The sequence below is a fragment of the Alosa pseudoharengus genome, unplaced genomic scaffold, assembly GCF_046254945.1.
Source record: "Alosa pseudoharengus isolate Yale_2024_CS ecotype anadromous, Long Island Sound unplaced genomic scaffold, YU_APseudo_1.1 YU_APseudo_1.1_scf_20, whole genome shotgun sequence".
NCBI classification, from domain to species: domain Eukaryota; kingdom Metazoa; phylum Chordata; class Actinopteri; order Clupeiformes; family Clupeidae; genus Alosa; species Alosa pseudoharengus.
The window spans coordinates 28105366-28212865 of NW_027468664.1; the positions used below are offsets into that span (position 1 = coordinate 28105366).

The 107500-nt window shown below is 40.9% G+C and overlaps 3 protein-coding genes and 2 long non-coding RNA genes across 9 annotated transcripts; 4 read left to right on the forward strand and 1 right to left on the reverse strand.

Moving 5' to 3' along the window:
- The first annotated feature begins 1098 nt into the window (after positions 1 to 1098).
- LOC143136336 (uncharacterized) lies at positions 1099 to 3782 on the forward strand. 3 transcript variants are annotated; one of them, XR_012989303.1, is made up of 6 exons: positions 1099 to 1285; positions 1590 to 1711; positions 1976 to 2090; positions 2219 to 2728; positions 3322 to 3398; positions 3510 to 3782. It is a non-coding gene; the product is annotated as an uncharacterized LOC143136336 (long non-coding RNA). The 3 variants fall into 3 exon arrangements; XR_012989302.1 differs by having other exon boundaries at positions 1108 to 1285; positions 2640 to 2728; XR_012989301.1 differs by having other exon boundaries at positions 1100 to 1285; positions 1976 to 2728.
- A 4988-nt stretch (positions 3783 to 8770) lies between these two features.
- Positions 8771 to 32351, forward strand: LOC143136337 (interferon-inducible GTPase 5-like). Of its 3 annotated transcripts, none has more exons than XM_076297006.1 (6): positions 8771 to 9028; positions 30272 to 30349; positions 30445 to 30552; positions 30644 to 30782; positions 30884 to 31099; positions 31496 to 32351. In XM_076297006.1, the coding sequence occupies exons 2-6, from the start codon at positions 30318 to 30320 to the stop codon at positions 32060 to 32062; spliced, it is 1062 nt and encodes a 353-aa protein (XP_076153121.1). In that variant the 5' UTR covers positions 8771 to 9028; positions 30272 to 30317; the 3' UTR covers positions 32063 to 32351. The 3 variants fall into 3 exon arrangements, with proteins under 3 accessions (XP_076153121.1, XP_076153120.1, XP_076153122.1); XM_076297007.1 differs by lacking the exon at positions 8771 to 9028 and adding an exon at positions 29999 to 30158; XM_076297005.1 differs by lacking the exons at positions 30272 to 30349; positions 30445 to 30552; positions 30644 to 30782; positions 30884 to 31099; positions 31496 to 32351 and adding exons at positions 9584 to 10727; positions 11051 to 12666 and having other exon boundaries at positions 8883 to 9028.
- Positions 32352 to 56476: 24125 nt separating this feature from the next.
- Positions 56477 to 59734, reverse strand: LOC143136338 (H-2 class II histocompatibility antigen, A-U alpha chain-like). The gene is made up of 5 exons (XM_076297008.1): positions 59644 to 59734; positions 59065 to 59322; positions 58311 to 58592; positions 58014 to 58137; positions 56477 to 57857 (listed from the first exon to the last, which is right to left on the reverse strand). The coding sequence occupies exons 1-4, from the start codon at positions 59702 to 59704 to the stop codon at positions 58016 to 58018; spliced, it is 723 nt and encodes a 240-aa protein (XP_076153123.1). The 5' UTR covers positions 59705 to 59734; the 3' UTR covers positions 56477 to 57857; positions 58014 to 58015.
- A 520-nt stretch (positions 59735 to 60254) lies between these two features.
- Positions 60255 to 75930, forward strand: LOC143136339 (rano class II histocompatibility antigen, A beta chain-like). Its single transcript, XM_076297010.1, has 5 exons — positions 60255 to 60338; positions 60453 to 60725; positions 61218 to 61502; positions 61613 to 61726; positions 75491 to 75930. The coding sequence occupies exons 1-5, from the start codon at positions 60275 to 60277 to the stop codon at positions 75514 to 75516; spliced, it is 762 nt and encodes a 253-aa protein (XP_076153125.1). The 5' UTR covers positions 60255 to 60274; the 3' UTR covers positions 75517 to 75930.
- LOC143136723 (uncharacterized) lies at positions 63631 to 65918 on the forward strand. The gene is made up of 5 exons (XR_012989417.1): positions 63631 to 64156; positions 64773 to 64898; positions 65010 to 65148; positions 65392 to 65444; positions 65553 to 65918. It is a non-coding gene; the product is annotated as an uncharacterized LOC143136723 (long non-coding RNA).
- Positions 75931 to 107500: the final 31570 nt, after the last annotated feature.

Below are 107500 nucleotides of genomic sequence, written 5' to 3' on the forward strand. Positions count from 1 at the left end.
GTGTGACGTATGCTTTGAATATCAAAGCTGTATCATCTCTGAGAATATTTTAATTCTTTCTGTAAAGAAATTACAAGTTTGATTGGCGGATTCAAATAAAGAAATCAAATGTGTGTGTCTGTGTGTGTGTGTGTGAGTGTGTGTGTTAGGTGAAATTGGGACAGGTCTGGCCCGGTTCCGTATTAGATCCGGCAGCTGTCTGTTAAATCATAAAAAACAGACACTAGTGGGGCTACATGCCCACTGAGTTGTATGCACCCTGATGTTCCGGTGTCTGGGGACTCAGCGGCCACAAATTGCTGGAAAAACAGTAATTTTAATACTTTGCAGGGGATGATTTTGACACTGCTGTTCCTAATTGAACATGGCCAGAGTGCTTTTGTTTAGACCTGCATCGTAATTGTTCTGAAAACGTGATGTCAGAGAAAAACTGTAACAAACACATGTCTGTGCCATCCATTACAAAATGTAAATTTTTGCTTCAGATTTGCAGCAAACTTGTGGGTGATTTGTGGGAAACAAATGAGTTCACTAGAAAATATTGCCAGAAGTTTGCCAATGTTGGCCGCTAGAGGCAAACTTCCAGCAAAGTAGTGGCAACAATGATAAGTTTGCCACTAGTCTAGTCGCCAGTGAGTGATTAGCCGTGATATGATATTTGTTATTGTATAAAATCATGCACATAATCAATAGACCAATATTAAGTTCTCTAATCTTAGCATGGCCTTTCATAATGATTGTTGACCATAGATTATAGGTGTATAAAGGGATACTAAAGAGGTTCATTGTTGCATTTGCCCTTTGGGACTCGCATTATAGGCCACAACATTATAAAGAATTAGGCTACTTACACATAAAATGCATTGATGAGATAACCTTATTGGATACAGACTGTTCTTAAGGATCGTTGGTAAACAGACCGGGAAAAGACATCAACAACATGGGCAGTATAGTTCAAGGAGGATACGCTTTTATATAATAACACATTTTCCTTGAGAAAAAATGAACACCGTAGACAATATGAAAACCAGGTATAGCCAAAGTACACAAAGATCATCGGAGAATGACGTGCTGATTTTGGGCTGAGCGCTACGTTGCGCTCCGCCACGCCCCACATTGCATTGAGTCCAACTCTGATCTGCAAACTGTAGCCAGAGGTACTTGACTTTAGTTGCGAGCAAAAATACCTGGAGATTATCCTAATGATGTACCACAACAAATGCTATCGTGGGACCTTTTACATCCTCAGGGGTTTACCAGGCACGGGAAAATTCGGCATAGCAAGGTAAAAAGTTTCATTCGTTTTTGAAAATCTTTTTGTAAAGCACCAACTCTCAAAAAATGTCAGGCGAAAAGTGAGCCAAATTTACATCACTTCTTCCAAGCGAAATAAGGCGTCTTTAACCATGTCCGGCACCTCCGACAATAGCCTAACGGTGACCTCCATCAGAGTGTGTATCGTTAATCTCGTTAAGATAAAGATAAATTGTTAAGACTTAAAGGAAGCTGAAACTTCCTGCTGCATCACAACTGAAACTTGTGATGCAGCAGGCCTATGACTTAACTCTGAGTCAATTTATGTCTGATAGGAATCTGTGGCAGGAGGAGGGTGGAGAGATCGTCAGTTTTTTCGATTATTATCGCATATATAACAATTCTCAGATGGATCCTGCCTATTTTCGCATGGCACATATGAGGGCACGCGAGAAAGGTAAGAGCATTCTAAACACTGGTGGCATTCAACCTGGTTTAAATATAGCAAATAAGAATGTATCTTGTTTTTTGCTTGTCAGCCTACATATATTAGGGTCAGCCTACATATATCAATAATGTGTGTTTATATGTGTAGAGTTTTTGTCGTCTCAAAATCTATGTTGTGTGTTTTTCATGTATACTACCTACATACTTCATGTCTAAATTCTTCTTCATATGATGTTGTAGTAAATGTAATGAAGACTAATGTACTACCAAACAGGCACCAAAGGATGATGTCATACATGCACACATACAAAGACCAGGCCTCAATGTATGTAATCTAATATACTCCCCCACTGAGATTGATGGTGTGCATTATTTTCATGGATAATACGGTAAACTCATCCGCCAATATTACTAATTGACTGAACCTGTGCCTATGTTGTTTCAAAATCTATGTTGTGGGTACATGTCACTTCATGTCTGAAGTCTTGTTCATGTGATGTCTCCAACTCCACTGTAGTGCAATATGATCTGATGTGAAGCCGGATGTGAAGATGCATCTCTGTACAGACCTGTTACGGGCATGTTGTTGTTGTTGTTGTGGGCAGCTGTGGCCTACTGGTTAGCACTTCGGACTTGTAACCAGAGGGTTGCCGGTTCTTACCCAGACCAGTAGGCATGGCTGAAGTGCCCTTGAGCAAGGCACCTAACCCCTCACTGCTTCCCGAGCGCCGCTGTTGTTGCAGGCAACTCACTGCACCGGGATTAGTGTGTGCTTCACCTCACTGTGTGTTCACTGTGTGCTGAGTGTGTTTCACTAATTCACGGATTGGGATAAATGCAGAAACCAAATTTCCCTCACGGGATCAAAAGAGTATATACTTATACTGTAAAATGATCATTCCTAATGGGGCAATTAACTAACTATCTTACTATGACAGCCATAGATGCTCTAGAAAGAGGGGTGGATCCAATCATCATCAACAACTGCAACATGCCCCGCTGGCACATGTATCCATACGTCCTAATGGTACGTTATGATGTCCAACATCGTTTTTGTTCTTATTGTCAATGCAATAGACTGCAAGACAGTTTCCCCTTTTTTATTTGTACCAGTAATACATTTTAACCATTGGCCTACACATCACACTGTTCAGACAGTCCACTGAGGCCTACATGTTTAAACTGATCTGTGTGTAGGCCTCTGTTCAGATAAATGATCCATACCTCATGTCTATATGATGTTAGAATGTAACTGAACTGAATGTAACTTTGGTAAGTGTTTCCATTTAGTTTTCTCCACAATGCTCAGCCATGGACTGAGTTTATGACATGAGCTTATGACAGCCCCCCCCCCCCCCCCCCCCCCCCGGCCCATTTAGTTTGATTATTTTATGGTTATAATGCATAAAGGTTGTATAGAGCCAACAACATATTAGCCTATTTTAAATAATTGGGGTCAGTTGGCAGGACATGGATTAAGCCAAGTCTAAAAACTCATGGAGATCTTCACTGAAGGTCTAGTTTAGTCTCTGCCTATGCTTGATCCCTATTTAGGGAACCAGACATAAAATAATAAGTGGATACTACATAAGATAAATCTTTATTGCATTTGATGGGTAGGCTTTTACCCGTGACTACTGGATTGAATTCATTGAAACAGAAGACACCTGGAATGTTCCTCTTGAGGAATTGGAGAGGTGAGCCCATGTCTGGTCAACCATGTCAAATTATCCATTTTGAATTATCTGATACATTTTTTTGTTTTAGTTTGGTGGTATTCTTGTCAGATTATAAATTGTTTTGTACAGGAGATGTGACGATATTTCACTATCAAGACTGAAAAGCATGAAGGAGTCATATGAGCCAGCACGACATCCGCTCGACGTCCTGCGTGACAAGTATTCTAACTGTTACTGGATTGGTAGTTGGGAAATGACACATTATAACTGGGCTAACATCTAATACAGAGCGGCATTTCTATAGTCCACTTAATTCATGGGGGTGAATTATTATGGTATGAAAAGGAATGATCAGATATCATGCACCATTCATACAGAAATAAATTGTGATATTTTTGAGAACCCATGTTTATTGTGATTCATATTTTCTTATTTCACAAGTTCTCATACTGTATGTTGTGGGGGAAAAAGGCAGACTCTTATATAGCACTCTGAACAAAAACCAGCGGAGAACGGTCTGAGATGAGAAGTGGCTGCTTGTGGCCTTTTATTCACAAGTCCTCTGGGGCACAGCTCTAAATGCACAGAGATTAAGTGTCGCCAGGCAGGAGTGGCAAATGATGGATGTCCTCTGCAGCGGAGCGCCACGACCCAGGCCTTGGGGAGAAGGTGCACACGTAAAGTTTTTGTATGTTGTCAAATACACCTCCTTTTTACTTATGGCCAACCCTGGCCCAGTGTCTGCCCCCTGTGTAATCGGCAGACCGTTTATCAACCAATGTATATTCAATAAATCATATAGGTGGAGCTCACTGAGCTGCCACAAAAAAATATTAAATACATCCTGCCCCAGCCTCTGCCTGGCCACCTGGTCACACATGAACTCTACATGAACTTCATGCCATCCTCCCCAGCCTCCTCCCGGCCGCACATGAGCTCTTCATGAACTTTACATATCTCTCGGCTGCTGCCTGCCCACACATGACATCTTCATGAAAATGTACCACACTTATAAGCACAGATATTAATTATAAGCACTATCAGATATCATGCACCATTCATACAGAAATAAATTGTAATATTTTTGAGAACCCATGTTTACTGCCATTCATATTTTCTTACTACACAAGTTCTTGTAAGCACAGACTAGCTGTATCTTGTGTAGTTAAGAATGTTACGAAGAACAAAGGCCCAGGCAGGTATATCTGTTTTTGCAATGAAAATGGCACTGAATATGCTGAGGTGAGATCATCTAGATTGGAAACTCACAGAACAACGAACAGAACAACGTCTTTCTTTAATGCTCAAAGGACATACACTACATTTCAGTTGTGTTGGAGAAACTTTATTCACTTTTAAGCACAAAACATCTTTATCTGGTCAGCTATGAGTTATGACCTTCGGAAGGAGAGACTCAGTCGGGTGCATCGTGTCTCACACTGGTGGTGTTATTGATTGTGGGTTTGTGACCTTGAGCTTATCTACAAACAGGCCCAAGAAAAATGTGCAGTTTGTGTCTCTTAATATCACACATCAGTTAATATCACATCGTGTTGTAGGATACAAGCTCTTAATTTACAGTAAAGGTTAATATGATACTTATAGTTAATAATAATGCAAACATCAATAATAATTATGTGGATTTCATTGTCTCGGTAACATTTCACCTGATGGTATCTGAGTGACATGACACATAAACCCTAAACCTAACCCTAACTTGGACTACTAACAACGCAGTACAGTACATTAGAAGGGAAAAGAGAAGATTACAGCCAGTCATATATAGTGTATAGAACCACAATGCCCCCATGTAAACCACCTATATGGTCAACCAATGAAGGTGTAGCCTTCTGCCCACTAAACACTTACAGACATAAAAGTATAAGGAAACAGATAATAATAGTCTGAACATTTACTGGCACAAAGCCAAAAGAGAAAAAAGGGAAGTAACAAACAAAAGCAGAAGTCATATCACAAGCACTTAAGTTTGCTGTTGATTCAAAGAGAGTAAGAAAACCTTGCCAAATGGGCCATAATAGCTAAACCCCCTGCAGGGAAACATATATATCAGAAATCAGACTGACTCCAGAAAAAGAAAAATCATACAAATAGACAGTCAGTATTGTTACAATGGATTTACAGAGGACTTAGATATTTGGGAACGGAGAGAATTTCAGAACTACAAAGGAAAAGAACTCCAACACGCTCAAGAATGGCCAATAATAGCTGAGCTACGCAAGAAAAAATACATACAATTGAAGCATGTAAATAGCATGCAGCTACAGGACTTTGAACACAGTGGAAATGCAGACGTGAGATTGGCTCAAGATGGGACAGACTACCCCATCTCTGCTGCAAGTATTCTAAGTAATGCATTATGTGTTTTTCCTTAGGCGTGGGAAAGAGAAAGGTCTCTATGCATCCCCAAAAACAAAAGTGAGAGAGTGTTAACCAAAATTCACAACGCAATAGGACATAGTGGCCTAACGTGAACATGTGCTTGGTTGAACAAAAACAAAGCACAGATAGCAGATACAGCTCTAAATTTCCTGATCTTTTAGTGAAGTTAACCACATTTTGAAGTACGAGTCAAGGGAATAGGGAACAGTGACTCAGAGATAGAAAGAGACTCTGAAGTAGTCCACCTTTGTTAGCCCCAAACCCCAAATTAGGGAATTTGATTCAGATAGAGAGAGCCTCTCGATCAAGCTAACCCTCTCGTACATCCTAAACCCGTCGAAAAAGGGCCCTCACATCAGACATACATACTTCCTCTTTTACCCTGTGATATTATCACAGTCCGAAGACGAACACACATGCACACACAGTTGCAATCTCAACTGTGTTAAAGGGAGCCCCTTTAGACACCAGAGTAGACACAAAACGCATACCTCCTCTTTTACCCTGTGAAATCCTCACAGTCTGAAGACGAGCGCACCCACACTTACAGGAGTAGTCATCTCTATTGTGTTACGGGAGCCCCGTAGACACCAGAGTGGTGTCACAAAACGCAACACTGTATATTTAATGAAAAACATGAATTGTTATTTTCCTGTCAGAAAACTCCAAAAGCACACACATATATAAAGTTATTGTAGCCTATAGTCACAAAAACTTCTTCGAGACCAACTGATTTAGGATGTACAGTATGCCTTCATTCTTTATATTTCAAAATACATATCTCATACGCATCAAGGACATCAGCATTAAGTGGAATTTCCACAGCAACTTTTAATGAACAAAAATGAATAAGCTTACAGAATTACATTTCACAAACAAGTGGCAGTCTCAAATGCCACCCCCATCGCTAGTTACAGAAACTTATACCATGTATATGTCATGCACATCACTTTTTTTGTGATGGATTGGAAGTCAGTGCAACATACGTTAATTGACTTCAGGGTGGGTAACTCAATTCATTTCCGCATATAGTTGGACTACATGTATTTACAAGAGCACTAAAGAAGACATTGGAAAGATATCTTCGAATTTCCAAGCACTTTGTTTGGACTATATGTTGGAGACACCAATTCACCGTCGTGTGTCTTATGTGGCCGCTGTGCCGTGTGCAATAGTGTGCTTATGGTAGGCTATGCTTACGACATTGCTTGTGATTATATATACTACAACTACTATGACCGTTCATAAACTGCTTCCGGTTTTGAGCGTCTCTCGTCTCCAGAAAAAGAAAAATACAAATAGACAGTCAATATTGTTACAATGGAATTAGATATTTGGGAACGGAGAGAATTTCAGAACTACAAAGGAAAAGAACTCCAACACGCTCAATAGTTGGACTACATGTATTTACAAGAGCACTAAAGAAGACATTGGAAAGATATCTTCGAATTTCCAAGCACTTTGTTTGGACTATATGTTGGAGACACCAATTCACCGTCGTGTGGCTTATGTGGCCGCTGTGCCATGTGCAATAGTCTGCTTATGGTAGGCTATGCTTGCGACATTGCTTGTGATTATATATACTACAACTACTATGACCGTCCAGGAAGGACTTGTAGGCCTCCTGAGAGACTCTGCAGCCTTTGATAATTGCTGTGCACCAGTTGGATCTGTCACTTGCAAGTGTCTCCCAGTTGTTCAGGTTGATGGAGAAGACTAGATTATATATAAGGCTATATAAGGCTTGTGTTATTGTGGTGTATTCAAGCATAGTTATATGCTTATATACTTATACTTATATTTACCATTTCTGCTGTAAGTGCATGTTGTGTGTGATGTCTGTATGCTACTGAGACCTTGAATTTCCCCTTGGGGATCAATAAAGTATCTACTGTATCTATCTATCTAGTTGTAATGGCTTATTTTGGTAACAGCTGCGTTTGGGCATGGCCCACCTGATTTTCTCTGGGCCCATCCACATTGTAAATTCTGGCTACACTAGTGCTTTGTGTATGTACATGACGCCTCCATACATACAGTAACTGAGTAATTTCCGTAAACATCATACTTCATTCGGTGGTACAATGGTAGCAGCCATGGCCAAATCACAGCCATGGCGATATTTGCCACTTTCACTTGTGCCATATTGATTAATGTGATTAATATGAATGATGTGACCTCTTATAGTATTTTTTATGTGCAGACTTGTGCACATGCTTATAAAGATAATGTGTTGAAAAGAGTCTATTGTCTCTAGTTTCTGACTGTATTCAGACACTCTGGGCTTTTGTTTGGCACTTGAAGTAAAGTAAGATGTAACAGGAAGTCAACATGAACTGCTGTCTGCCGTGTTGTAGTGAAGGGCACGTGTGGTTTTTGTGCAGGGGTGTTTGTGCAAAGTTTTTTTTTCCTATCTCGCTTTTTGTAGATTCTTGGAAGTAATTTTAGTACAAGACTCAGAATCATGCCTGTTTGTTTAATGGTAGGCCTATGAAGTATCTGAAAGTCACACTTGAGTAAAAACACACCAGAAAAAAGACTTTAGAAGGTAGAAGGTAAGTTTAAATATGTTGACATTAAATCCACAAATAATTACACACATGGTTACAGTCATTTCTATGGTCCATTGGCTTCATGTTTGTAATATGGGCCAAACTGATTTGTGATTTAGATAAGCACTTCCTGTGAATCTATGAGAATTTAAAGAATGGCATGAAGGAAATATGTCTTATTTAGCTGAGCTGAAAGTGAGTGAATCTAAATCAAGTGACTTAGACAAGTTTAAAAAAAAGTTTTTTTTTAAAAACTGAAAAAGCAGTCTGCACAACTTATTTTGTCAGAAGAAGAAGCCAAGTCTGAACATAGCCTTATGGTATTTTTAATGTGCAGAAACGTTTAAAGTGCAAAATCATTTATGAGAGTGTGTGTTGAAAAGAGTCTATTGTCTCTAGTTTCTGACACTCTGGGCTTTTGTTTGGCACTTGAAGTAAAGTAAGATATCACAGGAAGTCAACATGAACTGCTGTCTGCCGTGTTGTGGTTTGTGTAGGGCACGTGTGGTTTTTGTGCAGGTGTGTTTGTGCAGAGTTGTTTCCTAGTTTCCTATCTCGCTTAGATTCTTGGAAGTCATTTCAAAACAAGACTCAGAATCGTGCCTGTTTGTTCAATGGTAGGTGTAAATGAAGTATCTGAAAGCCACACTTGAGTAAAAGAACACCAGAAAAAGACTTTGGAAGGTACTGTACAAGGTAAGCATGAAATATGTTGACATTAGATCCACAAATTATTATATACATTGATACAATCATTTCTATGGTGCTTTGGCTTCATGTTTGTAATATGGGCCACACTGATTTGTGATTTAGATAAGCACTTCCTGTGACTCTATGAGAATTGAAACGCAACAGGAAACCAAAATATGTCCAATTTAGCTGAGCTTGGCAAGCACAGCATTGCTAAGAGATATATGTTCATTTTGAATTCAATACCAATGATACGTCTGGGACGAGGGCATCTTTGTTGCTTCACCTCTTCCTTTAACAACTCTCCCTAAATAGGCGATTCTTGCCTGAGCAGGATTTCAGCTGCTCGACAGTCTCAGTTCTTCATCATGTTTCCTATCCATTATGTCAAATGTGGTGCTTAGACTGTAAACAGGCCATATACTGTTGTGATATGTGTGGAGTGCAGTTTAGCATTGTTTGCATTCAAGGTATCTCTGAAAAGAGATAAAAAAATGTCCATGGCAGCATATGTTGCTCAAAACCAGTGTGTGTCATTCAAATTGGATTTTGCCTTTTCAGATGTGCAAGCTACCCATGCCATAGGCATTAATGCATCCCCATACCACCATTGATGCTGGCTTTTGAATGCAAATAACATGTTGGATGGCCCCTCTCCTCTTCACCTCCAAGGATGCAGGGTCATTGATGTCCAAAAAGAATGAGACATTTTGATTGGTCTACCCATGGAACTAGAAGTTTTCCACTTCGCCTGGGTCCATCTTAATTCACCTTATTCACCCGGCGGCCATTACGAGGCTAAAGGGTACACTTGCCATTACACCTCAGTCCAGCAGATGGTGGTGGTAATGCACTCCGTTTGCAAACGGCTAAAAAGAAAAACTCACTGAAGAAGAAGAACAGGCGAATGAACCCTTCTTCTTTTTTGGTGAGCTTTTTTTTGGCAGTTTTAAAACAGAGTGCATTACCACCACCATCTGCTGGACTGAGGTGTAATGGCAAGTGTACCCTTTAGCCTCACACCAGGAATGTGGCGTGATCGTCACGTTGCATAGCGATTGCGTGGTGTTTTCTGTGTCTTTGCTTACCAGAAGCGTGTCTGATGCGGTGCTGCGGCAGCATTTCTGCCAATTAAAACGTCTCTTTTTCTCACGTCATTTTTTTTCTTCACTGTTTTGAATGGAAACGCTTCCAACACCCTTGCGTGTGGCCTGAAAAATAGGCGTGAGTCCTATTCCTAGCATGCACACGTTTTCTGCGCAGCTGCGCCTGAGACGTGCATGTCACGCAGGCAGTGTGGCACCTCTAACCTGTTAACATGAGAGCCGAAATAAAAACGGACACGCCACGCAGCTGACACGCCACGCCACGCACCCGGTGTGAAACGGGCCTTAGAAAATAATAAGACCACAATAATTTTATACATTTCGAGAAATGGTAAAGGGTGGACGAGTATACCACAAACAAAGCTACACCCACATGCTTTTCTAAACCACCTATCGTCACATATGAATATTCTGAATATTCAACAGACAGCAGTTAGAATCCCCACCCAGATCTAAGCTCCACCTTTACAAGGCATTAGATGGTTTAAAATATGAAACGGAGTTCGCCCACACACTGGCACTACTGCAGCTCACAGGAGTGAAGTAACTTACTAATGACCCATTTCTACAACTACTTCCAGCATTGTTTTTAAACTTTGGTAAGTTTAACCACACTTTCACACCATACTTTCTTGCTATGCAATTGTTTATATGTCAGTTGTATTAAAATGAACAATACATGTAGAGTTGTCATGTTGCTTTGTGTGTGTGTGTGTGTGTGTGTGTGTGAACAGTGCTACTTTAACTAACCATAAGCCATAATTTAAACAACTATTTGTTTAAATTGTTTATTTGTTGCCAACATCAGTGCAGTTCTTCTGGAAAATACATTGTCATAGAATTGAACTTGCATTGCTAGACAGCTTATTTGCAGAACCAGCACATTATGGAATAAAACGTTTCCTAAAACTATTTCCTTTAGGTCATGGCTGATCAAGAGGATGATGTCCGTGCTTTACTGAATGATTCTGGTGAACCAGATTTGAAGCATGCCATTGCCAGAGCCAGAGAAGTAGTAGATAGATTAGATAATGTAGTGCTCAACATTGCTGTAACAGGAGTAACTGGAGCAGGAAAGTCCACCTTTGTGAATGCCATCAGGGATGTCAGTAATACTGAAGTAGGAGCTGCTAAAATTGGGGAGACAGAGACCACTATGGAGATCAAAGATTACCCCTATCCCACCATGCCCAATGTGAAGATCTGGGACCTGCCAGGACTAGGGACCAAAAACTTCAAAGCAAAGACCTACATAAAAGATGTCAAGTTCCAAAACTATGACTTCTTTATTATAGTTAGTGAAAAAAGATTCAAGGAGTATGACATTATGCTGGCAAAGGAAATTCAGAAGAATAAAAAGAATTTCTACTTTATTCGTTCAATGATTGACCAAGATGTAGCCAATGCTGAAAGGAGATGGGTGACAGAGAATGCCACGCTCCAAAAAATAAAAAATGATTGTCAGGAAAATCTCATGGAACTGGGTTCTCCTCCTGTCTTCTTGATCTTATCCTTTTACCTGGAGAAATTTGATTTCTCAAAACTCCAAAATGCTCTGGAGAGAGATCTTCCAGATCGCAAGAGAGATGCTCTTGTTAGGAGTTTGCCGGTTTATTCCAGGCAGTGTCTTGAAAAGAAATACAACACATTCCAGAAAGCAGTCTGGGCTTTGGCTGTTGTATCCGGTGGCATAACAGCAGCCCCAGTGCCAGGTCTGTCAGTTGCATGTGATGTTGCCATGGTAGCAACTTTCTTCACCACATGCTACCATTCATTTGGTCTAGATGATAAATCCCTCACAAAGGTGGGAAATAGAGTAGACAAACCAATACTTGAAATGGTTAAAGAGTCGGCAATTGTCAGGGCAATTGCTGGTAAAACATTTCTTTCATCAAAATTGGCAGCCAGACTTGGGGGTGTAATTGAGTCAGTGTGCAGCCTTATTCCTGTAGCTGGAAACATAGCAGCAGCTGGAGTGTCTTTCGCTACCACACGGTCTGTGCTCGAAGAGGGGTTGAAAGAACTGTATAGAGTTGCACTAAAAGTGATTGAAATGGCAAACCTCAACTAGACTGAGGTATCCCTGAGGTGCTGCTCAATGAATTGCATAATGTGGCATAAAATTGAAGGACTTCAGTAATAATCTCATGTTATTTAGCCAATGCAAGTGGCCAGGTTACTATCATCTACAATGTTTCTTTGAACACATGTACTGTAAGTACAGTATTTCTATGATAGATTTACCAAAATAGGGATTTTGTTTGTTTGTTTATTCAGGGAATAGCTGTATGACAGTGCTTCTGGGAGGGTTTATTTTGATGTGTGTTTTTAAGGTATTTCACGTATCATGAATTACTTCAGCTGTTTGAGAAATATCCCTTTGCTGAATGTGCTCTTTGTGATCTTTGATTTTCAACACACTGTTGTGAAAAGTATAAGGGAATTGTTAATGGACTTTTGCACCCTAAACAATAAAACTGTGTTCTGTGTAAAATGTTGTATGTTGTTGGATTCTCGATAAACTATTCTTTCAAAATATATAGCACTTGATAGTTTTTCATAAATCAGGGACATTCATGTGTATTCTCAAACCTGTTGCTAAGTTCTCTGTGGTCTCATAGTTCTACAGTTATTATGACCGCCGCGCAGCGAAGCGGCGGTCATAGGTTAAGTCAGATTTTTTATTTCTTTTTTCTTTTTTGCATGTCCAAATTTCCGTCAAGGATTCCCGGGACACTGAAAGATCGGGGTACACGAAACTTGGTGGGCATGTAACCCCACATGGATAGCATGGAACCATCGTTTTTCGTTTTGATCTATCGCCCCCCCCCCACCCGCTGGACTGGACCCCCCCGAAAGGAGGGTAGGGCAGACACAGTTTTCTGTGAATATCTTGAGAACCGTAGGGCCTAGGATGACCAATTTTTTTTGCGTATGTTTGCCTCCAGGGGTCATGTAAACCCATTCCATATGCACACATGTGCATAAACAGATACACACGCACACACATACATTCACAGTAATCCTACGTATGACACATACTCACACAGTAAACATATATACGCATGCATGCACATGCACACACACAGGCACATAAACAGGCAAACACACAAGCACATGCACGCACACACACACACATAAACATAAACATGTACACGCACACATGCACACAATTCAAGAATTTCTCAGAATTATGAACAGGCAAGATGGGGGTGGGGTTGGATAAAATGTATTTTACATGTGAAATCTATGAACTAATCATGTTTTGGTACTTGTTGTCTAGCAGATACCAGTGAGAATTGAGTGTGCATAATGCAATTCAGTGAGACAGTTATAATCATATATGCCTTTCAGCGTGACTTATTTTTGTGGAAAACATGTGCTGGACTGGGCGGCGGTCATATTTGGTACCGCTCTGCGGTACATCTAGTTTACTTTCACTATTGACTCACAAGGGGGTTAATTAAAGGTTTAACTGAAGTGGAGCGCAAGGCGAACAATTCATCACTTTATTGAGTGTAAGATAAGAACAAGCCTTGCGTCGGCTTTGCCCCAGGTGTGCTTGAATTTCCCCTGGGGATCAATAAAGTATCTATCTATATGTCTATCTATCTATCTATGATAGCGCCCGAAGAGGTAAAGATGCACTCTGACAACTGTGTCTGCAAATAATGCAAGAACAGAAGAATAATGGTTTGTAAAATTGTAAATAATTTGGGGTCAACATATACAGTACATAGCGTCATTTAAATATGCAGAGAATACGCACAAGACCTGGCTGAAAAACAATATTGGATGTCCATTGTCTTTGAGCCTTAGGTGCAACTGCATGCAAACATCAAAGAAGAAAAAAAGGTCTCACTTTGCATACCAACTATGCAATCTATGCAATACACACGTTTCGGCTTAGCGTCTACCTCAGTGTGCGCCTTATGCGCAACTGTAAGCAAAACCATTAATTTAGCTTGACCCCTCTGGGCCACCGTATTTCTCCACTCCCACAGCCTGATGCAGCTGTGTCAGGAATCACACTGCGATCTGGGGTTCAGTAACTTGTATCTGACAGCACCGTAAGTATGCTCACTTGAGCCATTACGCACAGCTTCATCACTAATGTACTGTACTACTTCAACACTAGTTATACCCAAATCATTGCTTACTGTAACACAGAGCCACAGTATCTAGATATGGCTCTGGCTCAACAAACCTACTGGCACCATCTAGTGGTTAGACAAACCTTGCAGTAAACCCACTTCATTATATACATTCTGCATCTTCAACTGGATTGGATTCAGCCAGTGATGTTTTTAAGAATATTTATTATTTATTTGATTTAAGGCTTTAGGTGATATTTGACTGTGTTTGTTTCAATTTCATTTTCACTGACTTCAATGTCTGGAAATTACCTGAATCTCATTAAAATATTTTTTATTTATTTGTCATCGTGCACAACTAAGGGTACCTGCATATTTCAGATCAAAGGTCTGGAGAACAGCTCTATTCTGGTGTGGTTGAGGTAACATTAGTCTTGTAATTTACAGTGGAACTTTCTTTTAGATTATTTTCAATTTTTTTATTTCCCTAAATTATTCATTTTTTATGGCCATAGCAAGTGTCAGTCAGAAATTTTGGATCAAGAGACATGCAGCCATTACATAATTTTCTTAAAAATAAAGTTGACGTTTCAACATTCTTATCAATGCTTATGTGTCAACACTGTTACAGATTCAAATGCAGTTATCATTATTTCAGCACATAACAGCTCACTTCATGGCCATAACTGGATAAGCCTGCGCTCCACATACAAACGGAAGTTCGGGAGGAGCATGACGGAATTTGCACGCCTCCTTCAATCAGACAGGTTATTTATTCGCAGTCTGCCTCTACCTGCCGAAGTTGCAGTATCGGCGTCACTCCGCTTGTAAGACGCATTTGGTCAAGCTTGGAGCCAAGTCGCCGGTCGCGCAGCTTGGCTTCCCCAGCGCCTTCTCGGGTATTCAATCGCTCGCCTGTTTCTAATAACAGCGATAGCCGCCGCACAACCCGAAGAAGGAGAGCTACTCCGCAGACCATATCTTTGATTAGACCAGAGTTGGATGTAGGATCCATTGCCCTTGTTTCGCAAGGAAAGCAGACCTGCGTCGCCTTCTCCAACAATCAGTTTATTTCCTCTCCTACTATAGCCGATCAACCGAGCACCAGCGCCGCAGCGCGGAGCTCCGTTCCTCCGGCGTCTCCCCCTCTGTTTTTCAACCCTGCAAGTTATGGCAGCCCGCGTGCAGCCCTCTACCTTGCCATCCACTGCTGCAGCCTCTTTCTCTATTCCTAAACAGCTTTTCCCCCTGCTCACTCAACTCAGCAAGTTATGGCAGCCCGCGTGCAGCCCTCTACCTTGCTTTCCGCTACTACGGCCTCTTTTTCTTTTCCAGCTAATCAACCCTCCCCACTTTTCTCTTTGCCTACCTTGGGTGCTGCGCAACCTCCTCCCCCTTCCCCCGTAGCGACCGCGTCGCTACCTTTTCCCCTTTCCCGATCCTCTCCCGCTGGCACGAACCACGTTCGAGCCTGCGTTTTTTCCCAGCCAGGGACCGCGTCCCTGGTTCTCCCTCACCCCACTTTCCTTGGATTGGTGCCACCACCCTATAGGCTACAGTCTCGGCATCTCATCTGAGACCATGTCTACATGAAATAATACAATAATCTATGTGGTGATCACAAAATGTATTTAAGGGAGCATCGCTTTACCTTAACTCAATGCCGGCATTGGCCGTAAGGCAGCTGATACACAGGAGCTGTGGCTCTGTCGCTTATTGCCATAGGGCAAGGAAGGAATTTTTCTCCTTTAAATGTCTGGGAGTTTTTCGCCTTCCTCTGTGTTCAGAGTGCCAGCATATTAAAGCCCTTCCTTAGCTGACCAAGGGAGCACCTACACCTGCGTGTAGCTCTGCTCCGATACTTCTCTAGCTGAGCCTTGGAGCACCTGCACCTGTGTGTAGCTCTGCTCTATTCCTCGGAATCCTCTCTAATAATTGCTGCTCATCACTTCTTTTGCCGTTATAGCTACCGCAGTTAGCTACACCAGTCTATCTTATGGCGGCCTTACATTGTACGATTTTGGTCTGTTTTCACAGTCGGTGACTAAATTTCCAAAGTCAGACAGATATCATGGGAGTTGTACTGGAATCGCGGCGTGCTCCCGTCAACTAGATCGACGTGTAAGGTGCCAATCTTAGCGGTTTTAAGTCAGTCGAAGTCAGTCCTTTTCTAGTTTTGCCGTTACGACAATATCAAACATGTTTGATATTATCGCAAGTCTTTCTAGTCATGGCTCATGCAAATAGTGACGTGAACTATAAAAACCAATAGTGACCTCTCTCCAACACAAAACAGGAAGTGGCAAAGTAGGCGACAGCTGTAGCCTATAATTATTTGTTTTTCTTATTACAGTGCATGAAAATGCACTGTACTGTTCTTCCTAGGCAACAACTTATTACAGTGCATGAAAATGCACTCTACTGTTCTTCCTAGGCAACAACTTATGTTTCTTATTATTATTCCGCTTACCACTTTTTCCATACGCAATTTCTCTTGAACAGTTTAACTTAGAAACTTCATTCAAACTTTGTAATGTAGGTCTTCAAACAGATCGGGTTGCTATGTCTTTTCAACTTTTATACTTGTTAAACTATTAACCCTTAAGAACGTAGGTTTTATTTAAACCAACGTACTCCACTGGGTGAGTTTTTTAGGCTGCGTCACTAGCGTTCTACACTGACATTCTATAGTCATTATTAGGTGGCCTACAATCTATGCAGTGTTAGCATGGCCTGATCTGTTTTATTTCACGTGAACATTGCAAAGTACCACACACACACACATGCTTTCATCATGTGATCACATGTGTTGCATGCATGCACCTGATTACGCAAATGAAGTCGCGCTGACAACGTGCTACAATTGTCACGAGGATAACAAGACACGCGAATATCTCTTACCTCAGACGGATGTTTAACTCCAAGGAAGTTTTTGTTGTCGTCCGTTTCCTTCCTTCACATGGATTTTACGTAAGTGCCCTTATAATTTATGTATCAAATCTAGAAATCAGTTCATAAGTTATAGCGTTGTCATTTACAGCAATCGATGTTGTAGCCTACAGATGTCATTATCATATAATGTTAGCATACTGGTCTTTGTTGTGTTTGAGGGGAAGAGGGCAAGATAGTTAGTCGATGGTAGTGAACTCTGTGAGTAGCCAGTCAGGATAATATACTTTTAGAAGTGGAAGACACACTAAAGAAAGTGAACGTCATAGGCTATCATATTCCATCCATTCAATAAACCTAATTCTGTTAGCACAAATCTTAAACCAGGCAGACGAGGCATGAAAGGAAATTAGCTGTTTTGAATGAACACAATGCACACAATATGAGAATTTTACTTTCTGAACCTAGGGGTTTCAATATCTGATAAAGGATCTTTTTTATCAGATTTTTGGAATTTTGGAAACAAGGTAAATGACAAAAATGAATGTCTAAAACGGTCAGATTAATTCAAGAACTTTGAAGCCATTTATTGGAAGGCCCATGAGGCAAACACGTGTGCCTCATGTAGGCATGAACACACAGACACACACACACACACTCACAGACAGACACACACACAGGAACAGGAACAAAAAGTTGTCATTTGTCTGTTTAGAACTATAGATTATTGAAATATTAACTACTGTTTGTATGTTTTTTGTCTTTTTCTGACATGACTGGACACTCAGAAATGTTTGAGGGTGTGGTATTCCTCAAAGCAGGGAGTCACACATGTGCTTGGTGGCCTTCCGCAGCTGTTGACGCCTGGTTGTTGTCTGGCAGACCCTGCAACGCCTCCTTGTGCGAATACCCTGCTGAGATGTCTGTGTCACCAGTGATGGGAAGTGGCGAGCAGTGAGACGGACTGGGTTGTCAAGTGTTGGACGGCCACCACTTGAAGGCCTCCTCGCAGTGTGGAATTCCTCCAGCAGCTGACGTGCCAAGTTCTCTCTAAACCGAGCATATGTCATCTCCTGTCTGGTCAATTCATGGTGGAGCACATAGCTATTGAAAACAGCCACATCCAGCACATAAAAAAATAGCTTCTTGTACCACTTGAAGGACTTTCGAGCACAGTCAACAAAGGTGTTTCGTTTATCTAAATTATCCACAGATCCCATTTTCTTGTTATATTCCACCACACAGACTGGCTTCACCACTCCTTGACCTGTGGCATAGTCCACTTTGCCCGTTGGTACCATGTCTCCGGAGTGCACAGTGGACAAAACATGCACATCACGCCTATCATGCCATTTCACAGCCAGCATTTGTCCATTATTGAAAAATGCAGCATCACCTTTAGATATTTTTTTAGGGAAATGTGGCATGCCTTTCCTGTTGGCTCTAACAGTACCACAGGCACCAGTTGTATGCTGCAAAAGATGATTAAAAAGGGCAGGGCTGGTGTACCAATTATCCACATATAGAATGTGACCTTTATCCAGAAAAGGCTCCAGCAATGTGAGAACAACTGACCCAGAAATCCCTACACCCTCAGACATGGTAATATCTGTCGATTTCCCTGTGTAAATTATCATGTTCTGAACATATCCTGTCTTTACGTCACACAACACAAACAGTTTGATGCCAAATCGATGTCGTTTTGATGGAATGTACTGTTTGAAGGATAGTCGCCCTTTCCACTTCATCATCGACTCGTCAATACATAGGTCTTGGTGGGGATAAAAAATCTGGCTGAAAGATGTGATAATTGGGGTCAAAACAGATCGAATTTTTTGGAGGGGGTCAGTTGAGGTCATGCCGGTGAAATGCAGAGCTCTAAGTAGCAAGAGGTAGCGGTCCTGAGAGAACACAGTGGCAAAGAATGGTGTGGATAGCAGGGGATTTGTGGTCCAGTAATCTCTGATGTTGTTCTTTTTAACTAGACCCATGAGAACTAAGACGGCCAAAAAGAGATACAATTCAGCTATTGTGGTGTCCACCCACTTTGCCAGCTTTCCAACACAGTTTAACTTCTCCCTCAGTGTCTGGGCATAGCTGTTGGTCTCTGCCACAATAGTAGCCACAGTGAAGGGAGAGATAAACATTTTAAAACACTCCACCTCCGTCGGATTGTCAGGTTGCTTCCTAACCCCTGATAAAGACCTGGCAAAGTTGACACTTTTCGGACGAAAGTTTCCTTCCCTCCAGTTGACATCCCCGGTGTCCTCCAGCGCCTCTTCCTCCAGAGCTGCCAAATTGTCCGGCAACTCCTCGTCAGAGGAGTCACTTTCCACAGGTGCAGGTTCAATGTCAGAGTCATCATTTGATGTAAAAATCACCCTGATCTCTTCATCAGTAAGCTGACGCCTTTTCAAATGTGCCATACCTAATTTAATATTATCTATGATATTATAGCGTCTGTAAATATACTACGATTGTTTTGTGAATGAATATACTTCGAGATGCCGGTCGCTGGAATGTTTTGCATTGACGGACTTGATGGATGCACTGCTATTGCGCAAATAAAGCTGTGATTATAATGGGACAAGATAAAGATGTATGCGCATTTCTTGTGCGAGTTTAAATGTTATGAATGTAGCAAACTATTTTTCCTGAGCCGTGCGTTACTCAAAGCTACATAGCTCGTGAATGAACGATGTTTGTTTCCAGCATTCCGTACATTTCGCGGTCATTTTGATTTTCATCTTTTCAGTGGGCATGAGATTTGACTAAACACTGAATAACATCATCATTTAATTAAAAAAAAAAAACACATTTTGCGTGTTTTATTGTGCTTGGTGTAATGACTGACATTGAGAAATATGGCAATAAATGGCAGTGAAGCTAGCAACATTTGTAGCCTCCTGTAAGTAAACGTCTTCCCAATACTTGCCACTTCCGTGGATTTTGTCATGTATAGCCCGACCACACAATCATAATATAAACTAGATCTGCAAAATGTGGACATAACAAAATGGTAGTGGCAAAGTGATTTGCGAGAGACCATCTTTGACTTTGAGAATGTACAATGTCAGCCCATGTTAGCCAACAAGTGGTAGCCCATTGTTAAGCAGCAATTAGAATACTTATGTAGCAACATTCCAAACACAAAAGTGTGACGGTACGCTTTTACGGATAGTTAACGGCCGTCACACCAGTGTGACGGTACGTTCTTAAAGATGAACTGAACTGAAAGAATCAACATTGATAATGTGTTGATTATGACAATTAAAAATAAATGACACTAAAAAAATTATTTAAAAAAATCAATACGTAGCCTTTTTTAAGCAACACCAAAATTGCGTTTGTTAGTATTAGAACGCTGCCAGGTTCAATGACGTCACTGGCATGGTAGGACCTGAGAAGTTCTATAGGCAACAGCTGCAGCATATTATGTATACACGAAAATTTGTAATTTTAATGGCATGGGTTACAAATTTGAGCCTGTGAGGGACAGGCCTGTAGTGTCTTGACTACCACTAGATGGGGTTCAGGCTCCAGCTCAACCTTCAGTAGGATCATTTGGGTGAAAATGACTGTGTGGGCGCTGCCGGAGCATGGACACTGGAATCTATCTGTTGCAAAGCAGTGGCGAAACGTAGGGAAAATGTTCAAGGAAGCCAAAGTGACGGGAAAAATGTGTTTATTTATGTATGTGTTTATTTCGGGGGGTATACATTTTGTGCAATGTACAACATAGATACATTTTGTGCGGCACAACATAGGCTACTGTAGACCTAGCCTAGGTCATGTAGAAAACTGGACGAGGGGCGCTTGAGACAGCAACACGCACGCTGTCTCTCTGTCTCCCTCCATCCCTCACACACATACATTGCCTACTGTACATCCTCCACACAACTGCATACTCACTCACCACCACTACATTAGGCCTATGCGAAGGCTATGTGCATATACAAATAAGCTATATAACACGCATTGTCACGTCAATGTAGGCTAACGCAGTATGGACTACTGGCACTAGTAACAGCAACTCACACGGGCTCTCTCTCTCCCTCCCTTGAAACTGTTAAAAACTTCGTTACCCCAAGTTGACCCCAGATACACGGAGGATACACGAGTTTGCCGTTTATTTTAGGCTAACGTTAGTGGAGAGTTTGCAGATTTTTACCTTGTGGATGTTGATATTGCACGAGTCTCTTGGATAGCAGTACTGCGAGTTAAACTCCCTCGCATCAACAATCTGTCCTGAGACGGTGAACAACTGGCTTCAGGGTGAGTAGAAAGGGACATTGGATTCTGTTTACAGACCCGCTGTGGTTTAGTTACCAGCTAGTAAAAGCATTATTATCGATCTGTGATATCGTCGGAGTCATGGTTTATACTCTCTATGGTCGGAGTGCTAGCTTGTGGAGTTTGACATAAGAGTGTTTCCAAGGTGTTAGCTGCTAGCCCTTTCCTAGGTTGGATCGTATGGTAGCCTATCTAACACTGGACCTCACCTGAGGCTACTTCGAAAGGGGACAGATAGGCTACTGCACTTAAAACTTTAAACGATTGAACGAACCTTCCCAGACTTTGTAATTGCGACCAGTGACTGCATTGAATGAACGAAGCCGAAGTTGAAACTTAGGCTCATATGGCACATAGACTGTGGGCTCGCCTTTCTATGAATTGAAAAAGACTACAAGCTGTTCCACCGAGTTTGCGATAAAGTAAGCAAGAAAAGGGTTTTTTAAGTCAGGATATGGCAAGTCAATGGCATTTATTCGTCCAAAGTTACAGACCAGTTTCCATAGTGCACATCTTATCAATAGTTTGAATGTCGTGTGTGTTTCTGCTCATTGACAAAATAGCGTTCAGTATGATTCATGCCAAATTAATTTCCCCTGTTAAAGTGTTCGCCTTTGTTTCACTAGTTTGGTTTCATTTTGTATGAGATTTTGTGATGTATGATAAATGGCTTATGGCCAATATGTAACTCAGCTAGGCCTAATGTTAGTTTCCTCAGCCATGTCAGCTAGCCTCAGACTCATTATCTGCTATGGCTGCTAGTGCTAGTGCAGAGTAGCTTACCATGCCAGTGACGTAGCCGATTGTTGAAATCCAACATGGCGGCGCCCGTGTAACAACAACACCACTTTTAACGTACAATTTTATCCCTTTTAATAAATTCAGCCATTTTAATCATTGTACCAATGAGAAGAAATAAAATACATCTGTTATATCACCTTTACTTCAAATTCCAGTTCAGTTCATCTTTAAGGGTTAAAGAAAAACTTTTTAAAAATCCCCATAGACTTAACATTGCCGATTGTGACATCATAATACAATTGTCAATAATACAATACAATTGTTAAGCAATTAGAATCCTATGGCAGGTGTTCAGGCCACCTGCAGCCTCAGGCTTTAAGCATACAATCTGGGTCAATTAAGACTACACATCCTATTCAACTGTTTCCTCTGCCCAAAACTGTTTCAAAATAAAAGTCCTCACTACAATAATCCACTGTTAAACAATGTAACCCATTAAACTACTGAACTTTTTACATTCAACTTTTAAACAGTCTATTTTTAAACTATCATTAAACTATCTATCTATTAAACTAGCTGTCTATCAACAACTTTTAAACTATCTACATTCAACTTTTAAACTATATATATTCACTAGCTGTCTATCAACAACTTTTAACTTGTCATCAACTATGTCAACACTTTTCATCAACTATGACTTCTACCCACTGTAGCTAGTTAGCATGGTTAACAAAGTTAGCATGTTAACATTTTTAGCAAAACTGCTAAAAATGATTAGCTAGGTTAGCTAAGTAACATAGTTAGCATGCTAACATGCTAGTTAACATTTTTAACAAAACTGCTAAAAATGATTAGCTAAGTAACATGGTTAGCATAGTTAGCATGTTATTTAGCATTTTTAGCAAAACTGCTAAAAATGATTAGCTAGGTTAGCTAAGTAACATGGTTAACATAGTTAACATAACTGCTAAAAATGATTAGCTAAGTTAGTTAAGTAACATGGTTAGCATGTTAGCATTGCTACCATAGTTAGCATGTTTAGCAAAACTGCTAGAAAATGTTAGTTAAGTTAGCTAAGTAACATGGTTAGCATGTTAGCATTGCTAGCACTGCTATAAAACATTAGCTAAGTAGCATGGTTAACAGAATTAAAAATCTTAGCATAACTACTAGCAAACATTAGAGCCATTCCAACTTTCAGTTATCGTCAAATATCTACCTATACACAGCCATTAAACTATTTGAATATCAACATTCATTAAACTTCTAGTCTGTCAACAACTTTTAAACTATTTACCTTCAACTTTTAAACGGTCTACTTTTAAACTATCATTAAACTATCTATCTATTAAACTAGCTGTCTATCAACAACTTTTAAACTATCTACATTCAACTTTTAAACTATATATATATACACTAGCTGTCTATCAACAACTTTTAACTTGTCATCAACTATGTCAACACTTTTCATCAACTATGACTTCTACCCACTGTAGCTAGTTAACATGGTTAACAAAGTTAGCATGTTAGCATTTTTAGCAAAACTGCTAAAAATGATTAGCTAGGTTAGCGAAGTCACATGGTTAACATAGTTAGCATGCTAGTTAGCATTTTTAGCAAAACTGCTAAAAATGATTAGCTAGGTTAGCTAAGTAACATGGTTAACATAGTTAGCATGCTAACATGCTAAGTTAGCTAAGTAACATGGTTAGCATAGTTAGCATGCTAACATGCTAGTTAACATTTTTAACAAAACTGCTAAAAATGATTAGCTAAGTAACATGGTTAGCATAGTTAGCATGTTAGTTAGCATTTTTAGCAAAACTGCTAAAAATGATTAGCTAGGTTAGCTAAGTAACATGGTTAGCATAGTTAACATAACTGCTAAAAATGATTAGCTAAGTTAGTTAAGTAACATGGTTAGCATGTTAGCATTGCTACCATAGTTAGCATGTTTAGCAAAACTGCTAGAAAATGTTAGTTAAGTTAGCTAAGTAGCATGGTTAGCATGTTAGCATTGCTAGCACTGTTATAAAACATTAGCTAAGTAGCATGGTTAACAGAATTAAAAATCTTAGCATAACTACTAGCAAACATTAGAGCCATTCCAACTTTCAGTTATCGTCAAATATCTACCTATACACAGCCATTAAACTATTTGAATATCAACATTCATTAAACTTCTAGTCTGTCAACAACTTTTAAACTATTTACCTTCAACTTTTAAACGGTCTACTTTTAAACTATCATTAAACTATCTATTAAACTAGCTGTCTATCAACAACTTTTAAACTATCTACTGTCTATCAACAACTTTTAAACTATCTACATTCAGCTTTTAAACAGTCTAACTTTTATTAAGCTATGGAACCACCATGTCTATCCTAGCATCACCGTAGTAACCATCTCTGTATTATCTGTTTTAACTATACATGACATTTTACATCACAACTTTAGCATTTTCATGCACTGGTAATTCCTTGGAATTGTATTTCTAGTTTTTCTTATTATTATTATTCCGCTTACCACTTCTTCCATACGCAATTTCTCTTGAACAGTTTAACTTAGAAACTTAATTCAAACTTTGTAACGTAGGTCTTCAAACGGATCAGGTTGCTATGTCTTTTCAACTTTGTAACTTTTTAAACTATTAATTAAAACGTTTTAAAAATCCCCATAGACTTAACACCGTGATTGTGACATCACAATACGTCTATTAAGCAATTAGAATCCTATGCCAGGTGTTCAGGCCACCTGCAGCCTCAGGCTTTAAGCATACAATCTGGGTCAAGTAAGACTACACATCCTATTTAACTGTTTCCTCTGCCCAAAACTGTTTCAAAATAAAAGTCCTCACTACAATAATCCACTGTTAAACAATTTAACCCATTAAACTACTGAACTTTTTACATTCAACTTTTAAACGGTCTACTTTTAAACTAGAGACGGTTGATAAAGCGAGACGATTCATAAGAGGGTAAATTCTGGCACGCTATGACGTAGAGTTCGAAACTGCCACGCCTTTTTAGGAGTCTAGCGGGAGGTCCAGTGTCTATGTATTCCTATGGGAGAAATGAAAATGTTCTCGGATTATGACCATTCCCTTAGCCCTACATTCAGCGATGTAAGTTATGAACCCATTTTCTACAAGCCACATGTCTTTCTAACATTCCCACATTGAAATTGTATTTTCCAGCGAAATAAATAAAGAGAAAAATGACTGTTTGTGGACTGTCTGTCTCCGCTAAGCCCAGCGCTTGTGCAGGCTACCTGTTCTCAAAGCACACTAGACCAGGAACCGTTGCTAAAATAACGTACTTTAGGTATAACTATAGTAGCCTACCATGTATGTTGTTGAACAAACTATTAAGTCTACATTGAAAATGCCCAAATTCTGCTCGGCAATTGGCTGTTCCAACAAAAATGTGTCCGTAATTTTCATTCCCAAAAGACGCAGAAAGGTATGTATTTGCTAGATAATAGGTTATCCTAGTTGTTAGTAGTACGAGCATAACATTACATAACGTAGAAGATGGAGGTACATTACACATTTTTTTGTTGCATTACATAACACCCTAAAATAATGTTATCAACTCCAATAAGTACATCCTAGTTGTTAACATTACATAAAGTTTACATATATTGTAATTGTGAATCAATAATGCCAGCCAAACCTACCGGCAGAATAGCAATGTTACAATCAGCATGAAACTTAGGTACTCATACTCATACAACATAATTTAGGGTACAGCAGGATGTTAAAGTGTGTGTGTATTGTCTTGAATGAAGTACAAAGACTAGTAAAAAAATAAAATTTGTTTATACCATTTTATTGAACTACTAGGAGAAAGAGGTGGCTTATTAATATCAGGCGCGCCAATCTCTCCATTCATCTGCCCCAAGCCACTCTCAGAAAAGGCGGTTATGGAGTCTGCGAGGTTCATTTTGAACCGGACATGATTTACCAAATGGTAGTCTTATTTGATTTTCAGGTTGTCAACTACATCACAGTTCACCTAAATAACCATAACAATACATGATGAAGGAAAGGTTCTTTCTGATGATAATGTATTTTGCAGCAACAAAGAAAGCGTCTAACTGACAATGCTGTGCCAACCCTGATTAACTGCCCTAACCCCCCTCCATCGAGTCATGGTAGACGCCGTGTCTTGGAAAGATTTGAAAATACTGGTAGGTATTGCCCATATGTATAGTTGGACAGCACAAAATAGCAGCAGCTGAAGTGCAGGCCGTCTTCATCTTTTAGGTGTCGAAGGGTTGAAGTGTCTAGTAACAGCATCAGAGAATGAAGAGTATGAAGAGGCAGATGAAGTGAATGTCCGAGTGGAAGAACACCTAGAAGAAATAGAAACAGAAACAATCAAGGAAACAGTGAAAGTAAGGTGGTTTTACATAAAGGTCTAAATTAATATACAACCCCAAAACAGAACAAGTTGGGACATTGTGTAAAATGTGAATGAAAATAGAATGTAATAATCTGCAAACCTCTTTAAATTGTCTTTTGAATCATGTTGCTGGCATCAAATTGAACATGAACATATATTTGTGGTTATGGTTATGCTTTTGTCAAAATAACAATAGCATGGTAGGATTACATTAAGGAAAATAACAATAAACAACAATGTGAAATTAATCAACAGCCTAATGATAATCTATTTTCCATGAAAAAGTCTGAATTTGCATTTCAACATTTGATGTCCTTTTTGCTACTACACATGGGTTTAAAAGACTTTTATATGACCACATTCTGTTTTTGTTTGCATTGTACACAATGTCCCAACTTTTTCTGATTTGGGGTTGTAGATAACATCAAGTTAAGGTTAAGTTAAGATCAAGGATAGCAATGCACATTTCTTAACAAAAGGGTCAGCTTGAGGAAGAGCTGAGGCTGGAAAAGCACAAAGTCTTGGAGCTTGAACAGACACTTCAAAGAGAGAGGGAGAAAGGGACAAAATTACACTTACAACTTTAGAGAGAAAAGGCCAACAAAAGGAGACTGAAAAAAAGACTCCAAGCTCAAGTCAGAGAGTTAAAGTCTAAGTAGGTTTCCCTTGTATGAAGACTTGACTGTGTACATATTTTGCATGTTGTTTTGTCTCCTTCTGACTTAACCTAATGACTCTGGTTAATATCCAAGGCTTAAAGTTGAAGAAGATAAAGCGAAACTGTCTGACGCACCACGCACTCCTACCACCTGAGTCTGCAGAGTTTTTCAGCCTCCAAATAAGAACTAAAAGCAAGAGAGGAAGAGGGAGAAACTTCCCTTCCACTGTGAAACAGCTCGGCGTCCAAATTTTCTACCATAGTCAAAATGCCTACACAGGGCTCCAGACTAACTTTTTGCACTGGTTGCACTGGTGCGCCTAACTTTTTTTCTTAGGTGCACCAGCACAAAAGTTAGGTGCACCCAAATTTTCAACCACATCGCATTTAACACCGCAGCAGGTTCCCTTTTTTCCCTTAATTACTGTCCTATATAGGTTGTCCTATGACTTATGATTTACAATTCTACAAGAAAAGTAACTTAATGAAGTGTTGGTGCTTTAAGTGCTTCACTGAGCTGAAATGTAAACTTAAAACATCTCAAGATGAATTAAATAAAAATAAGTGAGTGAATTAACAGTGCACGTCTTTTAAGGGCTTCAAATCTCATGGCTCAATGTCTTACTATCCTTCATGATCTTTAGGCCTTGGCTAAACCAGCTCGCCATGCTAGCATCTTCCATAGAAATGTATTTGAGCACGATTTAAAGAGATGTTCCAAGTAGCCTGGGGGATTTTTATGTGATTTTGCAATGATGATTGCAATAATCATTTGACAGCCCCACAATGCAATTTACTTTTTAATTTTAGTATTTTTAAATTTTCAATAAGAACATCACTATGCAGTAACGAAATGGTAGGCCTATTATTATAGGCTATTGCAATGACTTGCCATGCTCGATCTAAATGTGTCCATTCAATTCACCGTACACAATGACCACAGTTATACATGCAGGGAATATTCGGGCTTTAAATGTAGCAGCGATATTCGGTTTGCGCCAAATACCGGATTGAATTGATTGATGCCATCAGAATGAGTTTACACAACTCGCGCGCAAAACGAATATTGTTGTTGAAAACCGGGTTACTCCCTGCATGTAACTGCGGTCAATGACGCACTCCTTTTCGGCGATATCTGTATCTCTGTCGTTCGGGAAGGCCTTGTATGCATTGTTCGCAATTTTAAGACGTCTTTTTTATCTGCAATGACTCCTATACATTTGGCGCAAGTGGCATTCCTGTACGTCGGGTTTACGTTCAAACTATTTTTCTGATGAATGATGAATTTCGGACTGAACTTGGTGAAGGGAAGTTTCACTAGGCCTATCGTTGGCAACGATAAACTTGATCATCATCTCGGGCTCGTCTGATCGGTTTGCTGCTGCCAGCCGCCGAAAGGCAGTGGGGAGAGGGGACATTTATCTCGGCCTATGTGACCACACTGTTTATCTGACGGGTCACTGACCTCTCTCTCTCTCTCTCTCTGCAGCACACGCATTTTCAAATTTACACACAGGCACTGGGCCACGGCCAATCAGAGGGGAGGTCCCGCCCTTCACTATCTGTGATTTGTTTAAACCACGATATTGGCCAAATATGTGTTGAACCAAAGGTAGAGTTTCAATGCGGACACATTTTCCTCTCTCGAATAGCTGATCGCACCGGTGCGACCTCCGATTTTTTTAGTCGCACTTTTGAAAAATTAGGTCGCACTCTGGAGCCCTGCTACAGGACGTTGAGGCGGCATTTTGTTCTTCCTTCTCCTGCAACTCTACAGCGGTTCATAAACCACAATGTGGGCCATATCCAAGTAAGAGTTATATCAGAATTATATTATTAAAGGTGCTCTAAGCGATGCTGGGTAACGTCACTTCTGTTGACTTTCAAACAAAACAGAGCGCTAGCTCGTTACTTCCTCCCCCTCCCTCCTGTGCTGTTCCCGTGCATTAACAAGCTAGTCTACTTCTGCTTTACAGCCAGGCTTCCTAGACTCAATACTGCTGCAGATGGCACTGCTAGCACAAACCATGAGACAATCCGAGCGTGCAGTGTCAATTGTATTTGATGAAATGGCAATAAAAAAACATCTATAGACTACAATCGAGCCTTAGACCAAATAGATGGGCTGACCACTAAAGGCGAGGTAGCCAACCAATCTATGGTGTTGATGGCTCAAGGAGTAGCCTCAAAGTGGAAGCAAGTGAGTATTTATGTTTAGTTTGCGCCCCTAGTGGTTTTGTCAATATCAGACAGCAATTATAACTAATTACTAACACTTTCATCTACACACTTCAGGCCATAGGATACTTCTTAGCAAAAACTGCTCTTTCCCCAGAAGAGACAGTAATAATAATATCAACGGCTGTGAGGCGACTCACACAGATCGGTTTCAATGTGAGTTTGAATTATATCAAATTAGAATAAAGCAACTTGTAGTCTGCATAAATGAGATAGAGGTTATGTTAACACATTGTCTCTCACAACAGGTTATATCTGTGGTCTGTGATCAATCACCTACCAATTTAAAGACATTGAAACTGTTAGGAGCCAGTCTGGATATCACAGACAGTACAGATGCGGCACATTGCATATCAGTGAATCGGAAAAAAAATCCTCTGATATTCAATGTACCTCATCTTGTAAAATCAGTACGCAACAACTTAAAAAAACATGGCCTTAAGGTTAGTGTCATTATGAAATTGCACATGGTTTAATTTGTTCCAGTCAATTTGTCAATTCACTAGCAAAAAATCTACAATCACCTTGTCATGTTACAGATAGGACCAAAACAAGTACAGTGGAAACACTTGGAAATGTTTTATGACATTGACAGACAGAACACTGTACGGATGGCTCCGAAGATAACATTAAAACATGTGACCCTGCCATCTTTCACAAACATGCGTGTTCGACTGGCCACACAAGTTTTCAGTCACACAGTAGCAGCTGGTGAACATTTGTTTTTCTTTAAATACAATTGCTACACCAGTTTTGTGTTTTAAATTATATATCTGTGTCCTACCTATTAAATACACTGTGATGATGCTAATGCAATCATATAGGGATGAAGTCCATGGTACTCACTACAGCGGACTTTTTTTCGAGGACATGAACAAGCTTTTCGACATATTGAATTCACGGTATAAATGTCTCTCCACGTGCATACCACCAATTAAATTTTTTATATTAGTCAAATTGTAATAGCTAACTGCAAACACAAACACTTACTTCTCAGGAGCAGTGCTGATTCAAATCCATGGCGACGGCCACTTGGTCCGAGAAGCACTGCACAGATGTCCTACCTCAGGGAAAGTCTTCAGTGGATTACGTCTTGGACCTTCAGGTTGGCAAGAAAACAATACATGTAATGGGTCAGAAACTAGATCTTCATCATTATTATAATAGATCATTGACTTTTCTGTAAAATGTTACAGACCGAAATTCACTCCTCCTTGCCAGCGTGGCTTCATTCTCACCATCCGCAGTATCATTTTGATGTTGCAACAACTGGGAATAGAATTGGGAGAATTGAAATTCATCTGCACAGCCAAACTTAATCAGGACTGCCTGGAGGTAATATACATATACACACACACACATACATATAATCACAGAAGCTATCCAATCTATCCAATATCTAACATACTGTTTACGACCCATGCTCACTCCAAAAGAATTTGTTCTCCGTGATCCGTGGCAAGGGGGGCCACAGGTTCAATCCGACCAGCAGGGAGTTTGCAGCAGCTATAAAAAGTGCCTCCATTGCTGAACTAACAACCAGCATGGGGAGCAATTGTTTGTCAGACCATAACACCAGTCTGATCAACACAAAACGCAACAGACCGACTACAACTGGCAACCAACTGTCTCTGACACCATCAACGTCTCAGGTAGGGGCATGCAAATGGTAATCTGACGCGAATAATAAATAGTAGAAGGGGGTCACTTGCTCTTCAGCCTGGTTGGTGTTCACGGAACAGGACGCAGAAGTCAGTAAGGACACCCAAGGTCTATCTAGGACCAAGGAGCAGGACCAGAGCACACAAAGCTTTAAGTGATTTTTAATTAGTGCAAACCGACTAACGTTTTGACGCCCTTGCGTCTTAATTTTTGTGTGCGCCGGTCCTGCTCCTTGGTCTTAGATAGACCTTGGGTCTCCTTATTAAATAACATAATGAATGTTGCTCACAATCTACACTTCAGCGTATGTTGCCATCATGCCCTGTCTGCGATCTACCATAAAAGTCATAATGATCTAACACATGCTTACACAGAATGTTTTGTAGTGTGTTACAGAGTGGGAAGACATCACAGAGGAGGCTGAGATAATGGATGTGATGGAGGTCACCTCAGACTGCATTGAGGAGGAAGTTTTAACATACATTTCTGGGTGGCTCGTAAAAGGAATCACATCAGATCCTTTACTCTCCTCCTGCTCCCAGTGTGAAGAGCTCCTGGTCCACATCCCACACACCGATCACAACTACACCACCACACCGACCAATTCATCTACATTTATAAAAAGGAAAAGATACACACACAACGCAAATTTAGTAGAACCATCCAAATTAATGACAGACACAATTATCAAAATGGAGGCCAAACTAGCACCCTTACTAAAAATTCATTGGGCAGAGAGTGGACTCTACAAAAAACTAAAAGATGACATACAACAATCAGATGTGTTCAATGACATGTCACGTCTACATCCTGAGCATAGCTTTGCTCTCCAAGACAAAATAATACAAAAATTCATTATGTGTAGGATTGGTGCTGAGCTACTCCGTGAAAACAATCAGATTCAGGAGGAAGGAACACGTGCGAGAAGAAAATTAAAGTGCTTCACTGGCTAAACATGAATATTACAGTAAATGGTTCTACACAAACTTAAACAAATGTGTACGTCCTCTTTCATTTTACCAATAGATGTGTTATCTTGTTCAATTTCTTTTACTCAAAGTACATAAAATTTCCCTCACGGGATCAAAAGAGTATATATACTTATATACTTATACTTAAGGTAACGTCAGCATCTAGTAACATTTCAAGCCCTTACGGTCCTACTAGTCTGGGGGAAGGGCAATAAGGGCTTTTACACGTTAGACTACTGCTAACGTTAGTGCTAATGAAAAAAAAAACTTTAAAGGAACACGCCACCCAATGTCAGTAGTAATATATGTTCTTACCTTAACTTTCACGAGTTGAGTCATACCTCTCCCGTGTCCGTACGTGCACTCAAACGCTCTGGTGCGCGGCTGGACTGTGTTAGCATGTTGCTATGCTAGCGGGCTTTGACGGCAACTAAGCGTAGAAGTAATTAAAAACATCCACGTTTTACCGACTTAAATACAGTTGCACGAGTAGTTGATAGAAATGCTACGGCCACGCAACGTGAAACGTGGCGATTTTCCAAGCGAATAAACCGGAGAACTACAATGTGTGGCGCAATAGCACTTGGGAGTACTTCGACCTAGCGTAGTAGTATTGTTAACACCTAATTGTAGATCCTATCCACCACAGAGTTTAGAATCCATGCTGGATCGACCCTCAGCCTCTCCCTCCCCTCTGAGCGAGAGAGAGGCACACACACTAGAGATGCGCTGATGGGCTATTATTTCAACCATAACTGCATAGCAAAACTTATCATCCATCAGCCATCCATCAACACCAAAGTTTTTTGACCAATTTTCGAAACGGCACCCGCCGACCATCCGCTGGTTGTTTTAATGTAGGCTATATGGGTGATACAGCGCTGCTGACGTGAGGCTAGAAAGCCCTTGCCTGTTCTAGGAAGACTGATCCAATGCAGCAAATATATTAAAAGGCTAAAGTCGTACATTGGCTATGTTGTAGCCTATCCCCAGAATATCAGCAGCAAACTCAGTCTCTGTCTCGCAAAACAGTCTCCAAATAAAACGCACATCGGCCTGTTGCCTTTTCTGCCAGCTTGTGAAAATATATCGTCCAAAATGCTTGATTGCATTGCATTCTCCACATTTTTAGCTACATTTTCATGTACCACATCAGCATTTTTGTTCAGTGAATCTTTTGTAAATTGCTTTACAATTACCGTCGGGCCTATAGGCCTATTGCCTGGCTTGCCTCAGCTTCGGTCACGTCCTTTTACAATTTTATCATTGTAATAAAAAACGCAATTTGCCACATAATTTCAACATGCTCCTGGCCTACTAATTAATGCCTATTGTACTTTATTTTTTGCAAAAAGAAAGAAATCCTTGATAAAATAACAACTCATTCACATTATAGGCTACTTTACACACTGTTATGTCAGGGTGACTGAAAGCCTGTTCTGAAGATTCCCATTCATTTTGACTGCACGAGCGCGTCTTTTTCAGACAGACAGCGCAATTCATTTTAAAGCAATTTACAAAAGATTCACTGAACAAAAATGCTGATGTGGTACATGAAAATGTAGCTAAAAATGTGGAGAATGCAATGCAATCAAGCATTTTGGACGATATATTTTCACAAGCTGGCAGAAAAGGCAACAGGCCGATGTGCGTTTTATTTGGAGACTGTTTTGCGAGACAGAGACTGAGTTTGCTGCTGATATTCTGGGGATAGGCTACAACATAGCCAATGTACGACTTTAGCCTTTTAATATATTTGCTGCATTGGATCAGTCTTCCTAGAACAGGCAAGGGCTTTCTAGCCTCACGTCAGCAGCGCTGTATCACCCATATAGCCTACATTAAAACAACCAGCGGATGGTCGGCGGGTGCCGTTTCGAAAATTGGTCAAAAAACTTTGGTGTTGATGGATGGCTGATGGATGATAAGTTTTGCTATGCAGTTATGGTTGAAATAATAGCCCATCAGCGCATCTCTAGTGTGTGTGCCTTTCTCTCGCTCAGAGGGGAGGGAGAGGCTGAGGGTCGATCCAGCATGGATTCTAAACTCTGTGGTGGATAGGATCTACAATTAGGTGTTAACAATACTACTACGCTAGGTCGAAGTACTCCCAAGTGCTATTGCGCCACACATTGTAGTTCTCCGGTTTATTCGCTTGGAAAATCGCCACGTTTCACGTTGCGTGGCCGTAGCATTTCTATCAACTACTCGTGCAACTGTATTTAAGTCGGTAAAACGTGGATGTTTTTGATTACTTCTACGCTTAGTTGCCGTCAAAGCCCGCTAGCATAGCAACATGCTAACACAGTCCAGCCGCGCACCAGAGCGTTTGAGTGCACGTACGGACACGGGAGAGGTATATACATATATTACTACTGACATTGGGTGGCGTGTTCCTTTAACAGTTTGTTAATGGGAGCTCTCCGGTTTGCGGATCTTCGCTTTTTCTTTAAACCGTATCTTTGATCTCGCACTCGTATGATATGGATCTGCATGATTAAACCGTGCTTATTCAACGTTAATATCTAGCTAATTTACCACAGATAGATTTAACCGAAGATTTGCTAATCTAACACTAGGCTAACGTTATTCCAGATGCTATTTTTAATGGCGAAACAGAACAGCTGTGTAATACGCTTATACATTTTCTAACTAAAACGGATACAAATATAACCTTCACATACATAATTTTCAACATTAGTTTGTGATATAAGGTATGTTACTTACCTCGACAACCAACTGCTTCATCAACTCACGTTTTCTCGCGGACACGTATTCATGGTTCTTTGCTGGCTTCTATGGCTTCAACGTCGTCACTGATCACTTGTCTTTTTTTCCCGCGGCCACGAATTCATGGCTTCAACGTCGTCACTGACCACGCCCTTTTAGGAGTCCGGAACTAGTGTCACTTTGTTCCATTGGCGAATCCCCTTATGATTCATCTTAGTTAACTATAGAATCTTTGTTTAAACTATCATTAAACTATCTATCTATTAAACTAGCTGTCTATCAACAACTTTTAACTTGTCATCAACTTTGTCAACACTTGTCATCAACTATGACTCCTACCCACTGTAGCTAGTTAGCATTGTTAGCATAGTTTACATTTTAACATTTTTAGCAAAACTGCTAAAAAACATTAGCTAAGTTAGCTAAGTAGCATGGTTAGCATGTTAGCATTGCTAACAGAGTTAGCATGTTAAACAAAACTGCTAGAAAACGTTAGCTAAGTAGCATGGTTAGCTTGTTAACATTGCTAGCATAGTTAACATTTTTAGCAAAACTGCTAGAAAACATTAGCTAAGTAGCATGGTTAGCATAGTTTAAAATTCTAGCATAACTGCTAGCAAACATTAGAGCCATTCCAACGTTCAGTTATCATCAAATATCTACCTATACACAGCCATTAAACTATTTGAATATCAACATTCATTAAACTTCCAGTCTGTCAACAACTTTTAAACTATTTACCTTCAACTTTTAAACGGTCTACTTTTAAACTATCATTAAACTATCTATCTATTAAACTAGTCGCCTATCAACAACTTTTAAACTATCTACATTCAACTTTTAAACAGTCTACTATCTATTAAACTAGCTGTCTATCCACAACTTTTAAACTATACGTTTAACTTTTAAACAGTCTCCTTTTAACTATCAACTTTTATTAAGCTATGCAACTGCCATGTCTGTTCTAGCATCACCGCAGTAACCAGCTCTTTATTATTTATTTTAACTATACATGATATTTTACATCACAACTTTTGCATTTTCATGCACTGGTAATTCCTTGGGAATTGTGTTTCTAGTAATATTTGTCATTTCTTATACATATTTAATCGGCTCTTCCACGTGACAGAACAACTCTATATTGGTTAGGGATGTCACGCATGAAACAATGCTGCAGAAACACGAAAATACGACTTTGAGTTTAGTAGGCTATCATTTCAGTTCCTGTTTATCTATTGCACGATGGGTAATAATTTAAAGGAATCTAGTTGCGGTCTTGTAAATAGTGACCCTGCAAGATCCCTAGTCATTGCAAAATCTTAGTCTGTGACTTAAAACTCTACTACTTGTCTTTAGATGTGAGAGGGTCTGAGACTGTAGTCTTTCAAAAATCTTTTCCAAATCTTTGCAAATCTTTCCAAAGTCTGTCAGTGTAAGGAGGGCTTTAATTGCGTAGGTCTTACTACTAAACATTGGGGTGCATTAGATGTTGAACTTCACAACTGCGTGTTTGCTGTCATTTTCAACATCTACTGTCTCCTGCAGCCTTATACAATTTGGCAAATTACTTTTTCCATCGCATGGAAAGATCCCCCCTCCAGACTACGGACGCTCTGTTACTCGCTTCTGGTTTCAAACCCAGCTCAACGCTGTTCTAACGCAAATCGGAATCCCAGCAGGCCATTACTCATTATTTTATGGTGCAGCCATCAACGCGGCAAATAACGGCCTGTCTGATCAAGCGCTCAAAACTCTCGGCCCGTGGTCCTCCAATGCCTATCACGCTTATATCAGATCAAGTCTCTCTGATCTGAGGGAATTAGCGCATTTCGTGCTTTCGTTGAATCTTTTCGCGTGGTCCTGGCTATAAGGTCCCTCATCTTTAACACATTTTTTGGGGTGTATGGCGGAATCCTGCACGACTCCTGCCTGTGCAGTTGACTCCTGCACGATCCCGCAAATCACTTCAGGACCCTGGCCAGAGACTTCGCCAAACATGCTTTTCTATTATGCTATTATATCTGTTTGCAAATTACGGAATGTGAACTACAGTGGGCAGTGCTTCGACTTGGCCAGCTTCACTCGCGGTCCGCGCGTGGGATCACGCGGTATCACGCGACTTTAATTTGTATTTTTCCAGTGAGATGCTGCAACAACCCAAACAACCGGTAGATGGCTCAAGTGAGCAGGGTGTCTCGTAAAAAGAAATGGAGCCTGGAAAACCCTACACAGACTTCACTACAGACTTTAGCAGACTGGTTTAGAAATAATTTAATAGCCAGAAATATGCCTGCCCTGCCCTAATAAAGAAATATTTGGTTAACCGCGAGTGAATCCCGTTTGCAGCCGTAGAAGAAACGCAGGACAAATTGCAACGATGATAGACAGACATCATTTGGACAAAATATAGAGCATATTAACCTCCGTTGCTCAGCCAAATGCCTTCCTGTTACATCCTGTTATCACGGAGTTACAGGCGATAAACCATTTGTTCATGGTTTACTTCATTAGCGGTTTATTTTTTTGATTATTAAAGAGTGTTTTTCATTTAAAGGTTTGACTTCGTGCTTATTCAGTAGAGCATTTAGTGCTCTTCCCAATCCCAGACGTTCACATTGCATGTTTGTTTGTAATGGATGCAACCGCGAGATAGGCTACGCGTTTGACGGCAATGAGTTGTTAGACATGACCCAAGACATATAGCCCAGCAGCAATCTAGAGACTGTTCGTTATTTATTGAATGGGCCACCGGAGGAATTTTGAGCGCTTCAGTCAAAAGTTGCACGACCCTCCCTTGCCTGCTAGAAATTGTTCAATGACCCTCCGACAGAATTGTTAAAAAATACATGACAATTGTCGCTGTCTTCCGCCCGCGCTGATTTGCGCCACAGCCACACACTGTGATAACATTCTTAAATCAATCTTTCCCGTGAGCACAAATAATCATATGTGATTAATAATATGACAAATAATCCCTATGCACGGGGACCATAACAATGCATGCCAACTTTTTCCGTGTTTCTCACGTATTTTAACTTCCCCCGCTGTCTTGCCGTTTTTAATGTTTTCCCGTAGAATATCCCATATTGGTAACACTCCATAATAAGGTGCCATAATAAATAGCAAACTAGTAATTACCTAACCCTTTGTTAATTGTTACTAACATATCTATTTGGTACAAGTTAATAGTTTTTTCATCATTAATTAAATATTAGTTGTTTGCATAAAAACTGTATGTTAATGCTTTAGCAAATCTATTAACTAATATTGCATTAATATGTGATTACTAATCAACAGTTATATCTTACATCATTTAAATGTTTAATGTTTATTTGCAAACTACTGTATATGTTAATAGAAAAGTTAATGACATATTATTATTTAACTAATTGTTATTAAACTGTGCTTCTGCCTATCCCAATATGAACCACTCTCCATAAGACCCTTACAATAGATAGATAGATACTTTATTGATCCCCAAGGGGAAATTCAAGAAAAAAACATGGAGCTACCTTGACATGTTGCCAGCGCCGGAACCACTTGCAATAAAGTTGGCTAAGCTTAATTAATATATTAGTGGTATATAGCTATAAGCGTAGGGTCCCTTATAATAAAGTTGGTTAAGCTTAATTAATATATTAGTAATATATTACTATCAGTATGGGGGACCCTTATAATAAAGTTGGTTAAGCTTAATATATTAGTAGTATATAGCTATCAGTGTGGAGCCCCTTATAATAAAGTTGGTTAAGCTTAATTAATATATTAGTAATATATAACTATCAGTATGGGGGACCCTTATAATAAAGTTAGTTAAGCTTTATTAATATATTGGTAATATATAACTATAGTCAGACGGTGAAGGGACTGAGACCAAAACTGGCTTATCACATTTATTCTTTTAGGAAAAGTTAAAACAAAACAACAAGTAGTTGAATTGGCTATATTACATGCATTCCTATACCATCACTGTCAGCCCTACTAGCAAGGGAGACATGGGCCCACTTCCCCGAAAGCATCTTAAGCCTAAGAGCGTCGTAAAGTCCCTCTTACGAACGTCTTAAGATTTGCCGACTGTTTCCCGAAACCATCGTAGCTTAAGAGCATCGTGAAAACATAATCTTAGAGTGCTCCAGAGTACTCGTTACCGGCTAAGAGCGTCTTAACAGTACTTCTCACTGAGGTCACACCAACAGGACATACAGAGGAATTACAACTTAGAATACATAATCCAATTTACGTTCCCATTCTTTATTGTGTTTACCTGTGATGAATCAGATTTTAGCGTGCAAAATAGCCTACATTTAATGGTCAATAATGTGATGAAAAGCGGACAAAAATGCAATCAAGTTATGAAACGAGACGTTGCCAGAATAGTTTGACATTATCTTTGCTAAGTGAATATTTTATTAGGCCTATATGGTAAAAAGCAGAGAAAGCAACATGTGGTTTAGTCTGTAGCCTACTGCATCAAAATCTAAGCCTACACATTTCCTCTTTCTTACTCGACTTCTTTCTTATCTTCAAACGTGTTCTTAAGTGGCACCGCGAAAAAATATTGCATGGTGCAACAATCTAATCTTAAAATAATTACAATTATTTATGTCTCTGTGTGGTATATAACCTACTTGGGATGCTTACATGCAGATGTCAAAGTGTTTCTATTTTCGTGATGTGAATTAATGTGTAGATCCGAAGTTTAAATGGTAGGCCTAGCCTATAGCTGTGACGTGCAGTGACATCACCGTCAAATCAGAGGATATTTCAGAACTATTAACGTGGACAGCTCCCCTTAAGAGCATCTTAAGAGCACAGCTGCGAGAGAAAGGGCCCTGCCTCAGTCTCTCCCAAAACCCACTATGTTTGGAACATATCAAATACACGGTCCACTCGTCGTCCCCACAAATCAAGCTTGGCTTTAAATGCAGCGACTTTATCTGCCAGTTTAAAGACAGTCGTCATTCTCCCCTGGAGTGACAGGTTGAGGTCATTAAGCAACCCGAATATGTCACACAGGTAAGCGAGTTTTGACACCCAGTCCTCATCACTAAAATGTGCAGCTAACGGTGACTTTTTTTCTGTAAGAAATCTCTGCAGCGGCTCTCGCAACTCAAACACTCTGGCCAGTACACCAGTGACCTGCTAAAGATGCTTGTTTTTTGTTGTTGCTCATTCTAGCAGTTTAGTTAACTTCGTGTGACATTACCGTTCGCCAAGAACTGATCAAGTGAAGTGAGCTGACCTGAGGCTGCGCAGCGCTGAAGGCAATATGTAAAAGTGTTGAAGGCGGGACAGACAGACGTAAGAAAATAGACCTTGCAAAATGCAAACATGCGTGCAATCAAACAACTGCATATAGGCCTATGCCATGTAAAAACGTGACATTATTGCGAATTAAATTTAGTTTAGTTTGCATGCATTTTTTTTAAAAACTCATGTCGTAGGCTACGGCCCGGTTAGGAATGTCCTACTTACAGCTGCTTGTCAATTTCGTTGAAGGGCGCATTTTATTGTCTCTGACACTGAATGTTTGCAAAATTCCGGTGTAAGTGGAAAAGTGTTTTCCAAAATTCAAAAGTGCTTGTCCCAAGGAGAAGTACGAACCTTTATTTTAACTATGTAGAAAACGTTATGAGTTGCATCCACACATCAGCAGCCTTTAAACTGTGTTACAATTGCAATTTGCAAGGGTTCCCTCACGAACGTTTAAAGTGACAGGCACTCAATTAGACCTATACACTACACCAAGACGATGCCCCCCCCTTGTCCAAGTCAGCTACCGCCACAAATTGAATCCAATAGACGACGAAGCATTCATATTGTTTTTAGATTTCTTCAAGGCGTTTGATACAGTAGAACATGATTTCCTCTTTCAAGCTCTTAAACTATTTGGGTTTGGTAAGGCTTTCTGTGACTTTGTAAGGATAGGCCTACTGTATGTTATGATGATATCTATGCCGCTGTTTCATTGATGGGTGGAACAACCACGCGATTTCCAATTCATGTAGGCGTAAGACAAGGCTGTCCACTTAGCCCATATCTTTTCATCCTGGCGGTAGAAATGCTGGCTATTTATATTAAAAATTATCCCGAATTACAAACACTCTCTGTTTTGATGATACGGCTGTTTTTCTGAAGAATAAACACCAAGTCCCAGTAGCCATTAAGATGATAGATACGTTTTCCAGAGCTTCCGGTTTACGCTTAAATATAGCTAAATGTGAGCTTATGTCTATTAAGGAATGCGAAGAGACAGTTATAAGCAATATGCCAGTCAAGGATGAAATAAAATACTTAGGTATTTACATAAAAAAGGAGAAACAGAGGAGCATAAAACTCAATATAACAGATACATTTCATAAAGGGAAAACATGTCTTGATAGGTGGCGTCAGAGAGACCTATCTATTTTTGGTAGGGTGTATTTAACAAAAATGGAGTTTCTATCTAGGTGCATCTACCCTTCACATTCTCTAGCAATCCCAAAAAATGAAATTAAAGCTGTTAATCAAGCCAATTTCAACTTTATATGGAAAAACAAAACCCATTATATACAGAAAGGACATATAGTGAAAGACTTTAAAGATGGTGGTTTGAAAGCCATTGATTTCTACTGTTTAAATGGAATGATAAAAACAAACTGGTTAAAAGCTTACTTAAAGAATAGTGATGCCTTTTGGTACTCCTTACCCAGACACCTCTTTAGCAGAGTTGGTGGTTTGCCTTTTCTATTGTCATGTGACTTTACCATACCCAAGATACCAATCAAATTATCAACATTTCACCAGCAGGTTCTGTTATACTGGAAATTGATATACAAACACAATTTCACTCCCCATTCTTCCCCGATATGGAACAATAGATACATTACTTTGAGTCGCAAATCATTATTTTACAAAGAATGGAAGGAAAAAAATATTTGTTTTATATTGGATTTAATGGAATCATCCTTTCTTATTCAGATTTTTGTGTAAGATATGGGTTTAACCCTCCCAAACGTCAATTTAACAATGTCATAAAAGCCATTCCCAAATGTTTAATTAATTTAATCCAAAATCAAATGTTATATATATGTGGATTTACAATCTCTCTTGCCTCCCTTGTCAATTAGAAATATATATATATATATATATATATATATATATACTTGATGTGAAAAACACAAACAGTTTCTTGAGACAATGCTTGCAAGAAGAGATACACCCAGTGAGGCCAAAAAAACCCACAACCTCATTAACAGAAAGTGAAATGGTCTCACTTAGAACTAAATATCTGACATTTCCAATTCCACCTAAATCAAAGGAGGTTCATTTTAAAACCCAACACAAAATTGACCCATCCAATTATTTTTTGTGCCAACGTTTTAACTTGGAATTAGAGCTATGCATATTCTGCAAGAAAGAAGCTGAAACAGTAACCCATTTGTTTTGTACATGTTTTGTCACTCAAAGTTTTTGGTTTGCAGTAAAAACTGGTTATCCATATCAGTATTGTCTACAGATCAGGGCCCACTTCCCCGATAACGACGGAGACACGCTCTTAAGAGGGTTTTCTACGATTCATCTTACGATCGTTCGTTTAGTTTTTCCGACTGTTTCCCGAACATGCTCGTAGCGTGAACGCGCGTGCACTGCTCTTAAGATGCTCTTAAGGGGAGCTGTCCACGTTAATAGTTCTGAAATATCCTCTGATTTGACGGTGATGTCAGGTGACTGCACGTCACAGCTATAGGCCTACCATTTAAACTTCGGATCTACACATTCATTCACATCAATACGAAAATAGAAACACTTTGACATCTGCATGTAAGCATCCCAAGTAGGTTATATACCACACAGAGACATGAATAATTGTAATTTTTTTAAGAGTAGATTGTTGCACCATGCAATAATTTTTCGCGGTGTCACTTAAGAACACAGAAGTTTGAAGATAAGAAAGAAGTCGTGTAAGAAAGAGAGGAAATGTGTAGGCTTAGATTTTGTGTAGGCTACAGACACATGTTGCTTTCTCTGCTTTTTACCTCATAGGCCTAATAAAATATTCACTTAGCAAAGATAATGTCAAACTATTCTGGCATTGTCTCGTTTCATAACTTGATTGCATTTTTGTCCGCTTTTCATCACATTATTATGACCATTAAATGTAGGCTATTTTGCACGCTAAAATCTGATCTCATCACAGGTAAACACAATAAAGAATGGGAACGTAAGTTGGATTATGTATTCTAAGTTGTAATTCCTCTGTATGTCCTGTTGGTGACCTCAGTGAGAAGTACTGTTAAGACGCTCTTAGCCGGTAACGAGTACTCTGGAGCACTCGTAGATCTACGAGTGTTTTCACGACGCTCTTAAGCTACGATGGTTTCGGGAAACAGTCGGCAAATCTTAAGACGTTCGTAAGAGGGACTTTACGACGCTCTTAGGCTTAAGATGCTTTCGGGGAAGTGGGCCCAGGGGCGTAGCCAGGATTACTTTATAGGGGGGGTGTAGTAACCGAATCTCAATGTTTAATACTGGCTTTATTTGGTAAGACCATGTAACAAGGAACAGTATCATCTTGCAGCTTCTAGCTACCACTTCGTCGCTGCATTCTCGACCACAGCCGAAAGGTTAACCCACCCAATAACTAGCGCCCTCTAGTGGACAACAAAACATTTCAAAGAAAACCCACTTTACTACATCTCCCCCCTCTTAAGCATACACATATTACCAAAGTTACTTATTACCAACAATTACAACCTCCTGTAACCCACCACCCACTGATCAGTATTAAACTTCAAGTTCTATATAGTCCATTTGTATTCTTTTTTTTTTTTTTTTTTTTTTTTTTAGTTCATCTCAAAATCTCTCAAACGTGCAGGTGGTCTTCTCAAGCGGTTTGAGTGTCTTTCCACCTCCTGAGGTTTTTTCATCTCCACCTCCTGAGGTCTCTCCCCTACGTGTGGCTCCGGCTCTGTCCCTGAGGTCTCTTCTGGATTTGCTGTGTGTTCTGGTGAGACGGGCTCAGGTAAAGGTGCTGATGGAGCTGTGACTAGACCAGGAGAGGCAAAGCTGCCGACGTCTGCATCCTGGCTCACTTCAGGTGACTCTTCCCGCGAATGAATCTGGTCCACATGCATTCTAACTATTCGCCCATCCGCCAGCATCACCTTGTAGGAGACTGGTCCAGTCACTGCAAGGATGTTTCCTGGAACCCACCTCGGCCCCGGACCAAAATTCTTTGTGAGGACTGGATCATCATATTCAAAACTGCGTGCTTTTGCCCTCTGATCATGATGTTCTTTCAATCTCCGTTGTTTCCCTTGTACTCTCTGTTTCAGGTCAGGATGTATCAAATCCAGAGTGCAGCGCAGTTTTCGACCAACCAGCATTTCTGCGGGGGACACCCCAGTGGTGGTCTGAGGAGTTGTTCTGTAGCTGAATAAAACCCTTGCCACTTTTGTTGTTATTGATCCTTCTGGACACTTTTTCATCATCTCCTTAAATATCTGCACTGCCCGCTCAGCTAAGCCATTGCTAGAGGGATGGTAGGGTGCTGAGGTCACATGCAGTATTCCATTTTTACTGAGGAACTCCTCAAACTCTCCACTCATAAAACAAGTGCCATTATCTGAAACTAAAAGTTCAGGTAACCCATGGTTACTGAAGCTAATGCGTAAGCAATCAATGGTGGTGGCTGAGGTGGCAGAATTGACAGGATATACATCCATCCACTTTGAATGGGCATCAATCAGGATAAAAAACATCTTTCCCATGAATGGCCCTGCATAATCAACATGTAGCCTTTTCCATGGTCTATCTGGCCAGTCCCAGGGGTGTAGTGGGGCTGCAGGTGGATTGTGTCTCTGCTCCTGACATGTACTGCAGCCTTTTACCATGCTCTCCACATCCTGATCCAGCTTGGGCCACCACACGTAACTTCGTGCCAATGCCTTCATGCGGGACACCCCAGGATGGCACTGGTGCAGCTGTTTCAAAACATCTCTCTGTCCTGGTTTAGGTACAATGACCCGTGCACCCCAGAGCACACACCCGTTCTGCACACTCAATTCATGCTTCCTGACATTATATGGTTTAAACTCCATTCCCTCTAATTCATGTGACCACCCTCTCTGTACCATTTCTCTCACTCTCGCCAGCACTGAATCTCTGTTTGTCCATGCTCTCACCTGGTCTGCTGACACCAGTGTTACATCCGAGTTCCCCAGCATTAGTACTCTCTCTTCCGGAGCCACTGTTTTCGGTCCTTCTGGTACCGGCAATCGGCTGAGGCCATCCGCGTTTCCATGCAGTTTCCCTGGTCTGTAATTTATCTCATATTCATATGCCCGTAAGGTCACTGCCCACCTTTGGATTCGTGGAGAAGCCATCTGTGGCACTGCCTTCAATTCATTGAATAGTGACAGCAGAGGTTTGTGATCAGTGACAATGGTAAACTTTCGGCCATAAATGTATTTGTGGAACCTCTGAACCCCAAAAATTACTGCTAAGCCCTCTTTGTCCAATTGGGAGTAATTTCTTTCTGCTTTGCTCAGAGTGCGAGACATGAACCCTATTGGTCTCTCTTCTCCAGTTTTCATCTTGTGAGAGAGCACCGCTCCTACACCATATGGAGAAGCATCACACGACAGCACAATCTCTTTTTCTGGGTCATAATGAACTAAGACCTCAGCAGACTGCAACAGTCTCTTTGACTCTTGAAATGCAGCTTGCTGTTCTGTTCCCCAGTTCCATTTTGTCTCTTTACACAGCAACTTGTGCACCGGAGCCAAAATAGTGGCTAAGTTGGGCAGGAACTTATTATAGTAATTTAACAGTCCCAAATAAGCCTTCAGCTCGGTCACGTTTGATGGTGGGGGGGCATTCTCGATGGCTTGTAATTTCTCTGAGACTGGATGTAGACCCATGGCGTCCACCTTGTGCCCGAGGAAGACCACTTCACTCGCCATGAAAGAGCACTTGCTTCTTTTAAGCCGCAGCCCAGCATCCTGTAATCGCTGCAACACCAACTGCAGTGTCTCAAGGTGCTCTTGGTCATTCCGACCTGTCAGGAGAATGTCATCCAAAAAAATGGCTACATGGGGGATGCCCTGCAACACCCCCTCAATCGTGCGCTGAAAAATCGCTGGACTGGATGATATTCCGAAAGCTAGGACTTTATAGGTGAATAACCCCTTGTGAGTGTTTACCGTCACATACTTCTTTGACTCCTCATCCAAAGCAATTTGGTGATATGCGTGACTCATGTCTAACTTGCTAAATTTTTCTCCCCCTGACAGGTTTGCAAACAAGTCCTCTAGTCTGGGAATAGGGTATTGCTCAATTTTTGACACTCTGTTGACAGTCAATTTATAATCCCCACACAACCTTACTGAATTATCTGGTTTCAGTACTGGTACTATGGGAGCTGCCCATTCTGAATATTTGACTGGCTCAATTACCTTCTCTTTCAGGAGCCGGTCCAACTCAGCCTCCACTTTAGCCCGCATGGCATATGGGACTGGTCGTGGTTTAAAAAATCTGGGTGTTGCGTCTTTATCCACATATATCTTTGCAGGTGGTCCCCTCAGCTTACCTAATTCTTCTTTAAAAACCTCCTCATTTTGTGCAAGGACCTCCTGTAATGTTAGCTTTGTTGTGCCAGTCATGTGATTAATTTCACCCCACTCCATTCCCAGTTCTTTTATCCAGCCTCTCCCAAGCAGGTTTGGTCCAGTGCCTGGTACCACCACTAGTGGTAATTCTTTAATCGTCATCTTGTGCTTTACCGCAACGGTCACTGTCCCTAGTATCTCCACTTTCTGTCCGGTGTATGTTTTCAGTTTTATGGGGCACCTTTTTAACTCTGGCAATCTCTCACTATTCCACAATTTCCGGAAATCAGAATCCTTCATCACTGTCACCCCACAGCCTGTGTCCACTTCAAAATTTATTTTTGTTTCATTAACTGCCAAAGTCATTGTGAGGGGTGCTACTTTTGCAATTCCAGTGTCCAGTATGCTATTCATAACAAACATGACATCCTCATCCTCCGAATCATTTTCCTCTCTCCCACCTATATGATGAGTTTTCTGTGTTTGTCCCCCTCTACTAGTCTTCATTTTTCTTTCACCTTTCCCCTGCAACGGCCCCAATGAGACTGTAGATCTACACATCTTTTGAATATGCCCCTTCTTGCCGCAGTTACGGCATTTTTCTGATATGAATCGACACTCATTTGCAATGTGTTGCTCATTACCGCACCTGTAGCATGCTCTACGGCGCTCACCACTCGCCTCTGATCGCGCAGTAGCCATCTTGTGCACCTCCTGGTGCCTTGCAGACAAAGTCGACTCCGAAAATTGGGCTTGAAGTTCTTGCACATCTTTGTTTGCTGCTTCCATAGCCTGCGCTATTTTCAGTGCTTTCTCAAAAGTCAGTTCGGCTTCTGACAATAATCGGCGTTGTATACGGTCGTCTCCAATCCCACAAACCAGTCTATCCCTCAGCATTTCCGTCAATTTATCTCCATACTGGCAATCGTGCGCCAATTTTCTCAGTATAGCGACATATTCAAGCACTGCTTCCCCTTGTTTTCTCGTCCTGGAGTTGAATTTGAAACGCTGAACAATTTCACTTGGTTTTGGATTATAGTGGTCTTTCAAAAGTTTTACCAGTTCCTCATACGTTTTCTCGCCCGGTTTGACCGGGCTAAGTAGATTTCTAATCAAACTGTATGTCTGACTTCCCACTGAACTTAACAAAATAGCCCTCCTCCTCTCTGCTTCCGTAATCCCATTTGCTTCAAAAAAATGTTCAAGAACTTCGCAATATTCTTCCCAGGTCTGTTCCTGGCTATTGAATGGCACGGTGCTTCCTACCAAACTCGCCATGCTGCTCCTTTCAGTAGAATAGTCCAACGGCTAGTGTCGTGGTGTAACGTTAGGCTCCTTAACTCCCCCTCACGACAAAAACACTTTTCAGGCTAGATTCTCTTCCTCCAGATTAATCCTCGTCGCCATTTGTAGTAACCGAATCTCAATGTTTAATACTGGCTTTATTTGGTAAGACCATGTAACAAGGAACAGTATCATCTTGCAGCTTCTAGCTACCACTTCGTCGCTGCATTCTCGACCACAGCCGAAAGGTTAACCCACCCAATAACTAGCGCCCTCTAGTGGACAACAAAACATTTCAAAGAAAACCCACTTTACTACAGGGGGCCAGCTGGGTCCAGACTTTTATGGGGTGGCACTTGGGAATCAAAACTACAATATGAAAACTACTCAAAAGTTTTGAAGATTAGGATACCCTGTTTTAATAATGGTAATAAATTGTGTAAAGCCAACACTGATACACAGGTCCATTCACAGACAACCTGAACAGTTTGTTGTCCACTCCAACACATTTTCCATAAATAGGCCAATGCTATAAAAAGTATATTATGATAATGCACCTTATTTAATCAGTCATATTCAAATGATGTTAACTCAAAGAACAATAATAAATACTACAAATATGGTATGCAGATATTTAATCTTATACTGATGGCAAAACTATATTTCTTTCTGTTATCCACTCCAAGTACTTGGCTGTAAGTAACATGGCTCTGAATTAAGACATTAACCCTTAGAACCCTAGACTGTTTTAAGGGCTTTTTCACTACCTTTAGTTAGAAGCATTTATCCTGGTCATTGTAAGTGCCATACACAAACAAGAACAATGAGCCATGAACAAAGTGAAGGGAAAAAGGTGTTTCTTTGTCGAATAAATTGGGATGCAATGTGAGTCTTGAATTGGATGCCATGTAGGAATTTGCTAGGATCTCAAAACCGGATTATGAACATGCTATGCCATAGAGAAACACATTATAGCGTTGGATTATTAACATGCTTTGCCACCACAACAACACACAAAAACGTGGGGTAAGTAAGTCGAGCTATATGAAGTTATTATTTTGATGTCACTTAGTCTGTTTTATAACCCAGAAGGATGTACTTGGTATCAAATGATAGCTCTGTGTCTCCTCTTTCATCTGACATGCGTGGCATATCTATCCGATCACGGGTTCGTGAGTAGGGCCTAATTCAAAGGAGAGTAATGGCTGTGCAGCGTTGGTTTTTGTACATGATGTTATTTTTCAGTCACGTTGTCTGTTTTTATAGCCCAGAAGGATTGATATACTTGGTACCAATGGATAGCCCTGTGCCTCCTCTTTCTTCTGATATGCCATATCTATGCGATCACGGGTTCGCGAGTAGCCTAATTCAAACGAGAGTGTGGGTGCGCAGGTGAACTAAATATGATGCAATTTGATTTAATTTCATGATTTTTTGTATTTTCATACTTGATCGCACAGACAAGTGTTTAGTCTCGTTGGAAAGCCCCACTTCTGCTCCGTCACGCAGTTAAGGTTTCATCTCGTTGCAATTACCGGAGCAATGTAGGCTAACAAAGAACTCAGGCAATGCAGCAGCCTGCTCTGCCTGACCAGCTATGGCAAGAACCACACGCAGTCAGCAAATTATGTTTTTATAAAGTAGCCTAGGCTAGACACTATTAGCCTACTTTTATTGGAGCCATCCGGAGATATGTGCCTAATATGCTTGCATTTCACCCGAATATTATCAAAATATGTTTGTAACAGCGTTACCGCGGGCATCCGCTTATTTTTGATCAGCCTCACACGTCAATGTCAGAGCCTACCTAACAAGAACAGCCCAACGCAGCTCACTTTGCTATGATTCATGTCACATTTTAACATTTTATTAACATTAATGTTCCAAGTCATCATCAACTCACCTGTTGTCACTGAGGTTAAGTAAGTAGTAGTCTACTGTCAAGTGTTTTTAACAGATGACTTGAATTGTCCCCTGCTGCTGCTGCACTAGGCCTACTCACGATTTGATTAGAACCGCAGGCTACACTTCCTTTCAAAGTACCGTTGAAAACGGCAGCAATCTTTTTTTTTTACTTTTCACTGAACGGAGCTGGGGGGGCCAGCAGGGTGGCCAAGCTTTGACCAGTGGTGGCCGTGGCCTCCCCTGGCCACCACGTAGCTCCGCCCCTGCTACAGATGAAATTATCTTTGGTTCGTTGAGGGGAAACCCAGATGAGTTTTTGCTGGTGAATGTTATTATTTTAGGGAAATGTTTTATTCATAAGAGTAAATACTTAAAGACTTACCCCCACTTCCTTGATTTTAAGAAAGAGTTTAATATTTACATGAAATCCCTTAATAAAATGCACGGGAAAAAAGCTAAACAGCTTGAAAACATCTTAGTTAACTTGAACATGTGGAATGATTATTAATCTCATATAGTAATTACTGTGGTTTGTTAAATATTTAATGTTAATTGTTGATTTTGTCTTGTACTGTTTTTGTGCTTGTACTTTAAATGATTTATATTGAATTGTATGAATTGTAGCATTGTAGTACATGATTCAATGTATAATAATTTTTTTTTTTTAAAAACATAGGCCTACTGCTCTAGGCTACACTCTATAACAAGACAATAATGGGGAATAGGTGCATGCATAAATGGAGGGAATCTGACAAGACAGGAAGTGCAGACCATATAAGGAGATGGGCAGGTGACAGACAGGTAAACACAAAGCACATGGCACTATAGATATATAATAAAGGCTAGATGTCTCGTCCATGCTGCTGGCCAATGGAGGTCGATGTCCGCACCTCGCGGCCATCTTTCCACAGTCAGCTCACTAACTCATAGCATTGTGTTTCAATAGACCTCTGAAGTACGCCTACAAAAAAGAAACAAAACGGCCATCTTTGCCCATATAAGGAGTTGAAGCTAAGTGCCTATGGCAAGTTGCATTGCAAGTTAGCTCTGGGGTAGCAAAAATCTAAGTGTGCCGCCTTCATGTACCAGAGATCACTGTATCCACTCAAAGGCAGAGGACAAAAGTGTGTTCAGGAAAACGTCTGTATTTCAGACTTTTTCATCCCCGCGAGAGTTTAACAGCTGCGATAATTCAAAATCCCCATGTTATTTTCCCATAGGAAAAATCGCCAGATACGCGAATGTCAAAGATGGCAGGTTTTTTGTTGGCGAACTTCAGAGGTCTATGGTGCATACTGTAAGATGTCATTGTTATAACCTGGGGGCATTGTTCTGCCTTTAGTAGAAGAAGATAGCCTGACGCAGTCATAATCAATTCTAGTCAGAATATGAGTCTGATACTGCTCCATTGGGACGTAATTATGGGGCGTGTTTCAACCGATACCTAACCAATCAGAGCAACGAAATAGCTTACCGTGAGGTGTAGGAAGAAAACACACGAACCATCCTTCTTCTCCACAAATGCCTTAACATTGTTTTCTGGTCTTTTGTAAAAGTTAGTGCCATCAATAACTCCTAGCCTACAGTGAAATCTAAGAGATAGGTTATGTAGTAGGCTAGGGTACGCTATTAGGAAAAAAACTGATGGCCTATATCCCCTCCGTTTTTATTAAATAATTCGAAAATAATTCTGTTGAACACTGATATGCTACAAACATGTTAAACAGCTGGGAAAGGCTGTCGCAAATCCCTGGAACAGGTGATCAATCAGAGATTTTAAAAAGAACGAGTAACATGTCGCAATGCAACTGCACTGTTTTCTCTTGATTAAAGTGAAACCACGAGTTTTCCCACATCTCAACTTTGGCCAAAGTTTTCAGAAATAATTGTTTTCAGTGATAAAACCTCATTAAACTAGATGTACCGCAGAGCGGTACAAAATATGACCGCCGCCCAGTCCAGCACATTTTTTCCACAAAAATAAGTCACGCTGAAAGGCATATATGATTCTAACTGTCTCACTGAATTGCATTATGCTCACTCAATTCTCACTGGTATCTGCTAGACAACAAGTACCAAAACATGATTAGTTCATAGATTTCACATGTAAAATACATTTTATACAACCCCACCCCCATCTTGCCTGTTCATAATTCTGAGAAATTCTTGAATTGTGTGTATGTGTGCATGTACATGTTTATGTTTATGTGGGTGTGTGTGTGTATGTGCTTGTGTGTGTGCCTGCGTATGTGCCTGTGTGTGTGCATGTGCATGCATGCGTACATATGTCTACTGTGTGAGTATGTGTCATACGTATGATTACTGTGAATGTATGTGTGTGCGTGTGTATCTGTTTATGCACATGTGTGCATATGGAATGGGTTAACATGACCCCTGGAGGCAAACATACGCAAGAAATTGGTCATCCTACGGTTCTCAAGATATTCACAGAAAACGGTCACTAAATGTACGCATAAATTATTTTATTGTAAGGCCCCCCATGAACAAAAGTTCACGAAACTTGGCATGCATTCGGAGGGTGTCATAATGATCCTACACTTTCAATTTCGTGCAGTTTTGACCATGTCAGCGAGAGATATTGTGATGAAAACACCTAATTTTTTGCTTTTTAATTTTTAACTAGGTGGCGCTATACATGAAATAAGTGGTAATGGGATGGATTGACATGGCCCCTTAAGTCCAACATACAAAAAAAAGGTGGTCCTCCTAGGCTCTACGGTTCTACGGAGGCGTGCATTCAGAGGGTGTCATAATGAGCCTACACTTCCAATTTCGTGCAGTTTTGACTATGTTAGGTCACAGATACCTGTGATTACAACACCTCATTTTTACTTTTTTGTGTTTAACTAGGTGCTATACATGAAATGAGTGGTTATGGAATGGGTTGACAGGGCCCCTTGAGATCAACATACAACAAAAAGGTGGTCTTCCTAAACCCTACGGTTCTCGAGACATTCACAGAAAACTGTGTCTGCCCTACCCTCCTTTCGGGGGGTCCAGTCCAGCGGGGGGCTACAGATAAAAAAAACGATGGTTCCATGCTATCCATGTGGGGTTACATGCCCACCAAGTTTCATGTACCCCGGTCTTTCAGTGTCCCGGGAATCTTTGACGGAAATTTGGCCATGCGAAAAAGAAAATAAAAAAATCTGACTAAACCTATATGACCGCGGCTTCGCTGTGCAGCGGTCATAATAATATGCATTTTCCATATGGGGTCTTAAAAGCCATGCATCCTTCTAGCCACAGCGTTTTTGTTTCAAGCATAAGCCTAATCTAAGCATGCTCAGATGACGTGATAGACCAGGCGCTGTTGCTCACCTGTCCATCATCGTAAAGCCCGATTTGATTGGTCCGCCCGATCTAGGGCGAGCATACCTGCTCCACAATGGAGCAATGCCAGACCGAACTTCCCGACCTCAAATGTTGTGGGCGGGACTAAGTTCGGAATGGCACCCAGGCTAAGAAGAAGATATACAAGTATATATACAGCGGATGTATGTGGTAAAAGTTTAATAAACCGAACACTGAGGAACTCATGTGTGTAAGTCAAGTCCAGATTATAACTATGTTAATAATGTTTGTAAGAAACCAAAGCGTTTGTAAATCTGTCAAGATTTCAGCGAGATAAGAGTATTTGTGTTCCTGCAGATCACTTGTCTTACATCAGGTACCACAAAGCCCACCAGATGGCTTGCCTGTGACAATATGGCCGCCAGTGATGTCGTTAGAGACTCAACAAAACATACAAGAATGATCACAACATTGACAGGTAGGGGGAGACAAAACTAACAATCTAGGTGGGGATCCTGACAATATGCTATGATGCAGTATGAGTCCATGTTAAGTTTGCAGCCTGCTTTGGTTCCTATCAGGTCAAGTCAAGTCACCAGCCTGCTTTTGATGTGTGATTACAAATGACAAAGCGTTTTTTGTACCTTAAAATAATGTTTCCAAAATCGTTTCAGTTGTTCAACTCGTAACAGGGTGAACGGCACTTCTGCATTTGCTTCGTATAAACCATCAATAAACTTTGAGGACTTTTTAAACCTCCACAATCATACATGTGGACCACTCATTGACTCCTGGTTATTCTATTCAACAGCTGCAAACACTTTCAGGTTCTCAGATTTTCTAGGCCTACCTCTATATTGTCTTGAATGGTCCTAACATGCATACATGATAACTATAACAGTTAGTGGTTAAAAAAGGTTGACCAGATACACTCTTGAAACGTATAAACACCTTTAAATATGTCAGAGGGACAAGGTAGTACCAATCATAATGGTGAATTATCTTCCATTTCTTCCTATAGAACTTTGTGCTGAGCCCGGCACTAAACAGTGTTTACAGTATGTAGCGTGACGCGTTACAGACACAAGCCACATGACAATTTGAGAAGCTTTGCTGCAGCTGTGAGCTGACGAGGAACTCTTTACTGTTGGGTGTGATGCCAAACAGTGAGACTCACTGATGTGATATCAAGTTATATAAAAAGATCCTTCTAAAGAGATGTACAGTATAGTATTTACAAAGTGCAGCTGAATAGATGGGCGTAATGCAGAGGACAAATCTGTGTGTTTATCACACTGATCACTGCCCTGTTCACATTAACATTCACATAAAGGTGGAGATGAAGAGCAAGGATGTTGTCCCTACAGTGTGAACTTGAAGCTCTCATTTCCCTTTAAAAAGCCTGTGAAATCAACATTAAATCAATATTTATGAATATTTTATCAATGTTTATGTTTATTAACCCTCCTGCCTGTACAGTGATTGACCTAAAAGCTTAATGAATCAATGCAGTCTTACTGGTGGATGAACAGCACATAGACTGTGGCTCTGATACTCTACGCCTGGATAACACTGCTGTGTACTGGGGCAGTGAGGTGGTGGTAGTGTAGTGGTTAAAGACCTGGGCTAGCGTGCAGTAGCCTGTTTATTGGGGTGGTGGTGGTAGTGTAGTGGTTAAAGACCTGGGCTAGCGTGCAGTAGCCTGTCTATTGGGGTGGTGGTAGTGTGGTTGAGGAGCTGGGCTAGCATAGTAGCCTGAAAAGTTGTGGGTTCAATTCCCAGCTTCCACTGGTGTACCTTTGAGCAAGGCACTTAACCAGACAGAGGCCCTTGTAATATAATTGACATGTGTAAGTCATTTTGGATAGAAGTGTCTGCTAAATGAATAAATGTAAATGTATTGATATAAGGCAGAAGACTTCAAGTCTGCTTAGGACCTCTGGCAAAGGCACTGCTATAGATGTTCTGCCACGTGAAAAAATACCATCTGTTGTAAGTAAACCCAAAATGAACTTTACTTCACTTTACAGCAATCATCAAAACAAATGTCAAATGTTAACTGTTTTAACAAACAATAACATTATCTTGCATTGCAAGCATGTGATGGAAATCAAGCCCTTTCCTTGGAAACAAAGTATGTCATAAAATCTGAGTTATGCCATTGCTCACTCATGAGAAGGAGAAAGGAATACAAGGGACTTTCAGTCTGGTAGTTCCAGCTCTGTGTTTGTGGTCAGGTTTGGCACATGGCCTGGCACTGTGGAGAAGAAAGGAGGAAACAGACACATACATGGGCATTTCAACAAATAGTATATATTACTTGAGAACTGTGGGTGTGGTGTAGGTGTGATATTTGTGAATCTCACTCCTAAAGACTATAGTGTAGTTCTATGCACAGATACATTAGATTGTAATGATAGTGTGATCAAACTGTTGCCCACATAACAAGTAATAATTTAAGACCAAGCATGAATGTATTATAATCACAACATGCAGATATTTCAGAAGTGCCCATCAGACCAGTTGGGTTTTCACTGTGTAATAATTAGCTCTGACTAGATTGTTGGTCTATCCATGGGATATGATTAGAACCTGCTGAACCTGAATTAGCCTGCTCTGATTTTCTTTCTCTCTCTCTCTCTCTCTGCAGGCTACATCTGCATGGCATTAAATGTACCTTATGTGGTAAGTGTACCCTTTGGGGATCAATAGAGTGATCTACCTATCTGTGCATCTCCAGATCTATGTTTTACTGTCATTAAGCTGCCAGCTCAGTGGACTCCAGCCTTAAAAGTGTCTTATGCATGGGAGTAGCGGGAAAGAATTGTGAACACCCATCAAACGTTTATTTATTAATGAACCAGATCAAGCTTTGTTCAACATCCTTTCTTCCCTTTAGCCACCATAGAGGTCAGTTTAATAAAGTAGTGCCAATTGAGGGGCGTTGGCCGAGTTGATTATAAATACTCAGTTGTTGGCATGACATCATAAAACCTGAATAAAAATATCACCTACAACCAGCATATATATTTATGTCTTGGACCTTGAGTACATTATTCTTTCACACAAACTCGCGTCACAGACCTACGTCACACACCAGTTGGTGCAAACAATCAGAGTTTTGGTTGATTTGACCATCAGTTAACTTCAAAACAGGTATTTTACTATTGATAGACAATTTCAATACATCATAGGAGTGATTAACGTCAAAAAATCTAGACTGGAGAAACTCAACATTTGACCACCTGTTTAGTGTTCTAAAGACGTCAAATAGTCCGCTATAATTACCAAATTCATAGCTAAAGAGCCAAAAGGAAAGACACATGGATGCCTATAAAAGCTGTGCTTTCATTATACAACTAAACACGACAAAATACATTTATAACCCTTGAGCCAGCTCCTTACTATGTGATCTCAATGGCAATGCAGCTTTTGTTTGCACCTCCAAAAACATGGCGTGCCTGGTTACCTCGCAAAAACACCCACAAATACCCGTATGTTTGTGTGAAAGAATTGGCTTGTAATGGTAGCTTTGATACCACAGATGAATGAAGACACAGTCAGGCAGTGGTAGGGAAAATCAGGAACAGATTTACTTACATTGATTTATTTACAATGATACACATCAGAGACAGCATGACTTCACATAAAGATCCACCAGTTGGTCTAACTAGACAAACAGTTAGTATCCTTCCAGGTTGACAGGATATGCCATTGGTCATCCCATCTCACATGGACCACACTGAAGCAGACCCTAATTAGTGGCAACTTGGCAATCCAAAGCAAATGATGCCAGGGATGTACCCATGCAGAACAGTGAAACACTGCAAAACCATAACATTATAACACATAATCACACACAGATATAATCAGGGGAAAGAATATAAGGAAATCCCATATGTGGAAGACATAGTAGAAACACCAGGACATAAACTAGCCTACTTATGAATATAAAAATCATAATTTCTGATTCCAGTACCTTCACTAAAGCACATGATATATGAAAGGTTTGCCAGCCTTAAATACATATTTACCATTTAGATAAAAGTGTGTGACCGCTATGTGTCTTTTGTATTGCTAGTTTAATTTAAACATGTATCAGTCCCTGATCTGGTGTGTGTTATTTACTGGAACGTCACATATTACCAACCGTCCCGTATTTCCAACCTCTTACGTGTGTCACTTACTATTCGTTTCTATACTAACCAAGACAGTGGATTCCTAAAGAAACGCAAGCACCCACACCATAAGTGTATTTAAATTAGCTATGTACCAAAAATTACATTTTACCGTGACTTGAAGAGCTGTAAACAGTCTTGTAAGGCTGTGTGTACAAATCCGCTTGGAGCTCCGGTGGAATTTTGAATTGCGATGGGATTTCTCGGGCTAACCGTTGATGTGCCGTGAGAAAGGTTGGGAATAGGCACCTACCAGCCCAGCACTAAACTCCGAGCATGGTAAACAAAATTGGATATTTCAGGCAGTAAAAGCCCCGGTAAGACCCAAACTAGATTTTGTTCAAATCTACACACCTATAGCTACTGAAAAATGTAAGGTTCATTTATCAAATGTTATTTTGAAGTATTAAAAAACATTGTTGTTTTAGAATTTTCAAACAAAATGGTTGGTAATTAGTACGTTTACGATACTGGAGTAAAAATAGAAGAATAGAACATTATTTTAGGGAACAACAGAGACACATTTAATAACTGCATTAGTTTCACTAACCTGGCAGTGCATACTAGCTATGCAAACAGAGGCAGGAATTTCCTTAAGCACAGTTCTCAAAGTCAGTGAGCTATAGCTTTGCCATAGAGATTTACTAGTTCAAAATGAAGAGTTATCTGACTATAGTAGTGAACATATCATTACATCATACAACAGTGAATAGTCTTCAGTTCTCTCAGTTCTAAGGTGCCAGCTGAAAGATATGATGCTGTGAGACGTTACATCTGAAATGAGATCAATGGAGATCATTACTGTATTATTATCATCATTATTATTATTATTATTATTATTATTATTATTATTATTATCTTATAATGTGGGTCTAGTTTGTTGATGATAATTGCTGATCAATTTCAGTCAGCAGCATTTTGCTTCAATACCTCTAGTTGCACTGGTTTCCCTTGATGAGGTAGAATGTTCCGGTAGCCACTCCCAGCAGGCCCAGAGTCAGACCCACTCCACAGAACACTGATGGACCAAGACTGGGCTCAGACACCTCAACATCTGAGGAGGACACACACACACAGACACAGGAAGTTGTCATGTATTGCAGAAGATTCATTACGTATTTTGACAGTATGTCTGATATCCAGCACTTTTTAATGGCTTTAACATTAATGACACATTCCAATATGCCATCACCCCAGTGTCTAATTAAATAAATGCTATAGTCTCACCCCACTCTCTTGTCAGGGGCTCATCCAGTGCTGAGTGCTCCACAGTACAGGTGTACATGTCCCCCTCCTGAGGGGTGAACTTCAGGGTGGAGAACATGGTAAAGGTTTCATCTTTGTTTATGTGGTACCGACTCAGGGTGACTTCCCTGGTCATGTTCTTGTTGTTCTTGGTCCACCTCACTGTGACCCGGGGAGGGTAGAACCCAGTCACATGACAGATCAGGGTGTTCTCAGAACCCACCTTCACCTCATCTTTGGGGTAGATGGAGCTCATGGGGGCATCTGCCAGTCGATTAGAATCAGACTCATCATAAGCCCTCCATCATACCTATACTTAGGCATTGGGTACAGATCAAAACAAAAAAACAATGGTTCCATGCTATCCTTGTGGAGCTACATGCCCACCAAGATTCATGCACCCCGGTCTTTCAGTGTCCCGGGAATCCTTGACGGAAAATTGCTCATGCGAGAAAAAAAAATCTGACTAAACCTATATGACCGCCGCTTCGCTCCGCAGCAGTCATAATAACACACACACGCAAGCACACACACGCACATAGATTAGCAATTACAATCATATACACTCTATACTGTATGTGGTGTCCCATGGTGAAATCATCTTCCATTGCAATTTCATCTGACGCATTCAATCTAAAGTGATCGCTGGACGATAATCAACTTTGACGTGAGTGCTGTGTGAGATAACACCGTGGATAATAATTAATTGATAAAGTGATGATTACAAATGTCTTACCTTGAGCTTCTGGTGGATTCTTGTAAACTTTTTTAAGGATGTCCAGACTGGTCTTAAACACCGCCATAGCCTTTTGACCCACTTCATATGTGCCACGAAATAGTATGATTCCTGTATCTGCAAACTCTGGTAATGTCATGATTAGCTCCTTTTTCTCAAAATCCACATAGGCTACCTCATCACCCTCCAGAGTGATGGAGAGCTCATCAGCATGATCCGTGTCACTGTACATGGCAAACCACTCATCTCCGTAATTAACTAAAGTAAAGGCAGGAGGAATAGCGCATTATTTATTTCATGATTATCACAAATTGCTTTCATTTCCCCTCAATACAAAACAGCAATGTTATGACATCTCCAACCATTTATTTAATCTTTTTCACATCTACAAAACACAGCTACAATTTAGAAATACAAAATGGAATATTTTAATTCATATGTAAACATGGGGAAATTAATTCAAATTGAAAATGTTCTCACCAGTGTCTGAGTAATGTGCTCAGATTAGCATATTGACGTACTAATGTGCATCTGATTAAGAATAAATAACTAAATAAATCACTTGTACTGTGTACTCACGCTGGGCTTCGGACTGCAGGACACCTGTAACACTCAGAATGATAAAAACAACTCTAGACATGTTTGCATGCTGTCAAGACCTGCACTTCGAACTGTCTGGTAACAATGAATCAGAGAAGGTTTTCCTGTTATCAGAAGTACTGAGTAACGTCCCATGGGAGTGCTAGTTTCATGCTTACTCAACAGTATCCAGGTAAAACCTTAAATCTTAGGGCAGCTTTTGATGTACTCACTCTATATACAGTATATAAATATGTGTGTGCGCGTGTGTCTGTGTGTTGTGCTTTGATGTGTTTTATGATAACTTGATAATAATCTGTTATACAGATTGGACACAGAGACAGTACAAATTGGATGGGCAGCTTCAACCTTACTTCACAAAAACATGAATGAATGTGCTTTTTATGTTACAAGCACAAACACAGCTGAAATATTCCCATTCAGAACCTTAATTTGGATCACTGTAGGGTCAACAAATTCTCCCATCTCTCTATCTATGTTAGCAATTTGGATGACAGTCTGCCAAGGAAAACGTGACAGGTAAGCTTGTCAGCAGCTGATTGGTTGGTGCCATGAACAATGCGTTTGTTTGAATAATCATGCACAACCACCCGCTTAGAGCAGAGAGAAGATGCCTGAGCCACAGCTGGTCTGTTTCCTCTTGCTGGCTTCCTCATGCTTTATCTCTGGAACAGGTTAGGCACTATTTTGTTATTATTTTATTATCACTCAAATATGTCTAAGCCAAGCTGACCTTCATATTGTTTCCTTTTCACCATGGGTACGTCTTATTTGTATGTTTTTGTTAGATGGATATTACTTCTACAGGTGGAAGCAATGCTATTGCAGCTCCAGGGACCTCAGTGATATGGTCTATATTGAGGGATTTTATTTCAATAAGATGAAATTCGCAGTCTTTAACAGCACAGTTGGTAAATATATTGGATACTCTAAGTATGGAGTCTGGACTGCAGAGGGTTGGAACAACGACCCAGCGGAGCTCAAAAGAGTGCAGGCTTTAGCCGGGACATTCTGCAAGCACAATGCTGGAATTTACATACCGCTTGTGCTAGACAAGTCAGGTGAGCACAATACTAAAGCTGTGCTATTTTTTCTTTTTCCTCCTCTTTTTCTTCTTATTTAGAAGTTACTATTATTATTTTAAATTATTGTGTGACTACTATCCATCTGTTTGTCATGGACACAAGCCATATTTTTTAGTTATTAGTGTGATGGTTCACTGATGAAATTAATAATGTAACAGAGATTTGGTTTAAATAGGTCAAATTTAGGTGGTTTTATTCAACAAGCTGGCTAACTTGAAATCACCTATGAATTCTGAACGGCTCAGGTTTCCAGACCTAGGCAGTCCATAAACAAAAGACTGTGTTTTGCCATTTATGTGGTTTTGCATTGGTAGCCATCCTAGATACTCCAAAACATGCATACAAGCACTGAAAAAAAGTTACATTTTCATTATGCTCCATTTAAATCCTCCATTTGCATCATTGTAGTCATTCCCATATTTCAATAAAAAACACCACAGTTGTGTAAGGTATTCTGTATCTCTTTAGTTAAGCCCAAAGTGCGGTTGAGTTTGGTGAGGCCCTCCAGTGGTGGCCACCCTGCCATGCTGATGTGCAGCGCGTATGACTTCTACCCAAAGATGATCCGTGTGAAATGGTACAGAGATGACCAGGAGGTGACCACCGGTGATGAGATATCCAGCGAAGATCTGATGGATGGAGACTGGTACTACCAGATGCACTCCCACCTGGAGTTAACTCCCAAAGCTGGAGAGAAGATCACCTGTGTGGTGGAGCACATCAGCCTTAAAATCCCTTTGGAGATCACCTGGGGTGAGAACACTTTTGGCCTTCAGAAAGCCATTTTCAAGTTTTTATGTATATGTAAATCCACTGCTTTAGGTCGCTTTACCTTGTAAAGCATATCTACTCTGTACTGCCAGACTCTTCCATGCCCGAGCCTGAGAAGAATAAGGTGGCCATTGGGAGTGCTGCACTGGTGCTGGGCCTGGTGATCTGTGCTGCTGGACTGCTCTATTACAGGAAGAAGTCTCAAGGTTAGTAGAGTCTGGCTGTTTTATGGCTAATACTGTCTGACTGTTTGTTTGAATGTGTCTCTGTCCGCCATTATGCATGTATGTACGTATGTATGCATGTGTGACGGAGTGCTGTCACTAAGGTTGTGTATGTGCTCTGACTGCCATACCAACGGGCCTGGCTCTTTGGCATTGCAGTCAAGGTGTACTTTTAATACTCTGGAGACCTTATTTAGTACTCTGGAGGCCCTAGTTTCGTACTATGGAGACCCTAGTTCAAGGCTGAATGGGGTCACTGCTCCCTCCCTTCACTACAGCATTGTCTGTATCTCTGCATGTCTGTATTTCTGCATGTCTGTCTGTCTGTATGCATGTCTGTCTGTCTGTCTGTGAGTATGTATGAAAAAAAAGTCACCTGAAACACAGTGATCAGTGCTGTCGCTACCATCACACGCATCACATACTGTGCGTAAGGGCACCAAGAGACAGTGGAGAGACCATTTAGTCCGGGGGTGGGCAAACTTTTTGGCTCAAGGGCCAGAATGGTTTTTAAAAATTGGCCGGCGGGCTGCACAACAACCCCCCCCCCCCCTCCCCCACGACACACACACAAAAACTAATTGCTTAAAAAATACTGCTAATTTGATGTTCTTTAACAAATGTACACATTGCACACTGTCGCTTTAAGAACAATTCACGTTTATTTCTCAATGATCTTCTGCCAGCCCTGCTAAGGCTTGTGCTGTACCTATGGCTGTACCCTCTCACAGTGACAACAATGACAAGCCAGCTGGAACCTGCCGCTCTCTCTCTCTCTCGTGAGCGCAGACGCGTTCCCAATTAAATGGAGTAGAATGACGTTCAAGTTAGATCCACTGCAAAGGAAATAACTAAGAGTAGGCCTATCATCTGTATTTAACATGATGTTTTGACATTGACATTGTAAACGTTCTCTAATGAGAGTGAAAAGCAGTTTGCAGTAAAGATAACCAACATCGTCTCTATCGCAGGAAAAAAATAGCGAACAGCCTGATAACCAAATTAAATGCTCGGCGGGCCGGATGAAAGTGCTTGGCGGGCCGGATCCGGCCTGCGGGCCGCAGTTTGCCCACCCCTGATTTAGCCAATAAATAGTAGGCCTAGATTTACTGCAAACTGATTTTCACTCTAGAGAACATTTACAATGTCAAAATGCACTAACAGCATGTTACATAACGATTATACTTTTTGGGTCCTCTCCAACTTGAACATATGCATAGTCATTGTTGATGATAATTTGTTTACATGAAGAACATGATATGCGATTGAAAGGTATTCCACTTAGCTAGCTAGGTGGCTACATGGCTACCAGGCTCATAATTCACTTTTAAAGGGGTGGTTCAGGATTTTGGACATAGGACCTCATTTCCAAGTTAGCAAGTGTGATATTTATCAGTGGAGACCGTTTTCAACACATATCCTCCAGTCCTTCTAGTTGCAGAGTTCGCAGGTGCTAAGCTAGCGCAAGTCATCAGTATGTGTTAGCCTCTCACTAAAAACAGTCTAACCGGAGCCATCCAGGAGTGCTATTATGTCCGCCCATGTCTGCCCCATAGTTCACTTTCTCTGGGAGATTAACTGTTCTGTGTGAGAGTATGTGTTTGTGTGCCCACAACAATATCTCTCTTGCCAGCTTCATCATTGATGCAGAGCGTAGATCACCTTGGTGGTTTATATCTAGGCTACTGTCGCTGTGTACTTGTCTGATTTGATCAAAACATGTACATGTACAAACAGAACTGCTTGAAGTTCTAGCACGTTTATGTGCTGTGCCTTTTGGCTGTCCGTCCATATGCTTCTTACTGAATGTCCCTGACATATCGCACCCTAGCCCAGGCTGGACGCGTCTGTGGTCATGACAACTCGTGTTGAGACACGCCCTATGTGTACACCCTTGAGATAAAACCTCTCGTCCCAGATAGCAAGCATAGTCGGCCCGATTCTGGCTGAGTGCTGGCAGTGTCGGCTGAGGTCCGAGTCGGCTGAAGCACAGTAAACACAGTCGGCCCGATCCTGGCTGAGTGCTGCCACTGTCGGCGGAGTTTCAAGTCGGCTGAGGCACTGTCCCCTTGAATGGGCCGACACTGACACGCAGTAGTTGGGCTGATTACTGAGTGTCTTATTTGGCCCGATTGGGGTTTGATGGGCTACTGCCAGTTTTCGAATCAATCTCGGCAGACGGATTTCATACAGTGTGTGGCCCGATACTTCAGGAACGAACAATGATCAGTATCGCGGCTGTTGGCGGCAAAAATGAAACATTTAGCGACAGCCGGACGCTAAACGTACATGGCCCAATTCTGTAAAGTGACTGTCGGCCCATTACATGTGGAAGAGCCACGAGCAGAGCAACTGTTAAGTTTGAAACCAGCAGGACGGCGCGAAACTGTCTCGTTTTGGACACTGCCTGTGGTAAGTAACTTTACCTTTACCTGTTATTGCATGTAAATCATTATGAATGTACGTAGGCTTATTATTGCAGACAAAGTTTAACAAGTAGCATAACAAGAATGGGTGTTTCAATCTAACCCCCTTGACGATGACGAAGCTAGCGGTAACATACATTATGATTTCTTAGCCTACTTTGTTGGCCTAATTACCGTTAACGTCAGTGTTGGTGGTTAGTCAAAAACGTTCAGTGCTGTAACGTTAGCCATACTTGCATAATTATGTGGTTTTCAAAGAAAAGTGTGATCTAATCATTTCAGAAATAGCTTAACAGTTAACCAGTATTGCATGACTTAGAATATTGCGATTGGTAATTGGGCATTTCATCGTTATCTATCCAACTTCAGGCACTGCAGGCAGGACTGAGACTGTATGCCTTAAGAGAGTGTGTGAGAGAGAGAGAGAGAGAGAGAGAGATGGTAGCAGGGTGGGTCCTGTCCTGGTCATGTAAAGCTCATCAAAATCTGTATTTTAAGGTCGTTCTGTATTTTGTACTGAGGGGTTGTTTATGATCATGTAATCATTTTGAACACATATACTTCCATTAACCTAACGTTACTGTGACTTTTTTAAAATGTAGCCTACACCTCAGAATCCAGGCCACACTGACCAGAGACCTGCCCTGCACTCCTTTGGATGAAGAAGGGTACCCGTGTGTGTGAACCATTTCTTGTGTTGGAAAAACAGGAGACCTGAAGAGCTCTTGGTAAGTTGTACATTGATTTAATAGAATAAGTAATACTTTTTTGTTTAGATGAGCCAAATCATAGGAATCAGCTTTCATCTAGGCCTGTGTTTTGTGATGTGTCATTTTTAGATGCTTTTGGTTTGCCTCATCCATTATGTCAGCAAAGAACTGGAGTGGGCAGGAAACATGCGCTGTTGAAAACATGGCCAACCAACTGGAGCACCCACAAGGCTCTTGTGAAGGAAGTTCACAAGCCTTTGTGCTTCAGGTCTGTATGTGTTGACAAATATGTCTTGCTTTTGGTTATTGTCATTGGTAATATATCAGCATTTAACAATCACACAATGTCAATGTTGCCCAAAATAACTACCAGGGAGGTGTTACCAAGACAGCTGCAGAGTGGCAAGACTGGGCTTTAGTAATATTTAGTCAGACAGTAAAGGATAAATAGTTTAATGTTTTTTTTCTTTTCTTTTGAAATTACATGCTGTCCATGCATCTCAAATTGAAGGATGGATGGAAAGAACTCTGATCAACCCCCACAGAGAGCTGAGGTGGCTATCTGTAAGTATATTTGAGTGGACAAACAGAACTTCTCTGACAGATGACATGTTGAAATCTTGCTTTAGACCTCATAATGATCTTATAATATTATTTTATTCCTAAATGCAGTTTGGAGACACCCCCGGCTGGTAGTGCTGCTGAAACTGGTGGAGGCAACAATGAAGCGGCAACAGAAAGAGAAGGCAGGTGGCAAAGGTTTCTGCTATTGAAAAATACTTTGAGAGTGAGTATGTGTGCATGTATGTAGCTGGGTAGGTCATGGTACATGGTACAAAAATACAGAATTTAAAGTAAATTCTGTAAATGTTTAATGTTCATTTAGAATAATTTATTTCTTTGAATCATTATACAGTTTTAAAATGTTTAATTGTTTGTGTTTTTGTATATGAAAGATGTCGATTGTTGTAGATAAAAGTAGATTGTATATTTTAACTTGTTTAATTTTTTAAAGTGTATATATGTAAAAGCTTGTATAATTTTTAAATGTTTGTTTTATTTGCAAGGTTGTGTTTGTCAAACTTGTTAATAAAAGTAGCTTGTGCTTTTAATTACTAGTTCTGGATTTGTGTTTATTTTCAAGTACTTTTGGTAGTTAATGGGCCACATGTGGCCCGGGGACCCAGCCGACATTCAGCCAACACTCAGTCAGATCAGTTTTATAGTGCGTGGGCCAGTACAGGCCCAGAGGCCCAGCCGACACTCAGCCAACACTCAGTCAGATCAGTTTTATAGTGCGTGGGCCAGTACAGGCCCAGAGGCCCAGCCGACACTCAGCCAACACTCAGTCAGATCAGTTTAATAGTGTGTGGGCCAGTACAGGCCCAGAGGCCCAGCCGACACTCAGCCAACACTCAGTTATATAGTGTGTGGGCCAGACCTGGGCCAACAGAATGCATGACAGTCATTTCACAGTGTGTGGGCCACACCTGGGCCAACAGAAACAATGAGTCATTTCACAGTGTGTGGGCCACACCTGGGCCAACAGTTCCAATAAGAGTCATTTTACAGTGTGTGGGCCAGACCTGGGCCAACAGAAACAATGAGAGTCATTTTGCAGTGTGTGGGCCACATCTGGGCCAGAGGAAATTCTTTGTGTCAGTTATCAGTAACTGGGCCATTGTTGGGCCGGAGGCCCAGCCAGAACTGGGCCAACACTCACAAAACCCTGAGGCAAGGTAGTGGGCCAGAGGTGGGCCGGTCAAATTTTGCTATCTGGGGTCTCTCCAAGGTCTCAGAGCGAGCATGGTCTTGGGTCGCCCTCAGGTGATTGTATGTGTCCTTGATGCCAAGGACTTAGGTTTGGTCTGAGCTTTGGTGGGGACACTACCCACTAACACCCCCCCCCCAAAACTCTTTCACCAACCACTATAGATATATAAAATGATTAAAATGTGCTACTGTCCAATCCATGATTAAAATGTGCTACTGTCCAACTTGATCTAACTATAGCCTACATAATCTGATTTTAATATACAGATATGTAGGCTATATTTAACATTTATTTTCTATTTGGTCTGTTATGAAATCATGCATTGACCCATTTAAGCACAGCTCATTTTTAAGAAACTTAAATACATGCATGCTTAGCATTTTCTGAAAAGAAATCATTAAGGCTACATTGACAAACTCTTAACCGTGAGCTGCCCGTATATATGGGGTTCACTCTTTATTACGACATCCCGTTATTACGACGACCCTCTATTACGACATACCGTTAGTACGACATGCCTCTATTTAGACATGCCCCTACTCTGATTTTTTTTAGTACCGCTATTCCGACATTAGGCCTACCAATCCTCATTTTCAGTTTATCTCTGCAGTTCCTGTATCCTATCAAATTCCAACATCCTAGATGCATGGATGAGCTGCAGTCATGTCATCTGCACCTGCAGCTACATCAACAATCCACCCGCCATCCACTCCAAACAATGTTTTTCCCAATAATTGATATCGGCACACATTTCAGTCAAAGCCTCAGGTGATTTTGAACTGGCCATGTGAATAAATGTTACACATTATGTAAAACACAGGTAGCTCTCCACATTTTATTCTCTAAGCTCTCAGGGGAAAACGGTCGGAAACTCCATGCATCAAACAAACTCTGTGTGTCACTCCCCGATGTGAGTCGCTACCCGATGTGAGTCACGCATGCTCAGATTGATAGGTTTTACGGCATAACGCCAAGGGATCCGACTGAAATCCATAAAATAATTCACTTTTCTGTTTCAAAAACGTTTTAGCTATCTAAGATTGTTTGGTTGCTAACGTTAGCAAACGCCATTCAAGTGACAGCCTTTGTTGTGCTTGATTGCTTACTTACTTGCCAGCAGTGAACAAACTTCATAATTTTTATTGATATTACAGAAGTCTCTCGCTAGCAGGCTACTTCAGCCTCTAATCTAGAACTGACATTAGAGATCATGCCGTGAAAATGTGATGCCTTACGCTAAATAATACATTACTGCTGTGTAGGCTAATGTCATTATTCTGTGGCTAACAGCACAGGTAGTGGCAAAGTAGCAAAGTGACGCATGCGCGACTCACATCCGGTAGCGACTCACATCGGGGAGTGACACTGTGCGTGCAGGCCACCTATATTAATTAATTAATGGCCGTCAATCAATGGCCAATTGCCAAAGACGGGCGGAATTCTTATAACTTGACTCTCGCCAGATTAATTTTGTTTCGCCTAGCGAGAGTCAAGTTAGAATTCTTACGCTCCAGTAGCCTAAACCACTTCAGCGAACGTTCAAATAACCCCCAGATCTCAGTGTCCATCAGGGTGTTCAAACTGGATGTGCGATATATTCAAGTTGCTTATATTGCATTTTAGAGGACAATGATAAAGCCATGTGCAACGCATTTTGGCTTGCCAGCAGGTTGAATAAACTCAATTTACTACACAATAAAGTAGGCTAGGAATATATATTTTACATGTCATGCGTGCAGTTGTTGAATTACACATAACATGTCTGCTTATTTATTTAGTCTTCTTTCTCTCGACTCTAGACTAGCACATGCATTATCATGGCCCTATAATTGTGCAAAGACAGGCGGGATATCCAACGCTCCTTTTACAGTAAACCACTTCACAACAAACGTTCAAATAACCCCCAGAGTTCAGTGTCCATCAGTCCCAACATTTAGAAACATAATCGAAAATTTGTAAAGCAAAACGATCTAGCTCTAGCCTGGTAAACCAGACCCTGGAATCTTTCAGATTAAGGGTCTGGCCACGAGTAATGAAAATGGCCCAATTCGAGGGGCGGCACCAAGCATGCATTTGAAACTCTCACTGCACGCAGTTGGATAACGCTACGACCAATCACAACAATTCACGGTGTGACATATCCAGTTCTTGCAAAGGAACGATTTGAGGGCGATTTTCTGCTCCTCTTTTAGTTGAAAAGCCAAATCTAAATCCTTTATTGTAGCGGCCAAAGCCGTTTCAAACAACTGGTGTTCATCGGTAGCTATCTTGCAATGTTTTCTAGATGATTCCGGACGCCGCAGCACCGTCGTCATCAGTGCAGCTCGCTTTTGTCCCACCTACACCGATTTGATTGGTCCCTCTCGCTCGAGAGGTAGAAGAAATTTGGATCATTGCTCGTGGCCAGAGTATCTTGCGGGCAAAATTCAAATTGTGCTCTCGCGAGAACTCTGGATTTCCAGGGTAATCTAGCTCTACATTGCAGAAGAATTAAGGATACTGCTTCTTCATGACTTGTTTAAATGTCATTGTAATTTATTTGACGCATGCTCACGTTTAAAAGTGTCACGCATAGCTGTCCCCGATGTTACAGCAGCTCCTTGTGGAAACAGCAAAGATACTTTAGTCATCCCCAGACGTCTAACGTGAAGTCGTGTATGGATGTGATGTCTCCGTCCTGCAGGCGGTAGCCAGAGCGCTCTCAACTCCGCTGCCATGTGTGAATAAACAAACGTCCCCCCCATGTTCCCGGTATAACGTTATTGTCGGGTCCTTAGAAGGTATTTGAAATGACCAAATGCAAATGTCATCCGAAGGACCTGACGGTGACGTCCCCAGAAAGTCCTGCACCGGACGTCACGCAATAACCAAACGATAACTTGCTCTGGACGTCAATAAGGTCACCGGAACGTCCGCTAGAGAACATGACGTTCGGGACCAATCGGGGACGTCGTGAATGTCGGCATAAGGTCCGGGGGACGTCCCGTGTTTGTCGGGGTATGCCTCACAGCAACTGCGATAACCTTGTTTCTTGAAGGCTATCCTAACCTCCAAATATCCACATCTAATGAGGGTCGGCGACTATCCAATACCCAATACTATTTGCAATACCCTCGATATACATATTGTTGGAAAGTTTAGTTTAGTTTATGGTTCGTGTGAGTAGGCTACAATAACTTAATTTTGTACATTTTACCAAAACGACTGGTTTCGCCTTGCAGGGTCACATTTCATTTGTTGTCTTATCTTTTTTTATTCAAAACAATTTGTAGGTATCCACACTCAAGTCTAATTACCACCAGAAACAAATAATCATCACCTAGGTTAAATCCTCTCTCTCTCTCCAAAATCTCTTCCTCTGAGATGCACGCGCTATAGACTATAGGCTAATTTAGGCTACCCGACATTTCAAATGTGACTCTCTAATCAACTTTTTTAGCTCTGGTGTGTGTGAGGCGCACTCTTGGACTCCTTGAAAGTTATTGTGCGTAGACTATTATAGAATCCAATCCTGTTGCCCCTGTTATTTATCAATGTAGCCTTTTATTGTTTTTTGCCATGAATCATCTGAGCTGTGATGAAATCGAGTGTTGTTTAAAGTTGGGATTACTGTAGGCCTAGGCTATACTGCCCATATTGGAATAAAAAAATGAAGGCCCACCCTAGGCCTACTTCGCAATAGTCCACTCCGTTGAAAAATCCTGGCTACGCCACTCGTGTCGGAATGGCAGGACGTTTTTAAAAAGGTCAAGTGTCGCTACTCCGACAATGGAAATTTTTTTTTTATGTTTATTGTTATTGTTAATATGTTAATGCCGCCACTTCGACAATTAGACGCCAATGTCTAAGTAGCGGCATGTCGGAATAGCATGTAACCCCTGTATATTCTCTGATTCTAATATTTACAGATATCTAGGCGATGTAAGCACAGCTCAGTTTTAAGAAATCCTTAAAGCCGAAAGACCATGTTTATTTTTTTTTTCGTAGGAAACAGTCCAAATAAATGTGTGATGTACTCACAAAGAGTTACAGAGGCTAGAATATAGTTTTTTCTTTCTGCCGGATTACAATCATCTCTGAACTGACCACATTTCAGCCCTCTAGGTCTCTTGATATCCCTCTTGAACACAACTGAGCCCTAGCACCAGGTCTTGTGAAGTTGTGTGCAAAAGTAGATCAACATAGAATGAAAATAGTGCTTTAGACTATTATTTGCCAAGGTATGCCCATGTGTTTTGTAAAATGCCTATGGATACTCCCCATAGGACTTTTTGTTATCCAAAATGCATACTGACAATCAAATGCTTACTGCACATGAACCCCTTTGTGTAGAAGCATAATCCTGGTCTCAAATGAAAGGTAACACTTTGAGGTTTCATGCTTGTATTTGGATTATACTTCAGGGGTTCTGATATGGAATGACTACACTAAATATGGAATGATTACAAAAATGTCTCTATTTTTGCATTTACTTTGTTGGTTCAATGAGTGTGTATAAGATAGACTATGGGCTGTATTTTGGGTCACCAGCGCATGGCGTAAAGTTCGTTTTTCACCGGCGCAAAGTTGAATTCGGTATTTTGCACGTTTATTTTTTAAGCATTGCGCCCAGGGGTGTGGCAATTAACAACCTAGGGAGGGGCCTAGCGCGTTGTCTAAAAATCGCTATCATACACCACCTAAACCTGGTCAGAAGTCAATGGCGAGTTGTTCATATGCTATTTTAAGAGCGCAGGTGCACGCACCATCCTTCTATCATTCATGAACGCACACTAGCGCACGTCCATGCAAAGCATTACAAATTGCACGATTACAATGGGAAACATAATTAGAATAAAGATATTACGAAATACTGTACATCTCATAATGAGTAGTTATTCACCATCATTTGCAAATTGGTAATGACGGTTAAAAGTGATTAGGGGAGAGGCGAGAGACACATATGGAGCACAGCTGAAGACGCACTGTCACGAGATATAAGCAACTCCTCTGCAGGATAAATGTTGTTTTATTCAGTCATTTGAGCAATATTAGGGTAAGTGTTGCTTTTTCCAGCCTATGTTTTCGGTGGTAACCCATTGTCAGTCAATAGTGAAAGTAACTCCATATAACTGTCTTGTCGTTGACTGAGCTGAAGCGCTGCGCCATCCTGCGCAGGAGACTGCGGCTCACTGGTAGTTATCATAGGTAACTTCAAATCAGCGCGATTTACCCTTATAGGCTACTGCATATTACAAGATCTGTACGAGATGATCCGCAGCTCTGAAGTGAGAAATGATTTAACTCTTTGTGTAGCGTTTTTTCCCCATTTCAACCTGAATATTGGTGGGGACATTTCAGTCGTAATTTGACATAGGTGTGGACACATCCTTTGGTCCCCAGGCAAATCTACGTTCCTGCTTGATGGGGTGTAGTTTGTGAGAATTGAACCAACGTTGGATTGGACGCAAATTAAGCAGTCCCAAAAGAGTTCTCTGGAAATTGAGAGCAACGCCCAATCATTTAAGAAGTTTAATATTCTCATCCCAACTTTCTGAAGTGGGGCTAAGGTCAGTTCTACGCATTTTGTGAAACATCTGGGAGTGAGTGAAAACGAGAAACTTGTACAACATCTTTCAGAAAACGTCTGTGTCTGGGTATGACTGACAGGTGGAAGTATGCATCAGTCAGCTCTAGTTTCACGAACAAATCTCCCTGTCTTATTTCCTCCAGAATCTTTTTGTTTGTTAGCATACGGGATTTGTATGTCCGCAGCGTACAATTTAATTGCCTTACTGTAGGTCCAATATTGGCCTGAAACCCCCCTCTTTTTTGGGAGTGAGGAAGTAGCGGCTGTAATAACCGCTGCTTGCCTCCTCCGTGGGAACCTCCCTGATGGCATTTTTCACTAATATTGACTTAGGATGTGCGCCTTGTGGAGGGGCAAGCCTATTGCTGAGTTGATTATGCCTTTGAATTGTGGAGGGCACCGTGCAACCTTTTTCTAAAGTTATTAGGACCCAGGGAGAATTTTTCGCTACCACCCGCCAATAATCTAAGTGTTGGCAAAGGGGAGACATGTTTGCATTTGGAATTTTTATTGGTATCACACAGGAGTAGAGAGTAGTGGTGTGTTGTGACAGTGTTGGGGCTGGGGTTTGTGAGTGGAGCAGCATGTCGTTCTCCACCACCGTGAGAGTGGGCTGACCTCTGTGGTTGAGTGAGGGCGGAGGGGTGGGGGGTCCGTGGTGTTCGGTCCTCAGGGGAAAAGGTGAGTGCTGGCGGAGGGGCAGCATATGCTGATATGCAGCAGATTGACTCTGTGTGGCTTCATACTTCTCCGTTAGAATGGGAATGGCTTCACCGAAGAGCCCGTTAGGTGACAAATGGGCGTCCAGGAGGAAAGATTTATCTCGGTCATGGATTTGGGTCAAGTTCAGCCACAAATGGCGTTTAAGCACAATAAGGTTAGATATGGCCCTGCCCGTTGCCTTCGTAGTCCGCAGCGCTAGTATGTGCTTGTAGCATGGCCATCATGTTCAAGGCAGCCCCTGCCTGGCCTGTGGTGACGTAGGCCTTCTCTGCGAGGGAGGAAGTAGCCCTACATGGTTTGGATAGCAAGAGGGTTTTGACTTCCACCATGGAGCCGTGAGAAGACACAGGTGCACGGCCATTGAATCTTCTAGGCGTGGCATGGCAGTGTAGCCGTGGCCATCTATGCCCGTCATGTTTGTTAGGCAGAGATGCCTTGCTCCTGGTGGACCTCAGGGAAAAAGGGGGCTTTAACGTCTTTTCTCTTTGCCAGGAAACAGTCGTTGAGGTGGGAGAGGGTTGGTGGCGCGGTTTCTGGCCATTCTAGGTCAAGGAAGTCAGCCGCACGTTTCAGTACACAGTGTTTCCCACAGAATTGAATTCTATTTGTGGTGGTTGGTTTGCAGAATTGACTTGAATACAACAGTTTTTAACAAATTAGCACAGCGTGGTTATGATGCTAACCAGATTTAAGCACAATTTAGTACAACCTGGAAAATCATTGTGTGGTGGTCAATGTTGATATTGTGGTGGGCCGCCACAAATAAGTCAATGTATGGGAAACACTGAGTACATCATAAAGGGTTTTGTAGCCTGCTACAGTCCGGGCTCATTTTCTCCTGAGTAGTGGACAATTCTACTGCTTAGACACTACAAGTGAGTTGTTCAATCTCACTTAAGGAATCAAAGAGGACGCCTCAGAAGTTATATAGACGGGGGTTGGGGGGGTGGACCATAAGCCTATTGGCTCTTGGAGTTATACAGCTTCAGCAGTCGCCCTGGAAGGGCTCATTTCCCATAGCGTCATTGACACAGCGTCTCGTGACAGATGTGAAGGGGAAAAGAAAATGTTTACCTAGTATCATGTCATTACATGCTTCTATTTTCAAAGGAATGAAAGATGTTTATATCAACTTAATAGCATGCTTAACATTGTTAATATTGTACTATACATGTGGCACAAACAATGTTTGTTGAGCCATATTTTTGGAGCTGGTAAAAGAAAAAGATCATTATGAAAATTCTTAACTTTCAGTCCCATTTTGAGTGCGTTAGATCAAATGTTTCTTTCGAAAGCTGAGACCCAGTAGAATTCTTAGAAACAGCTTGAATGTTGTTTTTTTTCTCCGGAATTGCCCACATTTGGGCCCTCTAGGCTAACCAGCTACAGCGTAACTCAGAAGCATACAACATATCATTGTGAGTGAAAAAACAAACAGAAAATCCAAAAAAAGTCAAAGGTTGTTTGTACGTATTTTAATTTCTGGGCGAAGGAACTACTCATCCCATAAACCTCCGCGCCTCACTGAATAATATACAGTATATAGTCCAAGGCAGAACCGCGAAAGCCATTTGAACAACTTCCAATCTGACGACAGCCATGCACATCTTTTCCTCCAAACAGTGATTTTTAGTGAATGTGCAGTATGTGCAATCATGTAAATATTAGTGTTTTACATAGGTATTTTGTATTGAATTTTATATTTATCATTGTGTATTTTATAGTGTGTGTGTGTGTGTGTGTGCGTGTGTGTGTGTGAAAGCAATTAACTTTCACGTTAGCATCATGGTGCAGTGCTTAGTGCCTGACTGCCATCACCGTCTGTTGGTTTGATGCATGAACCGGTGCATGGTATGCTCTTGGACCACCATCATATCAGTTATTAATTAATTGCCATAAATTATTACACAACATGTTCATTAAAGGAGAATTCCAGTGTGATATTGACCTAAAGTGTGTTGAAACATGATACCGAGCGTGAATGTATGTCTCATAGCTCATCTCAACTTGTCCCCTGCACTCCGAAATCTGGCGCTAGTTAGCCGATGCTACCAACAGGTTTTCAAAGGGGGTGCCTCGGGCATCAGCCTAGCCATGCAAATAAATCACTGTTCATGACACCTATCAACAAAGCTGTAGTAGTAGTTGCCCCGTCTATAAGAAAAACTTGGCAATGTGTCGCATGCGAAGATCAGCGATGAAATGATCTGCCGCCATGTCCAACCCCCTCCACCTGCGCACAATCAGGGACACCTGCACACAATTACAGGCAGTAACACACAGGAGAAAACACAGTGTAAGACATCAGGGCAACCAAAAAGGCCACATACTGTAACAATAAGCAATACACATTCCCATTAAACAGAGTAGGATATCAATACAGCAGATAGAGTGGTAAAGCTTTAAGGTCCTCAGTGGTTCTATGATTATCACAATCACAAATTTGCCCCTCCCTACATTGCAAGTTACCTGTGAGAAAATATGCCATGTTTAATGACTTAACATGTATCTAACAAACATGAATATGCTTCATGCTTCATATAGGATGGATCCTGGTTCCTCCCAGATGAGGTCCGAGTTCATCTCATCACTGCTGATACTGAGTTCACTGCTGATGCTGAGTTCATCTCATCACTGTTGAGTTTAACACGCTGCGTTCAAAGAGGGCTTCTTTTTCATGAGTTACCTGGACTTCCCCCGTGTCAACACTTCATGGACTAGCCACTGTCCACATTCTACTTCTAGGTCAATGCCACAGTTTTCCATCTTTCCATTTGCACTTAACCATATTTTGTCCTCTCCATTGCATATATTTTTGTCTTCATCTACTAGGAGTTATGGCAAATTCTACAGGTCAAATTTAGCAGTGCCGTAAAGATAGTTTGATATGCTTTCTGTTGAGATGGATCATTAATAACTCTTTTTTGTTACTTGAAAGGTAACTTGGGGTTAATAAACCTTAATAAACTGTGATGGTGAGTCTGGCTATGTGTGTGTGTGTGTGTGTGTGTGACAAATTCCAACAGATGGATAGTATAGTCTTGAAATAAAACAGAATTTGAAATAATCTTAGATTATATTTTTTCAGTCTTTATTTCCCTAAATTCACTTGCCATACAGGTCTGGTGTATATTTTCATTTATTCATTTGTTATGGCCATAGCAAGTGTCAGTCACAAGCCATTACAGATTTGTTTTTTTGTTTTTTGTTTAAAAAAAAAAGAAGTTTACGTATCAACATTCTTATCAATGCTTCAATGCTTATGTGTCAACAAGGTAATGCGCAACAGTGTAATAAACTTGTTACTTATGTGGCATTTCACAGATTGTTTAACTTTTACCAAAGACACTTTGTATTCTCTAATTGTGTAAGACGGCAAGTTGCCATCAACATGAATCATAGATTATTTCCACTCTTTTTCCCCCCCGCAACTCTCCTCAACAACTTCATTTTGAATATTTTATCACAATTGCTTCACCAGATGAAATATATATGTTATTTCTATTAGAGTCTCCTGTTCTTTACCTTTCCCATTTGTGGGTGGATGCAAGACCTCCAACTTTTTCCTTGTCTCCATCATCTCTGGTGGTGCTTTCAAGTGTGTGTATAGTTTGAAATATATTGAACAGCTCGATTCATAGCCATCAACATTCAGGGATGAATTGTTTGTGTATATTCACCTGCATTATATCATTTCACCACAAGAGGGCAGTACATCCAAATATTTAACAGATGACTCCTTCATTGATTGCATATGAAAAAAATATGTTAAATAACATCAATGCTGGTGTGTGTGTGTGTGTGTGAGAGAGAGAGAGAGAGAGAGAGAGAGAGAGTGTGTGTGTGTGTGTGAGAGAGAGAGAGAGAGAGAGAGTGTGTGTGTTTGTCTGTCTGTCTGTTCTTGGCTCCCTGTTCAAATGGGGACCCTCTGGCCCTGATATGGCCCAGTTCTCTATCAGACCCGGCTGCTGTCTGTTCTATGCAATCTAAAACACAGCACTGCAATTCTTAATTTCACTCCAAGCTAATATCACACCCTATAGAGGCGGTTGGAAACACACCACACCACTAGGTGTCAGAGGCAGAGTGCTACTGGACTATGCCCATAGATGGGTGGGATATCAACTAATTGCCACCTTACAAACAACTTTGACAAGATTTGGGAAAGATTCTTGAAAGATTGTAGTCTTTCGAGTAAAGTTTGAATGGGGAACATTGATCTTTCAAGAATTTTTCCCAAATCTTGTCAAAGTTGTTTGGTGTAAGGTGACCATAAGCAGTAATCAGCACACTGGATGGACAAAAAGAAAAGTATATTCCAAAACAAGCAAACAAACAACGGGTGGCCCTCTCACAGCCTAAACTATATCAAAAACAAAGAACACCAGACACAGCACAGTGTGCATTACTTCTATAATAAAACAACAAACACATCTGTTCACTGATCCATATGTGCCTTGCACATCAGAAATACAAGAGATACATTTGCTTAGTAGTCAGATTATTTGACTAAATATTTCAGGGCACATACATAAATGAATAAAAACATGCACCAGCTTATCCAGAGCCAACCGGCCATAATGGATCTTGCTTTAAAAAACATGGACATCACATGTGAGGCTGTTTATAATGAATGTCCACTTTAGCATTGCCTACACACAAATTGTTTTTGTATTTGTTATTTTTTAAAGGTCTCATCTCATCGTTTTTTCATTAATTTTGCAGTGGTCTGTAGTATTGATGAATGCCCTGTGAGCCGGTTTTGGTGAAAAAAATGCTGTCCTGCGTCTGTTTCATGCTGTTCTAGTTTGGCGGGGAGGAACGACTGGATTTCGCCTCTAGTCATGAATATTAATGACATGCTAATGAATTCACCTCTGATTGGCTAACAGTACTGTGACGCTTCCTCCAGTGCGTCCTCATCCGATTCTGCCTGTGCTATGCTCCATATTCAACTTTACAGTGCTAAAACCTGGCTAAAACTCGAGTCAAAACTGTTGCACAAAATGTCTTCGGAGATACAACTTCATGTGTTTGGTCCTAGTATCCGAGTAGGAAGAAGAACTGCTTCCTGATCGTTTGTCGGTGAACGTTGGTTTAATAGAATGGTAACAATTGCCTGTCAGCTTAAAATTTCTCCTAAAAGAGGTAAACGTTTGTGACAATCGTCATCTTGCTTTCAAGTAATAAACAGTTGGAAACGTTTTAAAATAAAGACCTATTTCTTTACACAGTCAAAAGTCTTTGCAATCTTCCTAGTAGATATTTTACTTCACAACACAGGTAAGCACCCTAAATGCAGTTCAGCCACTGACCTAGCCTGCTAATGCTATCGGAATAGATAGTTATGGTTTGAATTCCATGATACTGTAACGTCGGCGCATAAAGACTGTGTTAGCGTTCTCCAGCGAAAGGCATGCTGGGACACGAGGGTGAACATTTGGGGGGTTTATGTCGTTATTCTCCTTAGTTTTGTGTGTAATGTTAGCGTCTTTATTGTAACATGTTTCCCTTTTAGTTCTCCCTCGTGTGTGATCCTTTTTGTGTGGGAGGCTGCGTCCTCCCCTGTATGTGTAGTGTGTGTGCGTGCTTGACCTGCCCTGTTTGCATTGTGTTCTGTGTCTTGGGCTTGGTCGGTCTGTGTCCCGGCTCTCGTTCCCAGTGAATAAACCTTTTGATTGGACAACTGTGTGGTACGGTATCAAATCGTTACATTGGTGTCAGAAGCGACTTTCGAACATGGCCTCCACTCAGCGGGAGCAGCTGGGAGCGGGAGACCCAAGGATTAAAGTTCTCCGTCGTAGGACGGATTTCCGTCAATTTGATTTTAGAAATGTCATATTTGAGATCGATGCAGATCCGATGAGAAAAAAAAAATAGGGGGGGGGGGGCGGCTATCACCTTTTCTTTTCCTTTTTTTTAAGGCAACTACAAATATTAGGTCCGATGAATTAATGTGTGTGATGATAAATGTTTAAAGACCTAATAGTGTTCTTGAGAACTTTCTGTGTCTCAATCAGTGACGGCTCAAGAAGATAGCCTAGCCTACCTCAGCCATGATTTCCGCTTTGTTTATGTTGTAGCTACACGCTTGTCTCGTTGGCCTGGGGCGTTTGCTTAAAAAAAAGAACACATATGGAGGACTAATAACGGTCTAAAAGTTGGATTATAGTGACAATCGAGACAGCTGATGAGGTTGGCAAATCCGTTTAACTTTTTTGGATATGATATTGTGAGCTCTATGTGCGAATTCGGAGAAGAAGCGTAGGCTGTGTTCTTTCCGTGCATCAATGTAGACAATTTCTTACTATCGCGAACTCTTGTCAGGGGAGGTCATTCATTTTGGGTGTCACCTATGACTTGAACAGATAGCCTGCTATGCCACCCCATGTAGGCTACTATTATTGTTACAGTTTTTAATCAATGCAACTAACATTATGTGTAAAGCGACGCAATATAAACCGTATGCAATGTATTATCCCGTCTGTTATGACATGTACAACAATGTTTTTCACAATTTGCAACGGAAGGTTTTGACTGAGCGTGTTAACATAAAATAATAATAATATTGTCATCATCGCGAACTGTTTAGTAAGGGGGTCAGTCGTGTTTGTGACGCACAGACAGCCTTGTAGCCTATTTTGCTTTAGGCCTCACTTTTAACGACAGTAGGTTGTGAGTGTATGTTGACAAAAAATAACCATGCAATCAAAATAGTCAACTTAAAACTTTGCTATAAAATATTATTAATTTATAGCACAAAACCATAACCAGTATGCCTACCAGAACCTTGCATATTAGCGTAATTTGTGTGCGTCTATTTGGCAAGGCCACTAGCTGTCATGGATGCGTTGTTGCTAAAGGAAGGCAGGTGTCAAAAGTTAAAAAATAAATGGAGATGGGCAGCTGTTGGAAATGGGGGAGAACTAACAAGCCATGGTGTAAAGAAATGAAGGTGCCAGGGGCAGTGTTTGGCAAGTTACTTCAAAATCGTAATGTATTATGTATTACTTATTACTGTCATTTCAAAGTAATTTGTTACATTATAATATTACTGTCTTTGAATTGTAAGGCATTACACTACTATTGTATTACTTTTAAGTTACTTTTACCAAAATATCTAGAAATATGGATTTGGAATTCTAAATGCAGTTTATTATGCTCAATGCAGCTCATTCCTTCTAATGGAGGGCGATGTGGTATAACATAATGACTAAGCTAGGCTTAAGGCTAACAACAGTAGAATGCAATAGGCGCAGTGATGGCTCATGATGCAATACAAGGAACAATCATAGCCAGAATTTTGTTAAAAGCAGACAAAAGGTCGAAGTCTGGTCAATTGTGATAGAAATGCTGTAACTTTAGGCTTAGGCCTACTCATTAAAATCAACAGAGAGCCCACTACCTGTATATTGTAACCCAAAACTTGTCAAGACAGGCTACACAGTGCCGCTGCTGGCCATTTTGGTGCCCTAACTGGTGAAATACAGTATTAACCCAAGTATGTCATCATATGGTCAACTATAAAGATGTAGGCTAATCTGCCTGTTCCCAGGGATGGGTAGTATTTCTGAAACATGTAATATGTATTTCAAATACAAAATAGTATTTTGTCATTTGTATTTTATTGGGTTGAAGGAAATGGCTCTGTATTTTGTATCAAAATACTTAATTGGTGTGTATTTTTGTATTTTAGAAATACTGCAAAATACTATATGTGAAACACACTAAAAAAGTAGATACTACACACAGGTGTAATGAATAATTGGTTATTATTTTTATCGCAATCAGCTAATGTGAGAACAGCTGTGTTCAAAGACACTAACAGCTTTTCAGTGACGGCTATTGTTGAAGCATCAGCTCTGGTCTGAAGCAGTCCAATTCAATCAGTCCAATTCAATTCAAGTCCAGTGCAGAACTGAATAAGAAAATCATAAGGCTATGTATCTTGAAGTTCCAGTATGTGAGAAACTTGATATGCCTTAATATCTCCAACCTCAAGTATGCAGCTAATAAGGAAATAGAATTGTTATTTAATTAAACAAGGTGAACTTGTCCCCACTGTAGAATGCAGAAATGGATGCTACAAGGAAGGGAATTCAAACACACTCAACACCTTACCATCTATTGATGTCATTGTGGTTCATTGAGATATCTGACTTTTTTTCTGTTAAAGATTGGCATGGAGACAATAGGACATGGTTGCCTTTGTCAGTGTCCTTATGTGAACTTGCACAGGTAAACTTGCTCATCACAGCTGTTCTCACATTAGCTGATTGCGATAAAAATAAACCATTGTTGCCTAATTACCAATTATTCATTACACCTGTGTGTAGTATCTACTTTTTTTAGTGTGTTTCACATATAGTATTTTGCAGTATTTCTAAAATACAAAAATACACACCAATTAAGTATTTTGATACAAAATACAGAGCCATTTCCTTCAACCCAATAAAATACAAATGACAAAATACTATTTTGTATTTGAAATACATATTACATGTTTCAGAAATACTACCCATCCCTGGGAACAGGCAGACTAGCCTACATCTTTATAGTTGACCATATGATGACATACTTTAGGTTAATACTGTATTTCACCAGTTAGGGCACCACAATGGCCAGCAGCGGCACTGTGTAGCCTGTCTTGACAAGTTTTGGGTTACAATATACAGGTAGTGGGCTCTCTGTTGATTTTAATGAGTAGGCCTAAGCCTAAAGTTACAGCATTTCTATCACAATTGACCAGACTTCGACCTTTTGTCTGCTTTTAACAAAATTCTGGCTATGATTGTAGCTTGTATTGCATCATGAGCCATCACTGCGCCTATTGCATTCTACTGTTGTTAGCCTTAAGCCTAGCTTAGTCATTATGTTATACCACATTAGAATTCCAAATCCATATTTCTAGATATTTTGGTAAAAGTAACTTAAAAGTAATACAATAGTAATGTAATGCCTTACAATTCAGAGACAGTAATATTATAATGTAACAAATTACTTTGACGATTTTGAAGTAACTTGCCCAACACTGCCTGTAGGTGGCATTAATTATATAGTAAGTGTACCCTGTAGCCTCGTTTTGGTTTAAACAATGGCCGCCGTGTGAATAAGGCGAATACTCCCTTTACTTTGCTGTTCGCATCTTTTTGTACATTAAAAACCAATAGGTCGCGACCGCAAAAGGGGTGCTATCTCGATATGAAGAACGTATGACTTATGGCCTGAAAAAAGTTCAGTCAAACGATTTTTTTTCACTTTAATCCCTGGGGAGACCTCATCACTGGGTGGAGGCCCACGCAAGAGGATGCAGAGAGAGCCCTTGTAAGGGCTACTAAAAAGCTCGGGGCGTTCTATCGCTACTGCCGACGGAGGAGAGGAGCTTTCGGTTGGAGCTGCCTGCGGCCATGGGAGAAGTTCTTGCCGGAAGAGGAGCCTGAAGAAGCGTTCGCGGAGAGGACGGCGATGGCCTGGGCGCTGACTCCACGGCGAGCCGCGATGCGTGAGCAGAGAGGGAGTGCGGCGAGGAAGAGGTTCCTAGACGATGGACGGTTGGCGGAGCCGCTGAGGGCAGCGAACTCACGACGGTGGGGCAGCTTCGACGGAAGGGCCCTCTAGTGTGACTGTTTTGGTGTGTGCTAACTTTTGGGTGCGTGTGAGGGGCACCGTGCAGTGCTAGGCGCTAGTTCTAGTTGGCCTGTTGGCCGGCGCCTTTTAAAAAAGAAAAAAAGTTCGTTGTGTGGAGTTCGATAGCACGACCATCTCGGGGGTCGTGCCTTCGCCGAGGCCGCGAAGGAGTGGAACGGGCCGGGAACAGAGCAGTACGGCTCTGCGAGATGGCAACACGAGGAGGGACGCCGAAGACGGTAGCTGCAGCGGGAGAGCTCAGCGCGGTCCGGTTGCTGTGGAGTCGGTGCCTGTCTGTCCCGGTCGGCGACTCGACGGAGCGGAGTGGCGTTGGTGCAGCTTCATCTGGCCCCCCTCGAACCCCGGTGCTTGGTACAGTGTCGACGGTTGTAAGGCCACCTAGGGCCCCGTCTGGAGAGGAGGAGTGCCGTGGTGACACGCCGCGGAAAGTGCAGCCTGAGGGCGGCTGCTGAGAGGGAGTTGGTGACGAGCGGGTCGGCCACGTGGCTGCTAGCACGCCCGAACTGGATTGCTAGCAGCGTGGCGCCCCGTTGAGTGAGCTCCTGCGGCGCGTGCACCCCACGTGAGTTGGCGGAACTGTCGCACTGAACTGAGTGGCGGGCGACGCGCGCCGACGTTAGCATGTGGCTACCTCGTGGTCGTTGCCGAGGACGGCAATGGCTTGTTGGGGGAGCTGTGTAACGTCGGCGCATAAAGACTGTGTTAGCGTTCTCCAGCGAAAGGCATGCTGGGACACGAGGGTGAACATTTGGGGGGTTTATGTCGTTATTCTCCTTAGTTTTGTGTGTAATGTTAGCGTCTTTATTGTAACATGTTTCCCTTTTAGTTCTCCCTCGTGTGTGATCCTTTTTGTGTGGGAGGCTGCGTCCTCCCCTGTATGTGTAGTGTGTGTGCGTGCTTGACCTGCCCTGTTTGCATTGTGTTCTGTGTCTTGGTCTTGGTCGGTCTGTGTCCCGGCTCTCGTTCCCAGTGAATAAACCTTTTGATTGGACAACTGTGTGGTACGGTATCAAATCGTTACAATACTATCATTGAAAGACCACTTGGTCATAGCCCAATATATATATATAGATTTAAATGCAAACACACCTACCTAGCTATATTTTGCTGGAATTGTACCAGAATGCCAACAGAAGCAGAGCATGTGTGCTGCAAGACTTCTTAATGAGATTGGCTTTGATAGCCTGACATTGGCAGAGATTAGCCTACTCAAGTTGTTTTCTGTCACGTATGACAGAAAAAGTAGCCTACTATAGGAATCTTATACTATAGTATTTTGGGACTAAATATTACAGTAATCTTATAGGAATACTATAGTATTTGGACATACTATAGGTACTATAAGACTACTATAGAAAAACTATAGCGGTTACAGGATATTATAGTTATTAGTAGTACTTCTACAGTATGTCCCAATTATTCCTATAATAATTATTCCTATTAGATTACTATAATATTTTGTCCCAAATACTATAAGATTCCTATACTACTTTTTCGTAAGGGGATTGCTCATGTGGTTAGAAAAATGGGCAACACCAGTACCCCTGTTGTCTGTATGACCCTGTACCCAGGATTAGAACCAGTCTGCCTTAGCATAATATACTCCCTTCAAAATGCACTAAACATTCGACTATGACGACTATGGCCCTCTGTGAGACAGAAGATATGAAAGGTAAGATAAACCTTTAGCTTAAAAGGGACAAAAACTGATTAAACTCCTAAAACAAATATACAAAACAGGTCAATTTTCAATAAATAACTTTATTATATTTACATACAGCAGTGGTATTCAAAGTGTGGTCCGCAAGCTATCTCTAGTGTTCCACAAGTAGATGTGGTAAAATATAATAGATTAGTTGTTTGCAATATTGAACCAACTTGTATGTAAATCCAAACAGTTCTGCAACACTGATGTAACCTATGCCAGTTTAAATCATATGAATCCTTTGACACCATAAGCAAGGTGCAAAGACAATAAGCAAGGTGGTTCAGTGAGAAGGCCTATTGTTTAATATACTGTTGAAGTAGGTCTACTGGTTTTTTTTTTTGCTAGGTGGTCTGTGAAACACTGACAAATAGTAATATTGCAGTCTATTAAAATAAAGCAAACACAAAACAAGAACATCCAAACTATGCACAGAATTAACAATGTCCTCTTTTTGCCAGACGATGCAGACATCTGGCCTACAGATCCTTTGTAAGATGGTGCTGGGATTATTTAGGGGAAAAGGTCTGAGTTGTTGTTTCGGCTTGTATTGTCCTGGGGATCCGAAAGGACAACACACAAAACACATTCATTGGCTGTGATGATTCTATTACATTGCTCTTTGATTGCGCTGGGCCATAGGTGGAGCTATCAGGTGTTATTGTGGAGATGTCGCTTTCATCCTCCTCCTCATCTTGATCAACCCGAGGTCTTCTAGCTGGCCTTGGATGAATAGGCTTGATGGCAGTAGAGGTAGCAGGCCCCCATGCCCATGATGTATCCGAAGTGCTTGTATCAATACTCATAGGGTACCTAAAGTAAATAAATGTGTATTACTGTCAAGTTACAAGATACTAATAGTACACAGGACATTCACTCTCTCACACAAAACTGTACTGGCACAATGGAAACAAAAATATTTTAGTGACTGCGGTAAGGTGTATGATGTACTAAGTAGCACACCCACAAGAAGACATTCGGTAATATCAATTCTATCTGTTATGCAATTCATGGGTTTCATCAGGTCCATTTACACAGGTGTATTAATCAAGCACCATGCAGTCTGCATTCATAATTGAGGTGCTTGATTTTATACACCTGTGGAAAGTGACCTGAAGAAACCCATGAATTGACTTTCCCAAACATTGATGAGCACTTAAGAACCTGTATTAGCCTACTAGAAAAAGACTTCTAGAAACTAACTAGCACAACAAAAAAAAGATAGATCACAAACCTTTGCTTCTAACGTGATGACCTAATGTAGGCTAGAAAGCTGTGTACCCTGACATGAGGATGTGCTCTGGAAGACATACAAAACACTAAGTAAACAGCAAGTATACAAACAAAACATCATTGTAGGCCTACAAAGGTCAATGTAATAATGGCAAGAAGACATAAATTAGACTGAAGTGTAAATACCTGAGCTCTATAGCAACTTAGCCTAATAGTGCACGGGTATTGTGTTTTTGATTTTCCCTGTTTACACTAGAACAATATCCGTACTTAGTTGAGCATAAGATATTGTTGCTAATATTATTATTTGTGGTTTAACGCTTAGGTTAGAAGATTATAGGTTTAACAAGCTAAATCTCTGGGTAGTGTGGTCAGTTTCTTATGAGTGTAACGTTAGCTACACCAGGCACGTAACTGAAGCATTCCGTTTGCGTTATGTAGGCTACTGCAACAATTAGCTTCCAATAGGCCTAATCAATGGAAGTAGCTACACCTGGCGTGTTAGTGGCCTGTAGGCTACGTTCGGGAAAATAGACCATTCCTCTAATGGATTTTACCAGAGCCCTTCCTATTAGACATTCTCTGATTTTACCCGTCGCGAACAGAACACTTCAGTTACGTGCCTGGTGTAGCTTCCTGTAATATAGGCTAGCCTAAGCCTAGCTTGTACCCTTTTCATGCATGCTAACGTGAAGAATATGAACATGCTATTTTGTAACAGACGTTAGGTGGAAAAGTTTGTTTGTACTTACAGCCTGTGAGCTGGTGGTCGATCGTCATGACGGTACAGAACCAGGTTTTCAAAACCACTTTCTAACTGTAGACAGTGAGTGTGGTCGAAATGATTGGAACACAGAACTAATGTTGCACTACTTCGGTGATGGTGTTCCAACGATAAATCCGAACCATTTCTTCCTCAACTCTTGTTTCTAAGGCAAGACATGCAACATTGATGTGTTATTGCCACAAATAACACAGGCACGATTTTTTCCGCCATGTTAGCAACTTGCTGTTAGCTCCTACTAGCTGCAGAGAGACAATCCCCTAGCCGCAAAATCTTCCAGTCTTCCTGTAGGCGGTCACAAGCCAAGGTGGGCGAGGCCATGAATAATCAGTTTCCCTTCGGCGTCATTGGGAAGGGCTCTTTCTGATTCGCTTGTTTTTCCGTGTATTTTCTTTCATTGGCTAATGCGGGCAATGGGGGTAGAAGATCATTTTCACGTGCAGCATGCATATGCAACTTGGAGTGAGCTATAGTATTTCGAAAGTAACAAGTATTAAACGGTTTCTCAGTGAATGAGACCTTTAAGTTACTTGCACATTAGTTTTAAAACTAGTAGAAAATGTATTTAACTTTTTCTTGTAACCGTCTTTATGTGGCTCTTCTGAGATTAAAAAAAAAATAAATTTGGTAAAAGTGGCTCTCCAGGCAAAAAAGGTTGCCGACACCTGAGCTAGGCCAACCCTTTTTTTTTCTCGACAAAGTAGGCCTAAACATACTAAATATTGATTATTCACATTACTACAAGCAAAAGGAATGAAAGCGAGCAGAGGACAATGGACATGGATGCATACGATCTCTTTCTAAGCTTTGCTTGGAAAAAACATAATTAGTTAAGCTATTCGCATATAGGCATCAGATGGCATAGGCTAGGCCTATACAATGTTTTCAATATATCATTTTACATAGGCTACAGCTTTTAGGCCATTGATTTTATTAAAACATATGCTAATGATATTGATGAGGTGGTGTTTACAAGGCGGAGACCTAAAACCATCCGGCTGCGCACAAGTTGACGTTCATTTGTGATTTATAATGGGCACATCTGGAAGGGTGGCGTACGCACGTTTTTTTGTGTGTACGTTCGTTTTCTCTGAATCACACGTACGATCATTTCAGAAATGATCTAAGATCAAATGAAGGATGGTTTCTACGCAACCCTTTTATAAATGAAGCCCCTGGAAGGGTGCCGTACGCACGTTTTTTGGTGCGTACGTACGTTTTCTCTGAATCACACGTACGATCATTTCAGAAATGATCTAAGATCAAATGAAGGATGATTTTTACGCAACACTTTTATAAATGAGGCCCCAGGTTCGATTCCCGCCCTGTGGTCCTTTCCGGTTCCCACCCTCACTCTCTCTCCCACTCACTTCAAGTCATTCTCCACTGTCCTGACTGATTAAAGGCATTTAAAGCCCCAAAAATATATGTTTATAAAAAAAAACAAAAAAAAAAACATTTATTTCCCCATTGCATGTTTCATGGCCTGAAAAGAGAAAACACTTCATTATAGAGCAAATACTGACAGAAAACATGCACACAACTATGCTCGAGTCTAGTCTCTGCACAACCCATTTCTTTACCTCGATCTTTAATTTCAGGTATTCCATCTCCAAATCTGCCTTCGCAATTTGGCGTTATGTTCAGCATTCAAGCTAGCTATGCATGTTTAGACCAATTATGGTTGACCAACTATGGTTATTTCTTATGTTTTTGTATTCATTAGGCGCCAAATCAAAGAATGATCTCAGCACACACTGTTGGGAAAGCAGGATGAAAATACTTTATTTATAAAGTCAAAGAACTCTCTAATAGCTTTTTGTTTTCTACTGGAACACTGACCCGATGGTCAACGTGATGGTCTCTTGGAACACTGGTCACTGATGGTTAAACTGATTAAAAAAGATGATCAAACTAGACTGAAAACAGAACGTATATAATAAACAGAGAAAGAGAGGAGGGGTTCAACCTGAGCCTGAGAAAAAGAGAGAAAGACAGAGTGAGAGAGACAGAGCTATTATTATTGACGGAGCTAATATTAATACAATATAGTTAATAGATTGTTTTATAGTTGTTTTATGCAAACAAGTAATATTTAATGATTAATGATTAACTTGTTAACTTAATTGTGATTAACTATTAACTTGTGCCAAATATATATTTTAGTAACAGTTAACAAATATTAACAAAGGGTTAGGTAATGACTAGTTTGCTATTTATTATGGCACCATATTATAAAGTGTTACCAAAAATGTAAACAAGTAGGGGAACAAGAAAATAAATATAACTATTTACAATCAGCCTATGCATGGTGCAATAGGCCTGTTTGTCATATTTGTGCAATGTAGTGCAAAGTGTGCAGTTTAAGACTATATGTATACAATTATTCACATACAAAAACCAAATAAGCATGTTCCTCAGTTCTGTGACTATATTTCCTGTTTTTGAGAAGTCTCTCTCAGATTGCACTAAAGTGGCCACAATGGAGAGTCTGGCCTTCATAACTTAAGCAAGACCCTCATACACCATTTGCCTGGTCTTCCACCAAGCCAGCGGATCCTCACTCCTGGAGATGAGTGGCTCTGCCAAATAGCCCCTCATGTCCATTAAGGCATCTGTTGTGGGGTTTCTAATAGTGACTGCCACAACCACTCTGCTGTCAAAGTCCTCTAAAATAATGCCTGGCTAGAAGGAGGGTCTTCTGCGCTGGCAACCAACAGTCACTTCCTCAAATGTAAGGGTTGTGAGGCTGGGGTTCACCAATGCCAGTGTTGTGATGATGGCATCCTTTCTGTCAATTACTTGTTGAAGCATGTAAAAAGTGGAATTGCAACTAGTAGCGACATCTTGCTTCAACTTCACTGGTTCAAGGCCTAATTGGTTCGTAACCTATCTGATGCTACTGTGCTGCGGTGCATATATTCCACAATTGCTTCCACTTTGGTAGCTACTTTTTGAATTGGCCTCATTTCATACGATTCATAGCCTAGTAATTTCATGGTTAATAATAGCCTATATTAATTTTGCCACCTTTGTAGCATTTACCTTTATCTTAGTTTTAGTTTACCGTTGTGTATGACTTTAAACAGCGAGTGTGCTTTCGGTATGATGATCAGCTCCTTTAATGCAGGGTAGGTCTAAATTTTGACAAGCATACAAATTCACCTTGTTCTTGCCCCATCTGAAATGACTCTAGCTTTGCTAACTCCATCCTTTCTGTATTTGTTGTGTAAAAAAACATTGAATATGATGGCACTGAAGTCTTGAGTCGGCATTCTGAAATGTCCTGCACGATCAAGGCCAAATTAAGTCACTGTGTCAGCAGCATGAGTGCTGATGGTGTGTTACTGATGTCACCCTCAAGCACATTGGACTTTCTTAATTTAACTTATATAGTGTATTTAGTTTTGTTAGTTTTCTTATCTGTCTTATCTTCTACTGTCTTTATTGTACAGTGGAGTTTAGTTATATGTTTATACTTATACTTATGTTTACCATTTCTGCTGTAAGTGCATGTTGGATGTTATGATGGGTGTTGGGTGGTATGATGTGTTTACTGAGACCCTTAAATTTCCCCTTGAGGATCAATAAAGTATCTATCTATCTATCTATGTCAGATTATTATGTAGGCTAGCCTACTAGACTGTTCTCACGTTGCAGCGCTTTACTTATATGAAGTAGCATTAATCAATATGAGGGGCAGAGGGGGATAAATGTTGTTTAGATGTCAAGATGGCCGAACTTCCGGTTTATGGTAAACAAACCAGTCACGAGTAACTCGTAACGATGAACGGGAGCAGTGGGGTGTACTACGAATCTTGATTAGTGGGTTAGCGAGGTATGTTGCGCTCAAAGCCAGGCTATGCTGTGACACGAAAGTGGATCTGTTTTAGTGTCGCTATATCACCATGGTATCTTATGCTGTCAACCAAACCTGGTCGGGAGGAGGTTATGTGCTAAGTTATAGCTCAAATCGTGTAATCTACCGCACACTGACCAATCCATTGTCTTAAAAAACGAAGTTATCTCACGTGTAGGATTCCGTCATATATCTTACAGGTGGAGCTCCGCCTCTACACACATTTTGGATCTTGAATGCGCTTTAATAGTGCTGTGCCTGCAAATATCCCACTATGGACGTGCATACCATACAACAACTGATGACAATTGATTTATTTGATGTTATAGGTTAGACTCAAAAAATGACCGCAGTGTAGATTAAGCTATCGCTCATGAATGCGGAAGTAATTGTTTTTAAATAGAGGCGGTCTTGTGCGTCTCCACGTTTCACGATTGGCCAACGTCATCCCAACACCGAGAACGCGCACAGATCTGAACTGAAAGCCTAGTTTGACAAATATATCACATAACTGCAATCGTAGTATCACTTAACGTATACCCCTGAGTCAAGGCTTTGTCAAGCCTCGATATGTCTACATAGTCTAGATATGTCTAACGTGCTTCATAGTATACCCCACAGGTGTACGGGCTAATTGAATCATGCTTGTGATTGGTGACTATGCTGTTTGGAGTACTTTAAATGCCCCAGGAACCAGCAGTATGGAGGACGGGATTTGGGAAGGAAGATGGCAGCGAGGCAGACATCGACAATCAGTTTGGAGTAAGGACGTTGTGGAGCTGGCAAAGTTCCGAAGCTAAGTGTCTGGATCACCCTGAGCTGAGACGAGAGGAATCGCCTTACGGCTAGATGTGGAGCCTGTGAACTGGACCTGTAGCGATCAACATACAAGTGATTTGCGATGCAACTTGTAAAATCACTCACGTCAAATTACCCTGGCCCAAGCCACAATTCATTCATACTGGCAAAATCTGCCATTCCTGCCATCTTTGAGGGGAATCCCCCCTTGGATGGGTGGTTGTTAGGGAACAACAGCTATCTGTTAAAGCAACACCAAAGAACATTTCCTCTGTCGCACGCACTATTTGTTTATCCAGCACCAGCTTTGCAAATAACACACACAGACAAGGTTGCATGATTTTATGAAAGTACGATGTATTGCGACATCAGATGCAAGTCAAATTTGTAGTTTCTCATGTCTCATTCCATCGAACTACAGATCTGCTACCCGATCCGGCAAACTTACATAGTGCGGTTATAGCCGATAGAGGGCCGCGAAGTGAATGCAGAAAGTGCCGTTCACCCTGTTACGAGTTGATGAACCACTGAAACGATTTTGGAAACATGCGTACGGCGTGTACGAGTGTTGCCAGCAAGCTTGGACTTCCACCTACTTCAGACGTCATTGTAGCACTTGCGACACTGGTGCGATGTCTTGGGGATGCCAGCCGTAGAAACAACGGCACCGTAGACCGTAACGGTCTAATCTGATTCAATGAGCTGGAGCTAAAAGTGTTACTGTCAGAATCAGAGAATGGCTAGATGAAATGGGGAAAGGTAAAACTCAATTGTTTAACTCAAGGGGAGGTGGAAAATGAGTGTATTTCCCCAAATGGTGGAATATCCCTTTAAAGGGAATGTGAGATAACGATCTGATTGGTTTATTGCACGTTACGCCCAAACCACACCAATGATTAATGTAGCTACTTCAGACCACCCCATTTTAGATTTGCGTCGGGCGCAACAGTCATTTATCCTGCCGGTAAAATAGCAACAGCGCCCAAGATCCGCCCACTTGCGTTTTGCGCAAAAATACTTATGTTTTAGATCATTAATATAGAGCCCTTTGTGCTTACTATGGTTGAGCAAGAAGGAAAATGTCTCGGGCGAGTGTTTCTATCTGTAGTGTTAATTTAGTGATAAATTACCTAATCTATTTATAATGAGAGTGAGATTTGTCTCTTGAGTTGCAAGGGAGCCTGCCATGGTTGGAGAATGATAGTGACGTCAAGTCGGATACCTTGGGGCACAAGACTTCCACACAAGTCTCCAAGCAAAAAATCCGACCCGACTTTGTGTTCAAGTCATTTTTCCTCTGTGGGAGGTCAAAATTTCCACATATCCAATGAGGCATGAAAGGTGCTATTAACCCTACCCCTTGATCCAAAAGAGAATTGGGATACCCCTTCCTCTCATGTGAACGTGCAAAACTAAGGGGAAGGGGTAAGACGGAATTAGGATTGGGCCTTTGTCTTTAGATGTGGGAGGGTGTGATAGCCTAGTAGCTCAATCTTTGATTTGGGCTGGCATTTTTCACGACATAGCTCCCACTGCAGCTTCAGTAGCAAGTGACTGCTATGTTAAACCCCCACAAGATAGCGAGCTAGCTATCAAGAAACCAAGCTAAACACATACAGGGCTCACAATAAAACGGTCGAGCAAACACATTGTTCAAGAGACTATCAAAACACATTACAAAAACGAAGTTCACCCAAGGGTAGGCTACTTACAATTTCAACAGCAACAAAGCCAAGTCGGAGTCCGTTTTGCAGTTTTCTTAGAAACTACAATCTGACTACATTTTTGAGGCGCGATTGCATACTTCCGCTGAGTTACATCCGGATGTGTTCGGACCGCGACCAGAAAGTTGCATATTCAGTTTTTCCGCAGAGAAGCACTAGGGGGAGACGAAGCACCCACCAAACGACCCAGTGTTGTAGAACCATCAGAACAACTCTCAACCTGCATAATTAAGGTAATTTTTGCTAAAATTGTTGCATAGGGCTTCTTTAAATATATGGTGGGTAACAAGTTATCTTACACCAACTCAAAATACAGTCTAGTACACAAGTATACAACAAAAACAATTCAAAAGTTAAGGCTCAAACGATAAAATTGTTTTTTTTTTTTTTTTTAACTCAAACTTATTATTTTTTTTACTTGGAAATGTGGGTGTACGAATTAACTAGGCTGCCTGTGAAGAGAAATGTTGGCATCTATGTGCAAGCAATCAGCTGCGACCATAGTCTGTAATTGAGGTCAAGGTAACCAGTTGTTTCAGACCAATTTGGAACAAGCTACAGGTGCTTGATGAGATAAATGAGGTTGAAAGACTGGGAATATTGGAGAACTTGGCTTCATTGACATGTGAAATGTGATTGTTAATTATCCAGACAAACTGTTGGCAATTAAGAGCAAATAGGCTACACATTTACTAACAGGTTTGTTTAGTAGGGGTGGGCATATCGATCCAAATATCGATACCAGTGTGATGGGATCGATACTTTAATTTTAGTTCACTTCCAGTATATCTTAATTTGTTCAAAATGCATTGTTCCTGTTTCACCAAGGGCTAGCCTACAGTCATGCAAACACCATTCCTTTCACATTTTGCATGCCTGCTTTGCAATGTTTCTTTGCTGAAATGTTTCTAAACTATTAACAGTGGAAATCATAAAATCATTAGTTGTCATGGAAATGTATTCAGATTTAGCATATTGATGTTTTATTCACGTCATAAATCATGACGCACTATTCTCCCCTACATAAAAGTATATAAACTGCTTTTAGCTACAAATATCAGTATCGGTATCGGCAATACTGGCCCTATATTTAATTGGTATCGGATCAAAACCAAATTTTACAGTATCGCACACCACTATTGTTTAGGTTCACTCACGCTACAAGTTCATTACATTTTTGGCTCATATCCGTATTACAGGTTTGGGCTAAATCAGTGTAGTGTTTTGTATTTTAAACGCATCTCCTGACTTATGGTTGAGGAACACGGACCTGGGACAAATGTGTAAACCGATGGAAAAAGCTGTAGTGGACATGAAACATGTCCACTACAGACGGTTCTAAAGTGTGTCCTGTGTTAAGGCTGGTGGGGGGATAAATGTATCTGTGTGCACCAAGAGTGTAGAATGTGCGGGCCTGTGGAGGGGGTCCAGTGGATGTTGTTGTGTGTGGTTAGGAACTGTTCTGGGGGGATAGGGAGGAGGTGGGGGAAATGTGTCAAAATGTGGTGATTAATACTGAGGTTCTGTCTCTGGATAGCAGTGAGGTGAGGAGAAAAGTTGATAAGTGGAATGAAGAGGGAAGCAGAGGGAAAAACCTTGGTGGCAAGTGTAAACATTTGGTGTAATTGTTTGTTTGTGGTAGCCTTGACATTGTGGTCCTTGTTGTTCATGCCCACTGCCAGGACTACTGTATGTGTGGAATGCTGTATGGGTGTTTTACTCAGGAGCTGACACATGTAATAAACGGTAGCTCCTGGGTACAGTAGCTGTCGATTTGTAGGTTGGAGTGTGAGTGTGGGGGGATCCTTTCCAGGTTCGAGTCCCCTAACAATAGGATGGGTTTGGTCGGTGTAATGGGCCCAGCATACCACACACCATTTTGCCACACTGGTCCTCTCTAGCTACCTTCAACCTCCTCTTCCGCACCTTGTCCTGCACCTTCCTCATATTGGCCATGACCTTCTCATGAAAGCCAGGCAGGGCTTGAAGAGCAGGTGCTGGAGACTCATTTGCAGCTGCTACTTCTGGGTAACCTGTAGAAATTAAAAGAAAAGTCACAGACACAAAAACAGACAGAGTATTCCTCAAACACAATCCAATAACTGAAATTACTCATTTCATAGTTCTTCAAGACCTGGCTAGGGTAATGCACCTCTCTTCCAAACATTAAAAAGTAGGGTGAGAACTGCGTTGAAAAATGTTTTTGGTTTCGCAGTGCGAAGAGTGTTGACTTGAGGTGGAGGTCCCACTTCTCAGGCTTGTTGCCCACCAGCTTTGCGAGAGCTCTGCAAGAAAAGAAATGGTGGAACAGATTAAAGAAAAATAAATCGCACATAATGAAAAATGTGATTACTTGACAAACTATACCAGCAATACCTCTGTATAGTCCCATTCATTTTTCCACCAGACCATTTGTCTTGTCTAATTTGGATGGTATGGGGAACAGAAGCTTCTGTGTATGTCAAGCTTCTCACTCAGTGAAGTTGATCTGTAATAAACAGTTTTAAACAGGAAAAGTTTTAATATGGAAAGCTTGATGACAGGACTTGCTGAATTTGACAAGAAATACATGTGCAGGAGTTTGCATATTCTCATAACTAAGCAATGGTGACAAGCTACTGCACAAACCTTATTAACAAATCCCCTCCAATCTGTTAGGAGCCTTTTGGGTGCTCCAAAGGTATAGAACCAATCCAAAATGCAGGCAGTCACTTCCCTCGCACTTTTGGATTTTAGTGGGTATGCCTGGGCCCACTTGGTGAAGTAGTCCACCATTACAGAGATATACCGGTGGCCACTTTTAGTGGGCTTCAGTTTTCCCACCAAATCCATCCACTAACTCAAAAGGCTCTAAAAGCTAACAGAAAACAATTGTTATGAACAAGTAGACAAATCCATTGTTTGGACAAAGTTGGATTAATTGTTAAAAACTCACTTTGATGGGAATATAGGCCTTTTTCTCTTTTGGACTATTCGCCTTATTCACCCGGCTGCCATAACGAGGCTGAGGGGTACACTTGCCATTACACCTCAGTCCAGCAGATGGTGGTGGTAATGCACTCCGTTTGCAACCCCCCCTCCACCCCACCACCACCCCCCCTCTTCGGAGGACAACTTTATTTTTATTTAAGTAACATATTTTGCTTGTGATGTAGACTGACTGGTTGACCGGATTATTGTAGTACATTCACCTGTCAACAGCCGTTCAGCTTCACGGGCATTGTCTTGATTGCCAAACCCAAGGGTCTTGAAGCGGGGGTCCAGCAACGTCGCTAGAACTAAAATATGGATTGACTCCACATTCCGACATCGTCTGATGGTGTACTGCTGCAGAGCCATCCCTAAGGATACAGTTGCTGGGTTGTTTGCCAGGCCGTTTTTTTCAGCCACTTTGTGCTGAATCATTCTGATTATTGGAATAACCTTGGAAGCTGACACCCTCTTCTCCTCAGAGAGCTCTGTTGTGGCATGTTTAAAGGGTGCCAGCACTTCCAGGCTTTGCGAGATGACCTCAAAGTGGCATGATGTCACTAGACAGACTGAGGAGTCTTTGCAGCATGTCATGGGTGCTATTCCATCTGGTTTCAACTTTCAGGGGCTGCCTACCCATCCTTTCCTGTGCAAGGATAAGTGTATCATTGGCCTTTGAACTACTCCTAAAATAAGTTACCACTCTCCTTGCTCTGGTTCGAATTTCTGTCAACGCCTCATGTTCTTCAACCAGGGGCGTATCAAGTTTTTTAAAAGTGTGGGGGTTGTGGGATAGGAAAATGAAACAATCTTGCCAAATTATAAATAACTCCCTACAGGGACGTTGTAAGTATTTTCTGAGAGGGGTCCGGCAGTTTCTACCCCGAAAAAAAAAAGAAATTCTGATTGCTAAACACACCATTTTAATGCAGTTTGGGAGGGACAGAAGAAGCAGCGCCCCTCATATGTGTGGCTCATGTGACATGTAGGCCTACATGATCTACCTATCACTTCACTATTTGACACTACCCTGAGACATATCTCATGTTATAAATCAAGAAATCATTTCAGAAATTATGTTTTGTGCATATGGGTTAGCAGGCTACAATAAATTGCCCTAACAGCAGCCTAATTTCGAGGTATCACTAATACCTAAATAAATATAATAATAAAGAATACAGAACTGTAAGCTTAAATTCAAAAACGTTTGAAGTCTTCCCAAACATATGCAAAGGGAATATAAATAAATTGTGTTGCATATAGCCAGCTTAATTCATGTCAATTTAAAGATTATGATTAGCAGTTTCTTTTTCCATTAATAGTTACAGGAAGCCACGTTGTTGTTTAAGCTATTGTTGCTTCTAGCCCACGTTACCTAGTTTCACTTGCTGCAGGGACACACACATTGCATGAGCGCTCATAAGCGTTCTATTTGAGTTCTACATGCTGGAAATCTTAGTTCTCAGATGTAGAACTCAAATGTGTCTTGACGCCTCCGTTTGTAAGATCAAAATAAGATGTTCTAAATGGAACGCGATCATAATTAAGATCTCCAGCACCGGCCATAACTTAATGTCGCGGCTACGTGGACCAGTAGGTTAATTGTTGAGGAGGCCCATAGTTTGAGAAAAGCTGCAGATCATAGACAGAGAAAGCAAAATGCTCTGAGATCAGTATAGTAGCCAAGGTCTTTCTGCACAAACAAGTGCCTTGGTGCGCGCACCCCCGCTTTCACTTTGACTCTCTGCATTTATACATTGTGACAAAAACTGTCAGTCAGACAGTGAATTTTGGTTTACTAAATTAGCATAATGCGGTAACATTTATCATTTCAATTCTACCTGAAATCTGCTCACTGCAGACTTTATAATGCAGACCCAAGCAGCAGCACCTTGAAAGATGCACACTTTGAATTTGATCAGAGTGGCTCTGGTTCTTCACTGGCTAACTTGATGTGATTGCCTGGATGACCATTCAATCAAATCAACAGACCTATTTGTGTCTCTTTGTGTGTGCATTATGGTAGATACGGTTCCAACTCTTTACAGGAGCGTTTATTTCCATATTTTACTTTCATTTTAATCTGACAAAAAGTGTGGGGGATAGAATCATGTTCCAGCAAAAGTGTGTACGTTATAACACCCACATCCCCCACGCTTGCTACGCGCCTGTCTTCAACTGCCTTTTTGACAATGAGGTTAAGAGTATGGGCAAAGCATGGTAGATGGCGTAGCCCCAGATTTTCAGTGGCTGCTACCATGTTGGCCGCATTGTCGGTCACTATTGTAGTCACCATTCCAGTGAGTCCCAAGTCAGTGATGAGGTGGGACAAAGCCTCTTTGATGTTGTCAGCAGCTTTAGAAAATTTGGCCACTCACAGGAGAACTGATCCCAGATTTGTGTTGGCATCTGTGTAGTGACAGGTGACTCCCAGATATGAGTCCATCGTCAAAGAAGTCCACATGTCTGCAGAGAGACAGACAGCAGGGATGTTGTGTAATTGTGCCACTGCCTTTTCTTTCTCCACTGCATACTTATCATTCATCATTGCCTTTAGTGTTTTCCTGGAGTGTAGGTCGGATCCAGCTTCTTCACTAAAGCTCTGAAACCCTCATCTTCAACAATAGAGAAAGGCTGGAGATCATGTTGAGGAGGGCATCATCAAGCTCTTTCTTCCGTCCTAAAGATACACAATATAATGACCACATTAGCAGAACCCAAGCAGTGTTTAACCAAGTGAGGTAAAGTAACATGTCAGCTTTTTATAAATGAAGTTCACACTCAGTTCACATTGTGTATGCTCACAGTGCATGTTCATGGTGTAGGCCTACTATACAAAATATGTGGCCTACACAATGGAGTTCAGATAGGTAGACTATAATAGGCAATAGCCTAATATGTTCAATCTAAATTGTTTGTTTGGGGTCAGTACTAAATGCAAAAAACCTTTTTTTCAGAATAGTAACTATTTTATTTGTCTTTTATTAAGAGTGTTTAACTTATTTTGTGTAATTATCATCATTAATAACTTTAACTGAATAATATGGATAAAGAAATGTTACCTTGAGTTGGTACAGACTGGGCCTCTGAAGTTGGAGTAGGCCTATCGTCTGCCACAGTTAGTGGATGTTTTGCACGTAGATGGCGAAGCATTGAAGATGTGTTGGAATAAGACAAACTTTGATCACATATACCACATACTACTTTTGTGGGACTCTCCAGACTGGAATGTTCCCACACCTGCATGAGAATGGGGTCTCTTGCGTGCATTTTCCATAATTAATTATTAGCGTGAATGATCTAGTCAGACAGCATCTACAAGCAGCAAACAGTACTGTGATTGAGGAAGGACTTTTATTCATTATTGAGTGATGGTTGAGTCAGCTAAGTGTTAATCGACACTCAAACAACATGGTCCTCATGCTTTTATTATTATTATTATTATTATTATTATATAATGAACAACAATACACATGCACATACAATGTTATAGACATTGATACATTATAATTATTTAATGCACCAACGAGATAGACCACAGCGCGCACTGTGTTTTGAAACCGGCATGACGTGTCAGTGAGGTAACGAAGCTTCGTTTCCAACAGAGCACTGTTTCGAAGCAGTAGTGTTTCAAAAGCTCGGGACGTGTGTCAGGACAGTGTGTCGAGCGACCCACCCCTAGAGCTCTGTGTCCAAGCACATTAATAGAGAGGTGAAGGGAAGGAACAGATGTGGTAGAAGAAAAGGAAAAAGTGTACAAGCAATAGGGATAACCACACCCTGGAGAGGATTGTGAAACAAAACCCATTAAAAAATGTGGGGGAGATTCACAAAGAGTGGACTGCAGCTGGAGTCAGTGCTTCAAGAACCACCACGCACAGACGCAGTGTTGCCACAGTTACCTTGAAAAAGTAATCTGATTACTGATTACTGATTACTCCTTTAAAAAGTAACTTAGTTACTTTACTGATTACTTGATTTTAAAAGTAACTAAGTTAGATTACAAGTTACTTTATTAGTTACTTTAAGCAGCTGCCGACAACACCCCCACCGCCTCAACATAAAAATGATAACCGGTTTTGCCAATACTCACTATACAGGAAGTGCATTTTAACAGTAATGTCAGCAATGTATAGCAGACATCCCAACCTAACCTACTTAGATACTGAAATTCAGATGTTTGTCCAATAATGTCTAAGTACACCAAATAAGGAAGGCCTATTGATAGAAATTGTTATAGTAAAATATGTAGATTTTCATGTAGCCTTGGCAACTAGCCATCTTGTATAGGCCTGAGTAATTTGCAAATGAAATTACACTTGTTAAACTCACCTCAACAAGTCTTTTGCGATCATTTAACCCGCCGTGAGCAATGCTAAAGTCGCTGTTACAAACAGTGCAGTGTGCAAGACTATCATTATGTTTTAATCTTATGAGACAATTGGGTACACTTTTGTGTAGTCTGATGTGAAATGGGTATTAAATTTTCCTTTTTGAGGGGCACTGACGCTGCCATGACGCTCCTGTTCCTAGATACACTGACTGAACTGATTAATTAAGTTTGGGAGAAAAGAGATATAAGCACACTTACACTGAAAACTGATTGGTTGATTTAGCAAAACAGACCAGGATGCTCTCTGTCTTGGATGCGCTTCAGGCACAAACGCACCACTCCTCTCTCTCCCTCTCCGTTGTCTGCGCGCGTTATGCATTTGAAGTCGGTCTGGCTTGCGTGCTCTTGTTCGTTCTAGGTTCCGGGAGATTTTATGTAATTTGCGGGCGTCGTGGAAGCTGCTATCAATATGTGGGAGACTCCCAAAACTTCGGAAGACTTGGGATGTCTAGCTAGACAGCACTTTGTCGCCAGCACAGAATGTACAATGTACCTTAATGTTGTCATGTTTAGCTGACACAAACTCAAAGTAATGACTGATGAAATGTGCATCTCTCTCTCTCCCTCCATTGTTGTTTACGTTTGTGTCGATGCGTGGTTTTACACGTGAATTGTGCTCATGCTGAAAACGTGAGCATAGCCTACATGACATTAATCCCCAAGACAAGAAGAAAGCAAAGAATATATATTTTTACTAAGGAAAATTACAAAAACAGCAACGTACAGTAACTTAGATAAGTAACTTTAATCTGATTACTGGTTTGTAAATAGTAGCGCGTTAGATTACTCGTTACCGAAAAAAGTGGTCAAAATATTAAAAATTACTGGCATCACTGCACAGACGTATGAAAGACATGGATCTCAGCTGTCACATTCCTTGTGCCAAACCACTCTTGAACAAGAGAAGAGAGACGCGTCAGAAGCATCTCGCCTGGGCTAAAGACAAAAAGGACTGGACGGCTGCTGAGTGGTCCAAAGTTATGTTCTCTGGTGTAAGTAAATTTAGCATTTCCTTTGGAAATCAAGGTGCCAGAGTCGAGAAAGAGAGGAGAGGCACAGAATCCACGCTGCTTGAAGTCCAGTGTAAAGTTTCCACAGTCAGTGATGGTTTGGGGTGACTTGTCACCTGCTGGTGTTGGTCCACTGTGTTTTCTGAGGTCCAAGGTCAACGCAGCCGTCTAACAGGAAGTTTTAAAGCACCTCATGCTTCCTGCTGCTGACCAACTTTATGGAGATGCAGATTTCATTTTCCAACAGGACTTGGCACCTGCACACAGTGCCAAAGCTACCAGTACCTGGTTGAAGGACCATGCTATCCCTGTTCTTAATTGGCCAGTAAACTCACCTGACCTTAACCGGTATTGTGAAGAGGAAGATGCTATACACCAGACCCAACAATGCAGAAGACCTGGGGCCTGTACTACGAAGGGAGCTTAACCTACCCAGATGTAACCCAGAGTTACTTTGTTAAACCGGGGTTGACAAAACCTGGTTATCTTAATTGGTGTTAATCGGTACTACGACACTGATTAAGAACTTTGCCTTTAAAATGCCAAAGGGCATTTCAATTTTAGCCCTTGTGATGCTGTGGGCAGAATTGAAACTTCTTTGCGGCCTTGTTTGTGGGTCAGCATATGGTGTTAGGAGATGTTTGAGTTATCCACGGTCCCCCAGCAGCAAGCCATCTAAACGCCCTTAGATGAAATGGAGAGCAAATGTCACATGTAAGTTTGTATCCAAAAACAATTCTACAATGCTGATTGCCTTACCTTCTTTAAATCTTGCAGATAGCGTGGACTCCCTAAAAATGTGGGAATCGGGACTGAGCCTGGCCACCTTGCTTCCAAGCTTGTCACCATGTACTGGTGATCACATGTCATCTAAGAATTTAAAGTTATTTGGTCATTTTGGTAACATTCCTGCAGAAGTTAGGAACATGACTAAAGTTGAAGCAAACTGTTTTGCCTGGAAATGATCCAACAGGACCACCCCATGTGGAGGACAAAAAAGAATGAAAAACATAATGGAGAAGGAATGTGAAATATATAAATATAATTGTTATAAAATATAATTTTCGCAAACATGCAAACCAAAACTTTAGCCTATGTGGGTCCAATAGGTGAATAGAAGGTGAACTTGAGGTAGGACATGATGCCTATAATCACATATATCAAATACACCTAATACCTGCACGTTGATGCTGTGAAAAGATTTGCAATTGATATAATCGCCCTCATGTTCTCCCAGGGGTGCACTGATTGGGCGTCACACCTCCACCCACCTACAAACCAACGCTGATTGGATGTAATGTTTGGCGAACTGCTCCAAATGTTCTCTTATCGGAGAGATGCCAGACTGATCTGCAAGTGGGAATCTGAAGCTCGCGAGATCAGGATGGTCTCACGAGGCTAGTAGAGAACTGTTCTGGTGGAACAGTGAAACATTCTTTCAGATTAAACAGAAACGTTTTTTCAACGTTAGCCTAGGCCCTTTTTGAAGAGCACCCTGAATTTTTTGACTCAGAGAAGTGTTCCTTCTTCTTTTCTTTCTAATTCTTTCAGATTATTTTCTTCTGTCTTTATTTTCACAAACTGATTTGTCATACAGGTACAGTATGATGTATATTTTCATTCATTCATTTTGTATGGCCATAGTAAGTCAATCAGAAATTTTGAGCGATAGACAGACAGGCAGTACAGAATTTTTACAGAACCTTGAAAAATAGTTGACAATGTTTCAACATTCTAACGAATGCTTCAATGTTGTGTACAATGTTTCAACATTGTTACAGATTCAAATGAAGTTATGAATGTTATTTATTCATTTGTCACTATACCAGCAGTACAATGGAAGTATGTGTGCCTCTCTGTAGGGCTGTGCACAATAAATATAATACATATAACACAATAAAACATAATACAATACATAGATAAAGATTAAGAATCACTACCTAACTTCTAAAGTGCATGAGTTGATTTATCTGTGAGGTGTGGGGTTGGGTTAATGGACACGACTGCTCTCGGGTAAAAGCTGTTCCTGAATCTGTTCATTTTTTTTATATTATTCCTCTGAACCTTATGCCTGATGTCAGAGGTTCAAACAAAGAGTGTCCAGGGAGAGTGTTCTCTTTGTTTATATACAGTGTGCATTCTTCTTGATCCTATTGGCATAAATTGAGTCCAGTCTTGGGCGGTCCAAACCCACAATGATCTGTTCCCCTCGGTTTAGGTCATGTCTCTCAGCAGATATCATTATTTCAGCATATAAAAGCTCACTTCATGGCTATAACTGGATATGAGCCTGTGTGGTGATGGTAACAAAAGTTACAGTAATAAACTAGTGACTTGTATGGCATCACAGATTGTTTCACTTTTAGCAAAGAATCGTTATATTCTCTAATTCTGCAAAAGTCTGTTAATGTTGACACCAACCTGCTATTTACACTCATTGTTCTCATCCCCTTTCAACAACTGTTGTTTAAATTATCACAGCTGCAGATAAAATATCCATGTTTATCCAATTATATTTGATGGACTCAACATTAGTCTCTCTCCCTTCCTGTTCTTTGCCTTTCACACCTGAACAAAAACTTCTTCTAACTTGTTTTGCTCAATGAATAACCATCAAAGTTTAGGGATGATTTGTTTGTCACAAGTCATTTGCATTTACATAGTGTTACCACAAGATGGCAGTAAATCCAAATATTTAGCAGATAACGCCTTCATCCTTGTTCCCTTTAGTTGTGCGGGTATTTTTCACGCTAACCAGAAAAAGAATGAACATTGCAAACTGAAAAAAGCAGGTTTAATGGCATCCATTCTGTGTGTGTGTGTGTGTGTATGTGTGCCTGTGAGTCGGTGTGTGTGTGGGGGTGTCTGCGTGTATGTCCTTAATTCCCAGTTAAAACTGGGAGAGATCTGGCCCTGATCTGGCACAGTTCTGCACCATATCTAGCTACTCTCTGTTCCATCATAAAAAAACAGAGGCTGTGTGACTGCATGGGAGAGGCAGAGCGGACACTGTGTGAACTTACCTCCTGGACTTGTAAAGGGAGAGGTGGCCGTAATATCTTGTAAAACAGCAACTCTGTGCACTAGCCTTCCACAATGCTTTGAGCTGGTTTAAGATGGCTTATCTATAATATGTGTTTATATAATATACAATTTGTTTTGTCCATATATATATATATAATATTGTGTTGTGGGTACATGTACATATGTGCAAATAGTCTGAACTCTATATTGTCTATTGCCATTATATTGTAATGCAAGAGTGACACCAAAGGCAGGACACAAATACTTTGTGTGTGTGAATATATATGTGGTTCTGATTCTGATTAAATACATCTGATAGTCTCTAAATATATCTGACAGTGGAGGGTGTGTGTATGTGTGCTGGCTACACACACAGACTGGAAAGGACAACACTTGGTGCATAGAGCCTGTTGCCAACAGCTTACACTGGCCAACAGCTGGTCGTGCCCTGATGGCAAAACCAGCAGACCAATCAAAAATGTCCTCTCACACATCTGATGTACAGTATGGTTGATAGGAGAGGGACTGGGAGGAGGGGCATAGTGGCCAGTCAATCACAGGTCATGTTCTACTGGGGCAACAAGAGGATCAATCAGAATCATACATGTACTACATGTGAACTGTATGTTTTGGCATGAGAGAGAGCTCCAACACCAACTCCCTGCCCCCTCTTCTTCTCTTTTTGCTCCTTTTCTCTCTATCCTCCTTGCTCTGTCTTTCTCTTTTTCACTCTCTCCCTCCCCTAAAAAATCAGTATGTTATCTCTGCTTCATTGGAATCTATGTTGAACTTGTATTGCCAAAGCAGTCATACAAGGGATAGGGAAAACCTTGGAAATAAGGACTCAAAATGTCTATGTGTAGATAGTCTTCAATGTACATAAAATACATATTGATATTACAAAAAAGAGTAGATAAACTGGGTCCTGGTATTAAAATATGCTTCTTAAAAAATACATAAAATCCAGTTAGAGAGAGAGCGAGAGAAAGAGACTGATCAACTTATGAGTATTTGTGAGTAAATAAACTGGGTGGTGGTATTAAAAACATAAAACCCAGTTAAAAGGGAGCCAGAGAGAGATAAAGTGTGTGTGTGTGTCTGTCTTCATCAGCATATGAATATTTGTAAGTGAATGAACTGGGTGGCCGTATTAAAATGAGCTTCCCATAAGAGAAATAAACCCCTGTGTAGAGGGATTACTGCTCAGCTGGTCTGATGGGCAGATTTTCTTTAAGGTCATGATCGGAGCGAATGGATCAACGCACTCATAAGCCACCGTAACGTCAGCCTACAGTAATACACTCTGCCTCAGTCCGTCTGCTACAGAGAGCCAACGCTGGGAGGCAACATGTAACCTCTGACAAGGCAGACAAACTCTGTGTGTGCCGATCATTTTCAGATGGGAGCATTCCAAAGCAGCAGATGTTTATAGCTTTGTGGAAAGGTTGCCATGGGCAACAACCCTCTGAAAGATGCCGCTGACTTATGGACATGAGGCCAAAGTGCAACAATATCTCAATATTTTCTCAACTTAACCATCTCTGTGCAGACATGCCTTGTCCATCCTAGTGTAAAAAAGTTGACCAGTTGAAATACCAATAAAATTCAATTAAATTCAAGAAAGCTTTATTGGCATTATTCAGTGACATTCTTGCCAAAGCTGAATTACATTCACAAACATACATATTCATATTATAGACACACAAATATGCGGATGGAGCAGAACAAGGAAAAGAATCAAAATACAATATTACATTGTATTGTCTATATATTAGATTTATTGTATATATCTCCCTGGCATGGCCTGATTGTACAGTTGCATTGCTTCTTGCCATGGGAACCGCTCCAGATTAGTGTGAGATCTGTGCTGTCTCTGCCCAGGATCTATTTCAGGATCAGGATCCAGGTGTAGAAAATCCAGGGATTGTGTTTGATCCAGTCAGGAAGTAACCTGTAGCTCACGGAGGGGGGAAAGGATTTGGAGTGTGCACTGATTTAAGGTAACTTTACGGTACATGAATCCAGTATGGAAAACTGAAACTCTCTGATTTGCTGGAGCCAAGCACAAACTGGGTTGACCAGTTTCAACCATAGTCCATCATGCCTCTCTCCTCTTCAACTATTTGCATCTGTTGTAGCCTATCTATCTTTACCATATCAGATCATCAGTAAAGAAAGACTGTTGAAAGCGTCAACAGGATTATCATAGAATATGTTATTGAATATGTGTGTTGCCTAATAAGCAGCCCAACCGTTCTTCACACACACACACACACACACACACACACACAGACAGACACACACACATACACACACACACACACACACAATATCACATCTCCGCCCTTCTCTCTGTCAGGCAGCTCAATCACTCCCATCACGTCCATCTGTCGCAGTGCCCATCACTAGATACGGCCTTTAGTGTCAGCCTTTCTGGACGCCGCCCAGCATCACGTCCACACTGACAGATGGACGTCTCCGAACCCCGGCATTGACTTTTTTGCTGCTGGTTGAAGCGACACACACACACACGCACACACACACATACACATACATACACATATACACACACAAATACATACACACACACACACGCACACACACACATACACATACATACACATATACACACACAAATACATACACACACACACACACACATATATACACACACACAAGCAAACACACACACACACACTAGAGGCTACGATCTGCATGTCAAATTATGCATTTGTTAATTAGTAATGGTACAACACGAAGGACATGGTACAGATGCTAATAAATAAGAATTAAAAAGCTTGCTGACATTTCACGTGACCGACTGTGAAAGCTATTTTACAGTAATGCGGAACCATGTTATTTTATTTTCTTCAAACGCTAGAAACACAATCAACATTTCACGGATGGAGTCATTGATCACTATCAGTGTCGGAGTGATTAGTCATTCTGCAGAGACTTTCTCTCTCGGAGCTGTGTGTGTGGTTGGTTGTGTGTGTGATTATGTGTGTGTATGTGTGTTTGTGTGTGTAAGAGAGACTCTCGAAGCCGAATCAATCTCTCTTGCTCCATCAGACAGAGATTTCCTCGCTCTGTAATTTGATTCCCATACAAACTCACACACAGCAGACACACACTCACACACACACATACAGATAAATGCACATACACACACACATAGCCTTGGGAATGTCAAAAGAGAAATAGTTGATTTCCAACAATACCAAGGTCAGAATGTGCATAGCGCAAAATAAGATAATTCTGCTGGCTAGAGTGAGAACAGGCAGTTAGGGGATTGAATAAGGATTGCATGCTATTCTATTACGCCATTAAACACTTACATCATGTACACATACAATATGTAATATTAGCAACATATAACTTTGTTTTGACAGCTGGAAAGACACAA

Bases quoted from the DNA above. Each gene is read 5' to 3' on its own strand.
- LOC143136337 (XM_076297005.1), top strand. From the start codon at position 11,054: ATGGCTGATCAAGAGGATGATGTCCGTGCTTTACTGAATGATTCTGGT.
- LOC143136338 (XM_076297008.1), bottom strand. From the start codon at position 59,704: ATGTCTAGAGTTGTTTTTATCATTCTGAGTGTTACAGGTGTCCTGCAG. The intron at 58,593-59,064 runs GTAAGACATTTG...ATCGACTGGCAG, and splicing joins GAATCCACCAGAAGCTCAAG to ATGCCCCCATGAGCTCCATC. The intron at 58,138-58,310 runs GTGAGACTATAG...TGTCCTCCTCAG, and splicing joins GCCCCTGACAAGAGAGTGGG to ATGTTGAGGTGTCTGAGCCC.
- LOC143136339 (XM_076297010.1), top strand. From the start codon at position 60,275: ATGCCTGAGCCACAGCTGGTCTGTTTCCTCTTGCTGGCTTCCTCATGC. The intron at 61,503-61,612 runs GTGAGAACACTT...CTGTACTGCCAG, and splicing joins CCCTTTGGAGATCACCTGGG to ACTCTTCCATGCCCGAGCCT. The intron at 61,727-75,490 runs GTTAGTAGAGTC...TGCTTCATATAG, and splicing joins TTACAGGAAGAAGTCTCAAG to GATGGATCCTGGTTCCTCCC.